Here is a 138,081-nt window from a genome sequence, read left to right on the forward strand (position 1 = left end):
CATGCGTCCTTTACAACCACAACCCAATTCCATCCCCAGCATTTTGGTCTGATTTTCTACTTAAGGTGATCATCTCTAGCTCACCTCTTTGACATCAGGATTCTGAACATCATGTGACTGGATGTAGGCAGCAAAACCAACAAAGGCAACAGCCAACGAAAGGAGGCAAAAGAAGAAGGTGACCAGAGGTGGGTGTCGCTCCAGGCAGACACGCAGGGAGCCCAGCAGGGAGCAGATGACCATGGTCAACCCTAAGAATGAGGGTAAGAAGGTGTCATCCCAGCACTAGAAGAACCTGAAACTTCTGCTGGAACAGCCAGAATCAAAGGGAAACGAAAAGGCTGGCAATGTGCTACCTATTACCCTTTGCACTTTGTGTGGTATAACCATAAGCTTTACTTTATTAAATAAATTTTAAAAAGTCAAATCGTGTCCCAGAAATGTGAATGGAAATAACACCAAAATATATTCATTCAATCTCATAATTGCTCAGTGATTATTTAAATATTTAGCGTGCATGCGGTCTGGTTGTCTAAAGGGACTAAACTTGCTGAAAAGAAAGTGGGAATTGGTGTGCCTAAGATTGCCCCTGCCTCAAGATCGCCATGTAAATGGAAAGATGATGTACTGCAACTTCGTATTCATTTTTTATGTGCTTTCCAAAAATACCTGAAGACATTTTGTTTCAACAAACATTTCCATTTGGATGAAAAGCTCTCCATCTTGTATTGCTTTTAAAAGTATGTTATTGTAATTCAGATTGAGACATGTGAAAGGCAATTCAAAAATTAATAAAATGAATATATTCAGACTGTGGGGTGTTTTTAGACAAGTAACCACTTGACGAAGTTAGCAGTCACTAGATTCTTGATCATCGCAACTGGCTGGATGACTCTGCTTGTATGAAAGAACGTCACATTCAAGGAGATACAGGTAAGGTTTTCCTACTTGACAGGTTTCCCTACTTCTCTATATTTCTGATGAAGGTGGCAAATTTCAACACAATTAAGTTGGAAAGAAAGAGCTGGAATTATAGGTGAAAGTTGGATATTTGCAACCCAGAGTTGCTTCATTTGCTCCACCCAACATGGGAATCTCATCATTGCCAAGTCTTCTCGCAGTGTGATGTTATTTGTTGGGGATGAGGAAGGGGAAAAACTTTATAAGGAGCTTATTTTTTAACAATCTCTGTCAAATCTTAAAGTATAATGTGCCACGTGATGTACTGTTGTTGATCACATTGTTTTTCCTTTGTTTAAAGTTTTTTTTTAAAAAAAAGTATATGGGGGTGCTGATCTTCGTGTGTGCCCTCAAAATTCACCAAAAGAGAGAACCCCTCACAAAATGAATAAGCAACATAAACTGTGGGAAACGGAAGACTACATTTGATTTCTTAAGTTTTGTTCCATTCCTTTGTTACATAAGGCTTCACTCCTTTTGAGTCTTCTGGTCTTGTGAGACAGTTTCTCCCCATATTTCTTAAGAATTGCATGTGAATGTGTAGTTTCATGGTAGACTTGTTTTGTGCTGTATATCCCACAAATGTTGGTGTGTTTACATCACACAAGCAACTTGCTAGCAGTTACTGCAGCGAACTGCTAGCAAGATCATTGTGCAGCACGTGATCTCCTGGTCCCTTCGCTGCTGGGAATGTCAGTTGCAAGGAATTGTATGTGAGGACAGGGCTGTTGTGCTCAGACCCTGCTTGTAGACTTCCAATAGGCATTTTGGCTGACCACTATGAGAACTGGATGGGCCATTGGCCTGATCTAGCAGACCCTTCAAACATTCCTAACAAACAGTTTAGCCCTTGGCTCTGCCCACGCGATCATCATGAGCTCTTTTTAAGTCCACTAATGGCTTCCTGCCACTGCAAGATGTGGTGATGGGCACAAGCATAGATGGAATAAACACACACTTTCATGGAGAATGAACGTGTTCTGCTATTAATCATGACAAATGGAACCTGCAACAAAAAGTTGTAGTATAGAGGCCCCTATTTGGAATTCCTGCCAGCCAGCCATGCCCTTTCCCTGCATATTCCATTTTCCCTCCTCCCGCTTGTCCATTCCTCCCTCAATTCAACAGAGAGTCAATATTCTATAGCCATTGAGTATGTTTAGTTCTTCCTGAATAACTCTTCCATGTGCACTCATCATGCACTTTTAGCTACACAAGGATCCACACTTGGGAGAATGAATTTGCTATTAGTGTAAGGGAAGGCTACATACAACCTCCAAACTTAAGAGGTAGCATGCCTGCTAATACTGTCACTAGGGAGTAATAACAGGTGACAGCTATTGCTTCTATGCCTGTTTATGAGCTTCCCAGAAGCATAGAGTTTACCACTGTGGGAAAGGGGATACTAAACTAGATGGACCTTTGGCCTGGTTCAGCAAAGCTGTTGTTATGATCTCCAACACTGAAAGTTCTGCTAATGCCATTTTGCCTGGTTATCCTCACAACCAACTTCTCCAACACCCTCCTAAGTGTCCCAACGTAACTGCTAAATACAGAACAATCGACTTACACACTTTCAAAAGTAGAGTGCTGGACAACTGAGGGACACTTGGTACTTTTTGATTTCCCACATCCCACTATGATCCACATAGCAGCCACCATGTCCTCAAAGAGCTAAGACAATCTGTATGTTGCATCCTTCCCCCCACCCCACTGTTTCATATCCATCCCTCATCATCTTTCTTCTAAATTGCAGATTAAATAAAGAGGCAATGGTTTGAGGAGAGTTTAAGGCTGCCTAGAAGCCCTGGTCTTAGATATGTATTCCTTGATTGAGTGTTTGTGGTGGTGCTGGGGGGGAGGGATAGTTGTGGTTTTTCTGGATTGCTTCCTACATTACACAACACACCACACAGGCAAGTCCTCTGTAAGAAACAACACAGTAAGCACATAATGATTATCATATGTGGCAAGTACACTCTTGGTGGTCTTCAAAGCCTGTTTATGCAGCAACAATTCTACACATTTGATTGTTGCCCACCATTTTCTAATGTGGGTTGTACATTTCCAGCACTTGTAACAGGGGAAGTGGCCTTCAGTGGTGAGGGAGAGGATTGTCTCCAGTGGTAGCTGTACTCAGAACAGACCCAATGAACTGAATGGACAATCTTAGGTTCAATAAGTTCAGGTCTCCTTTAGAGTAGAACTTAGCTGGATACAACCCAGAGACTCTCTTGAGCAACCTCTGTGCTCTAGTGCTAAGCTTAGGTGAGTTCTGCTACAAATTCAATCCTGGCGACACTAAGAAAGACTGCTGCCTACAGAAGCAAAGGAAATGCAACAAATCCGCTTTTTACTTTGAAGTGGAGGAACATGCTACAGTTTTTGTTTAAAGACATTTTGTTAAAATGATCCCACTAACTGTTCAATGTTGTAGTTGTGGCAAATGGTACGTAATAGTCAAAAGCTGCTTTCCACACATTCTGTGTGTCTGCACAATATTGCATTGTGAAAGAAAGGATCTGCAGAACATGTTTGCAACCAAAGTACACTGGTTACTGCTTTGCACTATCGCTTCAGAAGTCTCCCCTTGAAGACCATCCCTAGCAATTAGCAAGCAGGGCATTAAGCACAATGACCATCATCATGAATGCATTTATTCTGTGTTTGGCTTCCCTCTCAATTGAAAAAATATACTTTCCTAGAAAAATCTTATACAGTATATGGAAGGACAAGTGTTTTTGTTGTTTCCTCAGTGATTTACAGTATTTATTTTTAAGAGCAGGAGCGAACCATGAGTACGGGTGCTTCCTCTCTCTTCTCATGTGCCCCAATAGGAGAGGAAGATTCCCAGTTTCTTAAATCAGCTTCACTTGACATCTGAACTGAGATACAGTGGTTTCAATGTTACTGACATTTCTGGTTTGCAAGCCAAGATAAAACCATATCTGCCCAGATATGGAAAGTGGGAGTTATCAGATGCATTCAGTCAGTCATATCTTATTAGTAATATCTTATTAGACTTATTAGGCTGAAAAAATGCACAAGCCCCTTCACTTTCCCCTGAAAGCTGCAATTAAACCAGTTAAGCCTAACCATAGGTTTTGGCCAAACCTAAGGTTATAATACATCCAGAATTTCCCAGACATACCGGAATACTGCAGTCAGAAGCCGGACATATGGCAATCCATGTCAGCAGTGTTGATTTCCCTTAAAAATAGCCAATTTTGCCAAAAAAAGCTCAACAACTTTAGTGTTTTCACTTTTTGAAAAATGGCAACCCTACCAAAGCAGGAAATTATGATTAGAAGATTCCTGGTTTTAGTGAGTACAAAAGTCTTGTTCGTATCTTAGCTTAATAAGACTGTCTAAACTGTTTCATTATGTGGATCCATGGTTACTGGTTCATATAAATCTCATGTCAGCCTTGAAATCCATGTGTCTCATCTTAAAAATTCCTGGGTGTCCAGGTATATAAATCCCCTTTAAGAAAAACTGTTCACTCTTCTATTTTACACCATCATTGGTTCAAGTCCCACCCTATGCTTTTACCATAGCAATTACCATCTATTAGAAAATATAGCAGCAGACCACTCAAAATCATAGCCTTTTTATTTGACATGTAGAAAGCTACCATATAGTAGGCTTCAGCAATACAGGGTCTGCATACTACAACCAGGTCATACACACCCGTGAAATTACATGGACAAATGAGCCTGTTTTGTCCCCCCCCCCCCATTTTTACACAGGGTTCTTTTCAAAATAGGAGCAATAAGCAGCCCTGATCTGGCAAGCTCTCTTGGTCAGTCCAGCCTCCGACAAGGGCACCCTTGGCCTGGCTGAAGCATTCTGGCTTTCAGCCACTGTGGGGCTTTCCAACGGCTCCAGCAACTCATCCCCTTTGATCTCGCAGATATTGTGCAGGATACAGCAAGTGGCTATGACCACAGGAATAAGCTTCTCCCTCACATCCAGCCTCATCTGCAGGCACCTCCAGCGAGCTCTCAGGACCCCGAAAGCTCTCTCCACGCATGCTCGGCACTTGGCAAGCCTCTCGTTGAATTTTTCCTGGGCCCCGGTTTTTGGCGCTGGGTACGGCTTCATGAGCCAGGGGCGAAGCGGATAGGCAGGATCCCCAATTATGATAGGGGTCATCAAAACGCCTTCCAGCACCGTTGGAGTCTGTGGCCCAAAAGTGCCTTCATCCATGCTGTTGAAGAACGGAGAGTTGTGCAAGATGCGGGAGTCGTGGGACCTCTCCGGAAAGCCGACATAGATATCGGTGAACCGGGATTTGCTATCCACCAGGGCCTGCAGCACCATAGAATAGAAACCCTTGCAATTAATGTAGGAGTCAGCAGAGAACGGGGGGCAGAGGATGGAGATGTGGATTGCATCGATTGCGCCGAGGCAATTGGGGAAACCCATCTCCTTGAAGCCCTCAATGATCTCCTGCGGGTCTCCCAGCTTAATGATTTGGGCCAGCAGCCTGCTGTTTATTTCCTCGCACACCTCTTCAAATATCGAGCAGGCTGACGAAATCCCCACCCCGAAGAGCTCCGAGACGGTCTTGTAGCTGTCGTGGTGCGCCAGCTTCCAGATAGTCATGGCGACTCTCTTCTCCACGGGGATGTGAGACCGCATGCCCGTGTCCCGGCGCTGCAGGGCGGGGCGCAGCTCCTCGGCGATGTACATCAGCGTGGACCGCGACATCCTGAACAAGGAAATCCAGCACTTGTCGTCCTGCTCGGAGCTGATCATCCGCTCCCACCATTCGCTGCACCTGGGAAGCATCCAGTGGGAGCGCTCAGACAAGGCCATCAGCTCGTGCTCGTAGTGCAGCGCGGGAGAAGACGAGTACACCATGGTGACCACGGAGACGATGGCGTTCCGGTGAAGCCGCAGCAGGGCTCTCTTGCGGCGGACGCTGGCCGAGAGGATGCGCCTCAGCACCGCGGCTGACCTGCGGAAGCGCCTCCTCTGCAGAATCCTCGCTATGGCGAATATCACCGTGCGCCTGTTGAGCATCCATTGCTGCACTAGCAACTGGGAGGTTTGGACGCAGGCAGCAACCAGAGCCACGCACTCCTGCTCCATTTATCCAGCCACTCTTGAATGAAGCTTGCAGAAGGCTCAGGAGGAAGTGGCGTGAAGGTGCTACGAGGAAAAACCTTCCCCTTGCTACACCCTTAGCCAAGGCAGGGATGATGTCGCCGGGCAGGAACGAGACATCACCAGTCCTTGTGCTTCAGCCGGAAAGGTGCTGTTGAGCTGGAGGGCAATATATTGTAACTGAATCATATTTGCATTTCAACCGTGAAGGCCTTTTTTTAAACAGCAAAACAGACTGAGCATAAGAAAATTATTCCACCACACTTGGGAAAGGTCCAATCTCTGCCCATTCTACATTTCAAAATTCTTAAAGGTTTCAGAGTTGCCTATGGCTCGGTTCTGTCTTCCCCATCCCAGCTTCCCTCCAGCACCTATAAACAGTCTTCCAGCTGACCACCCCTCAATCACACTGCTATATTACTCCCATAGTGTTCGTCTTACATCAACCCACACCCACCTCCAGTAACTGCCTGCTCTCTGAAGCTAGGTCTTTATCTCAAAACTTGTCAACCACCTGATATCTGATTTGTAACTTAATTGGCTTCAGAGGTTCAGCATCCCTGCTTGTTCCAGGTGTGCTCAGCCCAACAGGAGTTACTCAGCAGTGATGGGAAAGCGCTCTATACATGCTCAGAGGCAATTAGGTTGAGTCTTGAAAATCAGGTTCTGAGGTAAATCCTGTGAGATTTAAAATCTTGCCACTTTTCCAGAGCTCCACCTCTGCTCAAGTTAGTGAGACAGCTATACTTTATTTCCCCCCAAAAATCCATTTGAACCATGACTACAGCAAAATGAACAGTTTTAAATCCTCTTTTCTGTGAAACGAGCAGAATGCTAATGTGTTCTCAATGGTTAAAGCTCAGGGAATCAGAGCAGTTCTGTTGGCCTACTGACCCAAATAATTCAGTTCGGTTGCTCTTCCACCATCCCTAGCAAAACACCCAGAAGTCATTTAATGCCCAGCTTTGACTTGCTACAAAAACAAGGAAGAACATTGGGAACTGATCTACATGTTCTCTGCTACAATAACTCCCCCACTCCCCCTTCCACACAGAATATTGATTTTTCTCATGCAACACAGTTTTCTGTGTGTCCTCAGTACATTAGGGCTGCCACCCTGCGCATCCTTGCTTGGAAGCAAATCGCACTGAACTCAGTGGTACTTACTTTTAAATAATAACATGGTTAGGGCCCTTCATTTAATCTGATCATCATCTCATACTCAGTTGCCAAAGACAATGAAGAGAAGAGAGAACAGTGACTGGGCATAGGGAAGAGGCGAAGGGTGGCCAAGATAGTGGCATGGAAAAACAGATAGTCTGGAGACAGAAAGTGGTTTGGTTTAAACTCTAAACGAAGGATCTACTGGGAAGTTCCTTATCCATCCCATCTGTCCCTATTTTCCAGGCGTGGCCCTGCCTTTGGGGATTTGTTACCAAAATCATGTTAGCAATCACATACTAGAGCTCTCATTCTCCAGCATTCATCTCTCACACACAAACACACACGCTAGAAGTTGAATCTATCTATAGGTGTGCTTCACTTCAAGTGCACCTACGTGTGCAGGCACCCCCAAACTCGGCCCTCCAGGTGTTTTTGGACTACAATTCCCACCATCCCTGACCACTGGTCCTGTTAGCTAGGGAAGATGGGAGTTGTAGTCCCAAAACAGCTGGAGGGCCGAGTTTCGGGGTGCCTCCACGTGTGATTGCACAGACACTAATGTGCAATGGGAGCACACAGCCTGCTCACATTACAACTGTAGAGGCGTCTTTTGTCCTGCTAATAACAATACCTCATATTCCTAGACTGCTTTCAAGTGCTCACAGTAGTTCACATGCACCATCCAGTTGCAAGCCTGTAAGTCGATATTATCCCCCAATACAGCAACAGGGCTGAGGTTGAGGGAGAATTGCTTCCCCAAAGCACTTTGTGAGCTCAGGGCAGAGGTGAGATCCAAACCAGTCCTGACTTCTGACTCATAGCTCAGTCTCTCAGGCACTACGCTACACCAGCTTTCTCTTAATAAATTACTGAGGGAACAATTGTAATTTGAAAAGCAACAACTATGGGTGGAATTCCGGCTAGCGCTAAGAAGATTGTTCTGTCTGCTGCTTGCTTGATGGAACAATTCCCCCTCTCCTCCCTGTGCACTGTTCTGGGGGTTCTCATGACCCTTCAGAGCAGATTTGGGAGAGGCGTAAGGTGGGTGAAGCCCCATTAGGCTAGTAGGAGTCTTTGTGCTGGCTTCTGCTAGTGAAATCCTGCCATATCTTTACGAATACTGCCTGCTCAGCTACTGAGTCTGTGGAGGGAAGGCCAAAAGGCAGCATGCCATGTGCCAACCAGAGCCCCCTCGCCAGATGAGAACTAGTCAGCAAGGCTTACTGTTATTTCATGGTTCAGTGGTAGCATTCAAAATAGGTTCCCGGCAGGTTAAGCTCCCAGCTCAAAATAAGCTTTTGGGTTAGAGAGAAAGATGAGTAAGCACATGTGAAGAGGGTTAATACAGCAGTGTGTTATTTGTTTAATACACAATATCCCACCTTTCCTCCAAGGAGCTCAAAGAGGCATACATAGTTGTCACTGCATTTTATCTTTACAGCAACCCTGTGGGTGAGGTTACGCTGAAAGATAGTGACTGACCACCATGTGAGCTTCCTAGTTGAATGGGGATTTGGATCTTGGTCTCCCCGGTCCTAGTCAGGCACATCACCCGCAGCACCACAGGAAATTAGGTTAGGAGATCCAGGTACAAACTTTCTTAATTGCAAAAGTCCATCAAGCATGGTGAGAAACAATGATCTGGCTGACTGAATTCCATAGTGACAAGAAGAGCACTGAAAACCAGGATTGCTTGCTAAGAAGTGCTTCAGGAATAATTAATGATAATGGGGAAATGCAGTATTTCACATGGATGGTAGACATATCCCTTCTTTTTCAGCTGTGCACTGAGAAAAAAAATGCATTCACTTGTAAATAGTCTGAGCTCCAGAAATATGCGAGTGTATTAATCTCTCTCAACATATGCACACAAGGTTGCAATTCTATGCATACTTACTAAGAAATAAGCTCCACTGTGGGACTCACTTCTGGGCATATATATGCAAAGGATTGTGGTGTGTATAGGATAGAAAATTGTGATTTTCCCTGACTGAGAGGTGCCATCGTTCAGAGGCAAAGTCAATATTTTGCATTCAGAAAATGCAAGTTCAACCTCTGGCCATGCAGCTAAAAGCGTTCAGCTTGAGAAAGACCCTGGAGAGCAGCTGCCAGTCCAGAGTAAACAATACGAGATGGACCAATGGGCTGACTCGGTGTGAGGCAGTAAATGAGGGCAAAAAAACCCTGTTTTACCCCCCCCCCAAGGGCTACATTCTTCGAAACCCAAATCCTTGAGTATTTTGTTCCAAAAACCAACCTAATAGCTGAACAAAAGGATTTAGGTGGGAGTAACCAGATGGAGAACAGACCCAGGGGGGAGAAATGCAAGAATGGTACACAGTTAAGAAAGGTGCAACCTTATCTTACCTCCGTCCTGTTCTCTACTTCCCTCCAGGTTGGCGCTCAGGCGACTTCCCCTTTTACTCGAGGATTCTGTCCCTTTAAGAGGCAGCTGTGCACACCCATTTCCTAACTCCTGCAAAAGAATCCTATCAGGTATTACTCTCGCGCGCAGGCGCAGGCGAGACTCCTCCGCGTCACTCTCAATCCTCGGGCGAATGGGCGCTTTGGTGTGACGTGCAGGCGCGCGCGCGCTCCGCGCTGCCCTCCCGCCATAGAAACAGTGCCGCTCCCTATACTGGTAGTACTGTAAATCACGTCATCGACTTAGGCCTCGGAAGGGAGGAAGCCGCGCGCCTTCCCGTATAACGGCTGCTCGTGACCATAGAGGAGAGTCTTCCGAAGAGCATAGAGCTACCACAACTACTGGATGCTTTGAGAGCCATTTTGGTCGAGGGCAAAGAGTACTTATTTATAGATAATTAATATATTGTATCGTCAAAAACAGTTTTAGCTACATTTAGGTCAACTTATGAAATATTCACCTTTTAAAGGAGGCAAACCAACAAAGAGCGCATTTTCTCCTCCCCCTCCCCCAGTGCAGGTCAGGAACAGTAAGTTATATGGCTCATTTTTTGTTACGAGTCTACTTGTGTTTTTTAAGCCCAGAAAAGAGTAACTGCAAACCAACCCAGGCTCAGATTATATTAAAGGAGGCTCAGATTCAAATAAGCAAGCAATTCAGACCATGCAATATTTACTTGGACCTATCCCATTGATTTTAATACTATTTCGGTGGGGGCGGGGGCGGAGATCGGGCTCATAGCTTTCTGTATATTTCTACGAAGTAGCTGGGCTAAGAAAATGTTTTGCCCCTATGAAGGCGATCAACATTGCACTCTTACCCAACAGGACACAGATGGCTCCTTCCTTTGGCTTTCGTGATAAATTGTGGTGGGGATTTATTTCACACACTTCCTCATTACCACTGCAACTAAGCATCTTTACTGAGAAGCCCCATTGTGCTCTGTAGGCTTTAAAAAGGTAAAGAACCCCTGACAGTTCAGTTCAGTCACGAACGACTCTGGAGTTGCAGTGCTCATCTCGCTTTACAGGCCTTTACTCACTGTATGCTTTAATCTTCAGTAGATGTGCTTATGACATACCCCTTACCCAAAGACGCAGTCTCAGGAATCTGCTGCTGTTGTGGTAACTGATTGGCCGCATCAGTTCACTAGTTTTTAAGATGGCAATCTTGTTTTTAAAAGTGGGGGGGGGGGGGCTTTTTTACAGTGACAATCAGCTTAGAAGCTCAGCAAATGAGAATAGAAATAAGAGTATCAAACCATTAATTACCATTTAGGTAAACCAGCACTGTACCTCTAAAAGATGTCTAGAAGTAAAGTTATGCTTAGAATAATCTCATCACTATGCTGGCAGAAGACGCACTGAGCAAGTATTTTATTTCTATTAAATCAAGTTGATCAAGTCACATAATTTCAGTAGAAATCACCGCTGCCTTCTTTAAGACATCTTCTGAAAACTGTTTAAACACGCCTTCACATTTTTTTTCTTTGTGACCAACCAGTATTTATTGATGTTTTTAATTATGCCTTTAGTGGTTTTATCTTGTATGTTGCATACCACCTTGTCAATACTTACAAGAATGCAGCTTATAAATTCTTCAGTGGATAAACAAATAAAACTCTATTAGCCATTTATTAATAGTTCTTTGTGGTAAACCTCCCAAAGCTTTGTGCTTTCAAAAATTCATTCATGTTTTCCATCGCTACCCCTTAAAAATAATTTCCCTCCCAAACCATTTTCAGTGCCTTGAGCCACATCACTACCTACCCCATGCTGGTAACATACCTGTGTAGCGATGAATAATGAGACACTGACAAGGCGAGAGAAGTGAATTTAAATAAATTCTTTTTTTGCCTTTATTTTCAGGGGAATCCAGAGAAATTAAAAACCATGTGAAGAAATTAAAAACCAGAGCATTAAATCAGAGAGAAAGAGAGAGCAAGAGAGAAAAAGAGAGGTGAGGCGTTAGCCCCACCGAGACAATTTGAGCTATAACAGCAAAGGGAGGGAGGTAGGCAGGTGGCAGAGCTTCCCCTTTCAAGATGCTTGGGCTTCTCCAGTCTTCAAGGGGGGTGGGGTGGGCATCTTGCCTCTCCCCATGTGCCCCCCCTCATGTCTTAGCGGTGCTTCCCCTGGGAATTATTGAAGTTAACCCTTCCCATCGAAGGTGTCTGTGTAGACCGTCACTCTGCTAGGATCTAGATGGAAAAAGAAAAAGTGATGGCAACAGGAACAATGCCTTGAAGGGAGATGTGCCATAGATAATGTGTCTACATATACATATACATACACACACACACACACACACACACACACACACACACACACACCTGCCCAAAGCCCCACTCTCCCCCCTACTGTCCTCAATGGTTGGCCACAGAACAGGCCCCTCATTAATCTGCTCCCACGTATGCAGCTCTTTTGTGGTTTGGTTGAATTGTTTAAGGCAGCCCCCCACATCCAACATCCGATAGTTGTTGATTTCAGCAGCTCTACTTCTCTTTCCCATCTCCCATCACACAACTTCATAAGGCCCAGTTTATTCACCTCCCCGTACTGCACAGAACCAATCACCCTCGTTTTTCAGATAGCATCAACCTGCTCCTGCCTGCTACTACATGAATAGAAAACCTGCCTGGCTCATGGGTCAAGGCTGGCAGTGGCACTTGTCTTCAGTGTCACTGTCTCGAGTTCTCCAGGTGTCAGAAGCATTTTCAAAGTGCAATTTGAAACTTGTGTTAGATGATCAAAAGCCAGCACCTCCTACCAGTTAGGGCAGGCATCCCCAAACTTCGGCCCTCCAGATGTTTTGGACTACAATTCCCATCTTCCCCCAACCACTGGCCCTGTTAGCTAGGGATCATGGGAGTTGTAGTCCAAAACATCTGGAGGGCCGCAGTTTGGGGATGCCTGAGTTAGGGCTTCAAAGCTATGGAGCACATGCACTCAAACACATCTAGGACACAACATTAAAAAGCAAACCACGAAAAGACACAGTATTAAAATCAGTGCCCCTCAGCTTCTGAAAGCAATCCTCACAAAAGGCTGGTTTTTCTCCAAAATACGAGTGGTCAGATTAAATTTGTGTGTGGGGGGGGGGGTGTTTTGTTTTTGTTGCATGTGTGGTACAGTAGAGGGAGATGCAACTGAATATATGGCAAGGGTTTGAAAGTATGAATTACACACCCACAATTCTTAAGTCACATCCCCTCCACTTCACATTGTTGTACATTACTGCAAATCTTAATACCCCCCTTTAACATGAAGCTATCCAGCCCACTGTTGAGCCCCAAAGGTCATATTTATGAAGCCACTGATTTAGGCCCAGACACCTCCATTTGCTTACCTTGACTGTGTAGCTCCCATATATGTCTCCACTCTGTATTAGAAGGGGGGAAAGGGAAAAGGGAAATTAGAAGAAGCCAAGCACTGTTTGTAAATAACCCCCAAGACCCTCCAACACAGCTGAAGCTGCTCACTTCTCAAGACAATGCCCTGAAAGTTCAGCCACACTGAGAAAAGTTGGTGTCTCAGTGCACTGAAGGTCACATGCCCATCCAAACTTTTGCCCAAGCTACATAAAACTGGATGTGGGAATCTGTGCTATCTGAAGCAATGCTTAAATTATGAGGGAGCTAAATGGTATCTTTAGCTACCTCTTTAGCCCAACCAGGGCCTCTCTTAGCCTTCTAAAAACAATAGCTAACAAAGTAATCAGAAAAGGTGGGGATAGGCTGTTTGATCATCATCTACCCAAAGAAATTCTTGCCCTACTCTGTGGAGCAAATGTAAACTATAGTAGAATTCAACCTCAGGGGAGTGAAAAGATTGTTCTTTATACTATCCAATACCTCTCCACTTTCATGAACTGCAAACGTTCTTTGTGCTGTGTGACTGCCCATCCACTCACCATCTCCACAAACATCCCTAGCTTTCCAAATGAAGCATTTCCTTGTGTCCTCCATCCCTTCTCCCATCAGATGTCAAAGAGATAAGCAACTACCTGACATTTAGAAGACATCTGAAGGCAGCCCTGTTCAGGGAAGTTTTTAATGTGTGGCATTTTAATGTATTTTAAATTTCTGTTGGAAGCCGCCCAAATTTCTGTTGGGAGGGGTATAAATATATTATTATTTTTATTATCTCTTGACTATGTTCAACTACCCATGGGACAGCTCCCAAGCCTCAACACACGTGCATTGGTTCTCCTCCCTTTCCCTCACGCCCAGTGACGCACTGGGATCCTTCAAGCACCTTACCGTCCAGGTGGTAATTTTTTGCAGCCTGCCAGTCGCTAACTTCCATTTTCTCCCAGGATGCTCCAGCATCTGCATCTCGTTCATCCACGTCTGGTGCCGTCCCACCACCCCCTCCATGCCCAGCCCCCGGCTCGTTGATAAAGGAGAGGCCCCACTCATTCTGAAAGATGGCTCCCAGGTGCTGTCGCCGACTGCTGTCAGATGGCGGGGGGCTACTTGGGGGTGGCGCCAAGACACAGTTGGGGAGGCTATTGGTGGTGCGGACGGCTGAGGCAGGAACATGGCAGGCTTTCCCCGGTTGATCCAGGTTCTCTTTCAGCTTGCTGGCATAAGAGATCTTGGGGATGATCCGGGCACTGCTGCTATCAACCGGGAAAGCGGGAAGTGGCCGGAAGAGCGACCAGGTTTCCTTCCCAGAATCCTCGGTGGCTGTGTTGGCGGCATTAGATGTGGCGGCAGGCTTCTCACTGGCTTTGATGGTACTGCCTCGTTCGGATTCGGGAGATGACGACGGGGAGGGTGGGTCGGAATAGCCGCGGCGCCGGTGCTGCCACCGCCCGTTGGAGATGCTCTCAGGAGCACAGTGATGGCCGTTTGTGCTAGGTCCCCATTCCTTGCGGTCTGAGGGGCTGCCTCGGTAGGTCTTGCGGTATGCTGTAGCATGGAAGGGGCGGGCATGGTAAAAGCGATGAGGGTAGCGGTGGGGGTGGTGGGCAACAGGAGGGTCCCGCTCAGACAACTGGAGATTGCGGATGTTGAGGCTGTTGGAAGGGCTTAGGGGAACACTGGGCTCGTCAGCTATCTCAGAGGGAGCAGTATACCCATTGGACTCCCATGCACCTGAAGAGAAAGAAGAGAAAGGGTGAAGACCATGTCTGACTCACGTCCCTTTGTCACCCTCTCACACCTAGAATGTAAGCACCTCAGACCAGCAACCCCATTTTTTATTTGGGAGGGTGGGAAGCTTATGTTACCAAAGATTGCTTGCACACGAAAGCTCATACCAAAATAAAAACTTAGTTGGTCTTTAAGGTGCTACTGAAGGATTTTTTTTATTTTGTTTCGACTCAGACCAACACGGCTACCTACCTGTAACTAGAAAGATTGCTTGGTTAGTGTCTGGAGATTTGGTAAGAAAGTTGGGGGATTAAAAGGTACTTAAATATGACACCTAAATATTTGAACATATTTCTGGCTTTCATTTATCTGGAATGCAGACACATTCACCTCTCTCAGTTTGGGGTCAACAGGTCACAGATGAGGCAGAAGATGCCCATGGGGTTAAAATATCCTTGAGGTTTATCTGGGGTGCGCAGGTGGCTAAAATCTTCACATCAATTAAGTGATTTCAAAACCTCTCTCCATGCTGCTAACTCAGTCAATTCCAAAACCGTGATCTTAAGTCAATAAAATGGGGGGGGATTCCTCTTCTGTCTTCTGATATTTATTAATTATAAACTCTAAGACAATTACAAGGAACCTTTTGCCCCCCAGAAGCTGCTGAACCACATTTTGCATCTTGATGGCCATACTGACAGGGGCTGATGGAAGTTGTAGTTCAGCAACATTAGGAAATCATATGAAAATACCACTTCTGAGGTTGGTGTAGCCCACTCCCCGCTTTTCTGGTTATTTAGCATTCAAAACATTCTGTCTTCAGGTTTCCAAGCTTCTTTACATTGTGATGAGCAAAGGGGGGGGGAACAGAACCAGAGGTGTTAATGCTGAAGAACTCAAACCTATGAGATCCCTTCTCTTAAGCCCTAACCAATTTCAGGTTCCTCAAACCCTTTCCCAATAATTCTAGAATCCCTTCCTGTAAGCCACTGAGCTACCCAGAGAATTAAAGAGTCATTGTTTTCCCATCTGTAGGGCTTCATTCCTCTCCTAAATATACCCCAGGAGTGTGAAAGGGATATGAAGAACATGCTACTTTTTCCAAATGGGTATCTAGTAAAGCAGCACGGTGGCAGATAATCACTTCTTCTCCACAACTTTTTAACAGGGAAGAGAAAACGGGGAGTATAGAGGATGGGCATTCAGGGCTCTAGGTTCTCAGGATGAATGTACCTCACCCAGCACTGAGGTGCAACCACCTCTGGAACAGAAAAAACATGCAGAAAAAGCATGATAGAAAGGAAAAGGGCAAAGCCCAATCTCAGTTCAGTACAACACACCTTCTCTGGAGACCTGGCTTGGCCTGTAGCCCAGCTCTGCTCCACCCCCTGCGTGACAGAAAGAATGTTTTATTTTCAACATTTAGATGCATTAAGGATAGCTCGAACTTAGATGCATGTTACAAAAGGCAGTTAATCAAACCAGAGCCACTGAATTAACCAAATAGGACCCGCCCTAGTAAGGAAAAGGAAACTGAAACTCTGGAAAGGGAGTGTGATTCAGTAAATTGAGATTTACCAGGTAAGGGGCAGGTCTGCATGATTCTGTGGAGATACAGCAGCTTATGGTTTACGGTAGGATTTTCCAGCATGGGTTGTCCGATTCTTTTTGGGGGGGGGAGCAGGAAACTTAGCTTGGGGGGTGGGGGTTCACAGCTCCACATATGAGGTAGACTCTATAGGGCTGAGGTAAAGGAAATTGAAATAAGGATACGCTCTAGTGGTGAAAAAAGCTTGCTTGTCCCAGGAGTTCAGTTTAGTTTTGGACTAAATGAATAACAGATGCATACAAGGAGTTTGAGGTGTGTGAATGGATTGATAAGGGCAAGGATCAGCTGAGTTCATTGGGAACTAAAGGAAACATTTCAAAATGCTAAGCACCAACACCAAAATTCTGGGTGATCAAGAAGCTGGGTTTTTAGTAGCCAGTCTTGAGTAGGTGATGGTGAAGGGTTGGGGAACTTGTGGCTCTCTAGATGTGGCTGGGCTACAACTTCCATCATCCCTGACCAATGATCATGCTGACTTAGTGCTTTTGGGAGTTGGAGTCCAACATCTTCTGGAGGACCAGAGGTGACTTTGTAGAAGTGACTTAGAAGATAAAATACTGGTTGCAGTTTAAGTTACCTGTCCGGATGCGGTTGCTGAGGTTGTGGCATTTTTCCTTCTTTCCACCGAGGAGACGCAGCTCCTCCTCTGGGTTGCGATTTTCATCCATTCCCAGCTCCTCCTTCTGCATGGCCTCTTGACTGTGTGTGATGCAGATCCCAACAGCAATAGAGCTTCGAGGATGTGGAAGGTATTCCTAAACCCCAGAGTCCTGACTACAGTCTTGCTCTCAGCCTCCTTTTCAAGCACAACACCACAGCGTGCCCAGTGACTCTACTCTTCCTCTATTTCGCTGCACTGCAAATTAGTAGCCTGTTCCTGAAAGCTATTCACTCTCTCGCAGCGGCAAAAGTCACCTCAATGGCAGAGAAAGTTGCCAGGTACCCTGCAGAGCCCCCCAACTTCTGAAATGCTACAGCAGCTTAAAGGACCAAAGGAAGCTTCTTCTGTTTGCACCTACACCTACGCTGTATACAAACACCTGTATAAAACTTCGGGAGGAAGTTGCCCCCTCGTTTTCCGTTTTAGCTGTCTGTATGCCCTACGGTACCCCACCCACCCCCGTTAGCGCTTCTCGGCTGAAAAACCAACCAACCCAAGGATCCAGCCCCAAACGCGGCACCTCCCTACAACCGTAACAGCAGCTTTCTTCCTTACGCGCCGCAAAAAAAGCTTCTTGCCACCCCGCACCGCCCTTGCTTACACCCCCGCACTCGAGGCGACTCCCACCCACCCCGCAACCTTTGCTAACAGCTTTGCTGCCCGGTAGTATTTGCTTAAAAAAAAAAAAACACCCCACCAACCCAGATCTACCGCCCCCGCTTTTGGGGGTCTCAAACTTCCTCCGCAGCCTTTTCCAACCTTTTCGGCCTCCCTTTCCCGGTTCCGTCAATTGGGGCCCTTGTTTCGTCAGAGCTCAGATAACTCTAGGCCCAGCCTGACGCTCTCAAAATCACAGCCAGGAACCCTCCGCCTGAAGGGTAATCCTTTTTTCTTTTTTTAAATTAAAAAAAGAAAGAACCTCCCCAGGAAGGCCCTGACTCAAGGAGCCCCGTCGCTTCCGCCCCAAGCCCCAGCTGCCCGCTTTGCCTCTGGCCGGCTGCCCCTCAACTACAAGGCGGCCCCCCTGCGCTCCAGCCTCGCTCTGCTCCCTTCACCTTCCTCAGGCCCAGGCGATTCAGCCAAGCCCGCCCGGCACATTCACCCAGCCAGCCCCCGCCACGTGACCGGTTTCCCCCTTTGGCCTCCTCTGGTCACCTGATCCTCAAAGCGCCGTAGCTTCCGGGGAGGTAACCGTGCCGCGTGACCCGCCCTCTTGTCATGTGACCACTTCGTCTATCACGTGACCAGAAAGAGTTGCTTCCCCCCTCCCCCTCTTCTTTGCTTCTCCATTTCTTGACCCACCCGCTTTCTTTCATACAATTGGGTTGGTTGCGTTTTTCTTGCGCAGCTTAAAAGCAGTGTGCTTTCCCACCCACCCCGCCATATAATTTTATATATTTTCTCATAGAACATTATGGAAAGGGTGAGACCGACTTGGCCCCATCCATAAACCAAAGGAGTAGCAGCCACAGGACTCTTGCTTCGGCCCCGCTCAGTCCTTGGAATAACAGCTGTAAGGATTTCGCAACTAAAGCTGCAAACCCTGCCACATCTGCTCAGAAGTAAGCGCCATTAAATTCAGTGGGGCTTACTCCCAGGTCAGGATCGCAGCCCTAATGCTCCCCACCTTCCAATCTTGTTTCCTTTTGTGTCAGGTGCTTTAGATTGTAAAGGAGGGGACCATTTAACTCATTACCGTAAACCGCTTTGGGTGCCTTGGCCTGCTGAAAGGTAGGGTAAAAATAATTTAAATACAATTGTGAATAATATACAGTACTTGGTGGTGACTCACATAGAGCTCAGTGGGGCTTGCTTTTATATAAAAAATATGTAGATTGTTTGCAGATTAATTGCAAACATGCAAACTACAGTGTACATATAAGAGTTAAAGTTTATCATCACTTAACTGCAACACTAGGTATTTCATGTTTAAATAATAATAATCCAAAAAACCCTGCAGATACACTGTGCAGCACTACCTAGGGTAGGCATTGGGTCATTTTGTAAACTTTCATTTCAGTTTTTTATACTTTTGGGCAATTGCTATTAACAAACCTAAGCACAGCCTAATTGCAGCTGAGAGAAGACTAATTTTCAGCATAGTAATCCAAGGTTTCTTGACTTCATTCCCTCAAAGCCAATACGGTTTTGCTAGTTTAACCCTTGACAACTTGAAAGATGTAGATCAGGCATGCCCAACAGGTAGATCATGATCTACTGGTAGATCACTGGACATCTGCAGTAGATCCCTGGTAGATCATTTGCTCCCCCCCCCCCACAGAAGCTGAACAACTGTGGCTCCCCTAAAAAAAAGCTCAACATTTTACCTCCTCCCTGAAAACCCAACAACTTTGACCTGAACCCCCCAAAATGCGCCTTCCTCCTTCCTAAAAAAAGCTCAACAATTTTGACTGGACCCAAAAAAAGGGGGTAGATCACTGCCAGTTTTTAACTCTGTGAGTAAATCGCAGTCTCTTGGGAGTTGGCCACCCCTGGTGTAGATCATTGTTGAGGATTATACTAAGTGTTTGGATCATAGCTGCTTATATTTGGAATAATCAGCCACACAGGGAAGGAAGCTACATAAGCTGCACAGGAGGATGCAGAGTTAAAATGCAGAAACTACTGTAAGGCTCAGCTACGGTACCTATTAGATTGAGATACACTGTAAACAATGGGTTCTGCTCTGAATGGGCAAAAGCCTTTGTTTAATCCTTGTATGAGAATCTATACTAACAACATACCTCTGCCTGACTTCTTCCCTGGGTACGAGACGAGATAGGAAACTACCAAGATATGGAAGCAGACATACCAGATTACCAAAATATGGTTTCTTAAAATTGAAACACTCATCCAGCCACTGCATTGTAGCCCCTCAAGCCTGCCCAGCCCTTCTGCTTCTTCTCAAAAGACCCCAGTTACAGCAGCAGCTGCCATCAATATGAATCAAGGCATACTATTATAGAAAGGCAGGCATACTATAATGTTCTCCAATTAAATATCAGCAGTCTGGGTAATGTCAGTAGATCTTCCATTTCCTCTGGCCTGAGGCACTCAACATACAGATCCCCTTCCCCATAAGCATCTCTCTTCATAAAATCCAAGGCATCCACCAGACTGCTGAAGCGTTTTCCATTGTTACAATCCAGAAGGGGAGAATTGGAGAAAACTTGCACCCACCTTCAAATTTAGGTTCTTAGAAATCCAGAAGGAAGCTCACCTTATTTCCTTCCACTACTGGAGTAAGCCACAGGCAGCAGATGAACAGAGAAGCTGCCCAAGTGTTAACAAGGTAAGATTTCAAACATGTGCTGCCAACAACTCCTTCCTCTTTAGCAATTGTAATTGTCCAATAAACACAACCCTCTGGGTTAGACAAAAAGATGATCCAGCTCACTAAAGTCACTAATATTCTTTGGGAAATGTGCCTGTCTAGGCATGGAAAAGCCCAGGAGATACAGATCCTTATCCAGTTAAAACACACACACACACCAGGAAACTTCCCCATTTTAAGCAGGTACCTTTATTACAATAATTTAATAGAAAAAAACATTTTTAAAATAAATTATGCAAATACAAAAAATTACAATAATTAATTCAAGAAAGTTACCTCCTCCAGGGAGGGGAGGATATACAGAGGGGTAAAGAAGAATGGAGGAAAATAATACCTTCTCTCCAGTAAAGTTACCTGCACCAGTCTGCATTTACAGAATGCAATTTCACCCTCCCTCTCCATCCACCACCATTAAGAATATCCAAACCCTGTTCCATCAGACAATTGACTGAAAGGGTTGCTGAAATGTCCCATATTACACTTTGCTGAAGTTGGTATAAAGCACCATACCATTCCCTGTGGCAGGATGGGGAAATGGTGGCCCTCCAGTTATGGATGGACTACAACTCCCATCAAACCTGATCACTGGCTATGCTGGCTGGGGCTGATGGGAGGACCCCAGATTCCCCCTCTGCCCGACCTTATGGAAAACAAGGGGGTGAAGCCATTCCAGGGGCAGAGTACAAGTGCTCAAACTCTGCAGGAAGAAGTATGACTTCTGTACCTACACAGATCTATGTCTGAAGGGAGTCATTTGACCATGTTCTGCTGTTTTGTAATGGTGTGGGATTGCCTATGAAGTGTGGGATTGAAGCATCTAACATATTTTGATATAAGTCGTACCTGTAAGTGGGACAGAAGAGTTTGGATGGAATCAAGGTCCAGGTCACACAACACTTAAGGAGATGGTCAAACTGTGTTTTTGACCCAGACATTTTTTTTAAAAAAAAAATAGCAGCTGTTATCTGTCTGACATCTTTCCCAGAAGGACAATAAGTAATAGAACCAATTTCACAACTGTTACCTCCTGCTCTAATGCAAAGGTTAAAGGTGCCAAGTTTTATGCATGAATTTTTTAATGGTTGATTAACACTGGATTTAATCTTCTTTGCTCACAGGAGGCTAAATCTAGTTGAAATTATTCCAGAAAAAAGACACTAATAAATATGTTGTATAATCCCAGTTATGCCAATGCCATTATAAAAAAAAATTTAATGGAGTGTAACCAGGTTTTTTCTTGAACAATTTATGCCTTCTCTTAAATCCAGGCAGTTTCTTCAACAGAGAAGTTAAAACTAGGTGAACAGAAACCAAGGGTGGGTTGGGGGTTGACCAATAAAAAAACAACTATGTACCATAAAGCGAAGGGCAGAAGACTCCAGAATGGAGAGATCAAAGTTGATAAATATATAAGAACTGACACATCCCTGTCTAGGTAGCACCTTTGTGGCCTTTGAAAGAGGCCAATAAGAGTGTTACAAAATGGAAGTCACCAAAGGCCCAGTATTAAGCTGAGATGGAATGTAGGGTCCCCCAACTCTCATGCTTTGCTCACATATAGCTCTGTAAGTTATAATGTTGTCATTCCATGGATCCTAAGTTTAGAGGACAGTTAAGAATCATTCGGTTGGAAAGGTTCAGGATCAGGAGGTTTTGAATAAAGGACCACAATCCAGGTTTCAGTGGTGTCTTGCAGATTATGAGACAGGTGGGGTGGTGAGGGAAAGTGGGAGGTCAGGTGTTTAAGACTGAAGCATTTGGGGAAATTAACAGCTGAAAAGAGCATGCCAGTAAAATGAAGGGGCAGACCAAGAGGTCAATTGTCAAAAGAAAAAGGAGGGCTTAATAAAGTCAAGGGATAGCAAGAGGGCAGAAAAGCAGCCCAGAGGGAGAGAGAGGTTAGAAAAGGATACAACACAAATGAGAAGACCTTGAGGTGAAAGATCAAAAGGAGAAAACAGGTCCTCCTTTGGCACTAAATGGATGGAGTAATTAAGGACATTGCGAGCGAGGCGGGATCAGTCTTTGAAAACAGCTTGGTGGCCGTGAGGACGTTCATCATGCATGATGTGCCTACGGACATGTATGCGCCGGACACGGTGCTCCCGCCCATCTTCGTCGTCACCTGCACGGAGGGGGCCTCCACCCCCACCTGCCACCCCACCTGTTGCCTCCAGGAGGGCCTTGTCTGGCACTCGTGGCGTCTCGTAGATCAGGATGTTCAGGGTTTCCTCAAAGATCCGTGCCTCTGGGAACTCCACCTGTGTACATGGGGGCAGCAAGGCAAGAGCATACTGAGCAACACCAGTTCTGTCCAGAGTGTGGTGCAAGTGTTTGGTTTCAATATGGAATCCTGGGTTCAAATCCTTGCTTGGTGAATTTGAGCTTTACAGTTTTTTTTTCAGTTTAACAACTCACATAGTGCAAGAGTAAAACTCAACAGCTGCTCTGAACTCCTTGATGCATAAAAATGTAAGCAGAGCTGCTGTTTCGCTAGGTGGGAAGAAATGGAACTGGGAAAGTTGACCTGAAGTAGCACTTTATCCAGAGAGTCATTTGAGTGGCCTAGGGGAAAACCTTCCCCTCAGGTTCTGTTCTCCCATGTATGGGACCACTCCCCCCCCCCCAAATGCCACCAGAGGGCTACCTAAGGACCACCATGCCCTGAAGGAAGGAGAGGTCTCGCTTTCAAAAAGCTTTCTTCCCTGTGGCTCTCTCTTTATTGCTTTATAATATAGTTTTAATTTACCGTATTTTTCCCTGCATAAGACGCCCCCTAATTTTGGGCACTCCAAATTAAAACACCCCTCAGCACTACCTGTGTATAAGACGAGCCCCATTTCTAAACAGATTTTTTTGGGGGGGGGGAACCCTAGTCTTATACATGGTAAAATATGGTATATTGGTTTTTTCAAAGAAAATATGTGATGTTTGCCCAAAAAGCAGTACACACAGGTTCTGCGATCCACACGCTCACTATGCAAAAATTCACTTATCAGCACATAAAGGACATTCACTTATCCAAACAGCCAACTTCCTTACTTCCTTGTTTGTTTCTGCCTTGCTGGTTGGCAGTAGCCATTTTCGGGCAGACACCACGGAGAGAGGGAGGGAAGGAGCAAGATCAGACAAACTGGAGAGCAGGTACAATTTATCCAGAAGGGGAAAGCTCATATCTGAAGCTCAGGGGTCTGCACATTACCTTGGTCTGCTTCTTCTCGGTGGCATATACAATGGAGGTGCAGCAGACTTCGGCAATCTTGCGGCCCTGCCCATAAAACGACCAGCAGCAGATTTCATCCCCAAGAACATCTTTGATGAAGAGTACTCGACCATTGAACCGCAGAGCCAGCTTGTCAAACAGTTCGATATTCTTCAGCAAGTTGTCATCGGAGTTACTGGAAGGGAGGGAAAGAGAGAAATGGTGGCGTGATCTCTCTTGAGACACCTCTATTAGCCAGGAGGTGGGAGTCAAGAATGGGCGACATGGGAGTCAAGAAACAATACCAAGCTATGCCCAATTCCAGCAGTTGGGTGTGTGTGTTGCATCTTACCTTGTATATGAATACTTGTTATTACTTCGGTTGTGCAGCAATTTCACCACAGGCTAAGAAAGGAGGAAAAGAAGGATAAATATGGTGGAAACTGTCTTTTTAACCTGCATAAGAGAAACTGTCACCTGTGCCATTGGCCAAGCTACAGTGATTTCATGAAATGTTCATATATGTTCTAACATCTGGTATGTGTGTGTTCACATCAGACCCATTTTATGCTGTGTCAACAATGTGGAAGGTGCTAAAATATTTCCATGTGATCAACTCTGTCACATGGCAAGTCTTCATGACTTGAATGGGTCACGAGACTGGAGTTCCAACTTATGTCTTTTAGTAGGCAGTGCTTGATTTTAGCTAGAAGGCTAAGAAGCTTTGCAATTTAGGACTTCACTAATGGTGGCAGACGCCATCTGCACTCATGAGTATCACCTCACTGGCCCTAAACAAGCAAGAAGACATCTAAGTCAAGCAGTCTAAAATGGCGCAAATCTACATGATCTTGGACTTGATTGAGCCTTATGTGACTTCACAGCCTCTTTACCTTGGAACAGCTTGAGATGATCTGCTGCTCCTCCTTGGAAGAGGTCACCATGGGGATATGGCAGAGGGGGTCATAGGCCTCACTCTTTTGCTAGGCAGAAAAAGATACATACAAATATATTACAACTTTATTAGAAGCCCTAAAACATGCCACATATTATTAACATACCACACTTATGTACTGCCTTTTACCAGTGCACTCATGGGAGTTTATAAATTAAAACAAATGACATACAGTTTATTTAACACATGTAACAAGGGTGGAAGGATGGGGAGGAAGAAGAAAAATATGCAAATTGGGGAATCAGTTTTTAGATAATGTTGCATGATGGTTACAACCACCAGATGGAACAATCACTGCGGGAGACAGTTCTGAGAGGGAGAGGCCAAGTAGCAGGTCGTCCAAATCAGGCTAAAGCAAGTGGGCCTTGCTAACTCACCTCTTTGTCTCCCCAGTTCCTTCAAACTGCTTGAGGCTCAGAGGAGTCTGCCTGCCTCCTAACTGCTCAGCAGGTGACCAGCTCACCTGCAGGGCAAGCTGACAGTCCTCAACCAAGCCTTGGATCAAGTAGTACCGGGCCTCGGATAGCACTTCCTCCAGCTCCCGCTGGGATTCAGGGAGGGACACAGAGCCATCGCGCAAGTAGTTCAGAATAGTTCCAAAATGGCGCCCACTTCGGTCAATCAAGATCCAACCTGGAAAGGAAGAACAGAATTTTAGTCTCTGAACAAAAGGTATTGGGGAGGCAGAAGCAGAGACCAGGAAAGAAGAATCTCTTGCACATAAAATTAAAAGTAGCTCTGTTCTGGAGAACACTTTAAAACATTTAGAGGGAAATCCAAATGTTGCTGTCTTTGTAAATAATTTTCCTAACAAAGCTACAATATTTTGTTTTATTTTCTATTTCATTTGTATACCGTTATATACCCGCCAGTCTCAGGACGGTTCACAGGATAAAATCATGATATAGAAACACAGAATACATAATCAAAATTAAAGCAGTAACAACCCAATAACCCCACCAACACCCTTTAAAAGGGCACTGAATGTCAGTCAACCAAAGGCCTGGTTAAAAAGCAACGTTTCTGCCTGGCACCTAAAGGCGTATAACGAAGGCGACTGGCGAACCTCTCTGGGGAGAGCATTTCATAAATGGGGAGCCACTGCAGGAAAAGGCCTGCTCTCGTGTTGCCACTCTGCAGACCTCTCATGGAGGAGGCACACGAAGAAGGGCCTCAGAGGATGATCTCAGGGTCTGGGTAGGTTCATATGGAAGGAGGTGGTTCTTGAGGTATTTAGGATAGGTCCTTGAGGAAATTTAGGATATTTTATCTCACAAACAAAATGTAACAGATCCTTGATACCAAGTTATTCAACATTGACTAGAAAGCTTTTAAAAATATGAACCTGAATTTCCCCCCTGGGGTTCACTGTTCATCCTATCAGAAGCAGGTGTGAGGTAGTTCTGACATTTTCTTTGCTTCTGAAAAGAAGCCATATAGAATGGCAGATTTCTGTTACCTCCAAAGTGCCACACTTATTGATAACTACAGTGGTACCTCTACTTATGAATTTAATGCGTTCCGAACACACATTTGTAAGTCGAAAAAAATTGTAAGTCGAATCCCATAGGAATGCATTGGGAGAAAAAATTCGTAAGTAGAAAAAATCCTATCTAAACCGCATCCAAGATGGCGAACGGAGCTCCATTTGTAAGTAGAAAAATTTGTAAGTAGAGTTATTTGTAAGTAGAGGTACCACTGTAGTTGCTATTACATAATTTATATTCTTGACTGAATTTTCATGCTATTTTTTAATATCACTTTGATTGATCTATTACATGCACTGCACTTTTCCTGTATATTTCTTTTGTAATATGCAGTAGTGCTGTTCATGGCTTTGGGGGCTTTTGGTCCAAAAAGTATTAGTGTTTATTTATCTTACTATACCATATAATCTCAGTTGAGCAGGAAACCTGGATTGGGAGAAGGGTTGGGAGACAAGACTGTATGATGCCTGGACACTTACCTTCACTATCTGTGAGCACCTCCATCCTGCCACTGAACATAGCCTTGAGCATGGTGTCTTGCTTGGTGAGGGTTTGCACTGTGGTGTAATGCAGTGACCCTCCCACGTTCAGCTTGACATACTTGCTGCTGGGGTTAAGGGGTTTGAGATCAAAGGTCACACCGGCTACCCCTCCGCTGCCATCCCGTCGCTGCTGGATTGGGACTAGCGGGGCACAATTCTCCAGGGGTGGGACCTGGTCTGCCGTGGCCTCAGCTGACATAACCACCTGCAGAAACAGAAATTGAGCAGGGAGGCCTTCCCAAACCACGTTACCTGCAAAGGGGCTTGGATTAGATGGAGTAGGGCAGAGCTTTCCAAACTGTGTGTCGCGACTCGTTAGTGTGTCAGCTGCAGTGTGTAGGCATGTCGCACAAATGCTCCCCTGCACTCCTCTTGGGGCTGGAATGGGTTGGTTTAACCTCCAATTTGCTAGTAAAACTGAATTACTGTATCATGAAATTATACATGTCCAAAAAGTGTGCCACTAACTTGAAAAGTTTGGAAAGCTCGGGAGCAGGGCCTGGGGAGCCTTTTGTCTCAACCCCCCCACCCCTTGCACACACTTCTAACTTTCATAGCAGAGCAGAGCCTCCATCAATCAGATACTCACCAGATGTTTTGGACTACAACTTACATCACGGGCATCCACTCCTTGGACTAATGGGACTAGCCTAGTTTACATTTACTATGCTTTTATATATGCTGCAAGCTACCCAGAGTGGCTGGGGAAACCCAGCCAGATGAGCAGAGTTTAAATAATAAAATTATTATTATTATTATTATTATTATTATTATTATTAGTGCAACAACCCTGTAAGGCAGACCAGTATTGTTATCCCCGCACTACTGGTTGCAAGGTATGTGCAGGGACTCATAGAACTTAGAACCATAGAGTTGGGAAAGGGCCACAAGGGTCATCTAGTCCAACCCCCTGCATTGCAGAAATCTAACTGTTCCCTATGAAAAATGTCACTGCAGGCCACTGACTCACATCAATGGCCCCATTGGCTGGGGCTAATGGGAGTGCTAGCCCAGAACATATGGAGGGTGCCAGGTTCGCGAAGGGTGCTCTGCATAATACTGTAAAACATTTAGGACAGTTTCAGACCCACCTGTCTTACTGCTGTTTGACACATACCTCTCCCCACACCACCACCACACACAATCTTCCCATCCCACTGTTGCCCGTTTCTTGTCAACTCTCTGGGAAGAAACTACTGTGTTTCTCCGAAAATAAGTCGTACCCCGAAAATAAGCCATACCCCAAAAATAAGCCATAGTATAGGCAGTTTAACCTTGTAGGTTAAACTGTACCATACTTAATAAAAAAAATAAGATATCCCCTGAAAATAAGCCACCGTGTGTTTTTTTTGAAGAAAAATAAATATAAGATGGTGTCTTATTTTTGGAGAAACACGGTAGATCATTTGCGGCTTCATGCTTCTTTGTCCGTACCTCTCTCTTACAGCATTTCACCACAGAGCAAAAACCTTCCTGTTTAGGCAGGCACTTGCTTTATCAGATGAATAAGTTTTCATCTAATGCTTGTTTTATTATTTTTGGGGGAGATGGGGAAATTTACTGTACTGTATTGTATTTAGTGGTGGTTCTAGTGGTAAGCCACCCTAAACGGTGCATGGGCATTAGAACGAAAAGGTGCTGGTTTGTAAACCAAACGAGTCACGTCAGCAGGAAACAACAGGAGTGTGTCTCGGAGTTTGCACTCCTCTTTTTGCCCCTCGGGCTCTTATTTCCTCCTTCTGCCCGCCCTAGCCACCCTCACTCAGCTCTTTCCTTGCTCCTCAGCACTGATTTGCTGGCGATCTTTCTGCCAGCCCACCCGTAACCTGTCTTCCCATTTATTGCTCTGCGGGGCCTTCAGGGCCTGAGCAGACGAAGCTAATGGAGAGGTGCTGGACGGGCCTCTTCCCAACCCTGGCTCGTCTCCGTTTGGGCCTTTTCCCCTCCGTCCCCCTCCGTCCCGGGAGGCCTGCGACCCCCGGCCCTTCCGCCGCCCCCAGCCACTCACCTCCCGAGGGAGAGCGGGTGGGCTCAGCACAGGCGCCTCCCCTTCAGCCCCGCCCGGACTCAGGGCACAACGGCCGGCCAAGACGCCTAAGCCCGGGAGCAAGGAGGCGCAGGGACAGCGACTGCGCATGCACTTCAGAGCCCTCGCTCGCACTCTGGTCGCTTCGCCTGGCAGTTAGCCTCTACATCCGGGTACCCGCCCGCATTTAGCAAGACACAGAGACCTGGACGGCGCTTCGCTCCCAGGGGCGGAGGAGCAGAAGTGCGCCTGCGCCAGAAGGCGAGCCTGTTGAGGCTGAGAGGAAACAAATGCTCCAGGAAGCAAGGAGGGAGGACGCTGCTCGTGCGCATGCGCCTACAAGCAACCGTGAGCCGCACTGAGCATTTGGTTTACGCAGAAAGGGAAGACGCGCCATGCTGTCGTTTGCACACGCTACTGGGTGGGAAAAAATCCGTTAGCTAGCGCGCGCTGCAACTGGAGCATGCGCCGTTCTTCCAGCTGGGGCAGCTAAAGTGCCTTATATCGGCTTGTTTGTGCCGATAGCGTCGCAGGGGTTGAAGGCAGGGACGGCGATCGCAGGTTCCACCTCTAACAGCACAGGCAATACTGACGTACTTTCCCCCTCTTCTTGATCCTCTCCTGAGTGGTTCCTCCACCCCACCCCACCCACAATTATTAGGAATGGATGCTTTAGCTGAGATTCCTGCATTGCAGGGGTTGGACTAGATGACCCTCGGATTCCTTCCAGCTCAATGTTTCTACACGCCCCTCCAGCAGTTCCCATGGCTTTGTCCAGCTTCACATCCTTCCCTCTTGAAGGGATATGTTCCTTAAAATGCCCATAAACTGCACTTTCGGAACGTGAGTGTGTGTAACGTGAAGACAGAGGCTTCAGCAATGCAAATAGAAAAGCTTCAATAGCATATCCATAAAACTTGGCTGGTAAAACAAAATGGAAGTTCCGAAGACCCATCCGAACAGCTCCCACCAGACTTCTGTTGGCAAGGAGTTCCACAGGGCAGTGTTGGCTCACACTAAAGGCTCAGTGCCCTGGTGAAGGCCAACCCCAGGGGCATGGGCAACTGCCACATGGTATGCTGCCATCTTTGGCAATCACTTGTATCTGGGTAAGATTGTCTTCCATGAACACGGTCTTAACAGTGAGTCCGTAAGTGACCATGGAGCATAGCTGTCAAGTTTTCCCTTTTCTTGTGAGGAAGCCTATTCAGCATAAGGGAATTTCCCTTTTAAAAAAGGAGAACTTGACAGCTATGCCATGGAGGCCGATTCTGGATCCACGCATCCTTCCACAGTGGGGACATGTTTCTGGGCAGGAGTTGATCACGATGAGGGTTGGCCAAACATGCTGCCATATGCAGGACAATAAACAGCATCCTGCCCCACAACTCTTAAATGAGGTTATGTCCTATTTTGTTTGCAGTTGTTGCCCTGTTCTTGGCAGGGGCGCCATTGAAACTCCCAGTGTGTGTTTATCTGTGGAGGGGGTGCCAAAAAGGGTCTTTTGACTCCTGCGAAATAAAGCTTAGTTTTGCCCCTTTCCTTGGGCATTTTGGGCTTTTCTAGGCTTCAGCAGTCAGGTAAGGGACCCAGGTGGCGCTGTGGGGACCCAGGTGGCGCTGTGGTTAAACCACTGAGCCTAGGGCTTGCTGATCAGAAGGTCGGCGGTTCGAATCCCTGCGACGGGGTGAGCTCCCGTTGCTTGGTCCCAGCTCCTGCCAACCTAGCAGTTCGAAAGCACGTCAAAATGCAAGTAGATAAATAGGAACCGCTACAGCGGGAAGGTAAACAGCGTTTCCATGTGCTGCTCTGGTTTGCCAGAAGCGGCTATGTCATGCTGGCCACATGACCTGGAAGCTGTACGCCGGCTCCCCCGGCCAATAATGCAAGATGAGCGTACAACCCCAGAGTCGGTCACGACTGACCTAATGGTCAGGGGTCCCTTTACGTTTACCTTTAAGGTTTTATAAGTGCGTTGTGCTTGCTTGCTTGCTTGCTTTCTCTCTCTCTCTTAGGACTTCAATTGCCTCCTTTTTCAAAGTCAAGTAATACCTCCCTATCACTGCTGCTGCTCTTTTCTGATTTTTTAAAAAACAAAATTTTATTGTTTTTAAACAAATACAATTACAGTGGTACCTCGGTTTATGAACACAATTGGTTCCGGAAGTCTGTTCATAAACTGAAGCGTTCATAAACTGAAGCGAACTTTCCCATTGAAAGTAATGGAAAGTGAATTAATCCGTTCCAGATGGGCCGCGGCATTCGTAAACCGAAAATTCATAAACTGAGGTGTTCATAAACCGAGGTTCCACTGTACCCAGCAGTAGCTTATCCAGCAGTACAGCTAATGGTGTGTGTTTTATCCAATGTCTCCAGACATACACTTACACATTCAACATTCAAACATTAATGTAACCTCTCCACTGAGACTATTGAGCAGTTGGTATAAGGAGATCTTGATTTTGGTCATTAACATGATCTTTTCTGATCTTTTGTCACTCATCATTTAAAACACTTTTGTTCTCATCAACTTTGGGTCACGTTTTTTGATCTGAAATGAACTCAGGAGGAAGCACCTTTGGGGTCAAAGCCATAATTGTGTTAAGAGCATTCTGCATGAAACTGAGTGGCCAAATAGATTTATTGAGAAACTAAGGAAATTGCTCAAGGCTCTTGTACAGCGTTTCTCAACCGCTGTTCTGCGGCACACTAGTGTGCCGCGAGACGCTGGCTGGTGTGCCGCGACGTGCGGCGACGAGAAGGGCGATTTGCATTGTCACGTGCCTGGCGGCCGCCAATAAACAACACTGACCCGCCAGAAAGGAAGCCGCCGGGTCACGCTGCGGGGCGAGCGCAGCTCTCAACAGCCACGGGAGGGTGGTTTTAGACAAACTTAAAGAAGCTGGCTGGATGAGCTCAGCCTGAAACTTGCTGAGCAAAGGATTGTTCTGGCAGAGAAATCAGCGGCTTGTGAAGCCTTATTACAAGAGATTGCAACCAACACAGCAATTGGCAAGTGTTTCTTACAGTCATAATTATATAGTCAATATAGGGCGGCACAGAGTTAATTTTTTAAACTTTTTTAATGGTGGTGTGCCTCGTGATTTTTTTCATGGAACAAGTGTGCCTTGGCCCAAAAAAGGTTGAGACTGCTCTTGTAAACCCAGATGCCCATAGGGGAAGAGTGCCAGGGAAGCAAGTCCTGCAGTGAGCCTCTGCAGGAGGAAGGCTTTCTCCTTTCACTTGGTGTGAGGATCAATTAAGGCACTCCTGGCAAAGACAAAGCAGAAATGCAGAGTCACAGTTGCTTATTGCATCTCTGATAGTGCTCTGCATTTGCCTCCCAGTGAGATAGGATGTTGCAAACAGTACCTCACGCAAAAACATGATGGGCTGGGCTGAGCATCCCACCCCCCTAGAAGTAAACTGTTAGGGCTGGGTCTGTCCCCTTAATTCAGCTTCGGGAAGATAAACCCCCATCCAACAGATGTTTGAGAATCACTGGCTTTAAAAAAAAGTTGAAAGTCATCACACAAGTTTTAAGACCAGAACTTCTGACCACTTACAGTGGAACAAGAATCTTAATCTGTGTCAACCACCATGCTGTGGAATTCCCACCTGACTGGTGTGTCTAGCTAGCACCTTTCCTATACAGCTTTCAGCAGATGCTAACGACAAACTTCTCCCCTGGCCCTTGGCACCTTAGATGTGTTTTAGGGACCCCACCCTTGCCAGATTTGAAGTTATATTATGAAGTGTCCTGCCTCTGCTGGTTGGAGGAATAGATCTTGTTAAAAAACACAGATTTATTAGATCTGGAGGGTCACGATACTGGTAATAGATTTGGGTGGCACGCATATTTGTGGTATGATAAAACGAAAGTTCATAAAGGATTCCTGAACCATTTGATAAGAAAATCTATGATGTATGGGACAGGTACAAGAATCTATTAGAACAAAGAACACCATGGTGGCTCTCTCCATTGGAAGCAATTTCAGTTAAAAAAGTAAATAGGTGAGTGGGTCACCTATTAAGATTTGTTAAAAGAGACATGAGACCAATTAAAATTGGAAAAAATTGAGGATATTAGAGAACGGTTAACGGATTGGTTACAGTATCACCAATTAAATGTTTTTAAGGGTGACAAAAAGAAATTTTTTGATACAATGAGATCAAGGTTTAAAACAGATCTGTTCGAAAATAATGTGAAAGTGCTATCAAAAATGTACAAATTACTTTTAGAATGGCATACAAAAGACAAAGCAGTTAAGGCAGTGATACATTGGGCTAGACTTTGGATAGAATATCCAACTTTCATCCTGGGAAAAGTTATGGAAAGAGGAAATAAAATTTACTGCATGCTGTTCGTTGAAAGAAAATTATATGAAAATGATGTATCATTGGTATCTAACACAGAGTAAAATTGCTAAAATGTACAAAACAAGTTCTAAACTGTGCTGGAAATGTAAAGAAAAAGAGGGCCCTTGTTACCATATGTGGTGGACATGTACATTGGGAAATGCTTTCTGGGAAATGATATATAATGAGTTAAAGAAAATGTTTAAGAATACATTTGTTAAAAAACCAGAAGCCTTCTTATTAGGCATTGTATGTGAAGTTTCCAAGATAGGATAAAAGGCTTTTTATATATGCAACAGGAACGCTACTAGCCCAGAAATGGAAGGAAGGAGAAGTACCAACAAAAGAAGAATGGCAGATGAAATTGATGGAGTATGCGGAAATGGCGGAACTGACGGGGAAGATCTGAAACCAGGAAGATTAAGTATTTTCTAAAGACTGGAGTAAATTTGTAATTTACTTAAAAGACCAGTGTAAACAATTAAATCTTTGGCAGGGATGTGAAGACATTTGTAATGTGGATTTGTTTTGATGGTAATTATGGTTATATAATAGATAGATAATTGTAAAATATGTACTGTAGTAAATTTAATCTTAAAGATGGAACCCATAGAGGGAGGTCTAAGGGTTTGAAAGAACTCTGCATTTTAATGTTTGAAAATTATTTTGAAAATAAAATAAACTGCTTTTAATACAGACATTTAATTGTTGGGAGCCTGATGGCGAATTGTTGGGAGCCTGATTTAAATAGCAGTCCTAAGTAACTCCAACACTATTTCTTTTTTTATCCATCCTAATCTATTTCCCCTCACGTGAGGTTTTTCCCTCACTTTGATTTTGGCATCTTTTATGCAGTTTTCATACAAAAGAAGGCACTTTTTCATATAAGGAGTTTCCCTAGGAATTTGTTCCCAGATAGTGAAAGCAGTCAACTTGGATGGTTTTTAATGGAATTTGACAAATTCATGGAGGATAAGGCTCTCAGTGACTACTAGCCACGAGGGCTATCTACTACTTCCAGTGTCAAAAGGAAGCATGCCTCTGACTGTTATTTGCTGGGAAACAAGGTACAGACAGTTGCTGTTGCAGGCATCTCACAGGCCTCTGAATGCCCACTGCAAGAGGAGGATACTGCACTTGATGGGCTTTTATCACAATCCAGCTGGGCTCTTCTTTCTTTCTTTTTGTAACGAAAAGTAGGAAGTTGGTGGCGGCAATATAAAATAACCTTTTGAGATGTACAAGTTTTCTGTACTACTTTTAGATGCTTAATATATTTAAATGCACCAAAGCTAAAATAGAATTTAAAAAAACCCAATTCACCTTTATGTATAAAAATGTAGGTCCATGTTTGTTAGGCCGTGACGTTCTCCAAAACCATTTGCCCGATCGCGTTCAAATTTGGCCACAGCGTCACATGGGGATATCCGAGTGTTTAGATTACCCACGTCACACCTGTGCCACAAAAACCAGGTAAAACCCACTGGTTTGGAACCCTGAAATCAGAGGGCCGGGGAAGCTGGGAAATAGAAGGCAGAAGAGGTTGCAACACAGCGCCCTCTAGCGGCGGCTATACTGGTACTGCAGCTACTAGGCCGAATGGAGGCTCGCATTTACAGACTAGGCCAGGCATCCCCAAACTTCGGCCCTCCAGATGTTTTGGACTACAATTCCCATCTTCCCCGACCACTAGTCCTGTTAGGGATCATGGTAGTTGTACGCCAAAACATCTGGAGGGCCGCAGTTTGGGGGTGCCTGGACTAGGCCGAACGGAGCTGAGGACTTGCCTGGGTGTGGGTTGGGGGCAGGATAGGTCATGGATCGGGACAGGGTGGGGGGAATCACAGGGATGAGCCACAGCAAGGCGTGGCTTGGCCAGCTAGTTTTCAATAAAAGTCAATGTAATAATAATGAGAATAATAATAATAAATAAGAATAAATTTTTATTTATACCCCAGCCTCCCCAGTGAGAGCTGGGCTCATGGCGGCTGACATCAATAAAATTACCATTACAATAAAACATAAAAGAAAAAACAATTGATTAAAATACAATTTAGATTAAAAAAATAATAATGTAGGGAGAAGATGCTTTCCAGAACCAATCCAGTTACTCAAGATTTCCAATGTTGGTCAGGATATTTACCTAGGAAAGGAGGTAGGGGAGAGAGAAGAGCAAGAATTTTAATTCCTCTGTTATTTGTTACATTAGCACCTTTTAAATCCAGTGCATACTAGATTACAATGCATACATTTAAGCTTTACAAAGAATTATCACAACCTGTATCTCAGCCTTGCGTTTTAAAAACTCACTTGGACACCACAGGCCAGCTTTCACCGGCCTGGTGCCTATTTTGCACAGCTGGAGGGCATGAGGTTGGCAAAAAGCTGCCACAGGCAATAAGAAATTCCATTCAGGCTAGCAAGCTGGCTGGTGGAGAAGGTAGGGACCCACTAATCTGCATTCTATGTTGGCTGCAGAGTAATGAGCTTTCTTTTTTGTGTGACCAAGATGATAATAATGTATTTAGGCTGATATGAGGGATGTAGTGATATGAGGGGGGGGGTGATGCAAATCATCCCCCACCAGCCTACTTGATTTCTATGCTGGCTCTGAGAGGGCAGGCCTTTTCTTTTGTGCCCAGGAGGGAAATGAAGCAGGGAGACAGAGATACTGATCCCACACCTGCCAGTCTGCCAAGCTCAACAGAGGCAGGACATTTTTCTACTTGTTTCCCAAGGGACAGGTAGAAAAAGTTCTGGATAGTAACTTCTGCTGCTGTACACAAGGCTGCTGTGCCCCTTGCATTTCATGAAAAACTTAAACTTCTGTTTACAGTTTCTCCCTCTCTACCTATTCATCTGCCGTCCAAGGATAAAACTCCATTCATCTAATGTGATGGACTCTACTCCAGATAAGCTTATAGCCACAGTGACTGAACTGAATTAAATACACACCTTCAGAAAAGAAGCTACTTGTTTGGCAGAGATGCCGTCGACTTTCCCAAGGTCCTCCACCTGAGAAAAGGAGGAAGGAGAAATGTGTAGGTAACACAAAGCTGCAAAATCATGGAGATACTTAATTATTAAATTTGTGTACCACCCCTCATCCATAGATCTCAGGTCCACAACAACAACAAAAATATTCTGAGGGAATAGCAATACTGCAGTAGTAGAGCATTTTGCTTTGCTCAGCACCTGGCATTTCTAGTCTCTCTCAACAATTGGCCACAGTAGCCAAATGAAACCTCCACATTCAAAGGTAATATTTATTTTTTATTTCATAAAATTTATACACCACTTGATTTTTTAAAAAAATTACAACCTCAAAGTGGTTTACAAAAAGATAAAACAAGAAAAAGGAGAAATATTCACAACCCTACTGTAAAGCATACAAAAGTTAAAATACTAAAACAGATTAACATTACCTCAACTTCCTAAGTATCTGGGTAGGCTTGCCTGAACAAGAATGTTTTAGCAAGCGCCAAAGAATACAGTGAAGGCACTTCTTGATCTCAAAAGGCAGGGAGTTCCAAAGTGCAGATAATAATAATAATAATAATTTATTATTTATACCCCGCCCATCTGGCTGGGTTTCCCCAGCCACTCTGGGCGGCTTCCAACAGAAAAATAAAACACAGTAATCTTTTAAACATTAAAAGCCTCCCTGAACAGGGCTGCCTTCAGATGCCTTCTAAAAGTCTGGTAGTTGTTTTCCTCTTTGACATCTGTTGGGAGGGCGTTCCACAGGGCAGGCGCCACCACCGAGAAGGCCCTCTGCCTAGTTCCCTGCAACTTGGCTTCTCACAACGAGGGAACCGCCAGAAGGCCCTCGGTGCTGGACCTCAGTGTCCTGGCAGAATGATGGGAGGTGGAGACACTCCTTCAGGTATACTGGACATTAAACAATCGGGTTCTTACAAATGCAGAACGGGTATTATGTGGCAGCTTGCCAATTCTGCCAATTGAACCGGTTGAGTGGAAATATGTGGGGCAAGACGATCTTGTAGGTAAACTGGTCCCAAGTTGTAAAGGGCCTTTATATACTAATAGTAAAGGTAAAGGGTCCCCTGACCATTAGGTCCAGTTGCGGATGACTCTGGGGATGTGGCGCTCATCTTGCTTTACTGGCTGAGGTGGCCAGCATGACAAAGCTGCTTCTGGCGAACCAGAGCAGCGCACAGAAACACTGTTTACCTTCTCTTTATCTACTTGCACTTTGACGTGCTTTCGGACTGCTAGGTTGGCAGGAGCTGGGACCGAGCAACAGGAGCTCACCCTGTCGTAGGGATTCGAACCGCTGACCTTCTGATCAGCAAGCTCTAGGCTCTGTGGTTTAACCCACAGCCCGGTAGGAAATTGGCAACCAGTGCAGATCTCCAAGCACAGGTTTTATCCACTGACAAGGCATCACACTGCAGCATTCTGCATTCTGCAGAGGGCCTTCTCGATAGTGGCGCCCGCCCTGTAGAACGCCCTCCCATCAGATGTCAAGGAAATAAACAACTACCTGACTTTTACAGAACATATGAAGGCAGCCCTGTTTAGGGAAGTTTTTAATGTTTTATGTCTTATCATGTTTTTAATATTCCATTGTGAACCGCCCAGAGTGGCTGGGGAAACCCAGCCAGATGGGCGGGGTACAAATAATAATAAATTGTTGTTGTTGTTGTTAGCCTCCCAATTCTAACTGCCGGGGTGGGGGGTATTGCTTCCGTGCCATGCTGGTGGGCTTCCCAGAAGCTTCTGGCTTGCTACAAAAACGTTGGACTAGATGGACCTTTATTCTGACCCAGCTCTTACGAGAATAGGGAGCTACTCCCTTCCCCTCCCAGATTTAAGAATGAGCAGGAGTCCTCCAAGACTTAATGCTCTGAACTTGAGCAAGGTCTGAACGTGTTAAAGCCTTGCATGGCCTACCTCCTACCTGAAGATGAATTTCCTCTGCACAGTAGCTGCACCTGCACACACCTCAAACGATGGAAGAGCAGCTCTGTCCTCAGAGCCCACTTACCTTTTCAAAGGACCCATGCTCTCCTCTCCAGGCCATAATGCGATGAGCCTTCTTCTTGCCAATCTGGTGCAGGGCCATGAGATCCTTCACAGAGCCTGTGTTCAGGACAGCCAGGATGTTCTCCTTGGTGCGGGCCATCAGATCAGGCCGAACCACCATCTCCCACTTAGAGGGAACCTTGTTTTCAGAGCCAGGGGCCGAATCCTGGATATAGCATGCATCATAAAAAGAAGTGGTGTGGTGTCGCACCCGTCTGTTTCCTGACTGGCCCTCATCTCATATTCTTTCACTGAATCACAAACATACCCTGGCTTCTCAGATCTTATAAATCTCCTGCCTTTTACTTATCAGGGGTTCGTCAATGAGATACCAGGCATGCAGAATAAAGTTCTCCAGAAGATAAGACAGACAACTGTCACTGCTGAGTTTACCTTCTCTTGTTTCACAGGCCTGTGTCAGGGTTTTTGGAATCTGCTGAGAGCCATGTCCCTGAAGCAGGCCCACTGGAAACTGCCGGAGCCACCTTATTAATAGTATTTATAACTCTGCCTTACAGCTGAACGCACTCTCAGAGAGGCTTACAAAAAACACTTCTCTCAGGCTGATGGTCTAGACCAGAGGTCGGCAACCTAAGGCCCATGGGCCGGTTCTGGCCCATCGGCCTCCCGGAACCAGCCCATGGCCAGTTCTGTGGATTGGCGTGGGGATTCCAAGGTGGAACCTCCTCCCTCCTTGTGCAGCAAATTGCCAGCCAATCGCCTGCTAAGGTTTGAGGCCCTGGCCAATGGGCGAGCGGTGGCTGCGCATGGTTGAGAGGAGGAAGGGGGCTGGGCTTAGCTGGCCAAGCACATTTCCAGCAGCCCCTCGTCGGAGCAAGCTGTTTGCCGCCGCCACTGCCTTTGCCATCACTCTGCCAAGTGCAGCTCCTGTGCCTGCCCTTGCGAGTGGTAGAGGCTATCGGTGCTGGCGGAGGAGGAACGAGCAGCTCGAAAGCAGCCCTTTCGGGCTGCTCTTTCCTCCTCTGTTGCTGCTGCCACCAGCCTCTGCCTCTCGGCAGCACCCTAGGTAGGCAGGGGGCGGGGGGGGAGAGAAGCCCCCTCTGCCGTGTGCGCATGCGTGCACACACACAAACGCACTCTGGCCCACCGGGAGGTTTGTGGTGTGGTGAACTGGCCCACCCCCCAAAGAAGCTTGCCGACCCCTGGTCTAGACCATCCTCCAGGATCCTCTGTAACGTGTCCTGCTGCATGCTTGGCAACATGGAAAGTCTGAAAAGCACCAATACAGCCCATGCCCCAAGTTCAGTCTCCAGTGAGGCAGCTGGACAGGGTGAGCTCTGGCCTAACAGCTGAGAGAGAGAGAGAGAGAGAGAGAGAGAGAGAGAGAGAGACTGCTGCTCTGAGGCAGTGAGTCCAGAACTTTGATCTGGCTTCCTCAAGACACTTGCAAAGCTACTTTCTTTCTGTTCCTGGAATGAACCATTTCAGGCTGCTTCCCACCAACCTTACCCATAAGAATTTAAATTTGCTTAAAACAGGGAAAAGGGGGGGGGGGAAGCATGTGGTCAGCAGGAACAGCCCTGATTTTTCTGATCTGGCTAATGCTACCTGTTCCACTCCCAGATTTGATCCAGAAACACGGTGCGTGGGTGAGGGCGGATGTGAATTCTTCTGGGTAAGGCTTGATATTTGCCCCACAGCTAAGAATAAGGCTGTCTGAACATGAACCAACAACAGGCAATAGGTAAGGGAATCTGTTCTTTGTTCTAGGGCAGAAGATCTACAGGAGGAAGCCTGCTCTGGCAGAATCCATATATAACTTTATTAAACCATGTTTGTAAACTGCCTCAAAAACCTAAGGGGTATATACACCTGTTAAGCAACTCTGCTTCCCACCATCACCAGCCCCAAGTTCAACAAAGCCCCCACCCCACCCCCTTACGCACCTTCTTCTTTCGACCTCCCTTCTTTTGCTTTACAATGATGATGCTATCTTCGTTCGCAGAGTTCTCCGGGTGCTGCACTGGAGAGGTAAAGAAGGAGAGCTGTGATCTCATAGGAGGGAGGAGCATGAGAAGGGAGTCCTGCTTTCAGACCCAGCACCCTTTTACCTTGCTTGAAGGGCAATACCACTGGTCCTTGGTGTTTGAAAGGCACCCATGGCCCATGTCCATGCTTTTTGTCCTGCAGAACCTTGGTTTCCATTTCCAGCTGCTGCTTCTTAAGCCTCTGTAGGGAGAGGAAGAACAGAATGAGCACAAATTCAGATGGAGGGAACGGGGTATGCGTTCGGTGGCCTCCAGGAATGCGTGGGGCTGCCATCAGGTTCCCAGCCCAAAAAGAATCTTATTGTATAAGTTGCCAGGGGCATAATGAAGCTGGTTCTCAGTGCAAGATGGACACAGTTCAATTTATATTAGAATCTCCTCCTACAGGACGTACTTAGTGCTACATCTCTTTCTTCCTTCAAAGCCGGCCTTTACATTGGAGCCATTGGCTTAACCAGAGTTGCCCTGGCAGGGCCTCCTGAGTTTAAAACAACAGCAGCAGCAACAAATAGCCCTCCTAGAAAAAAGCTAAGAAGCAAAATGTGTAGGTAACATTCTAAAAAGCTTCTGTGACTTGAACCAGCTTGGCTGTTCTCGCCCATCATTGTTTGTAGCCAATGAGTGAAGTTGAAGCTGTGATTGATAAGTGAGTTGTTTGGACACCAGGCAAAAGGAATCTCTGGAGTCCTGAAGAGCTGCTGTTCCCTCACTTTCCCTTTAATTGCACTTTTCCTGCCCCTTTAACTGCTCTATTTACCGCCTGCCACTCACTTCAGAAGCTTTTTTTTTTATAAAAATAAAAAAGTGTGTTGCTGTAAGGGAAGAAACATATTAACCACACATAGAAATTTAAAAATTTGATCAACAAATGAAACACCGCAGACCTCACAATAAACAAGGCATTGCGTTTGTTTACGGGAGTTAGCCCATTGCAGTCTTTGACAGATCACGATGGGACATAGAGAAAGAGCAAACCCTTCACCTCCAGCTCACGCCGAGTCTCATCCAGCAGCCTCCGCAATTCCAGCCGCTCCCTGCGTGGGGTGTTGAGGAGGGGCAACGCACAACTCTTTGCCCCTGCCTGCTGTGTTTCCAAGGCCTCCAAGTGCAGCAGCTTTTCAGCCAAGGCCGGCTCAAGATTCTCCATTGGCAGGAGGGAACTGGTGGGGAAAGAGACCAGAAAGTAGGGCCTACCTTTTCTAACAAGCCAGAGAGAGCTGCTCAATGCTTTAAGGGGGGGGAGTGACCATCCTCATGAAGTGGCAGGAAAGAATTTGACCGCACCACAGAAGCACTGCTTGCCTCTTCACCAAAACCTATAAAATGTTTGGTGTCTCACCTGAATGGCTTCTCTTCAACCAAGCTGGGCTGTTCCTCCTCTGGACAAGGTCTCTTGGCTTCAGGGCCTGCATCACTAGAAGCTGGGCATGGTCTTTTCGATGCTGCTGTGTGGGGAGGATGTTTTTAATTTATTTGATGTGTTTATTGGACCTTGGAGCCTGCTCCACCTGGACTGCCCTCCTTCACCACCACTGGGCCTCCTACCACCAACTGGGCTCCAGAAAGGATCCTGTTTTGTTTGGATATTCTTCGCTGTAATTTTCCTACAAAGTTACTAGTAAAATGCCTTGGAATAATTTGTATTCCCAATGGTGGGATATCAACAAAGAACAAATCGTGAAAATTATCCTGGCCTTATCAGAAACATTTCGAGTCACCTTACAAATCACCAGCTTGCAAACTACGTATCAGAATAACTTAATTGATATTAAAATATTTTTTTAAAAAAAATACCCTAGGGGGGGAAAAGCCACAATCACAAAATATAACTAAAAACACAACGAAGTTTTTTAGTTCTTAGTTTTTAGTTCTTAGTTTAGTTTTTAGTCCTATCTGACGAAGTGTGCATGCACACGAAAGCTCATACCAAAATAAAAACTTAGTTGGTCTTTAAGGTGCTACTGAAGGAATTTTTTTATTTAAAAACACAACGTAAGTGTAAACATATCCACCCTATGGGCAACCAAGGGCACCAAGGGCAAAAATGCTTTTACTTGATACCTAAAACATGGACCTAAACCAGGCATCCCCAAACTTCGGCCCTCCAGATGTTTCGGACTACAATTCCCATCTTCCCCGACCACTGGTCCTGTTAGCTAGGGATCATGGGAGTTGTAGGCCAAAACATCTGGAGGGCCACAGTTTGGGGGTGCCTGACCTAAACCCTTGACACCACTCACATAATCTCAGTAGGCACAGGAATCCAAAGCAGACCCTCCTCCCCAGACGACTGCAAGGCACAGACTGGTTCTGACAGGAGTCAGCTGGTCATTGATGAAAAGGACAGACCATGAATGGTTCTAGTGTATATGTATCTGAACCATGATAAAGAAATATGGGGCAGTGAATCTGTATACTACACCCCACTCTGTTCTGGGGTAGCCCAAGAATCCTGCCCTTCCTTTCTCAAAAAACAAACAAACAAAACAAAACCCCTTGTTTTGCCCCCCTTCTGCTGAATTTTGTTGTTTTCAGGCCAGCTCCCTTCCTCACCGACATCCAGCAGAGTTTCTTGCGTGAAGGGTTTGTTCACCACTTGCTTGGATTTGGCAGCAAAGTTGAGGCTTGTGAGCGTGTCATAGTAGTACTTCCTCTCAGGGGCGATATTTGCAATGATCAGGCTGTGAGCACTTCCACCCAAAGAATCCTTTAAGGAAAGAGAAATATGCTCAGTAAAATAAAATGCAGCTCTTCCCAAATCCACAGCCCCACCAATGAACCCAGGCACCCCAACTACCTGCAGCAGGCGAGTGAGTTTGCTGTCTCTGTAGGGTACACGAGGCAGCCCCTTGTTGAGGGCATCGACCACCTTGCTAAGCACAAAGAGTGACGTGTTGATGGCCCCGCTCTCCTTCAGGCGCACCCCTCTGTTGCCTGTCCGCCGGTTGTCCTCCGAGCCGGCTAAGTCGATAAGGCAAAGCTTGGCAGCCCGCTGGGCATATGGTGGCCAGCCCTGGGTCTGGCTCACGTACACCAGCAGGACAGTGTGACTGCGGCTCGAGCGATGATTCAGCTGTGTGGATGCCACTGTACGGTTGCTGCTGGCAGGCAAGAAATGTTTCTCAAAGTCTGAGAAGTTGGTTATTTCTCTCTCCGTCAGACCAGGCACCAGAATGTGGTGGTTTTGATCCTCCCGGATTGGCAAGTCACGGAGGGAGGGCTCTAGGAGGTCCAAGACCTGGGGAACAAGCAGACTAGTGTTTTTTTTTATTAATAAACATTTTTATTAGATTTTCCAATTTAAATATCTAATCCATTTTCAAATTATACAAATTATACAAATATCAATTAAACAATTAATCCAAATCTTCTGCCAAATTATACAAATTTAAATTTGACTTCCATGCTTCAGACTCAGAAAGCCTAGTCCTCTTATAGTCACTGCTTTCTATCCAAGAGTCTATTAAAATCCTTCTATCTTCTTTCAAGCCCCCGAGTTTTTCGAGCAAGCAGGCTCCCACGGGGGCTTTCCACCCAGTGCCCCCAGCCTCTCCTTCCTTCCGAAGTCGAAGCTGGTGGTGGGCATCTGCGGATGAGACTGCATCTTCCTGTACCCCGGAAAGACTTCGGGAGGCTGCATACTCCCCTTTACAGCCTCATAAATTACCCCGTGGGAACCGGAGAGATGGTATTTTCAGCCATCTTCTACGGCGATCCAAGCGGAAGTCCCAAGCAGACTAGTGTTGGTCCAGGTGACACCTCAAAGCCTACCTCACTTACTGGTAAATCCCATGGTTTCTCAAAAGCACATGGAGAACAACATAAATTTACTTGAACAGATTGTGTGGTTTAATCAAGTAGGGTACAAATCCAGCCTTCTGCAAACACCGAATAAGTTCTCTAGTTTACCTCTTGCCCTCCTCTGTAAGAGACCTGCTTTCTCCTGGGCACTTCTGGCTCATCACCTTTAGTCTCCATGCCATGCTCTGTTCACTCCTCCAAATTTCCCCCTCCTCCCCTGTCCTTTCTACACTTGTATTCAATCATTCTCCTCCTTCCCAGGCTCCATTCTGTCTGCTTCCCCCAAGCATCAATAACCTAAGGCTCCCCAGAGCTTGTAGGACTCCAACTCCCCTCAGCATGCCCAATGGTCAGGGAAGATGGAAGCTACAGTCTGGCAATATCTGGAGGGCCAAAGGTTCCCCACCCCTGCCTTACTCCATCTGTCTTCCCTGCCCTTCTACTGCTCTTTCCTTTCTTCTCTCCCCCTTTGCAGCCATTTCGGCTTGCTTTTGACCCAGCTGCCCAGTCTCTTTTCCCATTCCCATCAGCCACGCCTCAGTTCTTCACCAATCTTCAAGCAGGCCCAGAGCACACATATGACAGCGTCAGCAGGCACTGAGACGGGACCCTCTCTAGATCAGACTAGTAGCAGATGACTCACGGATCTTCTAAATACCAACCGGGAACAGAATGGAGTTTTGGTCACATTAACGAACTTCCCAGGGGTCAAAACACTGCCAGTCTTCAATACAACAAAAAAGGAGGCCAGAGTGTGTGCAAATCTGTTGCCAGTATCACTTGCTGTAGTCTAATTAGGTCATGCCCTCCCCAATACATCTGGCTCCTCAGCCCCATCTTGTTCTAAGCTGCTTTCTTCCCCAAAGATCCCACCATTCTTATATACTAGGCTCAGTTTTCCCCTCTTATGCATTTTGTCCAGCACCCGTTACCTTCTCTTGGTAGATTTCCAGGTATGACATAGAGACTGAGTACTTTCGCTCATCCCCCGAAGCATCCCTTGTCATCTGCAAGAGATTCTGAACTGCTCTTGGAATCACCCCCGGCTGCTCCGGACTCCCCAACATGGTGTGCGTCTTTCCTGCCATTTTAGGGAGGGGGAACAAAAGAGATGTGAAGAGAGAGGGGAAACCATCACGTCCACCCTTGGCGCAATTCCAAGCCCCAGCCCACCCGCTGACCCCCAGCAACTCTAGGTTGGGTTCATCCCTTTGTGCACTGTTTTATAGTCACCTGCTCCGGTAGGCCCATATGCCAAGATGCTGGCATTCTGCCCTTCCAGCAGATGGTGCAAGATAGGCTGAACTGACCCCATGTAGACATCATACTGCGTGGCCGTTGCACTGTAATAAGCGTCAAATCTGGTGGGAATAGAGAAGTGGGATTGAGGCCTGCTGGCTTCTCTGAAAGTTCAGCAATTTCTACAGCAGAGATAGGTAACAGGGGGCTTTGCAGAAGGAGTGGCAGGTGTCCCTTAGGAGCTTTCCCCCTAGCATACCCCCATTCGTCATGTTGTACAGACTATTATCAACATAAGAAGGCCCCTGCTGGATCAGGTCAATGAGACACCATCCTGTTCTCACAGTGGCCAACCAGATGCCTGTTGGAAACCAGAGTGCTATTTAGGGCTGTGCAATAAATTGCTATACAGTCCAAAGCCGATTTTGAAATGACATCAACTGTTTCAACCAACCAATATATCAAGAGAGAAATGTGAACGAAAGGTAGGGACTGACAGCTTCTCAGGGTGGGGTGGGGGATTCAACTGAACCAATACTTTTCTCAGCAGGAAGACATCCACCATCTCTCCCTCCTTTGTTCACTCTCTCCCTTGCCTCCCTCCCCTCACGCTGAGAGGGCAGCCAATTTCACCGATAAGCCCTCGCCTGCAAGCAAACAAGCCTCTTTAAGCGTAACTTCCTGCTCTCACCCCAAAAACTTTCAGAGCTCAGCCAAATATGCAGAGCCCGCTAACAATCCGGCAGCAACCCATCATGCCTAGATAATCAAAGAACAGCAGTGGCAAAACAGGCAGAAGCAGTCACTTTAAGCCAGTGGTTTCCCTTACCTATCCTGTCAGTTGCAAGGAGAAACAAATGGCAGCGAGGGGCCTAGAGGAAGGCTTCTGTTGCTTCTCATACTGGAAGAGAAGGGCTGCTATTCCTCCAGACACTGCTCAGTTCCAACTAATATCCCTGTTAAAAACCATTGTTGTAAACAAAATCTGCCCTTATTCCCTTATGGGGTACACAAGAGCCCTTTGTAGGTTCTCCATCGGAAGGAGAATATAACAGAGGCCAACCAGAGAAAATTGAGAAGCAAAATCTTTATTATAGCTGTTGCAACAGGGTGACTCCCCTCACATACAGGAGAGGGACCCAGAGCCATGTGTGCAAGCCCTTATATAGACATTTCAAAAATCCCTCCTGGAGTCCAGGCACACCCCCAGAAACCTCACACACACATCACAGAAGGGTTACAGGTAGTAGCCGTGTTGGTCTGACGTAGTCGAAACAAAATAAAAAAATTCCTTCCAGCAGCACCAACTAAGTTGGTCTCTAGGGTGCTGCTGGAAGGAATTTTTTTATTTTGTTTCGATCACAGAAGGGGTGTAGCCCAGATACATCATTGAACTTCACACTATAACATTTTGTTGCAGGTCCAATTTGTACTTATTAGTATGTTCCAACCCCTTGTCTCAAGGGTTGGGTTTCTTCAACAAATATACAGTACTGTACATCATGAAAGGGGAGGTCTAGTGGCAGTAATCTGAGCATCCTGGACCCTGCCCCATGCCTCCTCTTGCCCTCTACCAAAAACCCATCAAGTGAAACGAGATATTTACATTTCCCTGTTTCCGAGCCAAGTTAATCACACCCTTTTGTCTTCATCTGGGTTCTGGCCACTCTTGTCATTATAACTACTTAATTCCTGAATATAGGTCACAGGCTCACACCCTGTTCATATCTTGAATGTGCCCTTAAGACAGGATTAGTGAGGACAGCAGAGAAATATTTGGTCCCTTTGCTGCCTTAGACATGTGGCCTATACATTCATGTACAGTGGTGCCTCGCAAAACGAATTTAATTCGTTCCGTGAGTCAATTCATTTTGCGAAAAATTCGTCTTGCGAATCGCGGTTTCCCATAGGAATGCATTGAAATTTCTTTTTTTGCCCATAGGAATGCATTAATTAAATTTCAATGCATTCCTATGGGAAATCACGATTCGCAAGACGAATTTTTCGCAAAACGAATTCGTATTGCAAGTCACCATCAGATCGCAAAACGCATTCGTCTTGCAAAAAAATCGTCTTGCAGGGCATTCGTCTTGCGAGGTACCACTGTACTGTACATGTTTGCTTGGTACACTTATGAACATTTATTATATATCCAAGACCTCAAAATTCCTATTACACCATCAACAGGGGTACCATAGGGCCACAACCTACATGAAGCCTGCTTCTTCCCAACCCTCTCTGCCCAACTCACTTGTATTTCATTGTCTCCATATTATTTCTCACGTTCAGGATCTCCAGGGAGCAGGAGTCCACGCCACGTACACAAGGGGCTTCCTTTCCCTCTCCTGTTCCCACGCTTGGCCGCAATCGCACACAAACCCTAACTCGAGCCGGTGCATTGCTGGGGGTTCGCTGGGCTTCATAACGGCTTAATCGTTTATAAGATGTCATTGATATCTAAGAAGAGAAAAAGTGCAGGGTGAGATACAAGTACCAGAAGAAGCACTGAACTCCGCACCAGCTCATCTGTGAACTGAGATCATTATTGAAGGTCCCCTTATAAAATTTATAGGTTATAAAATTTTAGGATGCACACACACTCCACAGAAAGCCAATCCTTTGTCCTGGAGAGCCAGTGTGGTGTAGTGGTTAAGAGCTGTAATCTGGGGAACCGGGTTCGCATCTCCGCTCCTCCACATGCAGCTGCTGGGTGACCTTGGGCTAGTCACACTTCTTTGAAGTCTCTCAGCCCCACTCACCTCACAGAGTGTTTGTTGTGGGGGAGGAAGGGAAAGGAGAATGTTAGCCGCTTTGAGACTCCCTCGGGTAGTGATAAAGCGGGATATCAAATCCAAACTCTTCTTCTTCTTTGTCCTTCAAATTTTAAGAATTATTCCCTTGAGAAAATCACACATTATTTTAGCACACAAAACAATCCCAAAAAACCATCTTGGCTCCCCTAATGTCTCTAAATATTTCCTCTATTTCAGGCATCCCCAAACTACGGCCCTCCAGATGTTTTGGCCTACAACTCCCATAATCCCTAGCTAAGCGGACCAGTGGTAGGGATGATGGGAATTGTAGTCCAAAACATCTGGAGGGCTGAAGTTTGGGGATGCCTGTCTTAAGGGCATTTTTGTGCAGGAAAGGGTGGCCTGTGACCTGGATTCTAGAACAAAAGCATTTACCATCTCAAAAGAATGGACAGACTGCCCAGGTAATGCAATCAGTAAAACATTATCAGGTATCCTGGCCACTCTCTCAAATTTCTGTGGTAGAAGTATGCTGAGTATGGGAAAGAGGAAGACTGAGAGGAGATAGGATAGCCACCTTCAAATATCTCAAGGGCTGTCCCATGGAAGAGGGAACAAGCTCGTTCTCTCCTGCTCTGGAGGGCAGGACTCGAACTAGTGGCTTAAAGTTACAATAAAGGAGGTTCCGACTAAACCTCAGGAAGAACTTTCCGACAGTAAGAGCTCTTCGACAGTGGAAAGGTCTCCCTTGGGAGCTGGTGGATTCTCCTTCCCTTGGAGATTTTTAAGCTATCTGCCATGGATGCTTTAGCTGAGATCCCTGCATTGCAGGGGGTTGTACTAGATGACCGCCGGGGTCCCCACTTCCAACTCTTAAGATTCTATGAACAAAGGCTCTCGCGGTGACCAGCCGCGAGACCACAACGGGAAGCCCCAAAGCAGGCCGCGGGCACAGCGGCGACCCCGCTTCGCTCGCTACAACCGGTAACTAGCGCCCAGAGACGCGCAGGCGGGGGGACACTTACCTTCCCAGGCGGGTCCTTCACCAAACGCATCTCCGAGCAGCTCCCGGACTTCGTTTGAATTTGACTCTAAGCCCGCCCCAGGAGGGAGAAAGCGGCCAATCGGAGAGAGGGAAGGACCCAGCCGTTGATCACTGCGCCTGCGCAGAGATCAAGTTCCGCCGGAGAAAAAGCGGCCGCTTCCTCCCCCCTTCCCTTTTAAGCCGCGCGTGCGCAGTTGAGAAAGTGACCGGTACTTTTGAGTACCGCCTCTCAAGGCAGCAGCCCCAGCAGCGTTCGATAGTTCTTAGACTCGACTTTTGCGGGCTAGTTTTGGGTGATCGGTTGTGCGCCGCTCAGCTTTTGATCCTTGGTTGGTCCGGGGCGAAGGAAACAGACACGGAAGGGAAGCGCGCGAGCTTCGAGGTCCGGATAAGACCCGCCGCGGGTGGGTGAACGAGCCCTTCCTCCCTTCCCTCGCAGGCCACCTGCTGTGATGAAGACTTAATCAGCGATCGTGGTTCGTGTTTAGTGCCCAGCCGTAGAAGAAATGATCCGATGAAGTGTATTTGAGCGTGTGCAGAGTGACTTTGAAAAAAAATTAAAAAGAGGGGCGGGCAGGATCCTAAGACAATAGAATAGATCTTCTTTTAGTTGACTTTGAGCATGATCCAGCCGAAGTTAAGCATTTTAGGAGTGCCGCGGATTTATTTATTTATTTATTTCAGTGGCAAAAGTATAGAACCTCGTGCAATGTCCTCTTTTACTTATTAATACAAGGGAGCAAGATGGAGTGACTTACGGGTAGCTGTTCGGGCTTAACTCTGCCATTGAACTCAATGGGCCGTAAGAAATGCATAACTTTGGATCATGATCATACTTAACTAAAAGAAGGATGTAGCTTTGGAGTTAGCTGCACAGCTCTTCTCCAGAGTGGATAGTCAAGACACTTCTCTTTTAAAAAAATTAGCATAGGCCGGATGCCAAGCCCTGATTACTCTTGACTGGAGTAAAAAAATAAAAGCAACGGAAGAAAGGAATGTTAGTTTAATATTATAGCTGCTATCAGGTATGTTGAGGGTCCAGAATGACCAGTAGAAGCTCTTAGGAGTGCTTTTCTCCCAACCATTAACTTTCTGTAAGAAAATTTTAAGAGGCTGTGGAAAGTGGCATGCTTGGCAAATTCTAGTTCTGGGTTGGGGTGGGGTTCCTGCTTGAAACTGTGATGAAATAACATCTTTATGAAAAACTGTGGGAGAACTGGTGTAGAAGCTTCCTCTCGCTGGACTACTGATTTAAGGTCCTTGCCTGGCAGCAGTGGTTATATTGTTTGCCTCCATCTTCTATCCTCTACCCGAATATTTGGGAATAAACCAAATATTACAAAAATGGCACTGTTCTCCAGCAATGTCTTCTCCGAAAGAAAGCTAAAGCCATGGATCATTGCCCATGAAACTTCTATCTGCTTTTCTTGGAATGTCCAAGCTGATGTGTGTGTAACTTTATTCGCTTGCTGCATTTTCAACAATATTGTACTGTGTTCGGTTTATGCAACAACCCTGTGAGGTAGGTTAAGAGGCTGTGACTGGCCCTAGGTCACCCAGTGACCTTCATGACTAGGTTGGGATTTGAACCCTGGTCTCCCAGGTCCTAGTCCGACACTCAAACCACTACACTGCACTGGCTTCCTGGAGTACGTATGCCATTGGGCAGCTATATAACATAAATTAAATAGGTAAATAAATATGGGGAAAGCAAAATGTCACTTGGAGGAGGATCTGAAATATTTTCCTTGAAGCTTGAATTTGTTTTATTCTTTATTGCTTTATTTGACATTTCAATGTGTTGTAAACAGCTTTGAGACTTTTTCTTTAAAATATAAAGTGATACAGGAATGAAATGAAGAATAACAACAAATTTCATTGGGGGGATGGCACCTAGACATTCCATTGTGGCGACTGTAACTCATGTTTAAGGCGCCGTTTGGCGCTTAGCTTATTTGTCTGAGTTTCTTAAGGGGCTTTTGTGAAAAGTAATATTTTGCCTTCTAAATCACTGCAGGGTTGGGCTGAGACCATCCTCTTTAGGAAGCCGCAGTTGTGAAGACATTGCTTCTCTGCATATCAATTTTGATCTCCAGTGGAAGGGACTTTCCGCAGGGTCTTCCTGCTGACCTTTGCCCCTGCTTGGGCTCCTAAAAAAAGGTATTTTTTGTCGTTGTTGCCAGTGTGATGTTTGGGTCTGCTGGGCCATCTAAAAACAAAAACCCACAATGGAGGTCCTTATGAGCAGCTGTGAAGAACGAGCCCAAGGTCTAAATGTTTGCGGAATAGAGCTTGACTGCAGTGGTAGAACTTCCTGGGTCATATTGATTGCCTAAGTGCAGTGAGAGCGAGGAAGAGGGAAAACTCAGTTTCCTGGCAAGAGAACTGTTCTTTGGCTGCTGTCCTATTCTCAGTCTTCTGGGCTTGGCAGTGGAGCTGTCTAGCGAGGTCTGTGGCTTGACAGCCAATGTACTGAACAGCAAGGAAGCTGTCTAATGATGCCAGCCAGGGTTATCAAAAGCCTGAAGAATGATGCTGAAGAGCAAGTGAGCTGCTTATCAGGTTGCTGGGACAAAAGGATCTGTTAAATCTGGGGGCAATAGATGTATATTTGGGGGCCCTTTATAAAACTGCCACCCAGCTGATCCCCAAAATAGGGTCACACTACCTCAGGGGACTGTTGATCTAAAGTGAGCCAAGTGGAACTGAAAATGTGACTAGTGAGAAGGGACCAGCATGAGAGTCAGAAAGGTGACTGGGTAAAATGAGAGAGCTTCTAGGCCAGGCATCCCCAAACTGCGGCCCTCCAGATGTTTTGGCCTACAACTCCCATGATCCCTAGCTAACAGGAGCAGTGGTTGGGGAAGATGGGAATTGTAGTCCGAAACATCTGGAGGGCCAAAGTTTGGGGATGCCTGTTCCAGGCCCTAGGGAATTAGAGATTGGGCAGGTAGTCAAATCAAGGATGTCTCATCTGGACGTTAACCTGGGGGAATGGCCTTCCTGAATGGATTTGCCTATTGAGAACACTGACTATGGCGTGCCTCTGTCTGACTCATCTTGCTACCGGTAGTGTCGTCGTTCTATCTGGGACGGGGGTCAGCAACCTTTTTCAGCCATGGGCCGCTCCACCATCCCTCAGATCATGTGGTGGGCCGGACTATATTTTCGGGGGTGGGGAATGAACGAATTCCTATGCCCCACAAATAACCCAGAGATGCATTTTAAATAAAAGCACACATTCTACTCATGTAAAAACACCAGGCAGGCCCCATAAATAACCCAGAGATGCATTTTAAAGAAAAGGACACATTCTACTATGTAAAAACACGCCAATTCCCTGGCTGGATTGAGAATTGGGCCGCATCTGGCCCCCGGGCCTTAGGTTGTCTAACCCCTGATCTAGTATGCATTTGCAGTTTTATGGGATTCAAAGTTGGTTGTAAGGAGCTTGTCTCAGGAGTCTAAAGCAAGAGACTTCAGGACTTCAAAACCCCACCCCGGCGCTTTTTGTAATCAATTATCCCATCACCATTATTGCAACATAGCTCCCTGAGGAGGAGTTAAGTTTTTGGATCCTCGGGACTGAATAGAGCTCTGAACTGGATTTGCTTATGCTGCAGTCTTGGAGTGAATGAAGTTATAAGACCACAAAGTCAGGATGTGTGTGTGGGTCCTGTAAGGACTCTTGGGGTCTCCTGATTCTACAGGTTCTCTGGATGGAGCACAGGGTGGATAAAAAGCAATGTTTTATTTTAAAAAAATTAAAAAATCAGATTTTTTTATTGAAATAAAAAAATATTTAAATCATTTTTTTTATTTAAATTGGATTTTTAAAATAAAATGCTTTTGGAGTTACATTATAGTTCAAAGGCTATTCATCAAGAAATAAGTTTTTAATGTGTGCTAAAACTCAGTGTAAGTTGTTTTTTTTAATTGTTTAACCACATCAGTTAACAAACATGAATACATATGCTATAATGTTATTGTTTTAGCTAAATAAATCATAAATGTTTATTTCTGACTGACGGTCGAATAAAGTCTGATTGATTGATTGATTGGTTAAATAAATTGTTTAAATTGTTATTAAGGAAATGATTATTTTTCTCCTTCCAATAAAATACAGCAGAAAAGTTGTCCAAATATAAACAATAATTTCATAATTACCTGTTTTTGTATTTCTAGTAGTAAAACCAAATCAGTAATTTTTGATATAACTGTAAAAACTACTCCAAAAATTTATTATTCCAAAAATGAAACCTTCCTCTGGTTGTAAATATTAAGATTATACCAGCAAGAATGAATCTTTCTGTAAAAAATAATAATGATTTAAATCAAGTCTTACTGACTAGTGATTTAAATCAGGTTTTACTTAAATCAAATCCACCCTGATGGAGCATCTCTGAGTTACGGCCTTGGAGGGAAGGGGGTTGTTCCTCATGGTATCATCTCTCCCCCTCCCCCCCTGACCAGGAATACAGTGGGAGCTGTGGGAGGGTCTTCTCCGATATGGAGGTTGCAAGGATGGATGGGCCACCAGAACCTTGATTCATCTCTCAGTGGACAGGAGTCTGATACAAGGTCTGCTTGGTGCATCCTGAGACATCTTCCCCTTCTGTGCCTCTCCCTCCTTGCTCTTACCCTGGCATGAGCCACAGGCTTCCTGGTTCTTCTTGCAGCAGAATGAATAACAATTGGCAGCTTCAAAGAGATCTTTATCCGGGGCGCTTCCTCTGAACAGGGGCGAATTCAGCTTCATTATTTATGGGAAGGCTGGGGCAGATCAAGGGATTATTGATCTGAAAGGGGTTAAGAGACAGAGCTAAGATGCCTCTGAATTTGCTGGCGGAGGCAGCAAGAAAGAGGAGGCATGAGAAGTCTTCCCAGGACATACAATTTTTCTCTGCACTTTTCATGACAGCTAACTCTACTCCCTCAACTGCAGGCAACTATGAGAGGTATCTAAGGAGTTAGTTTGGAAACACTGTCAATTCATCTCCTTGAGCCCCATCTCTGCGCTCCCAAGAAAACTTCCATTGGAGGATGTGAAAGTTTGGAGAGGAGTCTCTGATGCCAAAAGAGAAAGATAATCTTGCAGGCCCAGCCTGCTTCTTGAACTGCTGCACCACGCTAGCTCACATTTTGCTGTAGGGGTTTTCCAAGATGGCCGCCCTCTTGTACCAGGCAGGTCCTTGCCCGGTTATGTTAGGGTCCTGAAGTCTCGCTGTTTGCCCTGCCTCTCTCAGTTCTGTGGCCTCTTGTCTCTCCAGCAGCCATGGAGGAGGCCAGCACTGTGGAGGAAGGCGAAGTCACCTCGGGGATGCAGTCCTTGGCAGTGGAAGATGAGCCCGCCTCAGAGCTACCTCCGACCACCGAGGAACAAGATGACGCACCCGGGGAGAGAGATGGGGAGCAGTCGGCGAAGGGAGACGAATCGGCCGAGGAGGATTGGTTCGTCCCCTGCAGCGATGAGGAACTGGAGTCCCCAGACGGCTGGATGCCTCCCCCTGAGGAGATCCGGCGCCTCTATGAGCTCATTGCTGCCCACGGGACCCTAGAGATCCAGGCAGAGATCCTACCCCGGCGCAACCCTACCCCAGAGCTTGACAGCGAAGAGGAGGATAAATCTGACGGGCAGCTGGAGGACCAGGAAGAAGAAGAGGAAGAGAAGTGAGAGCGCATGTATTTCTTTTTTGCGGGGAGAGGGGTAATATTTGACTTGAAAAGGAGTTTGGGGAAGGATCCAAAATTTGAGATGGTGTTGGTGACAGGAAAGGAGGGAGGGGCTACAGGCTCTGGTGCTGGGCGGATTCCAAATTTTCTCTCTTCGCTGCAGGCCCTACGTGCCAACAGAGTTTGACTTCGATGATGAGCCTGCCTCCCCTAAGAGCTCCTTGATCGATCGTCGAAGAACTCCTGGTATGTTGAAAAGGAAAGCCACCCGCCCACCCTGGCTGTATTGGGACGATTGGATTTCTCCCTAAACACACACACCTTCCAGAGAATCCTGGAGTCATGCTTGATTGTCCTTGTTCTCTTTTGAGGAGCCCCATTTGCTACCTCAAAATTTAGGTTATGCTCTCATGCACCTTGTTCTAGCCTACTGCTTTCACAATACTGACACTCCTCTCTCAAACCGAGAAGTAGGGAACCTTCCTCTTGCTTCAGTCGGGGACCATTGGCCCACCCATCCACCCCCACCTCAAAAAGTTAGGGTCACCTCCCTTTGTAGGGTTTTGAAAGTTTGGATCAGGCCTGCGGACATCCGACATGAGCAAGGCATTCACCTTCGAAGGCATAGAACTGCGTTTTCAAAAGTGCCCCTCTCCAAACAGGAAGTCAGCCTCTCACTTGGGGAAAGGTGTGAAGGTGCTCACAAGGCCCAGCTGTCAGGCAATCTGATCCACAAACATAAAGCTCTCCTCAGGGATGCTGGAAGAAATGCCACAATGGTCTGGATCTTGCACCACAAGCTGCAGATTCTCCTTCCCTATTTAAATGCCAGGAGTCCAGAATATTGCTCTGAGAATCCTGGCTGAAGGTTTACCGGTAACGTGTGAGACTCCCCTATGAAAGTTAAGGCAAATTGGCTGACAGTTTTCTGTTGTCTAGACCAGGTGTGGGGAGAACCAGTGTCCTTCCAGATGTTGTTGGACTACAACTCCCATCAGCCCCGTCAAGCATGGCCAGTGGCCAGGGATGATGGGAGCTGTAGTTCAGCATCATCTGGAGGGCCAAAGGTTCTCCACACCTGGTCTAGACAGGAACATAGGAAAAGCAGAATGGTATGGACAGGAAGACCTACACGGCATGCTTGCTTGCTTGTTTACTTACTTACTATTTATTTATTTTATTGGATAAAATTTATACACCACTTGATTAGAGAAAATATCAAAGCTTATTTACAAAATACTTTAAAGGTCCTCAAAGAAGAGATGGGGACATTTTAAAACTATGCAAACTGTAGGGACATGCAGACCCTCTTACTGCTGTGAAAACAGTGTAGATTTTGATCTACCTAGGGAAGAACAGTGGTTTCCTGGCACCTTGCATTTGAAGCCTACCTCTCATTTTTTAAAAAGCCTCGGCCCAACTTGCACTTCCCACTGAGTCCACAGATCCTAACTGTTGTTTATTTATTTTCAGGGACCTCAGCTAAGAGCCAGAAGAGGGAGGCTCGCATGGACAAGGTGCTGTCAGATATGAAGCGCCACAAAGTCTTAGAGGAACAGATAATGAAGACGGGCCGAGACCTCTTTGACCTTGACTCAGATGATGTACCCACTCCAAAACGGCCACCAGGTCTCTTCCTACGCCAGCGCAAATACTGAGTGCCGTGGAGGCGATGGGACCTTTTAAAATCCTTTCAGGCAAAGTGGAACTGTGTACTCCTGGGTTCAATGCGAGGGGAAGGAAATTGCTGGACGGACCCATTGGGTCAGACCATGTACTTTGGTTCGCATCCTGCACTGACTGGCAGGAAGCACCTGCTTTGGGTTATTTGAGTGTAAATAAAAGCTAGTGAGTTTGTTTTTACTTGTTAAATTCTTGTTTTTGTTCTTACAAACTTAAGAGTTTGGTGAGGGTACAGAGTGTCTTCTCCACGGTGGTGCTCTGCTTTAGAAGGCCTTGGAGGACCTTCGAAGTACAGGGCGCCTGCAGCAATAAAGCTCCACCCCCTCACCTTTGTGCCCCACACTTGGACCTGGAGAGGTGGGCAGGGGGTTGTTCCTGAACTCATGCTGTCTTTAGGGATGTGAGGTCAGGGAGGAACTCCTGGTACATACACATTGTGACTATCAAGGCCAGCCAAATTTTGTGGACTGCTACCCAGGAAAGCAGCATGAGCAGGTGTGTGTGTGTGTGGCAAGCTGTTCTCTCTTCCCACCTCCTGCGGCAGGTGAGGACGCAATGACACTCTTGCTCCTGGAACTGTATGTACCAGGAAGCAAATGTCTGTGTTCGATGTTTTCTGGCAGGTGCAGAAAAAAAACTTGTTCAGGAGGAACAGGGAAGAAAACTGGGTATTTCAGACTTCGACAGATCAAGTCAAAGTCTCTTTATTTTTTTAAAAATGGGAATGCGATGTGACTTTTCTTTCTAACCCTGTAGCAGGTTTTTGCCACTTTTTTATTATTTAAAAAAACCGATTTTTTTTAAAGAGGCTGGTATTGAAATCCAATGAGCGTGCCCCAAGTCATTTACAGTGCATGTTTACTTGGAAGTCTATCAGTGTCCACAGAATACAGTGGTGCCTCGCAAGACGAAATTAATTCGTTCTGCGAGTCGCTTCGTCTTGCGAAAATTTCGTATTGCGAAGCGCAACAGAAACCAAGGAAACCAAAAGAAAAAATATTGAAAAAAGGTTGTCTTGAGAAGCACGGCCATAGCAAAATCCGTCTTGCGAGTCACCAAAAAAATTGCAAAACTCTTTCGTCTTGCGAGTTTTTTTGCTGCGCGAGGCATTCATCTTCTGAGGTACCACTGTAATAGAATTGTCGAGTTGGAAGGGACCCCAAGAGCCATCTAGTCCAACCCCCTGCAATGCAGGATTCTCAACTAAAGCATCCATGACAGATGGCCATCCAACCTCTGCTTTAAAACCCCTAGCGAACCTCCCGAGGGAGTCTGTTCCACTCTGAAACAGCTCTTACTGTCAGAAAGTTTTTCTTGACGTTTAGTCGGAATCTCCTTCCTTGTAACTTGAAGCCATTGGTTTGATTCCTACCCTCAGTGGGGTAAAGGCTGCATTCCTAACCCCACTTATGTGGGAGCAAGCCCCATGGAGTTCAAAAGGGACTTGCTTTTGGGTAGATACGGTTAGGATTGCAGCCCTCAAGTGTGTTTTGGGTGACAGCCACAGAAACCGGGTGGATGGATTTTAAGCTGTCAAGAGTGATTCCACGTCGCAGCCGGCAAGATGGGGATGCAGGCAAAACATATGGATATAAAAGGCAGGCAGAAGGACTTGTCTTCTTTTGTGTGTCAGTATTCTGGTCATGGTGGAGGCCTGCGCCAATAATTCTCTCCCCGCCCCTCCCATGCATACAGTCATACCCATTATTTTAATAACTTGCATGCAGATCTGCAGTGGCATATCGCTCCCTGAGGCTATTGACGTCCTTGATCCAATCAGTAGACTTTTTTCCCAGACTGGATTTTGTCAAAGTTTCTGAGCAGTGACGTCTCAGTCTGAGGCATTTATTAAATGGCGGGGTGACAGCAATACTTCAGGCCACGGTTTGCTTCCTTCATGGCCTGTGGCTCTGCCACGCCTCACAACTCACATTGAGCCACTGGTAAAAAGGATTCTGATTCCTACACACACACACACACACACAGTAGAGAAAAATTGAGACAAGAGGCAGAGAGTTCTAATTATTTTACTGGGGTACAGGTTAATTAGCAAGGCTTTTTGGGATTAAATCCTGCCACACAAACGTCGCGGTAACAGATGCGGGGTTTGGAATTAACAAATGATCACAGACAGGTGGAAATAGTGCTCACCTTGGCTTGCTTCTCTTCCCCACCCCACCCATTTCCCCCCCCCCAAAAAAGGAGACGTCCATGCTACTAAAATCAGGATTGTTGAACTTCAGTAGAACTCGGAGGCCTTCTGGTCCTGGATTGTAGACAGCAGCATCTGCACTTGAATGACCCCAGACTCACAGGAGATGAGAACAGGCCACAAGGACCCATCCAGATCAGCGTCTACCACCAACAGAATGGCAAGAAGAGGAACCAATGTATGCCATGTCACAAAGGTCTATAGAACAAGGGTTTTAGGTCACAGCATCACAGAGAGAGAGAGAAAAGGAGCCCCCCGCCCCATCTGTGATACATCAGATGCAGGACTCCAAAGTTGGCAGTTCAGTCTGCACAATGGTAAAATAAGAGTTTCCATTCCAAGGCAATATTGTGGGAGGCTTTGATGATTGTGAAGAGCAGCAAACACTATTGGTGGCATTATGGGGTGTCCCCCCCCCTTCTTGGCTACAATACCTGATCCTGAGCAGGCACCTACCGACCAGGGGCAAAGATATAGTCTAGCGCCTGTCGCTCAGGTCCTGCCACATTGGGATGCCAGAGATCAACAATAAATATCACCCGTGGGCCATCAGTGGGAGAACCTGCAAGAAATAGGGTTAGAGTTATCTTTTAGATGTAACCCTCAGATTATGAAAGATCCTTAGTCTTGTGAGGGCGTCACAAAATCCTGACAAGGCAGCTCAGCTGCATAAATTCACAGACCGTTGGTTGCCCATGGTGAGTAAAAGATCGACCATAGGTGATCAGCCATCATTGTGTCAAGCAGGATGGCATTATGTCACCTCCCTACTATTTTTAAAGAGGCTACAGTGGTACCTTGGTTTATGAACACAATTGGTTCCGGAAGTCTGTTCATAAACTGAAGCGTTCATAAACTGAAGCGTTCATAAACTGAAGCAAACTTTCTCATTGAAAGTAATGGAAAGTGGATTAATCAGTTCCAGATGGTCCACGGAGTACTTAAACTGAAGCGTTCATAAACTGAAGCGAGCTTTCCCATTGAAAGTAATGGAAAGTGGATTAATCTGTTCCAGACGGGTCCGCGGAGTACTCAACCTGAAGCGTACTTAACCTGAAGCATGGGTGTAATTGGTTCCGGAACTCTGTTCATAAACTGAAGCGTTCATAAACTGAAGCGAACTTTCCCATTGAAAATAATGGAAAGTGAATTAATCCGTTCCAGATGGGTCCGTGGCGTTCGTAAACCGAAAATTTGTAAACCGAGGTGTTAATAAACCGAGGTTCCACTGTATATCTCTTTAAGAGAAGTCACATGGGTGAGCGGAGCAGGCAGTAAGGCAGACCACCCCCTGACAAACGGATTGCCAAATCTGCAGTGACATGAATGTTTCCCCTCCCATTTCACAGACTGGGAAACTGAGGCTGAGTGTATAATTTCCCCAGGCCAACCCCTGCTATGATTTCTTTAAAAAAGGGTGGAGGGGGAGCAAACTCAGTTTAATGCCCTAGGCCAGCATCCCTCCATATACTTTGGACTACAACTCGCAGCATCCCTGATTATTGGCCATGCTGACTGGAGCTGATAGGAGTTGTAGTTCAAAACATCTGGAGGGCATCAGATGTATAGCCTTAGCCCAGGCACCCCCAAACTGCAGCCCTCCAGATGTTTTGGCCTACAACTCCCATGATTCCTAGCTAAGAGGACCAGTGGTCAGGGATGGTGGGAATTGTAGTCCAAAACATCTGGAGGGCCGAAGTCTGGGGATGTCTGCCTTAGCCTGTAAAGCCCACTGTCCATTCTCTTACCGTTGTGAGCCGTGGTATGCAGGAAGGAGTCGTCTACTAGGAGGCAGTATCCTTCGGACCAGCACTGAGGCTCACCCCCCACCACCAACTCACAACCAGGAGGTACCTTCAGCCCTAGAAATGAAAGAAAGAGGTGGCTGTAACAAGGAAGCTTCCTAAGTTTGTGTATTTATTATAAGTTTGTGTATTTTATGTGGATAAAATGCTCGTATGCAGAGCTCCTTCTAGAAAAGACTTCATGGTGGGTGGGGGAGAGAGAGAGAGAGAGAGAGAGAGAGAAAGAAAGAAAGAGAGAGAGAGAGAGAGAGGATGGGCACAAAAAGCAAAGCACTTATATAATTTTTTTGACAGTCTTGATCTGAGTCTTCGCGTTGTCTGCCTGATTTTACTTGCAAATGACAGAGCAAGACGGAAATATGTGGGTGAGGCATAACAGAACGTTTCTGGGGAGGAGGGACGCAAAGGCTGCATTCACACATCACAGAAGGCCAAACCATAGCTTAGGGCAAACAGAGGAGGAGGAGGAAATGGCAGCCATTTTGCTCCCTGACCCCCATTGGCTTTTTCAGTCATCACAGCATGGCAAGTAAACTTAGCATCCAGTCCAAATCCATGGTCAGCGTGTTTCATCTTTAACCCCGATTTGTAGCCAAGGTAGGCCCAATGGTTAGAGGTAGTGGTTAAAGAGAAGAGACCTGAAGTATGATCCCAGGTTTGAACAACACAAACCTTGGCTGAGCTCATGTCTGGTCTGACCCAAAAAAGTTCAGGGAAGAGCACAGCAGGTGCAAGTTCCTGTTTCTTCTGTGACATATTAGGAAGCCAATATGTTTGCGCCACACTTAGGCTTACAATGACAGGCAAACCAGGCCATTACCGGAGATCAGAAAGGGTGGAACAGGACTTGGTCTATTTATTTGTCTCCATCATTATTCCTATGAGCCTTTCTTGTAAAACCCAATCAAACGTTATGGAAGGAAGGAAGGAGCGAGCCTGGGGCAATGCAGGGCATACAAATTTGCCTTATGCATAGGTAAAGGTAAAGGGACCCCTGACCATTAGGTCCAGTTGTGACCGACTCTGGGGTTGCGCCACACATCTCACTTTACTAGCCGAGGGAGCCGGCGTACAGCTTCCAGGTCATGTGGCCAGCATGACTAAGCTGCTTCTGGTGAACCAGAGCAGCACACGGAAACGCCGTTTACCTTCCCGCCGGAGCGGTACCTATTTATCTACTTACACTTTGACGTGCTTTCGAACTGCTAGGTTGGCAGGAGCTGGGACCAAGCAACAGAAACTCACCCCGTCGCGAGGATTCAAACCGCCGACCTTCTGATTGGCAAGCCCTAAGGGTCTGTGGTTTAACCCACAGCACCACCCGCGCCCCTGCCTTATGCATAGCATACTAGAGCTCTTTTGAGAATATTGCATATTTTCAAATATATCTGAGAGCTAGAAACTTGCTTTTTAAAAATAGACAGATAGATAGATAGATAGATAGATAGATAGATAGATAGATAGAAGACACTCAAGCTCTGAACAGCTGTGTGATACCATTACATTTTCTTGTTGAAGGCAACTTCAGGTCTTCTGTTCCACTTCCATATATCCAACTAATATACTACTAGTACATGCTTTACAATGGTTAATGTTTGAACAGGGCCGGCTCTAGGTAGACCCCCGGTGGCACAGGGCACCACGGCGCCGGCCCGCCAGGAGGGTGCCGCGAGCTGCACCCGCCCGCTGGCCGGCCGGTCCGCCGGTTCGACAACCGCGCTGTGCCCGCCCACCGCGCTGGGAAACGGGGCGGGGGGCGCCGGAGGGATCCGTCGCTCCACGGCACCAGGGGCGCTTAAGACGGCCCTGTGTTTGAACCTAACAACTACACTGCAAGATAGATTATTATTTCTGTTTTCATATGAGGAAATTAAAGTGAGGAAGCAGCCAGTGACTCATCCAAAGCCACCAAAGTTTCCCAGACTGAAGGCCAACTCTTAACTGCCAGCCTCTAAAAAGGTCTTAAGAGATTCCTTTGCCATAAAATGATTAGGGCTGTTGCTCTGTTGAAAGAAATATTGTTAATTAACTGTATGAGCTTTAGCTGATTAATTGAAGCGTAAATCAACATACATTTCAGCATATAAAAACAATAGCTCTAAAGAGAAAGAAAGCATTCTTTTGATTTCTAGAGGTGTCTCACGGCAGAGCCAAAATCTTACTGGAAGAAGCATTCCCACGCACAGGAAGAAATGCCTCTTCTATGATGCCACTTTCCACCTGCAAGTTTTTTGGAAAGTACTTGCATTATTCCAAACAATTTAACAGATTTTCTAGTTGGCCAATTGATCTAGGGCACCTTTTCAGTCAACTGAACTGATTAGGCTGACTGATTAATCAACTATATATTGCAGCCTTAAAAATGACCCCTAAGGGGTGCTTATTTCTGATGCTTATAAACAACAGAAGTCCTCTGCCTCCTGTTTAGGGACTCAAGAATTTCCAGCAAGTGGACAATGCATGCATGGTGGAAGACTCGGGCCTTGCAAGCTTCCCCAAACACTGAAGCCCCCCCTATCTTGCCCGCCTTGCTGTTCTCCCAGCATTTGCTCACCTAAATGGCATCGCACCCGGGTGTTGGTTGGCCCGTAGGTCCCGGGCAGCACAGTTCCAGGCTGCAAGACGCTGAAGCAAGCGTTTCCAAAGCGGTTGGCATTGATGAAGGTGCGCAGAGCACTGAGTGCCCGGTACGTCCACGGGCAGCTGCGACAGTTCTGTGCCACGCACTCCCCTTGCCTGTAGAGGTAATAGCTATGGCAGCCAGGATTGGCATTGGCCGTCCACCCCTGCGGGGTTGGTGCTCCAGGCGCAAAGTCCCACGCGATGCTTTCGAACTCTCGCAAGATGGCCGGGAAGCTGAGTTCGAGGATCTCCACATCGTGGCGCTGGGACTCGCGGGGGAAGTAGGGGGCAGAAGGCAAGTCCGGGAGGTAGAAGGCGCTGGGCTTCTGGATCGCCAGGCGCTCGCCCAGCTGGTAATGGGCCTGGTCTCGGATGCCTTTGTGCAGCCGGTTCATGCCCGACCACGAGTAGCGCTTGGCGTAGTCTCGCAGGCTGCGATACAGGCGCTGGTTGGCAGCGTCGCTCCCGAGGGTACGGCGAGGGCATCGCTCCTCCGTGGGCATGCCCTGCTGGTGAGAGGCGGGGGCTGCTTGCCCGCTCCCCACACGGTAGCAGTACCAAACAAACAGCAAGGCCAGGGAGCCCAGCACGGCTATGGTGGGCTCTGGCCGAGGGCGCCAGGACGAAGTGTCAGGGAGAAGTGGCGAGAGAAGGCCGTGCAGACCCCAGTCGGCCATGATAGAGGGCATCTTCAGGTGGCCTTAGAGCACCCTATCAGCTCCTTGCAACCTTCCCATTCTTCAACGTCTGACCCCTGCCCTATTGGCCGGGTGCCCTTTTAACCCCTTGCTCTTAACCAGGTGCACCTCATTCAGTATTTTGCTCGGCCGCAGCTACACAGACCTAGCCATTCCTCTGCCGCTTCGCTTTGTTTTCTCAGGGCGGCTGGCTTCAAGCCTCATTGACTCAGTCATTTCCACTGCTACATTCCTCATTTCCTCCTCCCGCCACCCCAGCCATTAAGGTCTTAGCTCTGTTTTGCTGTATTCTGGGCCAGGAAATCTCTCCACATTTCCTCTTTGCAGCCCACCCACAATATTTCTAGGTATCTATCTCTCCACCCATCTATTTGCCCCCTCCTCATCCTCAACGCCCCCCTTAATCGCTCCTCCCTACTTGAGCCTATTCCCCCAATATTCTTCTTCTTCCTCCCTCCCCGCCTTTCATCCCCTCCCTCCCTCTCTCACCCCCTCCTCATCTCTACCTGAGGGCTTGCAGTCTCTCCAGTCCTCTGATATTGCTGCCTGCTCTTCCAGCTTCCCCAATCACTTGTGATCCTTCCTCTGATTTCCCCTCCGCCTCAGCCCGGTTCCCTGTGCAGCCTCCTCTATTGCCGTTTTCCTAATTCCTCCCCGTGCACGTAGGCTGCCGGAGACATCCGGGAAAAGATTAGGGTGCCCCCCTTCCCTTTCCCCGCGCACCCGCCGAGCACACCCTTCCACCCGGCCCGGGATGCCTCCCTCCCTTTGACGTCTGTCTCCTTCCTCGTATCAGCACCAGGCCAGGCATCGCTGCGTAAAGAGACGCGCCCCCACCCCCCACTCCACCCCCGGGATGATGCATCTATCTCGGCAATGGGCAACGGGGCCCTGCATCAACAGCCGCCCCCCCACCGCCCGCCCCACTCCCGGGAGTGAGTGCATTACAGCACATGGGGAAGGCAGCGGGGGTCCCTCCCTGAGTCCCACGGGGGGCACACGTGCACTGCAGAAGGCGCCAGGCACAGGTGTGCAGTAAAAGGGGGGGGCGTCACTGCCCTGGGGCCGAGCTCATCAACAGCCACCACCCCCCGCCTCACTGTAGCATGGGCTCGCCCACCGAGACCACCCCTAGGAGATCATCTCTGCCCCGGTGCCCGTAGCAACCTCCTTCCCTAGCAATGGGCCTAGCAACCCCGCGCCTAGCAACTGCTCCTCCCCAGCATTCACCTTGACCTTCCCAGCATCTCCATTGGTTACGCCAGCATTTCCTTCCTCACCCCATCCGTGAACCATGCCAAGAGGCCCCTCTGCAGTAGAGGTGGAGGGTGGCCTGTGGTGTTGTCGGGGGGGGGGGTCCCAACACCAATCATCGGGGTGCCAGCTTGAATAAAATATTGAATAAATGCTGCCAACTTGAAAAAGATACTGGGGGGGGGGGGCGAGGCATAATCGATCATAAGACACAGCACACACACACACACACACACACACAAGAGAGAGAGAGAGAGAGAGAGAGAGAGAGAGAGAGAGAGAGAGAGAGAGAGAGAGAGAGAGAGAGACCAGTTTAATGGCAATGCCCATCAACTTGGGGGTGGGGGCTGAAACCCTCGAATATTTTCTTGAGGGGGCCGAACTTGGGACCTTGGCCCCAGGAGTTGGTTCCTACACCCATCACCCCCGACCGCTCGCTATCCACTGGATGGGAGTTGGGAGTCCAACCTCATCTGGAGGCAGGTAGGTAGCCGTGTTGGTCTGGGTCGAAGTAAAATAAAAAAATTCCTTCAGTAGCACCTTAAAGACCAACTAAGTTTTTATTTCAGATACCTATCTGAAGAAGTGTGCATGCACACGAAAGCTCATACCAAAATAAAAACTTAGTTGGTCTTTAAGGTGCTACTGAAGGAATTTTTTTATTCTCATCTGGAGGGTCAGAGAGTTGTTCCCTTTCCCTGCTCCATCAGTCCCGTAGAGCAGTGGTCCTCAACGCATGAGACTCTTAATCCCAGGGTCATGGGTTCGAGCACCACTTTGGGCAAAAGATTCCTGCATTGCAGGGGATTGGGCTAGATGACCCTCCTGGTCATCTCTGCATTTCTATGCTCTCCAGGGATAAACTGCTCCACGAGCAACTGCCATATTTAGCCCCTTGCTGGCAGCTACAACCTCAGCTGTGCCCATGGCAACTGACCCCCAAGGAAACTTCATGGACCACCCAATTCTAGAAAGCAGAGCCTGCCCCAAAAAATAATAATGCTCAAGTACTGTCTCCTCTGGTGGGCAGCAGCTCTCCAGGGCCTGAGGCAGAACTTCTTATGTTGCCTGCTACTGGAGATTTTTAGAGTGGTGGGCAGTTCCGAGATGGCGGTTCATTATGGTTCAGGGGTTGTTCAGCTCCTTGAGGTGAAACAACAAGTGGAAACACACATGCCAGTGTGCATAATGCCCAAGGCTGACGAGGATATTTTGTAACCCAATAAGATCCCATAAAAACAGTCTCCCTGGAAATAAAAAATGCAGTAATAATTAGCAGATAACAATGTGTGTCTTCTCAAAGCACCCCAAATCAGCTGCCTGTGGTGGAAACCTCATTCTGCCTAGTGGCAGGGCCAGGCAGCCCTGTGAGAAACCCCACAAATACGTTTTGCCCCTCTCTTGGAGTGCTCAGTGGTATCTGCCAGGAAGCATCTTTTTACAGGCTACACTCAGCAACACATACGAAACTTTAGTAAAAAAAAGACTTAAGAAAACAACACCTTAACTTCTTGTTCAGCGTTGGGAATCCGTTTTCAGCTCAAGGGCCACGTTCCCTTCTGGGGGACACATGGCAGTGGTGGGTGGGGCCAGAGGCAAAAGTGGAAAGACCAATATATGTGAAATTCATCTTCATATATTCATATGATCTTTTACACATACCCACTCCTTTCTATCCTCAATACAGCACAGCAAGAGGCATTATCACAGTTCAAGGACGCATTCCAATTAGGCAAAGCCACTCTGTGAGGGTGCAAAGGAGGAAGAAGAAGAAGAAGAAGAAGAAGAAGAAGAAGAAGAAGAAGAAGAAGAAGAAGAAGAAGAAGAAGAGGAGTAGTAGTAGTAGTTTGGATTTGATATCCCACTTTATCACTACCCAAAGGAGTCTCAAAGCGGCGGCTAACAATCTCCTTTCCCTTCCTCCCCCACAACAAACACTCTGTGAGGTGAGTGGGGCTGAGAGACTTCAGAGAAGTGTGACTAGCCCAAGGTCACCCAGCAGCTGCATGTGGAGGAGCGGAGACGGGAACCCAGTTCCCCAGATTACAAGTCTACCGCTCTTAACCACTACACCACACTGGCAGGTACTGCTGCGGCGGGAAGGTAAAAGGCGTTTCCATGCGCTCTGGTTTCCGTCACAGTGTCCCATTGCTCCAGAAGCAGTTTAGTCATGCTGGCCACATGACCCAGAAAGCTGTCTGTGGATAAACGCTGGCTCCCTTGACCTGAAGCGAGATGAGTGGCACACCCCATACCGTAGTCGCCTTTGACTGGACTTAATCATCCAGGGGACATTTACCATTTTACCATTTATTTTATTTATACCCCATCTTTCCTCCTAAGGGGTCTCAGGGTGGCAATACATTCAGTAGGAGGTGATGAGAAGGCCCTCTGCCTGAGACTCTGGAAAACTGTTGCCAGTCAGAGTAAGCAATACTGCACTAGATGGGCAAATTGTTCTGATATAAAGCATTTTTCTATGCTCAACATTTGTTTGCAAAGGAACTCTTGTAGATTGCAAAGGACTGGGGTGAGTGTGTGGGGGGGTATGTGTTTAGGATGCGCACTCACTTCTTGGTCCTCAGAACTGCCCCACATGATGAATAGGCAACTTGCCCTATAATGTTAATATTTATGATCTATTAGCACTATAAATATGCATGGCACTCTTAAAAACTACAGGAATGCTGAGATAAAGATGAAGAATATGTGTTCAGTTCAGTTATGTATGCTTCAGGTTCGTTTCAGAAGCCTAGGACTCACTCATCACTCCCTTTGGGTTGCATAGGGCAGGTGCAAGGGTGGTTGTGACGGACAACATGTTTTTCAAATAGGCTTGTGTGTCATGGGTGATTTTCTCAATGAGAAACCCAAGGGTGATCCAGAACACAGCTTGAAAACTAGCAGAATAAGACCCTTGCCTTATTTCCTGCTGTCCAGCCCCCTCTCATATTGCAGCCAAGCCCTGAAACTGCACATCCGTCATCCCTGGTACAGTATTGCCCTTAGCAACTTCCCTACCAGTCTCTGGTACCTATCTTAGCAACTGCCTGGCAACCACAGTGCCTCCCTTAGCAACCGCTCTCCCACTGCAACTCCCATAGCAACCATTGTGAGGGAAGATTAAGTTGAAGCAGCCAAGGAAGGGAGATTCCCCTCCTTTCTGCTGTTCCCCACAACAGCCACCCCACCCTATTCGAATGTCTCTCCATCCCACACACACCCCACCACCACTAGTGCATAACTCCTCTTGGCCCCCACATCCATTCATTTCAGGAACTTCCACACACCCACCTTGATTCTCTCTCTCTCTTTCTCTTTCACACAGTCTGTGATGAAAGGGGGCAGGGTTGTTGTTGTTGCTGCTGCTGCTGCTGCTGCTTTTGCCTTGCTGAAGAGGTTTATGGGAGTGATATATTTGATGGCAGAGGTTGTTGAGAGGGGTACCCAGATATGGGTACAGGAGGTTGCAAATCTAGCAACATCTAATTTTGGGAGAAAGGGAGATAAAATTAGCAGCTTCCTAAAGGACAGGGATGAACTGTAACCCCCTGCCCCCAATAATTCTGGACCACTGCAAAAAAAAAAAAGAGGAAAGGAAATAAAGGAAATAAACAGAGTGATGTATTCATCACTGAATACAGAGTGATGTATAAGGGTTTGAGGACAATTAACTACATTTGTGAGAAAACTGAGGCCTGTAGTTTGCACAAACCCATAGTGAGCTAAGATGCTGAAGGTGGCATAAAATACAGAGAAACTGACGTACTGAATACTGTAGATGCAAATCCAATGTCTCTGCCTGGATATCTGAGTTGAATTTGCAAGAACTGCATAAAAGCTGCTCTTCTTTTGCAAAATGGACTAAGCTACTTAGGCACCTTGTTGTGGTACGTTTTAAAGTGCTACCACCTGCATCTCTCAAAAGGAAGTACGGTATCGAAATATGACCCATGTTTAGCGGACAGTCATATAGTAGTCAACGTGGGTTGTTGTTGTTTTTCTTCTTCTAAAATTCCAGCCCACTGCCTATTAAAGAAGCATAGTTTTGCCTTTGCATTTCCCCCCTGCCATGTATTTATTTTCACTCTCAAAGAAAAAGAGATCTGCTTATCTGTAGGTATTATTTTGCAGATCCAAAGGCTGCATTTTAGTTAAGGACTCAGTGCTGCTTGCAAAACAAGCATTGCATTATCTTCATTTTTTTAAAAAATAAAAAAGGTCAGGTAGTTATTTTTCCTTCATTGCATTTGTAAGTCTTATAGGCACCCTCTAGGGTGGGAGTGGAGGATCTAGATTCCACATTCTGCAAAAGGCTACCCTAGGACCCAGAATAATCTGTAGCTACCGGCTGCATTTCTGTTGCAAATGCACAGGCTGCCATCCATTGGGTTTCATTGTCAAGGACAGAGAGAGCTAGAAAGAGAAAAAGAGAGAGAGCGCTACTTGATTTGCCAAACGAATTGATAGGCACCCAAGGTTTTACTGTTGTTGTTTTTTAAAGGGCAGATTACTGCATCCATCTGATCTCTCTTTTTTGGCAACTGAATCTGAATTGCTTTGGCAAGATTGGGAGGGGAAGGGGGGGGAGAAACAGTGTGCCATGGGTAATAAATGTAAAGTCTCTGAAATAACAGGAATCTATATGTGACTTTTCGGTTAGGTGTGTAGGTGGGCTTGTTCACAGGTTTTGCTGAAGGGTTTATAAGGTGTCATACGGGTTTGTGGAAAGACAGGACGATCCACTTCATTCATCCTGCTGACAAACCAGGGAGCCAGTGCCTTTTCATATGCAAAGAAATGCTTCTCTGCATCCTGCATTTTCTCTCTTAAAGTGGGCTTAGGTAGCTGCTATATTCTTAGGGCAAAAACAGTAAGAGAGACAGAGGTAGGCATTATTTGTCAAAGAGGCCTGGAACTGAAAAAGAAAAGGTGTTACGCTGCTTCACCTTTAAAATATGTATGTATATATATTTATCTAAAGGAAGGTGTCTATATGATTTATCTCTCTCTCTCTGTGTGTTTTTTTAAAAAATAAGTGTTGTACGTTTGCAAAAGAACAACTAATGAGCAGCAAAAATATTTCAGAAATAGCCGACTGACTGTTTCTGAAACACAAATCCTAGATTGCTTTTGAAAGGGAGAGGAGAAAAAGAGGAAGGAAGAAAATAACACCGGAATAGCCATTGCAAGGGAATCTACTGCATTTTCATTTGCTAAGCAGGCTCCTGGCTCCACGGCTCCCTTGCCTGGTAGGAGAAGGAAATAGCTAGACTAGGTATTCTGCAGGTCTGAAGAAATCCAAAATGGGCTGTTCGGAAAAAGCAGCGTCCAAAATGCTGTTCCTTCTGCTGCTGAGCTCTGTGCCTCTTCTACAAGGTAAGGGGGCCGGCTTTGTCGGGAGAGGGGTTTGGGGGTGTGTGTGTACCAAAACGGAATGGGCTTGTTGCATTTTGACAGTGTTTTGTACCAAAGGAAAGGGGATTGAAAATGCATCCTCATCTCCCCCCCCCAGGGTGCAAATGGCAGGTGGGTATGTTGTGAACGCGGTGTTGCAGGCATATGAGCAATATTTCCAAACGCACCTTTAAAAAAACAACAACCTGAAATATTTTTCTGCCTTGCATGGAAACACATGGATATTAAAACAGCTTTGGATATGAGATTGTGATGGGAGGGTACAGGAAGGCTACCAGGGTTATTATATTAAGCGCTTGGAAAATGAAACGAGGGATGGAAAAATTGTTTCACAGAGCTGGGAGGTTCTGTGCCTCCTTGCAAAAAAAAAAAGGGGGGGTGATCCTCTTTGGGGTTTGTGTTGGTGGAATACAGTAGCATGCATCAGTACTAGCAAACGAATGATAATCAAGGGTGTTCTAGGGGAAATGGACAGGGAAATATTCTGTTTAAAATATTACAAAATATAGTACAAAGGGGTCCATAAACTGCCTTTGCTTTTGATTATTAGTATGCCCCCCGCAACATTGTAAAGGGGAGCACAGGCTTCAAGGGAACCAATTATTAATAACGGGGGAGGGGTGTCAAGTTGTCGCAGAACATTGCAAGTGAAGCAGAAATTTGGGGCTGACCCTTGATTGATATGAGTGCAGACAGGACATTTGGGGTTGGGAGCTGAGTTGAATTTTGAAACGTGGAGGTCAAAGAATTGGGGTACAAATAGATGCTGATGTGTGTAAGAAAAAGAAAGAAAGTGGGGTGTTACATACAACACTGCAAAGAAAAACAGATTCAGGATTCTTGCATTGCTAAAAGGAGACATGATTTTTCATGCAACGTAGAAACAAAACAGGTTTATAAGGCCCCTCTTAATAAAAATGGATCTCTTTGCAAAATCAGAAAACGGGTGCCCAAACATAGGGATTGTGTTTCTTCTTCATTGTCATTCAGTTCTGGGGTGTCCAGCATGCAGGGTTGTAAAGAGCTGACTAGATTTGGGGAAATATGGCATAATGGAAAGGGGGGGGGCAGGCTTGCTTGGGCAATGCATTTCCAAACAAGGATCAGCGATCATGCAGCTTTGCAATGCAGTTAAGGTGGGGAAGAACCTCGGTGTTGCTGGACGTATGTGGGGGGCTCAGTTGGAGCAGCAAGCTGCTGCATTTTCAAGGCCTTAAAGTACCATGGCAGCAAGAAAAGTAGATGTGGGAAGGCAGAAGGGTTGTGAGGCAGAATGGTGAACGATGAGGCTAGGCCCAGGACTCCATGAAGGTTGGGGTTATTATTGATGCACTGCAGGAACTAAGGATTCGGGAAGCATAGATTTTTCCATTTGGGTGTGGAGACTAGATGTTTACCTGGATTCCAGTTAACTGTGTTCCTTCCTATTCTATCTTGAAATCACAGGTGTCACCCACCTTCGTTGATTTTTTTTTATTTTTAATGGCAGGGGGAGGTTATATGTGAGCAATCACTCACTTAGGAGATGCTGGGTGTGTGATGTGCCACCAAATTAATGTGGCCTTCCACAGAAGGTTATCTTTTCCTGTCTAACAACCATTCTCTTTCCCACCCCAGAGGCAGCTGCTGTTTGATTTTTGACATCTGTCTCCCGTTGAGGGGGTGGCTGGCTGGCTGGCTAGGAGTGGGTGATGGATCCCTAAATGGGATGGGCGAGGCAAGCCTTCCCACTCCGTGGGGGTCTCTCTGCCACTTTACTGTGGGGTGGCGAATGACTGGGCCCACAAGGCCTGCCAGGCAGCTGGCCTTCTTAATGGAGCGAGTTCAGAGCAATTAATGGCTCGCCAGCAGCTGCCAGGATCTCACATGCTGTCAGACGCCGGCGGCGGCGGCGGCTGTCACTGCCGAACTTGTCACATCAAGGCAGCAAGAGTGATGTGCGGGGCTCATCATTCAAGGCCCTTCAGCCCGTGATCCACAACCCCCCCCCCCTGCTATCCCATCCCTGAGCTGCCTCTTAGTGCCTGCCAACCACCTTTCAATCAGGACCCTGCGTCCTAGCCACAGGCTCTTTCCCCTTCTGTTTTCCCGGCACCAAGGCCAAACTTAATGTGTAAAATATGGAGCTAAATGACGCAGCCTTCTGCAGTAAAATGGGAGGAGGGAGGCAGACAGGCAGGCAGGCATTCACAAGAACACTTAACACACATTAGTTACCTCCCAGTTTGCATTTTAGCTACCGCTTTACTCGCACAAGATCACGTCTCTACAAATCACTTGCCTTCTTGCCACACTTCAGCTGCGCAGTTTGCCAACAGTGCCACTTTATCACAGATAAATTACTCCACCTTAAACACACACTAATCACCCATTTTGTTCACAAGGCCTAACTTCTAAATGAACGGCCCTCTTCATCTTTTTTTAACCAGTGTGTTCATCCAACCAGCACTGATAAAAACAATGAGAGTTCTTCCAATAAGAGTTTGTTCAGTAGATTTGGACCCTCTAAATGGTTATGAGAACACCACTGCTTGCATCTGGAACAGGACACATAGGATTATAGAAACAGACTGAATCAGTGAGGGGAAAATATCTCATTTTTACCACACTTAAAGAAAAGTGTCGTTTGGGCTGCAATCCTAGAACACTTTTCTAGTTTAGTGAGTAAGCCCCATTGAACTGTATGTTAATGACCGCACAAAACAATTCTTTTTGTCTGGATTAATTAACATCTGAGAAAGCAAGATAACCAGGGTGGGTGGGGAGGCAGGACTAAGAAATAGTTCCACTTTTTTTTTTAATGGGCCAGCATCAAATTCTTAGCATGCTCTCATACAGAACAAAGGCTTCAAAAGTCTTTCCAGCATTGTGAAGACCCCTAGGTGCCTGCATCAAACACAGATGCAGAATTTATTTCCGTTTGGGGCAATAAGCAGGCATGTGGCCCAGGGCTCCAGTTAGGGAAGGAAAGTTTGTGTGCATGGACCCTTCGCAGTCTGTAAGAACCACCTCTGTTTTAGCCAAAGCATCACCCTCCTGTAGCTTTCTAAAAACCCCAAAAGCAGTCTACACGAATGCTAAGAGGACCAGGGGTACCTCTTCTCCCTCAAGTTAAAGCACAGAGGTGCCAAATGTTATAATAGAAGTGGCGGAGCAATGGAAGTGGTGGCCAGTGTTATGCATGCCTTTCCCTCCCACCACCAAGCCAAGGGATGGACAGTTGACCTATGGGGGGGAGTGGCTGGGCTTCCATCACCACCGATCAGTGGCCAAGTGACTTATTCCTCCTCAGCCGACCTTGTGCCCACTCAGACCCACCTCTTCCTCCTTCCTAGACAAGGACAAGGGGCATGACTTTGAACGGAGGCGGATTGTCAGGCCTAAGTCCATGCTGCCACGAGGCCTGCAGCCATTTCCATATCCCACCAGGCGGGCCTTGCTGAAATTATGAAGCCTCGTTTCAGTCAAGTATTGCCAAGTCCAGTATGTGGCCAGGCCACACTGCTTCCTCTCTCCTACTCAGGATAGACCCACTGAAATGAAGGAACCTAAGTTGGTCATGTCTACTAACGTCAACGGGTCTACTCTGAGCAGGACTGGCATTGGCTGTAACCCACTGTGCAGGGCACATGGGTTAGTTTTGTTCTGTGCTGAGGGGACATAAGGAGGGCAATGCAAGATCTGGATTGTGGTGGACGGAGACGTGGAGGCCTGTATTGTTTGACGACTTATTCGTTTATTGCATGTCCTCCCCAGTCTTCCTCTGGGGAAGCTCAAAAGCTGATAGGTTTCCATTCACTCTTCCTTCGCTGCAGGCCTGCCCCTCTGGGAAAATGACGATGTGGTCCCGGCTACCCCCTCCCCGCAGCTGGAGGCCCTGTCATCGGAGGCCATGGGTGGACCCAAGGAGGAGGAACTGGGGGTTTCAGCTGAGGTGAGGGGGTCCTCACCCCCTAGCCCTGAAGGCCTCTCTGAGTTGCTGCAGGGGGCACTGCTGAGGAAGGAGTTTCTGGGGGGCGAGTTGATGGAGGAGCCCATCCCTGGTGAGAAAAATAAATAAATTAACTGGAGGAGGGTGGGAGAGGAAGGGGGAAGTCATGGCACCCTCTTTGGGCATGGCTGAAGTAAAATGGGGTGGCTTGTGTGGGAAAGTGTGGCTGGAGGACTATGGATAAAGTAGGTTTGATTATTAACTGGAATAAATATTCCAGTTTGGTAAATATTGGTAATAAATACAGTGGCAGCTGGTCCATTGGGGGGTTGGGTAAATAAGCCTCCTTACTTAACAACCAGTCAAGGGTGTGTGTGGCTGTGCCTGTCATTTGCTCTAGCGCCACCTACTGCTGGCCTCCCAGCCTTCCGCACTACCAGTCCCATTGAGCACCAGCCACCAACTATTTCTAATAGGTAGTCATTGGTTTACTGCCGGAAAAGTGGTATGCATTTTGCAGAGTGGCTATTGGAGGGGTGTGGTGGGGGGCTACAAATGTATGCGTGTTCCCTGTCATCCGTTCTGATTTCCCTTCCCCTGTTCTTTCCTTCTCTCCCACCATCGCCATTGTGCTGTCCTAGGAGGTAGCCCTTCCACGCTGCCCCCATTCCACCCTCCTGTCCAGCACTTGGATGGTGGGATGGTCCCCAAAGCCTCTGAAGCGGCAGCCACAGGTCCTTCCCCTTTGACCACTGCTGCACCGCCCACTGGCTTCCTCCTTACGACCCCTCCGGCTTCCACAGCAGCTGCACCCCCCCGCCTTCCACCTCCACCCGATGAGACCAGGTCTGCTGGCCAACACATCTCGGCCACGACCACGGCCTTCATCCCTGAAGGCGACGAGGAGACCACCACCACACTTATCACAACGACAACCATCACGACAGTGCACACGCCAGGTGAGGGATGAGGATGTGGAGTGTGGACACATTCCAGAATCGGCGGACTTGCTTTAAAGTGTGCTTCCTTAAGGCAGCGCGAAGCCATTTTTATTTTCATTGTTTGTGTCTTCCTTCCCAAGTACTGTGCAACAACAACATCACTGACGTGGAAGGCTACGTGGAATCTCCAGACTACGCGGGCGCTACTTTCTATGGGGGCCTGGATTGCACCTACACAATCTCTGTTTATATGGGCTACGGGATAGAAGTGCAGGTAAGCTACAAGAAAAAGTGCTAGTCTGAAGCTGAAAGATGTTCGCTGTTCTAAGTGTTTTTTAAAAGAGGATGAGCAGGTTGCATAAAACTTGGCCTTTTCCGGTACGGTACCTTTGGTTCTTGTCCTTCAGATTTGTCTTGTTTTTCTGTCTGTAAGACAAAAAGAAAAATCTGCTTGTTGGCTGCCAAAATACCTTGTCTCAACGTAGGGGTGCTGACTGTGACTGAAATTTATTTGCTTCCCTCAAAGAAATAACAACATCTTGCATTACAGTCTTTCTCGCAAATAGGTTTACATTTTGTGTTCCCCAGTCAGAATTCTCAGGTTTTAGAGCAGGCACCCCCCCAAACTTCGGCCGTCCAGATGTTTTGGACTACAATTCCCATAACCCCTGACCACTGGTTCTCTTAGCTAGGGATCATGGGAGTTGTAGGCCAAAACATCTGGAGGGGCGCAGTTTGGGGATGCCTGTTTTAGAGGAAAATAATGGTGTTCTTAATTTTTAATTCTCAGACAAAAAGTCGTGGTTGTGTTTGGAGGGTGGGGGAAGCTTAGACGTGTCCTTGTAAATCATTTGTTCTGGGTTTCGGTCCAAGAGAGGGAGAGCTCTTTTTTCTTACCTTCTTTGTCCTGACTTTGTCCACCTTCCACCCCCAGGTGCAAAGTCTGAACCTATCTAAGGAAGATTCGCTGACCGTAGAGGGCCTGGGAGGGGAGAAGCCTGTTGTCTTGGCCAATGAGTCCCTGATGGTTGAGGGGCAGGTGATCCGCAGCCCAACCAATCAGGTGTTGATCCACTTTCAGAGCTACCACACCACCACCCCTGGAATCTTCAAATTTCACTACCAAGGTAAGAAATGGACATTTCAGTCACCCCTTGAAATATGTGAAGGAGCAATTTACCAACCATGTTTACAATAAGTGGCTTTTAACACTTTAAAAACAGGCCAGTTGTTTTGTGAAGTTTTGAAGTGACTTGTTTGGACCAGGCTATAGGCTATAAGACATGCCTCCCTGACCTTTTTTAGGAGGAAGGGCATTATATAAATCAAATAAATAATAAAATCAGACCTGTTGGGAACCAATCCTTAGTTGGAGTAACTTGGGACCAAACTGGATCTTACGACGTGATGATTATTTATTTATATGCAGCACGACAACAATTGTTGTGATTGCGGTAGATCTGTTTGTCTAAATGCATGGCTCTCCAAATCGCATGTAAATCCTGTTTGCTTAAAGTCGCATATAAGGTGAGATGCAGGTCTCATTTTTAGATCAAAATTTTACATGTGGGTGAGCGGTCCTAGCCATTTGCTTCTGATAGTGAAAGTTCTGGTAGTACTGTAGAAGGGAGAGAAAGGTTCTAGGGGAGTGAAGCTACTGCAGACAGTAACTGGTGGACAAAATATAACCGAGGCAAAGTGTAGAATATCATTAGTCCCTGACAATGAAGAAGAATGTGAAAATGTGGTATTTAACTATGCTGTTAAGCCTAAATTGACTAAGAGTGACTGAGAATGATGACAAAAAATAGTAGACTTTTGTTGGGTTGGGAAACCATGGCTTGAATCCTGGCAGAGTAAAGCACACGCCTCTACAGAGATATCTCATTTATTAATATGGTGCAAGAGGACGTTAAGATGTAATCCGTTTGTTACATGATTTGTTTTTGTCATCAGTATGGGATTTTTAATGTCTGTGTACAGGGAAATGTTAACAACAACAAGTGATGGGGCAGACTCAGGTTTAAACCAATGGGTGTGCTGCCATTTGGGTCTAGTTTGAGCCACGTTATTATCCGATCTAAGAGTCACAGAAGCAGGGTCAGGGTGCTCTGCAAGACCTGAGAGAAATCCTAGAGATGGTACACAGTCCTAGCTTGAGAGTTAGAGATTGAGGAGCCAAGAACAGAAGGAGGATCTCTGGGACTTGGGCAACAACTTGGAGAGGACCTAAATTGTTTATTTGGGCGGCCTCTGTAGATGCGTGAAACAAAGGCCCTCATGCTTAAAGTGGCACATTTTCCCCCTGGCAGAAATGTTGTGGTTCATCATGTGATCAACATCATCTCTTTCCTTTACATTGGAATATGGCCTGACAATCCAAGAAACCTGGATCAGTGATTTGGATTGGAGCCTAAGGCTTACCAGTTGCTGGAAACCACGGGAGGCAAGAGTGCTGTTGTTATCAGGTCCTCCTTGCTGGCTTTCCATAGGCATCTGTTTGACCATTATAAGACTAGGATGCTGGAATAGGCTACTGGCCGGATCCTGCATGGCTCCTCATGCATTCTTATTATGCCTGCCAGTTACAAATCCTTGGTTGCGTTATTTAGCTTCTCCACCAACAGATGGGGCTGAAGTCTTTTATCCTTCTTAAGCTGCTGTTCTTTATGTTACCATATTGTTGTTCTTTTGACAGCCATGTTTTGGGCTGAAGGATTGATGTTTCTTGTTTCCGTAACTAAGAAGCAGTGTCTTTCCACCACACACTCATCTAAGGAAGTAGAGGTTTAGGAGCTTGTGAAAAACATGCAAATGTTAGCTTTTGTTTTGTAAAGCTAAGTTTCCAGCCCTCGTGTTTATGGAAATAAACCTGAAAATGTGTTGGCAGAAAGGGTTAAAGGCAAGGAGTCCAGAGTATAGCCAAATGTTGTTGTTTTTTTAACTCTCTCAATTTTCTAATGCTTATATTAAAAATTTTCAACTGACTGCCGAGCGGCATACAATTTCACAATAAAAACATTGTGGCAAAAAGCGAAACGTGCTGATCAGCTGTCATCCAGCATCTTCCAACCTTTGGAAAAAACTATATGCAAATTCAGCCTGGATTTTGATGGCAGTCATTAAATCAGTCGCTAAATGCTGCAAATTTCCCCCCTCCTCGATCCTTCCCAGTTCTCATTCTTTTGGCCTCGGGCCGTGTGCTTGTTTTTGACACCGCATTCCTTTGCTGCCCCCACCCTGTCCCCCAATTCTAGCTTTCCTACTGAGCTGCGGCTTCCCCAGCCGACCTGAGAATGGCGATGTCATGGTGACTGACCTCCACCCAGGTGGTTCTGCCACTTTTAAGTGCGAGTCAGGATTCCACCTGCGAGGGGAAGAAACGCTCGTCTGCCTCAACGTCAGCCGCCCTCGCTGGAGCGGCACAAGCCCTGCGTGTGTGGGTGAGTGAGTGGGCAAAGCAATGCGGGGTTGTGGCTCATTTGGCGCCGATAGAGCATGGTGCTGAAATTGCCAATGGGTTGTGGGTTCAATCCCCGTATGGGCCAGCTGCATATTCCTGCATTGCTGGGGATTGGATGAGATGATCCTCTGGGTCCCTTACAACTCTACAATTCTATGGTTCTAGAATGGAACAAGGTAGCCTTGGGGAAAGGCAGAAGTGGGGTAGACTGCTGACCAAAGAAAGGTCTTTTGGTCCGTTGTTCAACTCGGACACTGAGGTCCTCCTCTGAGGGCCTTCTGGCAGTTCCCTCACTGTGAGAAGTGAAGTTACAGGGAACCAGGCAGAGGGCCTTCTCGGCAGTGGGACGCCCTCCCATCAGATGTCAAGGAAATAAACAACTACAGTGGTACCTTGGTCCTCAAACTTAATCCGTTCCAGAAGTCCGTTCCAAAACGTTCCAAAACCAAGGCACACTTTCCCATAGAAAGTAATGCAAAAGATCAATCCATTCCAGACTTTTAAAAACAACCCTTGAAGCAGCAATTTAACATGGATTTTACTATCTAATGAGACCATTGATCCATAAAATGAAAACAATAAACAATGTACTGCAGTCACACAATCAATCAATCAATCAATCAATCAGTAGCTGAACTGGGTCCCACACATTCACAAAAACAAAAAAAGAGCTGCAAAAACAAAAACACAAAATAAATTGCAAAAACAGACAGACCTCAGCGTAACACTCAAAACGGAAGTGTGGCACTCAAAACAGAAGCATAACACTCAAAATGGAGCATGTTCAGCTTCCGAAAAAAGTTCGCAGACTGGAACATTTACTTCCGGGTTTGCAGTGTTTGGGTTCCAAGTTGTTTGAGTACCAAGGCGTTTGAGAACAAAGGTACAATTATCTAACTTTTAGAAGACATCTGAAGCCAGCCCTGGTTAGGGAAGATTTTTATGTTTGATCTTTTATCATTATGATCATTATTATTATTATTATTATTATTATTATTATTATTATTATTATTATTATACTTTGGACAGGCAGGTTAGAGTGTGACACTCTTTCTTGTGTTTCGTAATTCATAACACAGAGAAGAATCTTGTGACTGTTTAATAGGGGTTTATAAAAGGATAAGTGGTGCAGGGAGGAAATAAATAGAAAAGATTCTCTCTCAAAACAGTGGATGTCAAGGTTGTTCAGTGAGGTTTTTTTTATTTTTATTACTACAACAACAACAAAAAAACACAGATACAGAATTACACAAAAGAATAACTATAAACACAACATTTTCTTACCAAACAATAAAACATAAGTTGGTCTTAACACTATAGACCCGACCTCCCGTCTATTCCTTATTTCAATTTCATATTACTTTTTGCCAATACACACTTTTATCATAATTTAACATTTTCTTAATATATCTTAACTCTTATATCTAACTTACTGAAGTTCCTCGAATGCTGCAACAGAGTTTAAACTACTATAATTATATTTCAAATATTCTTTGAAAACCTCCCATTTTGAAACAAATTCCTGTTTTGGTTTATTCTTTATTTTTTCTGATAGACCATCTAATTCAGCATATTCTGTCAGCTTTTGGACCCATTCATGTATAGAGGGGATTTCAGTACTCTTCCATTTTGCCGCAATGAGAACTCTTGCTGCCGCTGTAGCGTATAAAAAGATACTCTTCATTTTTTTGTGTGGAATATCCAAATCTGTAATTCCCAGGAGATAGGCCTCTGTTTTTTTTTATTAAAGGAGATCTTTAACATTTTTTGCAGTTCTGAATGAATACTCTCCCAGAATACCTGTATTTTCTTACATAACCACCACATGTGGTAGAAAGTTCCTGAATTATCTCTGCATCTCCAGCAATTACTTGGCATATTTTTATACATTTTCGAAAGTTTCCAGGGTGTTAAGTACCATCGGTGTTGCATTTTTAGAAAGTTCTCTCTAATAGTGTAACAGTTTGTGAATTTCCAATTTTTCTTCCACTCCTTTCCAGTCAAGGAGGAGTCGATAAGTTTTGGAAAGAGTTTTTCTTTTAGAATTTACAAGATCAGATTCAAATATGGAAATTTCTGTTGAGAACCACTTTTGTTTATCAGATTTAAAATTTTCAAATACCTGGTGGTATTGGAACCTGTCTGAGATGTATTCTCTTATTTCCTCGAAGCTTTTTAATTTTAGTTGGTTATCTTCGTCTTTTAGAAGTGTTTTATATGTTGGCCAACTTTCCTGGGTATTTTTCCTTTTTACCGCTATGGCTTCTATTGGTGAAGTCCACCACGGGACTTTAGGGGACTTTAGGCTCCATCAGATCTTTATATTTTTCCCATACTGTGGAGAGTGACTTTCTAATTATATGACTCATGAAATTTTTGTGAATTTTGGCTTTTCCATATATCAGGTAAGCGTGCCATCCTCATTGGTTATCAAAACCTTCCAAATCCAGGAGGTCTGGGTCCTGCAGCATGCACCAGTCTTTTAGCCAGGTGAAGCAGGCTGCCTCGTAGTAGAGTTTCAGGTCGGGTAGGGAAAAGCCTCCTCTCTCTTTTATATCTATTAAGATCAGGTGTTTGATTCTGGGCTTCTTCCCTTCCCACAAGAATTGGGAAATCTCTCTTTGCCATATCTTGAGGCAGCCCGCTTCACCCAGTATTGGAATCATTTGAAATAAAAAGATTAATTTTTGGTTGTACAGTGAGTTGATCATTAGGTTTGGGGATATATAACACTGCTATTACTAATATAACAATATCTGGCCTTTGTCCCCTGCTAGCTTCCTGTGGAGGGACAGTCCACAATGCCACTCGTGGACGCATTGTGGCTCCTGAGGCTCCGGGGGGCCCTCACGGCCGGAACCTCACCTGCCGCTGGTTGGTGGAGGCGCCCGAAGGCCAGAGGCTTCACCTGCACTTTGAGAGAGTGGCCCTGGATGAAGACAACGACAAGTGAGGGAATATTGATGCATGGGCGCTGCAGGAGAAGGAGATGAGGGTGGCGGAGAGGTAGAAAAGCCGACAGGGAGCAGACAGGAAGTATTTGCAGCTGGAGAGCAGAACCGGGCAGAGGAGAGAAAGGACAAGAAGTGGTTGAGGGGAGGCATGAGACGATGATGGCGAGGAAAGGGGACGTCAAGGGAAGGAAATGTGGGAACAGGGAGAGCAGGAGAAGGTAAGCACATTGGAGAAGATGTTCAACTAATTAAGGGGAGCTGGATGGAAGCAGTCAAGATCTCTAGGGCTTGGGGGGAGGAAGCAGTGGGAGACAGAGGTTTGGAGCAGTCTTCTTAAGTTAGATTGAAGCTCTCAGGAGCTTTGAGGTGAAAGAATACAGTGCTTTGAGGAGGAGCAGGCCCAGTCACGCAGGGTTTTTTCCCTCTGCTCCCCAGACTGATGATCCGCAGTGGGAGCAGCGCCTTTTCTCCGATCATCTACGACTCGGATATGGATGATGTCCCAGAACGGGGGTTGCTGAGCGATGCCCAGTCTCTCATTGTGGAGCTCACCAGTGAGGGCCCGGCCACACCCCTCATCCTTAGCCTGCGCTATGAAGGTGAGAACAGAGACCTCCCCACTTAGGTGCCCTCAGAAATGGCAGGAGCAGGCCAGCGTGGAGACCGGCATTTGGTATTGGTTGCTTCTTATTTGTAATTCTAGGTGACTGATTAAATCGCAGTAAGTATAATCAAGTGTACGTATTCATCACCTTAGAAACTATTGACTTGGAGAAAATCCAGAATATTGCATTTAGTGGACTCATAAAGTAAAGGTAAAGGACCCCTGACAGTTAAGTCCAGTCGCGAACGACCCTGGGGTTGCGGCGCTCATCTCGCTTTACTGGCCGAGGGAGCCGACGTTTGTCCGCAGTTTTTCCGGGTCATGTGGCCAGCATGACTAAGCCGCTTCTGGCGAAACCAGAGCAGTGCACGGAAACGCCGTTTACCTTCCCGCTGGAGCGGTACCTATTTATCTACTTGCACTTTGACGTGCTTTCAAACTGCTAGGTTGGCAGGAGCAGGGACCGAGCAATGGGAGCTCACCCCGTCGTGGGGATTCGAACCGCCGACCTCCTGATCCTCCTGATCGGCAAGCCCTAGGCTCAGCACCCACAACGCCACCCGCGTCCCTCATATAATCCTATAAATACACATTATATTAGAATTTTGGAGAATGGCTTAATCTGCAAATAGCAACAGGGTCCTAACATTTGAAGGTTGTCTTAGTAAGTCCAATTATGATTTAACTTTTTGGGTATAAGTGTGGCACTGCAGCAAAGTATTGCAGACTTAGGGTTGCAAAAACTCCATTCTTTCCCACCTGTTTTGCCTTTCCCCCCTCAGCTGTGAGCCAGCATTTCATTCCCACTGAACAGGCTCAGTCCTCATTAGGCTATTTTGTTTGGGGTTGTTGTTGTTTTTCTTCCCATTTTCTGGCAACCAGAATCAGTTGATGCTGGTACAGCTGAATGTCACATACTGATTTGAACTAACCACCACCAAGGCCTTTGCCTGCAGATTCCTAGTCAGCAAGGGATGTATGACTACTGCCATCAACTGGCTAGCAATGATACAGTAAAGGGAGGGGCCGGAAATTGGTTACGCACCTGGGAGGCTTTCCTGACTCTCTTGCTCCTCCTCCTGGCAGCTTTTGATGAAGACCGTTGTTATGAACCATTCCTGGCACATGGAAATTTCAGCACATCAGACCCACTGTATCGCATGGGGACTGTGGTTGAATTTGCCTGCAGTGCCGGATACATGCTTGAACAGGGGCCTTCTGCCATCGAGTGCATTGATTCAAGAGACCCCCGCTGGAACGAGAGCGAGCCCACCTGCAAAGGTAATCTCTCAACCTACTCAGCCGTGCCATTTGACGCCAACTCTTTCCATTTTGTTCTTGAATTTCTTTATAACTCTGCCTTATGAATGTGTACAAGTGATCAGCGGTGCAGTGCATCAAGATTCATTTTTCTGTTGTGTTTATCAGTTCACATAACTGCTTAGGGACATGGGCAAGACAAAAGGGGGCATGGGGGGTGAGAATGATTGGAAGAAGATTTATGTCATGAGAGATTGTGCTGGTGGCACCTGGAAAAGAAAAAAGCAATTCTGGGAGGACAGAAGGGGCAAAGTCTATTTCTAGGTGAGTGAGTTGGGTCCAACATGTTAAGATCTCTGAAAGAAAAAATAACAGTATTTGTTAATAATGGGTCCATAAATCAGGAGGGGGCATAGCTGCCAAGTTCTCCCTTTTTTTAAGGGAAATTCCCTTATGCTGAAAAGGCTTCCTCGCGAGAAAAGGGAAAACTTGGCAGCTATGGGAGGGGGTGCTCCTTGTTGGGAGGGTGGGGGCTGCTTGCTCTTGGTGCAGCCCTTGTCTTTATGAAGTCTGAAAACCAAAATGGAAAAATGGCAGTCTCATAAGTAGGTTTTGATGCCACTCCACAAGCAAGGCCAGGTAATTTGGTACCCCACTGTTGAAGAAGGATTTAGACAGAGAAAATTTCTCCTCAGACTGAAGCCTCCTATTCTACAGGTTGGCCCAGGAGAACATAGTATATTTTCAAGAATGATTGCATTTAGTGCTAATCCTGAAGGCACTTATCTGTCCGCAGGCGCCATTGGAATGAATGGGTCTTGCTTCCACGTAAACACATTTAGGGTAATTTCAGTTCACAGAGTAGACTTTTAGTTTTGCACAGCTGGCTGGTGTTTCGGCCTACAACATGACACTTCGTAATAGCCTTTGGGTCTCTTTGATATGCTTGCCGTGTCAGAAGTGGTGTAGAGTCACAATCTTCAGGGCGATGAGGTCTGGGGCTTGGGTTTATCTTCCCACAATTCCACAGAAGGTTCTAGTTTAGAACTGGTTTAGGTTGGCCGTGCCGATGCACCTTCTGGTTCATCATGTGGCCTCTTCCTGACTATTGTGTTATTTCCCCCTCCAGCCTTATGTGGGGGGGAGCTCTCCGAGTCAACAGGTGTTGTCCTTTCCCCTGATTGGCCCCAGTCCTATGGGAAAGGCCAGGACTGCGTCTGGGGCATCCGGGTGCAAGAGGAGAAGCGGGTGCTGCTGGACATCGAGATGTAGGTGCAACCACCATCAGCACCACCACCCCTTTTTGGGGGGCGGATCCTCATGATTCAGGCATCGACATCCCACATTGTCCTCACATGGTCTTCCGAAACCACCATCCATCATTAGATTGATTGTTCAAGTCATTCATCTCACCCATTTAATATGGTAAGGTCCTTGCATAAGGTTTGGAGATGTCTTATCTGACAAAATAGGATGCCTTTTGTGACACAGGCAGTGCCTGATCAAACCAGACTCTGTGGCAAGTTCTTGGTATTTTAAGGAGCAAGTTTCTACATTTTAGGAGGAGGATGTTGAAGGGAAGTGGTGTTCTTAAACATCAACACAAGCAGGAAAATTATTTAAACAATAATTATGCTGCTGCTCCTTGTGATTTTTTTTTTTTTGGCCACTGGCACTGTAGCAGGACTTGACGGCAGGGCCATCTCAAGGATATCTGGCGCCGTGGTTAAAAAATCCCCCCGCCCCCCCCCACATTCAAAGATCCCTCCGGCGCACACACATACACACCGTTTCACCTTTTTATAGCGGGGAAGAGGCGGAGGCTCCGGGGCTTGCCCTCAGCGGCCGGCCGCCTCCTGGCAACCCTCACGCGCTGCAAAAGTTTGGCGAAGCACGTGCACGTCGTGGTGGGCTTTGGCAGCTCCCACCGCCATGCCCTAAGGGCCCCTCCGGGCAGGCAGCACTCCGATAGGACGGAGGTTCCGGGTGCCGCTCAGTATGGCGGAGGCGGGCGAGGGCAGCAAGAGGTGCCGCGTCTGGCCTCCACCACGCGGCGCCCCCTGGCGGCCCGCCGCCCTGCCGCATTGCGCCACCCAGCCTTGCCTTAGGGCCGGCCCTGCTTGACGGGAAATGGCAATGACAAGGTCTTTCCCTCATGAAGTTTGCTATCATGATTATGATATATAGGAGTAAAGTGATGAGAGAAAATAATTGCTTGGTTTAAATGTTGCAAAAAAAGGAAGGTTATTTATTTATAATTCCAGTTTTAATCCTACCTTTCTCCCCAAACCCACATAAAAATCTGGAGGCCTGAGGAAATGGATCAACCCTCACACCAAGCAGAAAACAACAGCAATCCCTGTGTATGCAGTTACAAGTCACATAGCGATGAAATAACTATGTACATCCATAAAAAAAACCAACAACCTTACAATAGTTTGAACACTGTCTCTGAACAGGAAGAAACCACAGTGAAGTAATTATTTATATTAAAAAGGAATAGCTGTCTGCATGGCTGGATTCTGCTATCCCTTAGCCTGATGGTTGCCACACTGCTTTTGGAAATGTACTCTCAAGTACTCACTTTGAGGTTACCTGATTGAACACCACATTGTAAAACATGTCCCTGTTTCTGCATGCTAAAAACAAACTTCCTTTAAAGAACCTCATTTTCGTCAATAGTCCTAGAAAGCCTGTGGTTCTCTAACCATCCATTCATCCATATATTCACCTGTCTATGCATCCTTCCATTAGTCTAGAAGAGAGAAATGTTGGAGCAGGTTAAGCGACCCAATCCTGCCGCTTTGCTCTTCCTCTTTCCTTTTTAACGATGGTTCCTGTTTGTGTGCTTCTCTTCCCTTCCACCCCAACTCTCCTTCTAGCCTCAACATCCGCAAATCCGATGTGCTGACCATATTTGATGGGGGGGACCTGACAGCCCGGATCCTTGGCCAGTACTTGGGTCCCCACCCCCGCTTCAGCCTTTACTCTTCAGGCCCAGCTGTCACCCTCCAGTTTCAGTCGGACCCTGGGGACCCCCTTTTTGGCCTCAGCCAGGGATTCCTGGTGCGGTACAAGGGTATGAGAAAGAAGCCCTGAGTGATGGGTGGGAAATGATGGAAACGCCATAGAAAACAAACGTATTTCTGACACATCCTGCAAATATAGTCTATCATGCCAGACCCCAAAGTCGTTTGGAAACTTCATAGTGGGATCATGGCGGGGTGGTGTGGGGAGGGTGTTCTCATATGCTCTGCTTGTCTGAGATTCCCCACTGAAAAAGAAAGGAAGGCTGAAAGAGCAGGCTGGGAGGAGGGAAAAGAAAAGCATAGGGAAGAAGAAGGGACCATTCTTGCCCATTTTTAGTTTTGGGGAGAGATAGATTGGGAAAACATGGTTATCCCACTTTTGACACCAATCCTGCTTCCATTCCAGCCTGGATTGCTACATACCAATGTAGGTTCAGATTTTGTTATCTTGACAGTGTTATTGCAGGGGTCTTTTCCTGTGAGACAATCAATAACCAGAAGAACAAGATATTCTATGTTTCCTTCTCTCTCTCTCTCTCTCTCTCTCTCTCTCTCTCTCTCTCTCTCTCTCTCTCTCTCACACACACACACACACACACACACACACACACACACACACACCGCTTGCTGTCCATATCAAGTCATTCTATTTGTCATGGAACAATGGACTTCACTCACCAGACAGAAAGCCCCATAGTGTTGTGTGAAGAATCCCTGACCTGGGATTTCCCTTCAGCTTGTTGCCATCTCACTATTATCCGAGGAGAGTTGTTTGGGGGGACGGGCCTGTAGGACTCCCCGCATACCACAGGAAATTGGGAGAAGGAGAAGCCTAGGTGGCGGTGGTGGGGAACATGGCCTGAGGGAAGGTAGTCCCTAACTCCTTCCTCTCCTCCCTGCTCTGGCAGAGGTTCCACGAAACGACACTTGCCCCGAGCTGCCCGAGGTGGAGTTTGGCTGGCGCACAGCTTCTCACGCTGCGGTCATCCGCGGCACAGTGGTGACGTACCAGTGCGAGCCAGGCTATGACATAGTGGGATCCGACATCCTCACCTGCCAGTGGGACCTGTCGTGGAGCAACAGCCCTCCCACTTGCCAGAAGAGTAAGTCTTCCCAGGACCAGCAGTGGGATGGTTTTCACCCCAGGAAAGGCACCCTTTTTTCCCTTTTACCCCCGGACTCAGAATATGCCAGCAGGGACCTGGGTAGCAGGAGGGTGAAGAAAGAGGGTAAGCAAACCTGCTGGAGAGAGAGCCGTTGTGGTGCAAAAAACATGGAAACGTGGCACCTACCAGGAGTCATGAAGAAGCCATGTTTAGTTTCTGAGTTTTCAAACAGACAGAGCCTATACAGCAAAGGTGGGAAACCTCCAAGGCCCAACAAGCTTCCTCATTTGACCCGCAAGGCTGTTTGGGGCAAGCCATGCTAAATCTGCCACCACTCTGGTCGCTGAGAGCTACACAAGTACAGTATTGTATAAAGTAAGATTGGATTCCCAAGCATCAGCTGATAAGGCAGCCCTGCTCATTTTGAGTGCGCAAGAAAGTTCGCTGCCATGCTAAGCAGGATTGACCTCCCCAACGCATTGGCTGATGCAAGGAGAGGCCAAGCCTGCTGGATTCAGATGCTCAAGAGCTCCCTGCAGGGAACTCTTATCGTGCACCCCAACAGCACTCAGCAGAATGGAAACCTCTGCGTCCATGAAGGGTCTGCCCTCCGCTTTGTTTTAGCTGCAGTTTCGGTACAACTTCCTTTCTGAACCAGGAAGGGGTTTGTGCTGAATCTTGCCTGTTTGGGACTTCAGATCACCTTGCAAGCAGCATTGCCTTTGAAGGGGTTTGCACTGAAACACGCCGCTATTTCCCTTCATTTGAACCATGCCATGCTTCCACCAAATGATGCCATATGTGACATCATATGTGATTGGCATTTGGGCAGCTCCACTCACCTATCAGATTTGCAGAGTTCCTGGTAAACATCTGGCCCGTGGAGCCAGAAAGGTTCTCCATCGCTGCCATGCAGGATTATTTTGACCACAACCCAAAGAACTAGAAACTTGTTTCACTTAAGAATGGAAGATAAGAGGCTGTGGAACAGCCACAGACCCCATGTCCCATGTCCGCACCATATCAGGAAGAATTTAGTTCCCACATTGTGAGGCGTAGCACCCTCAACAGGGAAGGAAGGGGAGATCCACAGGGCCCACTTCTCAAACTCGTTTTCCTTCCTCTCCCTCTGCTTCTTCCCAAAGTTGTGAACTGCGCTGACCCTGGGGAGATCAGCAACGGCAAGCGCAGCGTCTCGGACCAGCGTTTCTCCATTGGCTCCCACGTCCAATATTTCTGCCATGAGGGCTACGTGGTGGAAGGAAGCAGCACACTGACCTGCTACAACCGGGACACGGGCACCCCTAAGTGGAGCGACCGGGTGCCCAAATGCGTCTGTGAGTAAAGAAGTGGGGTCCTACTGAGAAGGGAAGAAGCTGTGTTGGCAGAGCTGGTAGGGGAAAAACCGTTCTAGGCAAGGGGGTAACTCTGGGCAGCACCTGGAGCCCAGAAGGGAAGATTCCAGGACTGTGGGAGGTTGAGCAGGGGAAGAGAACCATAGCTGCTGCGTCAGGATTTTTAAGGGAACGTGTGCAGGGTGGCCAAGTTGGCCTTCCAGTTTGGAACCGAAGGCCCTCGGTCTCTCTTGCAGTGAAATATGAGCCCTGCCTGAACCCTGGCGTCCCAGAGAATGGGTACCAAACGCTTTACAAGCACCACTACCAGGCGGGAGAATCCCTGCGCTTTTTCTGCTACGAAGGCTTTGAGCTCATTGGCGAAGTGACGATCACCTGCATACCTGGCCACCCGTCCCAGTGGACCAGCCAGCCTCCTTTGTGCAAAGGTATGGCGTTCTCCCTGCTCCAGTCGCCACCGCACGTGGCCCACCCACTCCCCATCCCACCCACCCCCTCTGTCCGTGATTGCCTCTTGCTGCTCTCTAAATGCGCCCCCCCCGGTCTCTTTCCCTCCCCCAGTGGCCTATGAGGAGTTACTGGATGGCCGGAAGCTAGAAGGTGAGGATGGGATTGTGATGGGGAGCTTGGGAAGGGAGCGCTGGGGCAGGAGGTGGGTGAATTTGCCGCTGGGTCTGCTGCTGAGGTCACTCACACGTTCCGGTCGCGCCTTTTGTTTTGCAGTCACCCAAACGACAGATCCTTCCCACCAGATGGAAGGTGGCAACATCGCCCTGGCCATCTTCCTGCCCATCCTCCTCGTTATCCTACTGATTGGTGGCATCTATGTCTACTACACCAAGTGAGCCGAGCCTCCACAGATGGGGGGGGCGGGCGGAGGGTGCAGTTGGGCCTTGGCCAATGGGTGGGCAAGGGCCGAGTGGCATTGGGTGTAATAGGTTGCGATGGAGCAACTTGCACCTGCCCAACGAAGGCAGAAGCCTGTGGTTCTTTGGTACTGTAAGAATCTTAAATTGGAATGGAGAGGAATTGTGTGACGTCACCGCTGGATATTGAGGGTGCTCAGCCCCCTTCTGAAAAACGGGGGGGGGAGGCCGGGGCCCCGGCAGCCCGACTGGCTTGCTTTGTTCTATCTTCTCCTTCTCCTCCTCCTTTCCCCCACCCTCAGGTTCCAAGGAAAGACCCTTTTTGGCTTCTCCTTCTCCAGCTCCCACAGCTACAGCCCCATCACTGTGGAGTCTGACTTCAACAACCCTCTCTATGAGGCTGGGGTGAGATTATCTTTGTCCTGCGGCAGGTGGGGGAATGGGAAAGAAGGTTGCTAAATGAGATGTGAATGTCTGTGAAAACACCACTTTTTTATTTTTAATCATTTTTGAAAATAATAATAGGTGGTAGAAGTAGTATAGTAGTATTTCTTAAAATTATATACTGCCCTTCATTCGAAGATCTCAGGGTGGTCCACAGGATAAAAAATGCAGGATAAAAACACAAAATAAATAGAGCAGAACAAAACAATAACCACCACGCCTTCCCACAAACACATTTAAAAGGCCATTAATCAGGCAAAGGGCTGGTTGGGTAGGAATGTTTTTGCCCGGCACCTGCCTGCCGTGCTCTGGTCTATGGGGTCACGAAGAGTCGGACACGACTAAACGACTAAACAACAACAACAGCAACAACAACAACGGTGTATAATGAAGGTGCCAAATGAACCTCCCTGGGGAGAGCATTCCACAAACGGGGAGCCACTACAGAAAAGGCCCGTCTTGCTTTATTGCAAGGGTGAGGAATGTTTTTCAGCCCAAGGACCACATTCCCTTCCAGGGACCACAAGCTAATAGTGGATGTGGCCAGAGCAATCGAGGGGCAGTTGGAGAGACTGGGAGGGCCACATTTGGACCTTGGTTCTCTATCTCTGCTCCGCATGGTGTGTGTTTTAAAATAAATATCAGGGAGATTGGAATCCAAGACATCTTATAGCAGTTTCTGGGGCATGAAAAGCTCCAGGGGCTACATCGTTGTTTTGTTTCCTTAGGGATGATTTTATATATATATAAACCACTGAAAAGTCACCCTGTTTTTGTAATTTTGTAAAATTTCTGTTATGCTCTGCATGTGTAAGTGGAGGTTGATCTGCTACCCCACATCCAATCCCCAGAGAGAGACTATCCACGACTATATTTTGTCTTCGGGGACTATAAACCAGGGTATGAGCATGCTGAACAACAAACTAGGATGCCAGAAAAATCACTCTGTAGCTTTTGAAAGCTAATGTTCTTTAACAGGGATGGGAAATATTTTTCTTCCCTTCTGGGGAAGCCAGTCTTCTAGGGGCCGCATGCCAGGAGTGGGAGGCAAAATTAGCAGAGCAAGAAATGGGAATTTTACCTTTCTACAGTAGACTAGCTTCTTCCCACCCGCACAGCCTTCTCTGTCCTCAAGGCAAGCAAGAAAGCCTTATCAGGGTTCAAGGGCACATTCCAGCACAAGATGTAGCAGCAGCCACCAACTTGGATGGCTTTAAAAGAGTATTAAACTAATTCAGGGAGGATGAGGCTGTCTGTGGCTATGTTCTCCCTTTGGAGGCTGTATCAAGGAGGGAGAGTGCTGTTGCATTCTGGGCCTGCTTCCATGGACATCTGGGTGGCCACTGGGTGAACAGGATGCTGGGCTAAAATGATGCAGCAGCCCTCTGCTTATATTCTGATGCTTTTCCAAACACAGTAGTTCTGGTTGGGGGTGCTTCCAATGCACATTCAGTTTCCAGAGGAGGAATTTTCCTCAGGGTCAAAGCAGAGGAAGAAAATCCCCGTTCACTCCTGCTGCGGCCCCAGCAATTATCAACCCCACAAACTGATGCTAGTTGACACATTTTACATCACGCGTGGTCGAGTTCTGAGCGATGTCTTGGACTAAAAGTGGCTTCCCAGAAGCATTTTGTAAATCAGCCGGCATTAACTTCCTAGCTGCCAAATTCCTCTGATGTTTTGGGGTAGTTCGGGACGGGGAAAGCGTTGGCAAAACTCCACCCGGATGATAACACGCCCTTTCCCTCCTCTCAACTTCTCTCCACTGACAGGACACCAGAGAATACGAAGTTTCCATCTAGAAGATGTCAGAGGATCTGCGTTCTTCCCCCCCAACCTGAGCGGGTTTGAGGAGCAGCGACTGAGAACGATTCCTATTTAAGGAGGGAATAGTGGAAGGTGGTTTCGGGGGAGTTTAGGGGAAACGGCCGGGAAGAGGGGGAGCTTCTCCTCTTTGCCCCACAGATTCACCTTCCTCCCTTCCTCCCCATGTTGCTGCCTCACTGTCCACTCTCCCAGCTTTGGACGCCGTCCACTCCCCCCCCACACTCCTTGTAAATACCCTCTTCAATGTGCCAAACGCGTTTCACACACAGACAACACACACACGCACACAGGTTTTTTTTCCTGCTTTACCTGTTTCTTTACCTTTCTTTACTTCTCTGTTTGTTTGTTTGTTTGTTTACTCACTTCCCTCCTCCCCACCCGTTGTTTATTATTTCCTTAGTGGTTGAGAAAGGAGGGGTTGTGCCTCATCCCTTTCTTCCCTTGTCTTGTCCCCCACGTCTTTTCTTAAGGAGGTGGATATCAGTTTTAGGTGCTGCCATTAAAACAACAAAACAACAACACTTTGGAAAGTAGATTGTACAGTAACATCTCTCGAAACCAGCATTTTGTGGCGCTTGTAGGAGACCTTGCCATAAGCAAGCTGTACTTGGTGCCAAAGGGAATGGCATAAAACAGTAGAATAACACAACTGAAAACTGATAGATGCTGTAAATCTGGGGTGGTGGCTAACCTTTTTTGGGGGGCTGCTCCTCAGCTGATCCATGCAGATTATCTGAGGACAGAGGGATGGGGGAGGCTCCTCCCTAAACATCAAATGATTGATCTGGTGACCTGGGAGGGGGGACAATTGGCATCCCCATTGAGGGCTGGGCTGGGCAGAGAGACGGAAAGCTCTCTGCCCAGCCTAGCACCATATCTACTTAATCCCACAGCTGCCAAAACTCAGCGAGGTCTTGGAGGGCAAGGAAAAATGGAGGAGCCACATCAGGCTCCTGGGCCCGGGGGTTAGCCACCCCTGCTAAATGAAGAAACCCTAATTCTAAACACTTTACATGGGAGTGAGTCCTGTTGAGTTCAGCAGAACATACTTCTGCTATGTTCTTGTGCAGCGGAAAAAAACCATTTACATCCCCTGAAATAAAACCAACACCTCCTGTCATTTGAGGGGGGGGGGGAGAGAGAGAGAGCAGGTTCACAGAACATTGTACTTCCACCTGACCATACCATAGCATAGATGGATTTTGTAAAGGCCCCACATGGTGAACCAAGGTGGCCCTACCAGAAAGAAACCAGCAACGGGTTCGTGGAGATATTAAGGTGACAACACTCTGCTTAGATGGCACCTTTGTAATTAAGCAGTATATTGAGGGGGGTCTTGATAGATCCTGCAAAAAGAAGGCACTGCTAATAGCAGCTTTATAGTGCAACTCTTACGTATGTTTACTTGGCATGAAATCCTGCTGCATTCAGTGGGGCTTCCTACTAAGGGCTTTCTGATTACACTCCTGCCATTCTTCCTCTAATCCTCCTACCAACCCCCCTTAAAGCAAGAAAAAACACCCCCTGCCCCCTGCCAAAAAGGTCCTGCAAATTACAGATCCCACTATAAGATGCTTGCTTAAGAATTTTTGTCATGGTGAGGTGGCTCGGCCTCAGGCAGCAACTTCTCAATCATTTCGTTTGTTATCACATTGGAGAGGGAATCGTTTTTGATTTTCTGTCTTAGGCAAGAAAAGGTTTTGGGATGTCTGCCCCCCAAATAAAAATAAGACTCGTATGTCCTCATTTTTGAATAAATATTCCACTGGGGGAAACAATCCCTGAGTCTTCAATCATTGCGGAGACTCTTAAAACTTGAAATCTGGTGGTCCATAGACTTTTAGGGCATGAGCCTCTGGGAAGTTCTCATGAACAAGCCCCATTGATTCACTTATGTGCTTATGTTCTTCGTTTTAATGGAGCTCCCACAAGAGAACTTCCCATTGCGTTGTAACTTCATATAAGTTTCCCATAATTTCCCTCAATTTCTGCCTTTTCAGATTAACACGCAGGTGGAAAATGAATCTCAGATTTGTCTTTTAAGAAATGAAGCGGAGTGCCTATTTCTCTAGCGAGCAAGTTCCCTTAAAAACAAAACGTTGGGCTGTAGTGATTTGGGGACAAAGGAATTTCTAAGGCTATAGCATAGGCAGGTATTTTTAATGACTCAATTAAAAAATAAAACCATGGAAAGCCATTAATATTACATCTGCTTTTAAGAACGATTGTGCCAATATTTATTTTTTATTTTAGTTTGCTGCCTTTTAAAATAAAAAAACCCCTGTATATTTCTCTAGCGTGCTTACAAAAAGAATAAAAGTAACTAGGCTTTCTAGCCTCTAGTTCTCCATAGTATCCCTTGAATGATAGAACACAGGTGGATATTTACATTTGAAAAATCGTTTTAATCCTTTTAAAGGCTGGTTTTCTTATTAAAAGGTGCCATACCCATTTGCCAGGAAAATTACATGTGCACTAGATGTTAGTGTCTCCTTTCTGGGCAAAAGGGCATTTACTCTTTCAGAATACATACCAAAAGCAAGGGAGAGGTTTTCCCCTTTAATCATCAGAATAGAAAGTCATTAAATGTTACTTGACACCCAGTTCAAGGATGCTGAGAAAGCATTTCGTGTGGCTCTCCCCGCTTAGGTGTTTGCAAAGAAAAGAAAAGAAAAAGAAGGCAAGATCAACAGTGCCAAAATGTATGAAAATAATGTTTTAAGAAATCAAGTGCTAAGGAAGAGTCCTCATCCCCTTAGGACATTCTCTGCAAGCTTATGGGAGAATCCCGATGGGGAGTGCCAAATCACACACCCTAGAGAGGGAATGAAATCTCAAGTCCCCCAAGGGTGTATATGGGGCAGGGGAGGCATTTGCCCCCATTAATAACTACATCCGTCCACCTACCTCCAAAATGGGGCTGGATATAGGTATATCACTTCCCCATCTGTCCATTTCTCATCTCCCGTATTATCAAACTTGTTGGATCGACTCTTCCCCCCCCCCCCATGACCGTTCTCTTGCAGTTTGGAAAATGGCGAAAGGGATCACTTCCTCCAAGTTCTCCTCACCCTATGTGGGCAACATAGTTCCCCTCATAGTTCCATTCATGTTGGGGAAAGGGACAGTGGGATGTAACCCACCCAACCCCGTCCGCAAGGGAGATGGGATTTCTGGGGAATGCTTCCTTTTGCATCCATAACCCCTTACACCCCTATTTTTCAGCCCTTAGGTATTCCCCTCCCCACCCTCATTTGCTTTTATTTTGGAGCAATAAATAAAACGCACCATTTGTAAAAGCCGTGGTGTCTGTACCTCTATGCTGCAAAAGGGAAGGGACGAGTGTTTGTGTGCGAGAGGGCGAATAGTTGGGAATAAGATAAAAACTTTGCCATCTAACCCAACAACAACAACAACAACACACACAGGTACACTGGGCAGTGCAGGTGGGTTTTAAAGCAGATTTTCCAGCTGCACACACTTCCTGTTAGGCACCCCACCCTAAAGAAAAGTGCCAAATGAATGCAAAAAACCCCCACCATGCTTTGCTCCTTGTTTAAACCCAGTATCGGTGGTCATTTCTTCAAAGGACTTGGATACCTTTTATACAGTCGGAGGACAGTTGAAATTAATGAACCAAAGTTGCTTGTGTCCATTAACTTCAGCAGGCCTACTCTGAGTAAGACTAGCATGGACTTAATCAGTTTTCACCAAGATTTCCTGATAAGCACAAATCAGTGGGTGGCTTAAAGTGATCCATTTTGAATGAACAGTCCACAGGGCGTGCCGTGCAGATGTCCAGTACTGACCCCATATGGCGTTACTGTTGGCTCACAGGAGAGGGGCATACATTTGGGTAAAACAAAGCAGGGTAACAGCTTCCCTCCCATTCCCAACCAAAAGTTCTGTGTGGCAGTCTAGCTTGTGCTTGTCCTTGGCAGCGAGGAAACTGCATCAACTATCCAACCACGGCACTTGTCCTCTGCCTTTTAGTGTCTTGTTGCTCAGCCCTTCAGCGAAAGCTAGCCCTGGTTCTGCTAAGTTCTTGCAGCAGTGATTCACTGAACATTCTCTCTCAGTTTAGAAAGAAACATCAGGGAAGGCCACAGCTCCTCTTCCTTTGCCAAGTCTTCTCTCAATTTACAGCAGGATGCCTCCTCCCCACAACTAGAAATTGCACTGCGTACAGAGCTGCCATTGCCAGCTGTGCAGAATATGAGCCATCTGAATGTGAGCCAGAATATAATAATAATAATATTTTTTTATTTATACCCCACCCATCTGGCTGGGTTTCCCCAGCCACTCTGTGCGGCTTCCATCAGAAAAATAAAACACAGTAATCTATTAAACATTAAAAGCCTCCCTGAACAGGGCTGCCTTCAGATGTCTTCTAAAAGTCTGCTGGTTGTTTTCCTCTTTGATATCTGTTGGGAGGGCGTTCCACAGGGCAGGCGCCACCACCGAGAAGGCCCCACTGAGAAGGCCCTTCTGAACCATCTTCCTGATCCTTTATCAGAGGCCAGCCTTTTTCAAAACATGGAGGTAAACCTGGTCACGTGTAAATAAAAATGCTGTTAGGGGGACAGCAACCTGCCCAGTTCCTGTGAGCTGCTGCCCTACTTTTCCTTCTCTGATGCCTACCACACATCTTCATGGTCTTGCAGCCTCCTTTCTCTCATTAACGGATCATAGGTTCGTTGCCCACACTTTGGAAAGCCTTGACAGTGTATTAAGAAGCCCATGACGAGACAGTTCACTCACATGTCTGTGGCTGCCACCCTCCTAGGAAGGGCACTCATGCACTTTTAAAGATCTGAATAGCAGACCTTTAGCAAGGGAGGCTTATCAATCTGGTTTGTCTCCCATGTCAAGGAAAGCTCCTGCAGATTATTGGTTTGTCAGCTACTTGTTAAGGGTGCAGTAGCCACTGAGCCTCTTGGGCTTGCCGATCAGAAGGTCAGTGGTTCAAATCCCCACAACAGGGTGAGTTCCCGTTGCTCGGTCCCAGCTTCTGCCAACATAGCAGTTCGAATGCACGTCAAAGTGCAAGTAGATAAATAGGTACCGCTCTGGCAGGAAGATAAATGGCGTTTCCGTGCACTGCTCTGGTTTCGGTGCTCTGTTGTGCCAGAAGCGGCTTAGTCATGCTGGCCACATGACCTGGAAAAACTGTCTACGGACAAACACCGGCTCCCTCGGCCTGTAAAGCAAGATGAGCGCTGCAACCCCAGAGTCGTTTGCGACTGGACTTAACTGTCAGGGGTCCTTTACCTTTTTAGCCCTGCTTATATAAATTCTGACACTCAGCCTGGTATCCCTTAACTTCTTAGGCAGGCCACTTACCCCTCACGGGAGAAATACTACCTCAGAGGGAGAGTTGTGTCTAGTGCACTGATTAATATTTTGTGGAGTGTATCTCTCCTTTTTTAAAAAAGCAGTATTGCTTTAATTTGTTTAGTAAATGTGGTGGTATTTTACATCCAGAGGTCTATATCTAGACTTATACAAATACAAGCCTGTTGATTCCTGGCACATTTAATTCAGTAAAGTAGATCCCATCAATTCCCAGGTACATGCTGTACAAAGTAAGTGGAATAATTTGAAAGGTGAGAGCTACATCAACAATGGCTTTGAGGAGGTGTGAGTGTATGCCAGTGTTTTGCCCTTTGCCTTCTTGGGTATTGGGACTGCTGACAGGCAGGAAGTTGCTTGCAGCCGGTGAATTTCTCTCCCACCCCATCCCTACATACCAGGAAAAGTGTTACTTGGTGTACTGGGGCTGTTAAAAAACATGAATGTCCTGCTGGACAAAACACGACCACAGTCCTTTGCTATGGGCAAACAGCAAGCCGGAGGCCAGCTTTTGCTGCTATGACAACTAAGCCTTTTCACTCCAGGAGACCTGGCAGTTACAATAGCGCTGGATTTCTAAACAAACAAGTGCTTGGCCTCAAACTGTGCTCATAATCCCAGACATATGAGAATGGGCTGTGGTAATTTAGTGTTGAAGGAACATGCCTTCTGTACGTGGTCAAGTCCATTTTCTTATTATTTACAGGCATTTTCTAGTCTGAAGCACTGAAAAACACCGAATTTTCTGTGGTTTTGCTCTGGTGCAGGGTGACCAATTGCAGAATAAGCATTTCTCTTTGCATTTTATGCATTAATTAGCTGAACAGCCATTTCTTCTCCACAGGAGACCCTGAGAACAGCAGTCCTCTGAGGTAATTTAGGCATCACTGTCGGGCTCCTAATCAAACGACATTCCCCGAGATTATTGGGTAGTGAAATGTGGAGAAGAGGGGACAGGGCATGTATTTTTCTTATTTAATGCCTTTCTTCCCCAACCTTTTTATCCACAGAGCTGAACATTGTCCTCCCCTGCTCATTTAATCCCCACACCAACCCTGTGAGGTAGGCTAGGCTGAGAGGCAGTGAGCGGTCCAAGGTCACCTAGTGAGCTTCATGGGTAAGTGGAGATTTGAACCCTGGCCCAACCCTGAGTCTAACCACTACACTACACCACACCACACTGGGTTATATATCTATAAACTCATGTTTGTCGAGCAGATGTAGCTGCGTAAAAGAGAGAATTTTAGCCGGCATGTGCAATTGGTCATCCAGGAATGAGAAAAGCCACTCTTGCTGCCATGTCCCCATCTACACATGGGAGCAGCCCTGTCATTAGGCAGTGAGAGATGGGCAGATGTCTGGTCTTCCTTTCCTCCTCCATGGTCCTTGGCTGGAGAACAAGAGTTGTGTGTGACAGGCAGCCTGCCTGCACGGTGCTCCCAAAGCTGTTGGTTTATCGCAGGATGTTTATAGTTGCGCCGTTTCACCTTTTTTATTCTGGTGTTTGCCTCACTAAGGGTCCTTCCTGAGTCTTTTATTGTGCGTCCTTGATTATTTCTGCTCTCGTGAGGTATTGGGTGGCTATTCCCAATCCTGCTTCCAATATTGTTTGTGCCTGCAAAAGTTTTGGCGTGCATGGGCTGTGATTTCCCCTGAAATCCTGCAGCTTTTTAGAACGCAAATCTTCCACTTTTTTTTAAAACTTCCTTTTGTTGTGCTACAGAGCAAAAGCGCAGTAACACTGGGGAAGCGTCACAGAACAGCTAATAAAGTCGATGATGTATGGACATTCCAGTATAAATCCACCACTAATGACAATCAGGCAGTTACTTTAACTAATGCACTAATACAGTGGTACCTTGGGTTACAGACGCTTCAGGTTACAGATGCTTCAGGTTACAGACTCTTCTAACCCAGAAATAGTACCTCGGGTTAAGAACTTTGCTTCAGGATGAGAACAGAAATTGCGTGGCTGTGGCGCAGCGGGAGGCCCCATTAGCTAAAGTGGTACCTCAGATTTAGAACAGTTTCAAGTTAAGAACAGACCTCCAGAATGAATTAAGTTCTTAACCCGAGGTACCACTGTAATGTGTCAATGACATGTTGCAGAATACAGCCATTAAAAAAACAGACTTAGAATGTTGATGTCCTAGATACATATTTTATTCCTATTAAACACTTACTGTATATCCTTTTTCACATGGAGCTATATTGCCTGCAATTGTGGTACGGTTTTCATATCTCCAGGGAATCTGTTTACTCCATTGCATCCTGCAATGTTTCGAATCCTTTACTATGGCAGCATCTTATGCGTTATTTACAAAGTGCCACACAACCCAGTAGTTACGGTAATGCGCACTATTATTTTGAGGCGAGGCGAGCTTTAACCCGCAAAATACGGTAACGCTTTGACGCTTTCCGCATAGGAAGTGAGACGAAGAAGGCGATACGCTGAGTCACGCTTACCGTAATAAGCTAGATACAAGGACATGATTTTTTCCTCTGTTCACTAAAGCGGGCGGCGCAAACTTTAGGATTGCTATCCGTGACTTTTGAGCACGTAACAGAACTGCAGGCGGATCCCTATTGATCTTTTAAGATCATTGTGGCTCTCAGATGTTTTGAAAAATTTAAATATGTTTTGCACTGCTTGACGATGGGACATTTTTTGTATTTGCACATTGTTTCCTGAAGCGTTTCCTCTGGAAAGGCAGTTTATAAATGTATTAAATAAATCCTTACTCAGCATCGAACTTGCCTGAAACGCACCAGCTTCTGGGGCAATGGAACCAAGCCTCTTGCAGGGACAGATTGGCTTATTTCCGTGACAAAGTGTGCCTGGAGATTGGCTTCTTTCCGTGACAAAGTGTGCCTGGAGGAGGCGTGGCTTAAAAAGAGAAACGCAGCTGAACTTTAAAAACGGCCCTGCTGGGTCAGAGCAAAGTCCTTCTGGTTTTGCGTCCCGTCTCCTACAGCGACGGGCCAGATGTCTCCCGGAAGCCCACGACCAAGGTACGAAGGCAAACGCCCTCTATTGCTGTTGCACGCTTCCAAGGGCTGCAATTTGCAGATACACTGCCCCTGAACACAGAGCTTTAAAAAGCCACCTTTTTCCTTCAAGGAAAATAAATCCCTGGGGCGGGAGGATATTAATTTTAGGGCGGCAGCTCTGCCATATATCTACCTTTCCATACCGGTCCTCAGTGTCCCACATCCACGGAGTTAATTTTTTGCCGTGTCCTAGCACAGGCTGCCGCTCGATCCTAACTTGTAGCCTTCCCAACACCTCCCCGCCCCCGCCGCCACCCCGGGGCTTTCTTATCCCACCTCTGGAGCCCTCGCCCTCCCTCTCTCCCAACAGAGCTTTGCAATCGCTTCTCCTCCAGGGACTGGAACCTCGGTTGGCACCTTCGCTGTGACTCACGCGTGTTCCCCGCACCTTCCCGCTCACAAGAACGTGGAAGCGTGAGAGTGGGGCGAGGATGATGGGCTGATTGTGACGCACAGAGCTGGGGGAGGGGAGGAAGAGGGTGGAGTGAGGCTCTCCCCGCAGTGGCGTGAACTTCCCCAAAAACGGTGACCCGAAGACGAGTTCCCAGTTGGTACTTCTCTCTGTACGTGTGAATGCCGCAGCCCGTGATTAGAGAGAGGACAGTGTCCCGTCCTGCTGCTTGAATATTTTCCACGCACAGAAAATAGTGGGGGAGATAATGTTGCCCTCATTTCCTGGAGTGGAGCCTTTTCGGATTTACTTATAAGGCTTCCCTTTATCAGTAATCATGCCTAATCTTGAGGTTAATTTTGTAACGCTGAAGTCTCTAAGGCAGCTGGAAGAGGGGGTTTAACCTGCACAGTTTGCTGCGGAGGGAGGAGAATCTACCCCGGAAGCGGAGGCGGGAAGGGAAAATCCGTGGGTTTTCAGTCCCTCCTCCTCCTCCTCCTCTCCTCCCCCTTCGCGAGCCCCGGCTTGTGTCACTGGCTCTGACGACAGCATCCTCCCCCCCGCATCCCGTCGCCATGACAACCTTTTGTTACCTCCAACGCTTGAGTGGTCCAGGAGGGGAGGGGGCTGGCGAGGGTGGTATATAGGCGATGCTGGGGGGGAGCCAGGGAAGGAAACTCCTGATCCCCACCCAGAAGGAAAGAGGTGCTGGGAGAGAAGAAGCAAGGCCCAGGGAGAAAAATATATAGAGAGATATATAATATTTATTAAAATAGATTATAGATACACCTGTAAAAGGAGATCTGTTTGGAAGTAGAGAAGAAGGGGATTACGAGATCGATCGGAAACAGAGACATTCAGACGTCTTCTCGCCTGTTAGCCTCCTTCCTCAAAACCATTTAGGTGGGCCAGAGAGGGTTTCTTTCCTGGGGAGAGTTTTTGAGAGCTGTTCTCAGAGCTTCCATTGAAAGACAGCACTGCCTGGTAATTAAAAAAAAACATACATTTCCTTTTTCAAAGTTTGGGGTTGTTTGGAGTAGAGGGGACAACTGTTTTGATGTTGCTGTTTGTTTGTGCAGAAAGGGTCATGATTTCTGAAGTTGAGTGGGTGGGGAGGGAAGGTCTGGAGTGGCAGCTGGGGATGTTCTTAGATGTGTGTTTATTTGAATAGCGGGAGCGGTTGGGGAGTTTGAGGCAAATAATTTGGGGTATTGAGAGGAGGAGCACATGGGATCAGCTTTGGTGGTGACATGGGAGCAAGATAAATGTAAGATTTAAAGTGAGTCAACCCACAATAACTACCACACCCTTATCGAGAGGCATGACTCCACACACACAAGCTGTGCTGTGCTCTCCAGTATGATTCTGAAGGATGGGCTGGACTGAGGACTAACATTTGCAGGGAGTGGTATTGACATAATCAGTGTTAGATGCTGCAATGCTTAATTCCAAAATCAATATTAGGTACCTTGATTGGGCCAGCAAAAGACAATGATCACAAAACAGGGTGCTAGCATTCAAATTCTCCAGAACTCTTAATCAGTTTAGGTAGTAAACAGTACCGGGGTGGAGGTTTGCTAGTGGTAAAGCCATCCATGTCTGCCTGTGGTAGAAAAAGGGTTAAAACACTGGGCTAAAGGGTTAGATACACATGTGGAAATTGTGCATTTTATGGGGTGCAGAGCCAGAGGTTAAGGGCCCAGGGTGTGGGTTTATTGGTGGCAGGCAATAGGGAGAGGGGGCTAGAGGTTTATGCATTTCGAGGTTTGAACGGAATGTGATTCAATATCACAGTAAAACAAGGGAGGTTGAGAATGAGAGATTTTTAGGTGAGTGGACCTCATAGGATGAGATAAAATAGATGGAGACTGGCATCCAAAGTGAGGATCCTTCAAGAGCTGTTCAGACTGGGCTTCTGTTACATCTAAACAGGGAGCAAAGCTGGTTGTGGGGGAACTCCCAAGTTGAGTGAAGAGGAAGCAGGCATGGAACACATTCTGCTTGTTAATTCAAAAGACCTCCTTACCATTTTCCCTCAGCGCGCGTGCGCACACAGACACACACAAAAACACACAACCTGCTACCTAAGAAGATGGAAGCCTTTCAAAATCCAGGAATTCTCTTGATTTTGGTCATTGAAGATCAGTTTAAAGCATGAGTTCCAACTGATCTGTGTTAAAAGATCTTGAGTATATGCTCTCCCTGGACCCATATCCTCATCTAATTTTCAAGGGTAGTGGCGTCTGAAAGCACCCCACAAGAATGGTTGAATGAACTCTACTTAAGTTAGGAAGTGAAATAGAATGAGAACCTCTCTGTGTGAGTTTAAAGTAAATTGGAGTGACAAGTTATAATTGTGCTTGGTGGCATATCTGAACTGACTATGTGTTGAGCCTGATTAATAGGAAAATGAGTATATTTTTGAATTCCCCAGCAAGACCCAGCATTATTCTCCAGGATGTAGCATTCCAAATGAACCCACTACAATCCTTGCAGAATACATCAATGAAAATTTTTGTATACTCACAGCCTAGTAGACCCCATGATGTCAAATATATGTTGCCCGGACACTTCAAATTTCAGGACAAACCAGAAATATCTAGTTAGGACCACAATACCCTGTTTTTTTGCTTTTTTTAAACTGAGGGAATGTTTCTTTTAGTTGGATCTTGGTGGTAGTGAGATGGGGTCAGATTGTTGAACAACTTGTGGAGGTGAGATGGGGTCAGATTGTTGAACAAGAGAATGAACACTGGGGGGGGGGGAGAGAGAAGCAAAAAATATGGGGGATTATTACAAACATGCCCCACCTCCTATACAGGAGGAGGGAACCTCTGATGCAAAACTGTCACCCTCCCTTTGCACCAATAATAATTGAGTATGAGTCATGCTTTGAGCCCATGGCTGTGATGGCAAAGAGGGTGGGGTGCAGATAGCCAATTAGGAATGGGCATGGGTTAGGTAGGGTGGGTTGAATGGGGAGGAGCTGGTAAAGAGTCCACTGGCCCTTTAAGAAGCTGTCCACTCCCTCTCCCTATTCCTCCATTTTCCCACCATCGTCGCATCATTCCTGCAGCATCACAGTTTCTAGCTCCTTCCCTTTCTCCCTCCCCACAACTTAACCCTGAGATGAGAGCAGCAGCTGCTACTACGGAATGACTGGGGTAGGTAAGCTATTGGGAGACATTTGGCTTTGCACGGAAGCAGAACTCACTCTTTGATCTCTCTCCCTCTACATCCCCATCTTTGCATCCCATTCACTCCCTTCGCTCCCCTTATCACCTCACTTTGCTCCGTCAGCTCATTCACCGGCTTCGTTTCACAGCACCACAAATAACCTATCCCTCTCTTCCACCTACCTTAAAAACATTGCATGTTCATTTCCCACATCTGCCTCACCCCACGCCTCCCCAAATCCCATGCTTGTTCCTGTCTTTGTTAGAATAGGGGGGATAGCAGAAAAGGAGGCGGCAGAATCAGGGCATGGGGACTTTTGCTCTCTGGGAACGTGCCAAACTCTCAGTAGCAGCTGCTCAAGTGAAAGAATGGAATCATGCATCTTTTAACTCTTCTGTTTCTTTAAGTGCACCAGTTCTTTGAACTTTATCACCTCTTTCTTCCCCCCTAGCTGTTATGTACGCTGAACCATCCGCCATGAATTTCCGGAACCACGGCTTCTTCCGCCGTTCTCCGCCTCCTTCTGTGGCCAAGCCTCCCCCTGCCGCTGGGAACACTCTGTCCGTCTTAGGAGGCATCGCTCAGATCTCCCCTTGCCTCTACCTCTCCTCTGGCAATGCTGCGTCCAACAGGCACATGGTCTACTCCAGGGCAGTGACTTGCGTCGTGAACGCCACCATGGAAATCCCCAACGCCAACTGGCCAGATATTGACTACGTCAAGGTGCCTGTCCCCGACCTCCCTCACGCTCCGCTGTCCTTGTACTTTGACTCTGTGGCCGACAGGATACACCAGACGGGGAAGAAGAACGGAAGAACCCTTGTCCATTGTGTGGCAGGGGTCAGTAGATCTGCCTCCCTCTGCATCGCCTACTTGATGAAATACCACCGGTTGAGCCTCTTGGATGCGCACGAGTGGGTGAAGAGCAGGCGACCCGTCGTAAGGCCCAATGTCGGCTTCTGGAGACAACTCATTGAGTATGAACGCAAGCTGTTTGGCAAGAACACCGTCAAGATGGTGCCCTCACCCATTGGCTTGGTCCCAGATATCTACGAGAAAGAGACCCGGGGGCTGGTTCCCCTGTGGAACTTCAGATAGACGCTGGGCAACTTTGGGAATGTGGTTGGGTGACGCGGGCTGCTTGAATTTAGGATCAAAACCTTCCACCATGTCCAGACTGCTACTAAGAACTTCTGGCATGGTGGACTTTGGTAAGAAAATGCTGTTACGATAGTCTTTTTTTGTGAGACCTTGCAATATGATTAGATCATGAAAAAGACCTTGAGTTGCTTGGCCATTTCAATGTGATTGACTGGTTCCGCCATGTCAAATGTTACTAAGAACTTACATAGTTTTGCTTGTATTAAGAGAAGATGGTTCATCGCAGAATATAGGCAGTAAATATATTTATCTAAAGCAGAGCTTCGAGGTCTGAATAAATTGACCCTCCCTTTGTGAGGAGGAAAGGGAGAAAAATAATTTATTGAAGACAGCTTCAGAATTACTTCCCGGCAATAGGGCCTGGGTTTACTTTGGTTTTAACAAACACAATAAACTCCCCCCCCCCAAGAGAGTGAAATCTTAGCAGTAATGACAGGCATTAATGTTAACATTGCTCCCAAGGCACACATTGCTTAAGGCCTGCTTTGCCAATAAGGAGGCAGAAGTGAAGAAGTTGAAGATGATCGAACTACCAAGGGCAGCTGGTACATTTCAGCTCCGGAAAGCAGAGTGTCTTCAGTACAATAATTTTCACTGTACAGGCTACAACCCAGCAGCCCATGGGTATAATGAATACTGCTGTTTCAGTAGAATACTGTTCCAACCCAGGAAAATCCACTTGTGTGGGGAACAGAGGATTAATGTTCATATTACCTCTGTACAGGGCTAACTCTGGAGGGCAAAAAGCACAAAGAAAGGTAAATTGTCCAGTAGGGAGGGGACAAAGTAAAACATTTATCTATTTCTGACACTGGGGGATTACCATTCAGCATTAAAAACCTGTTACCTCGCTTCCTCAGGAATAATGAACAATATGGTGGGGCTCTGGCATTGTGTGGGGAAGGGCAAACCATTTTCTAATCACAAGTTGAGAGCAACTTTTTCTGGACAAAAAAATCCCTCTCAGTAGAATGTGTGCATGTGTTTTTAAAAGCTTTTAATGCCACAGAGAGGACAAAATGATAGGATAACAATAGTTATGGGGGTAAATTTAACATCTGAGGAGACTGAGCCACAGTTAAGTATGCTAGTGAAGTGGAACTGGGTTCTATTTGAAGATTTTCTGACTATACCAGAGAGTGAAAGGCGGAGGTGAACCCAGAGTCAAGTGTGTGTTCAGTTAAAATTCAGCCGTTTTATTTCAAATTAATTTGAATATTTGAAAGTCAAGGGAACAGCTTGGGATGTTCAAGGCCTAGTGTTACACAGACTAGGCTGTGAGGTAGCGGGGAGTAAAATATTCCAAATGGAATAGGTTTTAGAAGTTAAATAGGGTGTTCTGCCATATAAATTAGCTTTGGGGGTACAGGTTTCAGAGTGCTTTGAAGAAATTACTGTATTGGAAAGCAGAAATTTTGTCATTTTAAATCTTCACTAAATAAGGATGTTCCAGCTAGAGACCCTTGTTTTAAAGAAGTTTCCTTAGCAAAGGAAATTGGGTGGATGGGCTTAACACTCAGCAACTCCTTGGTTGTTGTTTTGTTTCTATTAGTACTGGTTTTTATTATAGTACTGTAAAAGGTGTGGTTAACTAGGACTTCCACAGCAGTGCTTTTCTCTCCAGAACAAGGAACTTATTTCACCCTCACTTTTGGAAGTTTTAGCCTGCACTGACTTTTCAGAGCGATTTCCCACCAGAACCTTGCCTGTCAGTCAAGCCTGGCTAGAAAGTTCTAGAAGCTCATAGCTAAAGTAGGCCTGTGTGGTATCTGAGAAAAGGATCGCTTACTGGCTGAATATTTTAAGGTGGAAGTGGTTTTTTTTTTTAATTCCTCTGTTCTCACTGCAAAATTTCTACTACATCTGAAATGTCTAGAAGCATAGATAAGCAATTGGCAACTCAGGACCCTCTCTCATATTTGAAGGTGGACGACTGCCCCACACATACCATACTCACCATGAATAAATTGAAGTGGACAATGTATTCATTTGTGTCAACATTGTCATCTATTATAGACAGTGTTAATGAAAATCTAGAAGCATAATTAATTTTTTTTGTTAAGGAATTCTAAACATATACATATTAGGTTTTCTTTTGTAGACTAACGCTAGCACAGTGGTTCCTTATGTCAAACCTCTTAGCAGCTAAACATTCATCTATTGAAAAGACTGAGGGAAAACTATGTTGCTTTTGAGCAAAGGTCAAACACCCCTCACTCTGTATGTTTTCCAAGTATAGGTTTGGGCTATTTAAGGATAGTCTTGCATGAGAGGGGAAGGATTTTGAGCTGAAAGTGACATCTGGAAAGAGAACTTTTTACTCGTACAACTACATATTCCTGCTTCAAAATCAGACACTGAACCCCCCAAGTTAGAGAAGAGCATTTAAATCTCCCCAAAGGTCTGGCATCTTAATACTGTAGGTGAATTAACACATAACAAAGAGTCCCATCTTCTAAGACTGAACACAGGACTGGTCAGTGTAGAGATATCTAGCATATACTGTCCTCTGAAAGTATCTCTGAATTGGGCTCAAACAGAACTACTGCTGTCTGAGGAGGAACTTGTTACAGAGGATGGAGCATAAGCTGGTCTTCCTTTCAAGTGGTGAATATGTACATAAAACCTCTGCAGTTCTGTATACTTTGTAAATACTAGAGGATTAAAAGAAAAAATATCTATATTAATTAAAGTTAGGGTTTCTTATTGCTTCAGTTCAATGACAAAAGATCTTAATAAATATAAAAATGTAAATGAGCCGCTCCCTGCAGTGTTATTGCCTATTGGTTTTAGCGTTTCATAAAATGGTGTTTTGTTTTGTTTTTGCATTCATGTGAGGGAGAGGGACCACACAGCTCCATGCTAGAGCATATGTTTTGTATGCATAAGAGCCTAGATTTAATCCTTGGCTAGTTAAAAGGATCTGGTGATGGGAAATAATCCTCCCTAAGACCCAGAAGAGCCAGCGCACAACCCTGGGCCAAATGTACCAACTTCCTGCCCTGATCATAGCTGCCAAGTTATCCCTTTTTTTACAGGGATTTTCCCTTATGCTGAATAGGCTTCCTCGCGAGAAAAGCGAAAACTTGGCAGCTATGCCTGATACAGCTGGTTTCAAGGAGGCACAGACAAGGAAACAGAGAGGGGATTTTGGTAGGCTTCCTTTCAAAATAATCCAAACTGGACTGAATGATGAACGATCTCACTTTGAGCAAGGCACCAAAAGATGCTGTCCCAGGAATCCCCAACCTTGCAGAGTATTTCATCAGCACATGCCACACCCATATACTTTATTAAAGGTAAAGGTACCCCTGACCATTAGGTCCAGTTGCGGATGACTCTGAGGTTGCGCGCTCATCTCGCTCTATATTAGGACCTTGCTATTTTTACAGTTTTTGTAGCTATTGCAAAACTCTCCACTGCCATTTTTTGTATGCATTCCAAGATCGGTACAAAGCATGTTGCCGTGACAGGATGAGAAGTCTGGGCAAGTGAGGCAACGTTAAGGGATCTGGAGCAACTTCCCTGTGGTGGACTCCTAGATTGTAGGGGTGTGTGTATCAGTGTGAATAAGCCAGCTGTGTGGGATCATGTCACGGGAAAGAGCCACGCAGCCACAGAAGCTCCATTCCCAATATGTTAGAGCCTCTGGTTCCACGAGATCCAGAAGTTTGCCCTTTTAGGAAAAGCTGCAATAATCAAGACGTTTTGACAGATCCAGCTTCCGCATCAGTTGTTTGATTATGGTGAATTACTCAGCCTATATGTTCATGAAAAGAGCAATCGGGAGGGTATACGGAGTCTCACTTAGAAAGTCCAATATTTATTAACAAATATAAAACATTTTAGCTGTACAATCTCCAGAACATCATCCATAATTAAATGTGGTCCACATTGCAAAGGCACATCTGTCCTCCAATCAAGTGAATCAATTTCGTTCTCATTTACCGTAGGAGGTGCCCAGACGGAAGAGAAACGCCACAAAATATGTAAAGAGGCAAGGTACCAGACCATATGGGAAATGAAGCCCCACATCCCCTCCTTTGCAATATACTCTTGCATGTGTTCTTGTTTAGGATTCTTGTTTACTGTTGGAAAGAAGGGTCATAGGGGAAGGTGACCATACCTCAACTATAATACAGCTATTTGAAGGAACTGATGGTCTCTCTTTCTGCCCATCTCCCTTAGGAGTACAAATATTTTTGGGAAGGGATGAACCTTTGCCCTCAGCAGAGACATTCATGCTGGTGATGGAGAAACAGCAACAAATATAGTAATATTTTCTTTGTTTTGTCATGCATGCTGAGCAGGGGGAAATGGGCCAAAAACATCACGACGCCCTCTCTTGGTTGTCAGGGTCAGACCAACTAGCGTTTCCCCTCAAAACTAGGGCAACAAACAACCCACAAATGCCTACGCTTCCCTCCAACACTGGAGTCAATCGCTTTCGCCATCTGAACTGATGACACCTTTAAGGTGGGACCAGTCCCTAATAGGACTGTGCACGGGTGAATCCTCTGGGGAGCTGAGCTGCTTAGGCTTGCTGTAGAGACTCCAGACGTTTTGACGCCTTGGGCGGCCTGTGTGAAGAAAAGGGTGGCAGAGAGAGACAGAAAAGAGTTTCACATGAAGAAGCAACAGCTGCGGCTCTAAGGACATTTGCAGGCCTCAATGGACCAAGCCCACTTGCTCTGTGCTCACAACCACAAGATGTGAAGTGCATGCCTTCAAGCAAAACCGCCTCTTGGCTTCTCCACTCTTACAGCACTCACTCCCCTCCCATGTAAACAAAACCCCTAAAAGTCCATCATTTTTCTTACACCCATGCCCCCCCCGCATGCATGCAAAAGAAAAAAAGAAACTGGAATATCTGTAGTATTTACTTGATCACCAAAAGGAACGGTTGACGTGCATCATTTGGTCAGAAATAAGACGCAAAAACAAGACTGGAAGTAAACGACAATCGGTTAGAAAAGTAGCATACCCAAGATTGGGAAGAAGCATATCACAAGCCCCATATCTGACTTCCAGTTTTCCCACCAGACGATGCATGATATTAAATGTTAATCACATAGTGGGAGTGCTGAAATCAAATGGGCTTTAGTATCTTAAATCCACTGATGTCAGTGGGCTTGCTCTCAGTGTGACTTAGCTGGATATCACCCTGCATGGGGCAGGTGGGCTCAAAAACACATGCAAAGCAAAGGCAGAAATCAGGAAGTTAAGAGTTTCCAGGTTCCTTCCTATCTACCACTAGCCATGCCCCTTCCCTTTGGCTCCTCGCACCTTTACCTTGTGTGGCGATGATGTTGCAGAGATCAAGCGAAGCTATTTCGGCGGCCACTTCCCGCTTCTGCTTCAAGGCCTTGCACTTGGCCAGAGATGGTGCCCCTGAGAAAAGGGGAGGGAAAACACAGGCCAAGAAGTGAGACACTTGGGCAAGCCTCCCCCTGTGCTCAGAAGGATAACTCAAAATAGCCACACTCTGAAAAAGATGTTGCTGTAATTTCCCTGAGGTACAGTGCCTTTAAAAGAGCCTGATGGGTACAAATTCAAACAGGGGCAGCTTTTCATTCACGTGGGGATGTAGTATTGAGGAAAGCAAGTTCTCTTCAAGTCTCACAAACCAAAGAAACCTTGATGGCTGGGAGAAACTAGAGAAGGGCTTTAGCGCAGTGACATGCAGATGATCCACGCTTCAACCCTTGGCATCGCCAGTTAGGCCTGGAAAAGCCCCCTGCCTAAAGTGCTGGAGAGTCACTGGCAGCCAATGCTGAGCCAGAAGGAACAGTTGTCCAACACATTAAAAGACAGCTTCATCTGACGGATTTCCGGATCATGCAAAGAATCTGGCTTTTGAGGGTGTAAAAGACAGTCTCCGGGGACACCTGTTTAAATTTCTGAACCAGTAGGAATTACAGTAGTGAAGGCGGCGTGTGTGGTCACGGGACTCCCAACAGCTCTTTCCATAATCGCACAAGGTCAGCCATTGACTTTGAAAATGGGCTGTGCGTGTGTAACTCCTACAGGCTGGTTGCAGCACCCACAACTTCCTTGGTCTGAACGTGGGGTTTGGAAGCAAGCACACACAGTGCTCCTGACTCTTAGTTCCTGGATCCAGCCTCTCTCCTCCCCTTGAGAATAGGCTTTCCCTGCGCTTCCCAGTTTCTGCCTAAAGCATCCAACTTGCACCTACCCTTCAGGCCGAGGTTTTCCAGCTCCTCTTTGAGCACCTTTAACTGAGCTTTGCGGGAGTGGCAACCGCTAAGCAGCTTCTTGTAATTCCGATGGGCACCACACTCCCGGATGTAGCGTTTCAGGCGTCGGATTGAAGAGTGCTCCTCCTGCTTCCCGGAGTGATGCTCTTTGTCCTGCAGCAGGTGGGCAATGGGGAAGAGATTGCAAAACCTAACATGGGGTCCATAAAAACGCTGTATTTTCAAAAGGCATCTGTCAGGGGGCTCCCACAGGGTTCGCAGGAGGAGGTGGAAGGAAAATCGGGGTACAGGGATCCCCGGCCCCTCCTCTCCAGTAGTACCGCTTCCAGCCGGGAAAGCAGCAACGCCTCCAGTGGTGAGGAGGGGGAGGTGGTCAGCATCGGGAGGGGGCTCGAGGATGTTGGGTCGGAGCCCTCTCACCACCTTCGTCCGGAGGGCTCAGAGAGGGAGACGCCACTTCCGTCGCCCCAATTACACAGGGGGCTTAAGTGCAAAGAGGGGAGGAGGAGACTGGGGGTGCCTAAGATATTTTGCTGGGGTCGTAACCGGAAGAGGGCACTCCCAGATTCTGCTAGTGACTGAGATGGACATGAACTTGTAGCTCTGCACTGTACATAGTATATGCACAATAAACTTGTAAATAGTCAGGTTGGAGTTTGGCGTGGTTACTCGTGAGCAACCACCACACAATCCTGACAGCATCCATTCCTTTAAAATAATCACGCTGTGTCTTATTGCAAGGGAGGGGAAACTTTTCCAGCTGCATTCCTTTTTGGGTGCTGCATGCTAGTGGAAGCTTTTAATGCAGAAGGTCCCCAGGCTCAACCCCCAGCCTCTCCACACAGGGCTGGGAAAGATGCTGCTGCCAGTCAATGTAGACAACAATGAGATACCGGTAGATGGGCCAATGGTCTGAGACTCTGTTCTTATGGTCTTAAGTGAAATGCCTTGGAAGGAAGTGTATCCTGAAAGGCAGGATGCATAGTTAAAATACACACACAAATTTGATTTTTGATATAGAAGCAAAAGGAAAGAGTAAAGGTGGGCAGCTTGCTTAGACTAAGGGCCCCACTGGCCATTAATCCCCAAACTCTGTGCTCCCTGCGTGCCTGACATTTGCACAATGATTCAGGTTACTTTTGAGAACAAAAGCTCGTGCCAAACTACACTCCATGGCCAGGCTAAATATACACTGACCAGCATATTATGATGCTGGAACTGCCACCCAGAACACAAAAGACTTGAGTACAGTGGTACCTCTGCTTAAGAACTTAATTCGTTCCGGAGGTCCGTTCTTAACCTGAAACTGTTCTTAACCTGAGACACCACTTTAGCTGATGAGGGCTCCTGCTGCCGCCACGCCGCCAGACCATGATTTCTGTTCTCATCCTGAAGCTAAGTTCTTAACCCGAGGTACTATTTTTGGGTTAGTGGAGTTTGTAACCTGAAGCGTTTGTAACCTGAGGTACCACTGTAAATATCAATCTTGGGAATATCTTAACACATGCTGGGGGGGAGGGAGGGAGAGGACAAATTGTGCCCGCAATTGTACTGAGCTATAAATGTTTGGCATTGCCAAGCAAAGATCTTCTTACCTTTCCTTTGCGTTTGGAAGAATGGGGCTCATCTTCATCTCCTGAGCTTGAACTCGCTTCCCTCCTCCTTTGGGGCTTCTGCATTCCCGTCTTCGGCAGGCCTTTTTTCCTTCTCACCAATTCATTTCCACTGTCCTCTGAATCCGTCTCCAGATCTTTTTCAGCGATGGTACGCTTTCTCTGGGACTTCTCTTCTTTCTTTCTCAGCGACTCTTCCTCTGAGCTATGTTCACTCCCAGACACACTCTTGCCCTTCTTTTTAAGCTCACTTTTCTTTCTCCACTTCCCACTTTCCCACTCTTCTGACCCATTCTCTGATTCGTCACTGCTCCCAGACAGCTTGGATTTGCTTTTGCCCCTTTCCATCTCCTCTGTCTCACTGCACGATTCATCTTCACTACTGCTGGGCTTCTTGGTCCCTTTTCTTTTTCGCTCTGAGCTCTTACGCTCATTTGTCTCGCTTTCCAATTCTTCCCTGCTTGTGCTTCGCTTGGGAGGCTTATGCTTTCCCCGCTTTTTCTCCTCCAGTTCCTTCCTCTTCTGTGTCTTTTTCATTCCTTTGCTGGCCTGCCTCTTGAACTCCCCATCATCTTCAGAATCGCTCTCTGAGTTATGGCTCCATTTCTCACTTTCCCTGCTTTGTTTACTATTTTTCCTCATCTTGTTTTGCCTGCTGGGCTGCTCATCCTCTGAATTGCTCTCTGATTCTTCCTCACTCTCACTCTCCTCTTGAGCCTTCAAATGTCTTCGTATTGGCCTGTTCTGAGCCTTTTCGCCGCCACTGCCCATCTCCTCTTCACTCTCACTCCCATCAATTCTTCCCCCCTTGCACATTTTTCCTGCCTTGGGCAGCTCCATGTCCTCTTCCAACTCTTCTTCCTTTTTTCTCCTTTGCTCATCCATATTTCTGTTCTTTCCTTTGCCCACTGTCTCAGACTGCTTCTGTTGTTTGCCAAACCCTTTCTTTTTCTGGGGCTTGTAGTTGCTCAGCTCTTGTTCAGAGTCACTCTCTGATTTGATTCTTTGGCCTTTTGCTGCCTTCTGTTTCCTGATCTCTTCAGGGTCACTCTGTTCCACTTCTGTTGTCTCCTTCGACTCACTCCCTGATCGTTCTCTCTGTCTCCTGCTCTCCTGCTCCCTGGTTGGTTTGCTACCTTTCCCCCTCTGGGGTTGTTCCATCCTTCTCTTCTTTGCACTTTGTCCATCACTCTCAGATCCGCCAGCCTGCCCTTCTGCTCCGGAATCTCGTTGGTCGGAGGAGCTAGATTTCCCAGCTCCAACATGCTTAGGGCCACAAAGGAGTGGTATCTTCTTGGAATCAATCCCAGAATCTTCATCATCAGAACTGACTTCTGGAAGATAAAAAGTGAGCAACATGACAGATATTGAGAAGGGGCCCTAATCAGCCTACCTGGCTGGAAATTTGCCTGTGGCAAGTTAACAACTGTCTGCAGGCGACCAGGCATCCCCAATGTTGTCGCAACTGCTGGTGGTGTTATGCATAGCAACCCACTATGAGGAATATACCCTTGTTGATGTGAGTCTTGATTTCTGCCGTCCTGTTTCTTTTTAATGTTTGTTTGAATTTTTTTTAAACAAAGAATAAAAAACACAATTTTATTTGCTGACTCAGTAGAATTAATTTAGCAAACAGCGGAGGAGAGAAAACGCTACAGAGGAAAGCAAGTAGGAATCATTACGGTGATCCGAGGTAAAAATCCATCTAATAACAAACAAAAAACAACCTGCTAAGGAAAAAAACCCTCAAAAAGGGGCAAATCAAACACACACAAAGTAACTGCACTCACAAGAAAACAGCAGTTAAAGGCCCGAAGAACACCAGTGATTAAATTAGCCTGCTTCAAGCAAGGGTAGAAAAAATGAATTGCTGCTTGCAGAAGGGCAACTTAGAAGCCTCCGATAAGGATGGTGTTTTTACTGCCTAACATTTTCCCACTGTCCTATTTTCTACTGGAGAGAGAAGAATTACAAACCTGAAATACCATAAATAAAGGAAAAATAGCAACACTACTTTTTAAATAAAGGATAAGTGCTTATTTAAAGTGTTTAGAGAATCAGTATTTATCATTTATTTATTTCATAAAATCTATATACTACTTGATTGTAAAAAACAAACAAACCTCAAAGCGGTCTACAAAAAGATAAAACAATAAGGTAGGTTCACAGCCCTACTTTAAAATGTACAAGAGTTAAAATACTAGAACAGATCAAAATTACCTCAGCTTTCCAAGCATCTGGGTAAGCTTGTCTAAATAAAGGAATGTTTTTAGCAGGCGCCGAAAAGCGTACAGTGAAGACGTCGGCCTGATCTCAAGAGGCAGGGAGTTCCAAAGTGCAGGTGCTGCCCCACTAAACAATCGACTTTGCACCAATGCGGAGTGGGTATGACGTGGCACCGTAGTAGTTCCAACGTGAGTTTCAGGCAAATATTCCAGAGATGTTCCACCACCTCAGGCCACCATCAACTACAATCAGAAGATGTGGTGCTTCCCTTGTGGCCTCCTTCTCCCCGCAAGGCCTGTTTTTAGCCTCAACCCATGGAGGAGAAAGCAGACAGTGGCGCAGGTAATGTGTGTTCAGAAAACACGAATGAATGTTCCCCCTTACATGAAAAACTCTCTGCATTTTGATAATTAAGAGACATGCTAGTGTTCCATGGGCATCTAGCCTTTTCATTCTTTTATACATTTAAAAATGTGTTCTGAAAGTGGCAGAGAGCCTATAAAGGAGGTAACCACGGGCTTTCTGTGAAAGCCCTTTCTCTCTACACATAAAAATGCAGCTGACACAGATCTCCATTAAGGTAATTCTTAACATAACTAACAGAATCCTTCCAATTCTACAATTCTATGATGCAGGAATCTGGCTGAAGCTAAGCAGGCCATCAGTGATGGATGGAAGGGCCTCAGTGTGGGATAGAAGACAAAACAAAGTGGATTTTTAAAACAAGAGAAGCTGATTTCAATTATTTGCTGCTATCAGAAAATATACTTGCAGGAGGAAGGATCCCAAATACTTGGAAAGAAGCATATATAACATTGATTCCGAAACCAGGTTCAGGACTTATGGGACTTATAGGACAAGAGATTGTAAAAGGAGATCAAGTATTATTTATGTATGCGACAACCGCGGCAAGGACTTTGTTAGCCTAAAAATGGAAAACTCAGGAGTTACCGACGATCGAAGAGTGGCAGACGAAAATGATAGACTATGCGGAACTAGCAAGACTGACTAGCAGGATCTGAAACCAGGGAGAGGCAAAGTTCCAAAAAGACTGGAGTAAATTTGTGAACTATATGGAGAGGAATTGTAGAAGTTTAAAGACACTTGTAGGATTGAAATAAATCCTACGAAATGACTTTAAGTAGAAGGAGTAAAGGAACTGCGAGATAAGAGTTGATAAGAAAACCAAATGAGGGGAGGGAGGGAAGTCAAAGCTCGGCAGAGCATTGGGAATTCGAGATAGGTGAATAGATGTTAAAAAGAGAAAATTTGTGTGTGTTATGTTTGTTGTTGAATGTTTTGTTACTGTTATTGTTACTGTTTAATGTGTTTAATTGAAAATTTTTAATAAATTGCTTTTTTCCAATTATTTGCTGCTATCAGCCCATTATCTGGACTGCATGTCCTTCAGAGGAAGGTCCCAGCAATTTCCTGCCAGAAAGCAAGGTCATCCAAGCAAACTGAAAGCAGTGCATACTGGACAGGCAAGAAGCAGCACTTCCTCATGTGCTGTGCAATTGCTTTAAACAATCACAGAACACACACACACTCATGCTCCAAGAGTCTCAGATACTCCCCTGTGGCTGGAAATCACAAGGAAATGATGGTAAACAGGTGGGAAAAGTCATCTTTCCCCCCAAAAACACTGCCTGCCTGCCATTTACAAATAATTGTGAAAACCAAATGTGGCGTTTGCCCGTTCTTTTGGAAATGTCTGTACAGGGGGAGAGAAGGGGTTAATAGATGGACCAATAGAAAAGCCCAGAGGCGGAGCCTACCTGCTTTTAAAAAGGCTTAGCCAGAGGTTTAGACAGTTGGGAAGACAGTTGGAAGTAGAGAGGCAGTTCGGTTGGTTACTTGTGGGTGGGAGGCATAGGAGTCAGAGAGAGTTAGAGACAGAAGGGAGACAGAGTGAATCGGATTACAGTGTTTCAAAGTATTTAAAACTTGTTTGCGTTCACAATAAACTGGAATCCTTGTTAATACGTTACAACCTGACTGAGTCTGAATACAGTGGTACCTCAACTTACGAAGACGATCCATTCCGCGGCCGTCTTCGTAAGTCGAGGTTTTCGGATGTCGAAGCGCGATTTTGCACTTCTGTGCATGTGTTGTCCGTGTGCGCCGGGCGCGCTTGGCGAAAAGACTTCCGGGGTTGTCGACTTCGGAAGTCGAAGCATTCGGATGTCGAGGTATGACTGTATATTACCGGGGAAACCTGGTTGGTGGCAGTGGAAGAGAATAGATGTGATGACACAGGGTCAATAGTCCGTGGAACAACCAGGGACTCTGTGTGAACGCCACACCAACCTTAAGAAAGACCCTTCCACAACCAAGAGACTAAGACTACACCAGGGAGCATTTGCATATAGGACAGCATTTTGCGACCTTGTCACGTACTTAGTATGCTTCCAGTTCGCTGCTTCTTGAGCTCTTGGATTTCTGACTCCTCGCCAGAGGTATGAGAGTTGCAGCGAGGTCGCTTCTGGCTCGTGGAGTTGATGTGAGTCTTTAATTCTGCCACGAACACTACGGCATTTGCGGACTCCCCCTCCTGTAGATGACATGAAAATGAAAAGTTTCCAGCTTTAACCATTTGGACCCCTTTTACTGCCCCTGGCTCTCCTCCAGCTGGCTCTCCCAGCAAAAGTGCTGCCCTCTCCTGCCCTTTGCCCACTAACTTGCCTGCACCTCCAGACGGTGCAACTCTTGATCCACCAGCTGCCTGAGTTGCTCCTTTTGCTCTTTAGCCATATTCTTCTGCCCGGCATGGAGGAGATATTTCTTCCGGACTATAGCATTTGTGAGGGTGCTGCAAGAAAAAGCAATAATTTCCAGTTCCAGTTTCATCTCCAGTTCCAATGCATATAAAACAATACAATAATAAAATGTCAACAGCCACCAAGCCACACAGAACCAGCAAGTCAAGCATAACCATCTCCAGCACCAATGAATGGATTAACTGAAAGCTGGGGCAAATAAACACATTTTTATTTGGCACCAAAAGCCCAACAGCGTTGGCACCTGTTAAATCTGAGAAAGGAGGGCATTCCGTTATTGATCTGCCAGTCCTGAGAGCACCCTCTTGTGTTTTGCCACGTAGCAAGTGCTTGATAAATATAACATACGGGCAGGCTTATATGGGAAGAGGCAATGCACAGAGTATGTAGGTCCTAAGCCATGTAGGATTTTACATGTCCACAACCTCCCGATGGGAGACAGATGCACTATGTACTTAAAAGTACTTGAGCAAAACGGTTACAGCTGGTGTCTCTGGACTCCCTCATCCTAGACATTGGGCTTGTTACCAGAGAACTGGCCTATGTGTGTAAAAGGTAAAAAGGTAAAGGACCCCTGGATGGTTAAGTCCAATCAAAGGCGACTATTGAATTGCAGTGCTCATCTCACTTTTCAGGTTGAGGGACCCAGCATTTCCCCCACAGACAGCTTTCCGGGTCATGTGGCCAGCATGACTAAATGGCTTCTTACGCAACAGAACACCGTGAAAGGAGCCAGAGTGCAAGGGGACACCGTTTACCTTCCCGCCGCAGCAATACCTATTTATCTACTTGCACTGGCATGCTTTCGAACTGCTAGGTTAGCAGGAGCTGGAACAGAGCAAAGGGGGCTCACCCCGTCACGGAGATTCGAACCACCAACCTTCTGATTGGCAAGCTCAAGAGGCTCAGTGGTTTAGACCACAGCGCCACTCTATGTGTGTACTCGCCCCCCCCCACTCTAAGATGTTTTGAACTAAATGTTCAAAATACACACGGTGGATGCACATACATAAGTTTACTGTATAAATAAACCATATTCTGAAAAGATGTACTGTAGTGAGCAATTCTGAAGCCGTTTCGATTCTCTTAAATGACCTCAACTATTTCTCTGCAGTGGAAGGAAGGAGATGAGGGAGAATACCTCCCCCAAAATAGTTCACTTGTAAATCCTGCTAATAGATAAAATTGCTTGACATGTAGGGGGCTTACCTCTCCCTGGAAAACTGGTCTGGCATGTATCTGTTAAGCTGTCAATAGAGCATCTGTGTATCAATAGGTGTAAGTTTGTGAAAGAGATTCAGGAGCCATCGTCCTTACCATGTCAGAGGGATATTCTGGACGCCCGCCCACCTACCCCCGGCCAGCGGGTGTGGGCTCAGCAGTTCAATCTTTCCTCGCGTCACACCCATTCAGGAGGAAGCGTCTTTCCCCACCGCCTTCCCCGACGCGAAAGGGGCCGGCTATGCAGTTTATTTCAGCGGCGAGGCAAACGCACACTGTACATGCTCAGGGGCACCCCAGTCTTCCTTAGTCCCGAGCGCGGAAAGCACGTTTCAGGGCCAAACCCCGCTGACCCCAGCTTCGGGTTAAGCCTTGCAGGCGCCCCCTCAGCTAGAAGCCTTGAGCAGCTCCGGACTCTCACCTGAGATCGGGCTTTTCCTGGAAAAGAGCCCTGACGAACGCTTCCATGCTCCGCAGCTCCGCTGCCATCCTTTCCCGCCGACTGGCTCCTCCAAGCTGAAGCGGTCCTTCTCCCCGCAAGGCTTACTGGGAAGTGTAGTCCCAGCGACCGCAGCAACCAGAAGAGCCTCTCACCGTGGCGGGTGAAGAAATAGGGGAGCGACGCAGGGTGGCTCGCGAGGGTTAGCAAATAAGCCAATGGGAGCGGATTCGACGGCATCGCCGGGCCTGACGGGAAACGTAGTCCTAGCAACGCGTGCGTGCCCGTAGCAACGGGGAGGTAGCGGGTACTTCCCGGTGTGACCAGCCAACGCGCGTCCAATGGGGAAAAGGTTGTCTTTATATTACGCATCGCTGCCCTTTGTTTAATTCCCTGAGTTTGGGCCTCTCCAAAGCTCCCATGCCATGTTTGAATAATAGGGGCTCCAGATAATAAAAAAAAAAAAATCGGGGGTTGCTTGTTGTGGAAAGAGCCTCCCCGCTCCGAGGCATGCTGGGAGTCGTAGTCCTGCTCCTCCTGCGCATCCGCTTTGCTGAGGTATCTTCCCGGAGCACACCGGGAAATGTAGTTCTTCCACTGTAACCCCCCCCCCCGGGCTCTCTCTCGCTTCCCAGTCTCAGTTCCTGCCTCCGGTTGCTCCCCCAGGTGGGCATGAACGGGGCGGGAGAGCCTGATCCTGGCAGCGGGGGCTACAAAAGGCGCTACAGGGCCTTGAAGAGGAGGCTGAAGTTCCTGATCTATGTGAGGAGCTTGGAGGGGGGGCGGTGGGGGGGAGGGGAGGCACTGGAGGGAAGGACCGCTGGGGGGAGCAGATAATGTTTTTTTTGAAGGAGGGGGCAATTTTTACCTTTACAAGCGGAGTGAGTTACGGAAGAGTGAGAAACTGGGTGGGAGCCGAGGGTGGGCCGGTTATGCTGTGTGTCCGATTCCATGGGTCCAAAACATTGTGGGCATCCTGATCTCTTGGGGGGGGGGGACAACACGTGGGGCGTCCCGGGGTTAAGATCTGTTGAATCAACCCGCGAGTAGATCTTAAAACTTTTATTGAACCGAGACTGGATAGCCTGGTCAGTTGTAAGGGAGCTGAGAGCGGAGTTGGTTTCAGTGGGGTTTGTTCCCTAAAAAAACATGCCTAGGATTTCATCTTTCGAAACCTAGTGTGATGTCGAACAGCTCTTACTGTCAGGAAGTTCTTCCTAATGTGGAGGGGTGTGTATAAGTCTCTTAGTTATCACAAGAGCTTGCAAAAATCACACTTTGTTTTCCTGTAATTAATCCCAGAATGGCTAACAGGTTGGCATTCTTTTCTTTTTTCAATATTTTATTAATTTTCCAAAACCAACCAAAATAAAAAAGAACAATAATACTCACAAAAATTTAAACAACAATCTTAATAGACTTCCCTCCACTCCCCCTCCTGGTTCCATTATTTTACTCTTATTCATGCACGTCCTTAAAATCTTATATTCTTAACAATCCAATTTTTAAACCTTATTCATCTTATAAGTGACTTTTAAAAGTTTAACTAATGTAAAAGCCTATCCACAAAGCTTACAAGGTTATGCTTTAAACATTTCCCTTATATAAAAAAGAAAAAAGAAGAAACCAATGTCCTTTTGGGTTTCAAATTGTCTAATATGTCCTGCATAGTTCACTAATTTATTTTACCAATCTTCTTTGACGGTGGCTTCTTCCTTCTATGGGGGTGGGCCGGTCTTGGCCTGGCGTCCACTCTCAGGTGCAGGAACAAAGTCTTTTGCCCAGTAAATCCATTAAGTCCTGTACCTTTCAGAATCATAGCTTCTATTTTTTAAAACAAAAGGTCATTTTCAACATTCTCTTCAGATCTTTATATGTTACCTCCCAGGCCGCCTTAATAACTTTACATTGCCACCACATATAGTAGCCTCTCATACCATTTTCCCTTCCTTCCTCTTTCGTATCCATCAAAGTAAAATCCTCCCAGATCAATTCACATGAGGTGCCATTTTTACTGTGGATCACCTTTACTTTCCCTTGTATTTTCCTTGAGCCTACCACCACATCCTTTCCCACCTCTCTGGTTTGTGTGTTCACCTCTTTACGTTGTCCCCCGGCCTCTGAAAGTAAATTAGTATTTTCCCAGATTTGAGAAGCTGCTTTATCAACATTTTCCTTTATCTCGCACAATTCTCTTTTAAATTCTGAAAGCAAATCGTAAAATTCATATTTTATATTCTTTTGACTTACGACCTTGCTTGTTTGTTTGAACATTGGGTTTTTTCTTCTACCATTTCTAATTTAAGGTGGAGGGGGTGGAATCTCTCCCCCTTTCCCAGCTTCCTCTCTAAGATTAAATTCCAAAACAAAAAGTCCTTTCCCACCAAGGAAGGTATCGTTTTGCCTTTGTCAGTGCATTTTCAAGGCCATTTCACAGACAGTTAAGAAACCAGAACTTCCAGCTTCTTCCTCCCCCCACTTCCACTTTACTCACAGAGACAAATTTTAACAATTATATTTCCCCATCTTTACATCCATTCACAACAAAATAATTTTGTTCAATATTAAGAAAACTGTAATATTGATATTAATATTGTTTTAAAGTCTCATTCTGACTTGCATGGTCTCCCTTGTTATTTCTCAGGAACAAGAATGTTTCCAGGAAGAACTGAGAAAAGCGCAAAGGAAACTCTTAAAAGTTTCACGGGATAAAAGGTGAGCTGATGCAACAAAGAAGGGCAGAGGGGGTGCAGAATGGGGAGGTGATGGGGGAGGTTGTGGAGCTGACACTGAGAGATGCTTATGGGCCTGGTGTGGGAGAAATGAAATATTTTAGTGATGAAGGGTGGGGTATCAATTCTAAAAGGTGAAGGGACCCCTGACCATTAGGTCCAGTCGTGACTGACTCTGGGGTTGTGGCGCTCATCTCGTGTTATTGGCCGAGGGAGCCGGTGTACAACTTCCAGGTCATGTGGCCAGCATGACAAAGCCGCTTCTGGCGAACCAGAGCAGCACACCGAAACGCCGTTTACCTTCCCGCTGGAGCGGTACCTATTTATCTACTTGCACTTTGACGTGCTTTCGTACTGCTAGGTGGGCAGGAGCAGGGACCGAGCAACGGGAGCTCATCCCGTCGCGGGGATTTGAACCGCCGACCTTCTGATCGGCAAGCCCTAGGCTCTGTGGTTTAACCCACAGCGCCACCCGCGTCCCAATTCTACAAAAAAATAAATAATACATTGGGTTGCCATCTTTTTTGGCAGGGTTCCCGGGTCCTTAAAAGCTATGTTACAGGGGTAAATCAGTAGACCTCAACGCATCTCATGATAGGGAAAACTGCACCTGTTTGGTTTCTGCCTGAAAAGCTGCTAATAATGTTGCACGCGAGCTTTGCCTTGAAAAGGTGACTGTTCTGTCATTGGAGGGAAGGGAGCAGGTATAGGATATCTGAGGTGGCAGCAGGACTTAGTTTATGTCAAAGATGTCTAGCATTGAGATCCAGATTTGGTTTTCAATACCAGAGCAGTATTTGAGCACTAAAAATAGAGAAAAGTGCCTCAGTGTACGTGCAGAGTGCCTTTCTTCTGCTACTGAATTTTCTGGCGCAATCTCTGTGCACTTGGGTTGGAAGAGCAGGGCTTCTGAGGCAGGGGGCACGAGTGCTGGCCTCAGACATTCTCCACTTAGAAATTAAGTGTCGCATTTGAGATTGTGACTTCCTCTCCTCCCGATCATTTCCTGTTTCCAGTTTTCTGCTTGATCGCCTGCTCCAGTATGAGAACGTGGATGAAGAATCATCAGGTAATTCAAGGCTCACGACTTTCTTCGGGTTGTGTGCTTTGGGGAGGGTAGCCCACCCACACTTATCTTGGACATGTGCAAAGAAGTGGAAGAAAATGAAATGTTTCCACAGCGGCAATAAGAGCCTTCTCCAAAATAACAAAGCAGTGCCGTGATTTTGTCATGGTAGTGTATAATTCAATAAATGTGGTGGTAGAAAGAATGGTAAAAATAATTTGAAAGGACATTATACCTTAATCCTAAATGTCGGCAGTTTGAGGCCCAAAATGAGGAGGATCTGGGGCAAGAGCTCTTGGGCTAGGAGTTGGTCAGTGAAGTGAAGCAGCATGAGCTTAGGCTGGGAAGACACGAGTTCAAATCCACCACTCAGCCTTGAAGATTACGGGATAATCTTGCCCAAATTGTGTCTCTCAGTCTCCTTGGCCGAACATTGGTATTCAGATCTGACTGAAACTAATTTTTCATTTCAGACTCGGAGGCAACAGCCTCCTCTGACAATAGTGATGGGGAGGTTCCCAAGGGGACAGAGCCTCAGTCCCTAAAGAGGTGAGTGCGTGAGCCCTGGTCTCCAAGATGAAGGGTAAGGATCAGTGTCCAAGATCACTGCCACCAACCACGGGATGATATATCCTGTGGGCTCCCCCAATGGGCAGAATCCTTCTGCTTGGCCAAGTTCAGCAGGTTTTCAAAATGTTCTCCCTTTTTAGGAAGCAAAAAAGATCATATGTTGTTTTCCTACATGACATTTCAGGACCACTTTTAGGTATATGCCAGGGGGTGATCTTTACAGGAAGCAAAGATGTCTGTTTTGCTGATCGTCCATTGCATGCCACAATAAGCCATGAACCACACATTACGGCGCATGAGCAAATCACCCCTGCTTTCCCCTACTCCAAACATGCTGGGAGGAAACATAAACAGTGATTCCTGGCTTTGTGTTATGTCTGAACCGTGGACTGCAGTTTTCTTCGCTCCCAACTAAACCACACTCTGTAGCCAAGTTTTGTTGTTCTTGGCTTACTGGTGGTGGGGGTTTTTTTGGAGCAAAACAAACCATAATCCCAAGTTTGGACTGAACACTGTGCCAGCTATCATGGCTTTGTTTTTTTAACGTTCATTTATTACATTTATATACTGTTCTCCATCCGAAGATTGCAGGGAGGCTTACAGCATAAAAATGCAAAATGAGAACACAAAATACGTAACAAACCAAACCAATCTTTATTTCTGTCTTGTTTCCTCCCAGTCCAAGTGGGGAAGAGTCATGATCAGCAGATACAGCCTTGGTGGTGGTGGTGTTGCCACTGGGGGCTGCCTGGTTGGTGTTGACCTGTGACGGGTCTTTCGAGTGGCCATTCCCAGTCTGTGAAACGCCCTCTTTGGCGAGGTGTGTCTCCCTCCCTCAGTATTGGCTTCCAGGAGAAATTTTACCTGAACATTTGACAGCTGAAAGACACTGTTCCTGGCAACTCCGGATTTTCTTTTCTTTTTTAGAATACAAAAAAGTATTTACTATTTTGACACCCTGGGCTTCTTTAAAGGGAAAGGTGGGCTATAAATCCAATTGGAATTGAGTAATGATAGGCATATACAGGGTAGATGTGTGATGTGTAAACTGAGCCATTCAGTATGATTTCTTTGGCACCATGCGCAAACCATGCCCGTAGGTGCCCTGGCCTTGTGGCTTGCGCTCGTGGCAACTTTTCATCCACATGGCAACTCCTTTCTCCTTCTGCCCACAGAAAACAAAGTCCGCAGCTTGGCAGTGCTTCGTCCCCTTCGTCTTCAGGCCTTTCCCTCCAGCCAACTTCCGGCTTTGGGCTCCCGGCTTCAGGGACGCCCTCTCCCTACTTGACCTCTGTGAGTAACTCCATTTTTGTCTGGGTAAAAGGACTGGGTAGGATAGGGCTGCTCAAATCAAACCTTGCGGACACTGCCTTCAAATGCTATGAACTAGGGAAAGACTTGGGCCACCTTTACCCCGTAGGTTTAAAGCACTGAGAGATAGTGATAGAGATCCCTGGGAAGAGGGATTGACTGTTAAACCACTCTGGGAATTGTAGCTCTGAGAGGGGAATAGGGGGCTCCCTAAGAACTCTCGGCACCCTTAACAAAACTCCCAGAATTCTTTGGGGGAAGAAGCCATGACTATTCCAAGTGGCACCCTAGTCCTTTAAATGTGTGGGGTAAATATGGCCTTGGATAAGGTCCCTTTCAAACGTCAGAGATGGCTTGGCTAGGTTTTAGTTGAGCTAACATGGCCTTTAACATAGCATAGAATACAACCCCATAGAAAACCCCATACCATTCTAAAAAAGAACATAACATGACCTTTAACATACCATAGAGATGAGGCAATGCTGTCAGGGATTAGAGTGGCAAAGAAGTTCCCTTTGCTTTCCTAGGCCAAGACGAAACAAAGGCGCTCGTCTTGTGTACTATCCAACATGGCTGCGCTGGCAGACGCTTGAATGCCATTGCCCACTCTGGCTAAGATTCTTGGCCAGCATTCAAAATGGTCACTCTGGTGTCTTTGGTATTGCTGCTGAGTTTGGCAGGATACCCATTTCTCATTACGGCCACAAGTACTCTGGGCCTCTATCTCAAAATGGCTTCCCTAATACTTCATGGGCAGAACTGACATTGGATATGGATGTCAGAACGCCCAAGGCTGTTCCTCACCCTCTCCTTCCCATACCACCTCCATTTCGCTTCATTATTTTCTATTACAGCATTTATTTGTGGTTGCTAACATGCTATATAATATAGAAATGAAAGCGAGCCTCTCTCTGCCTTGGCCAGAGATAGCGTAATATGTTGGGAGAAGTGAGTTCACCATACTGGTATGCAGGGTGGGAGTGGGGGCAATGTTTAGTTACCTAAACCTTGTATAATAATGCACACCCATGCAGTGTTTGGGTCTGAGCTATGTGTTTGGGTAGTCAGTCATGTTTTGTATGTACATCTGGTCCCCTCAAAGAGGAGGAGGCCCATTTCAACGAAGGCTTGACGTTTGCTTGAAAAGGGCAGCCAAAATGATCAAGAAACTGGAACCCCTCCTCTACCAAGGAAGGGCTAAAATTTTATGCCTTTTAGTGGGGTGGGTGGAGGGGGGGATGACTAACCAAGCAATCCTAATGCATGTCTATTCAGAAGTGAGTCTGGGGCTGATGGGACTTGTCATCGGAAACTTCCGGCAGGCACCAGAGTAGGGAAGGCTGTGATAAGAGATTTATAAAATGACACAAGGTGGGGAGAAGGTGGAGAGAGACTCCCCCCTTCATAATACTAGAACTTGGGCTCACCCAGTGAAAATGATGGGAGAGAAGATTCAGCATCGACCAAAGAAAATATTAGTTCACAGAACGTGCAATTGCTTATGGAGTCCGCTGCCACTGGGGTGTGATGGCAACTAGCTCAGGCGGCTTTAAGAAAAGTTTAGACAAATCTGCAGAGCGGGAGAGGTCTGCCAAAAGCTACTTAGCTGTTACGGCTGTGTAGAACCTCCAGATTAAGAGGCACGCTACCTCTGAACACGAGTTGCTGGGAGGGGGCTGGATTGGATGGCCTTCTGGGCTGATCTTAAGATGGTTGGTGATGATGTTTGACCAGCTCAAGCTTACAGGCATAGATTTCTCAAATGATATGTGTGTGGCTTCTTACTTGGAACCCCTTTCTGGGGCTTGCATGCTCATCATTCATACTTTGATTTCTTATTCCATCTCCCCACCCTGCCTCCACCTCTTTCCCACCCAGCTGGCCTCACCCCCTTATGCTCCATTCCCCTCTGACTACCTGGCACTAGAGCCTGAGCCTGGGCCCCCCCAGCCTGATGCCAACGCCACCCGCTCTGCTAGGCGGCCCCAAAGGCCCCGCAAGCTCAAGGTACCATCTAGATTGTGTTGGTGGGGTGGGGGGGTGGAGGGTGTCTGCAATCCACCAAGTGGACAGGTTGAAGTCTGAATGTAGGGGACTGAATTAAATTTGGGGCTCATATTGCTGTATTGCAATATAATTTGGGGGTGGGGAGAATAGAATTTAATTTTGGGTGTGTTTCTCTCTCTCTATATATATATATATACACATACACATTGTGATATGTTCTATGCACATAAAAATTATTCTCATTTCTATGAATTATTCTCATTGAACACAGTAGGGCATAATAACACAGAAAAGCAATGAAGCTGCAACTACACTGCAAACTTAAAACTCATTTTGAACCTCTGTGGTATCATGGCGCTTCTCCAGGGAACTCTGGGAATTGTGGAGGGTTTTTCTGAGCGAGCCGCTGGGAAATTTCACTTTCCCTCACAGAACAATTTTTGTTTGTTCTGGGGGATTGTTTGAACCCATCAGTATGTCACCTATTTAGCCAAAAGACACAGAGGCATTTTAAGAAGAAAATGATGTGGGGGAAGGCAGAAAAAGGACTCTTGGATGGGTCTCAGTGCTACATACAACATTGTAGACCCGCCCTGTAAATTATTGGAAGGCTCGCTCATCCTGTCCTTACACATCCTGGATAAATGCTAAGGTCTCGGTAACAAGCATGGAAAGTTCTAGAAGAGACGTCAAATGTTATGGGCTTGGGCAGGCTAAAATAAGTAGATTGTTACTCCGTGCGGAAGGAAATTTCCGCAAAATTCTGCCATTTCATACAGGGGTGGGCAACATGCTGCTCCTTTCTGCGTGGGATTAGATAATGCAATGCAGGAGGAGGAGGTTCGGCGCTGCCTGGCTTACTCTCCCACCCACAATTTCTTGTTCTTTTCCCCACTGCAGCTCCCGCTGCCCCCCACCTCCCACTCTGACTGTTCATCTGTGGTGGTGGGGTTGCCCTTTCCTTCGCCCCGCGGGACCCCCAAGCTGCCGCCGCCCACCATCCTCAGTACGGTGCCCCACCAGATGTTCAGTGACACAGGGGAGGGAAGTGGCGAAGACCCCCTGGATGGTGACGATGAATTGGTAATCGACATTCCCGAGTGACAGTGGCAAGCGGCACTCTCTGCTCAAAGGACACAGGCCTCGCAGTGGTGTGCATGGGGATTGCGCCCCACAATTTTTATTTTTATTTTGTTTACAGACTCCAAAAACATGCAAACCAGTCAATAAATGGGATTTTTTATATATATAAAAAATTCCAGTTGCAGTTTCTACACATACCCTCCCCCAAACCCTCACCCCAAACTTCCCTCTTCTCCTAAACCCCATGAGCCCTTAGAAGAATTTGCCTCCTGCTGAGGCCAGAGGTTTCTCGATTCTTTTCAGGCATGTACCTTCATCTACAAACTGTATTGATTAAGAAAAATATTTGTGAAAAAGTGCATCCCTTTACGAGGTGGGAAGAATCTTTTCTTTTTCTTTTAACTACAAAAGAAAAAAATCCCTTTAAAGGCAGGGAACTCTGAAAAAGTGCTGGAAATCTCCTGAGGGGAGAAAAAAGTGAACGTTTTTAAGGACTAGAAGAGGTTTTTGCTGCACGTGTAAACATTTGAAGTCAATCTGCTTCTGAAATTTTTTTTGTGGAGAAGTTTATCCTTCAAAACCCACTTGGGGATTGTTTTACATAAAATAGAAAGATCACCAGTGTTTTAAAATATATATATTTTACTAGATGGTTTCTAGTAAGCACCCAAATTTTGCTACTTGTTGCGATGTTTTTATTATTATTTTTGCTACAGATATTTTAAAGTGGTAGTAGGATGTATACAAGAAACCATCCCATCGTTACAAATATAAGTGCGCACACACACAGTAATCTTTAGAAACTGGACAAAAAAATGTCATGATTCATGCCTGGGTGACAGGTGGTTTAAGGTAAGAGCAAATGCCAGTTTTTTGCCTAGCTGCAAACATTTGCTCAAAAGGATAGATGGAAGACTCTGCCTTTCTAAGAGATGATTTACCGGTACATTTAACCCAGAAAATGGGTGTGTCACTTGCGTACTGAATGTCTTCTGATGAACAACTGAAATGTTTGACGGGGAAATAAGTGTGTCTAGCCGAGATGGATACAGATGGTTTTGTGCCTGATGTGGAAAGCTAAAATGGGCCCCAAAAAATGTGTTACTAAAAGAACATTAAGTTAATTACATGACAATCTGCTGCCCTTAATGGTACCACAAATGCAGTTGCTTGTGGCAGGCCTATCCTGTCTAAAAGTATGGCCAGGCCAGGCCTGGAAGTGTGTGATGGACACGTAAGTCTCCCTGGCTTATGCCCACTGCCTGTTCCCATGACTCTCCATCAGAATTTGCAGCATTGACCAGGATAAATCCCGAAAGGAGGAGTTACTAAAGGCACTATTCCAATGTGAGAAGAAAATGGGAGACATCTCAAATAAGCCAGTGAGAGAAGGAAATGGGACCTTTTTTTCCCTTAAAGCCAGAGCAGCCGTAGAAAAGCCTAATGAGCTGAAGATTTAAAAAAGGCATGTACTGTATAAGAAATGGATGGGAGGGCAGGCCACTAGGATTGTGTGGTCCAGAAGATTAGAATAAGCTGAGGCTGGTGAATGCTACCAAGAACAATAAAAAGGTGTGTTTGAAGGAAAAGGAAGGACACTAGGCCTGTTTCTCAGTAAGGATGGTGAAATATTAACAGGTGGCACAGAAGGCTGGATTACTCAGTTGCTATTTTGCCTCTTGTCTTCCCCCCACAAAGGGGTATTTTGTTCCATCTTCCATAAGTAGCATAGTCAGCACATGAGTGGTGTGGCCAGAGCTTCTGTTTGAGATTGGTAAGAAATTTCATCAGGAAATGCCTCACTACCTGAAATTACTTCGTCTCGAGGACCAGATGAATTGCTTCCTAGAGGGTACTAAAAGGAACTCACTGGTGTACTCTCATAACTTCTGTCTTAATCATCTTTGGGAGATCCCGGAGAACAGGTGAAGTGCCGCAGGGCTGAAGGCAATTGTTGTTCCAGATCTTGGAAAGGAGGATCTGTGAAACGAGTCTATCTGACTTCAGTGCTAGGGAGGATAACTAGAATAGATTTCAAGGGAGTAAGTTTGCAAGCACCTTGATAGCAATGCAGTGGTTAGCAGAAGCCTGCACAGATTACAAAGAATAAATGTGTGTCTATATATACTGTGTGTGTGAGGGAGGGAGGGAGGGAGGGAGGGAGAGAGAAATATACAGTGGTACCTTGGGTTACAAACGCTTCAGGTTACAAACTCCACTAACCCAGTAATAGTACCTCAGGTTAAGAACTTTGCTTCAGGATGAGAACAGAAATCGTGCTCCGGCGGTGTGGCAGCAGCAGGAGGTCCCATTAGCTAAAGTGGTGCTTCAGGTTAAGAACAGTTTCAGGTTAAGAATAAATGTGTGTCTATATATACTGTGTGTGTGAGGGAGGGAGGGAGGGAGGGAGGGAGAGAGAAATATACAGTGGTACCTTGGGTTACAAACGCTTCAGGTTACAAACTCCACTAACCCAGTAATAGTACCTCAGGTTAAGAACTTTGCTTCAGGATGAGAACAGAAATCGTGCTCCGGCAGTGTGGCAGCAGCAGGAGGTCCCATTAGCTAAAGTGGTGCTTCAGGTTAAGAACAGTTTCAGGTTAAGAATGGACCTCTGGAATGAATTAGGTTCTTAACCAGAGGTACCACTGTATATAAAATCAAGTTACTAGTTTAGTGGATTGAAGAACGACTCTGCAATGCAATGCTTTTGGTTTCAGCAAAACACCTAAAAGAGTCCCCCATGATAATGTGATTTGCAAGCTGATTAAATGCTATGAACTAGGAAAAGATAGCATGGGAAACTGGATGAAAGCAAAATGAGATTTAGCAGAAACAAATGCAGAATTTTGCATTTAGGCAAAATAATCATGGCCATAATCAAGTGCACAGGTATAGGGGTGGAAGCAGCAGTAAAAATGAAGAGGATCCCAGGAATAGTTGATCTTGAGCTGAACGTGAGACAGTAGTAGTGTGTAAGACTCATACAATTTTAGGCGGCATTAATACAGCCATCGTTTCCAAGAAATGAGAAGTAATAGTTCCACCTTATTCTGTGCTAGTTGGACTTCATCCGGAGTACTTTGTTCATTTGTGGATGCTACACTTTAAGAAGGATATAGACAAGCTGGAATGGGTTCAGAGAAGGGCAGTGAAGATGGTTAAGGGTATGAAAAACAATCCCTATGAGGAAAGGTTGGAGGAACTGGGTATGTTTAGCCTGGAGAAGAAAGCACCTTTCAAATACCTAAAGGGGTCTTACATAGAAGACTTGCTCTGCTGCACCAGAGTGATGTAAAGGGCTTAAGTTACAGGAAGAGCAGGTGTTGGCTGAACTTTTTCATAGAAATAGCAGTTCCACAATGGGGACCCAGTTGCCCAGAGATGAGGTGCTCTCCCTTCCTGGAAGTCTTTAAGAAGAGGCTGGGCAGCCCGCTGTTAGGATTGCTCTTGCCCTGGATCGCCTCCAGTGATTTGAGCTTTCTGGCAGAAATGGAAGCAAGAATCAACAGCACAATAATTTCCTGCAACCTTGTTTTTTAAAACTGCTTGGGTGGTGGTGGGGTCAACCTTGTTTGTAACAAGAGGCACTGCAGAGTCTCTAACAAGGGATAAACAGTTACGTCGGCAGGCCTCTAACAATGAGTTAGCACGAAGAAATGTGCCAGATGAATGCCCCTATAATCCATGCAGGAAATTGCAGAGGCAATAAACAATAGGTTTTTTTCTCCAGCAGTTCAGGAGTATAAATTGTATTTGGCACTCTGATGTTAAGTTGAGTAGAGAAAGGAGCTGGTGTGGAAAGAAGAGGGAAAGCTATTTTGGACCGCTGAAAGAAATTCCATATGGGCAAGTGGGTTTTTAACATGCTTTAAAAAAGAAAAAGCAATCTAAACCGATGCTTCAAATTTTGTGTGCCAGCAAATATCTTGTCCTTTAAAATCCAAGCTAAGCCTTGGTTTGAAAGTAGTGGGATTTCAGAGCGATGGGCAGCTTGGAAAGACAGGTGTTAAGAGAGGAAGATGACGGATAATTATTTCTGTGACTTTTCATTGATTCAAATTCTTTTTCTACAAGCGGCTTCCTGGGCTCCTCCTGTTCTTCCTTGGCTCCTCCACTCTGCTATGACCACCTCCCACTTCCCAATGCCTTAAAACACACGGAACCAGAAGAGGCGATTCATTCCATTTAAGCCCTTCCCTAGAGCGTAATATAAATGGACACCAACGACAAGAAATTTTCAAAACGTGCAAACGTCCTCGTGCAAAGGAGGGGCCCCTGGTGCTGTGCCCCTCCCTTTTTTTGGCAGGCAGGCAGGGTGGGAGGATGCAACTTTATATAGGCAATCGAGGTGGCTTCTCAGGGGCCAAAAGTGGAGGAGTCTGGGAGCTCGTTGGTGAGCGTGTGCCAGTGCTCAAGGCGGCAGTCGGGGGTCTGAAGGCATGAGAGCCAGTGCTGTCGGCATTCTCCAGGGGCCCCTAGACCGAGGGTCACCCCACCTGTAAAAGAAAGATAAATTGGTTCTTGATGTTTGCAAATAGCGCCTTTTACCCTGAAGCACAGGGATCCCCCTCGTGGGACATCCTGTGAAATAGTGGGCATGCCTCTATCTGTTTTATACCAGTTTTGGTGGTGTGGCTTCTCTAGCAAAGAATTTTGGGAGCTTTAATTTGGTGAGGCATCTGCAAATATTATCCATAGAGACAGCCGCCCACAGGAAATGGCAGTTTCCACAGCCCCTTGAGAGCCACTTTATAAATCTATGACGTTGGTCGAGGGTCCCAGAAGGCATACCCACATTTTGTAACCCAGCCACCTCCTCCCTTTGCTCTTCTCACCAATGAAGTCGTTAGATTTCCCAATGTCGTAATCCCAAACTGTTATCTCCAGGGATTTCTGACCAAGATCTGACTGTTCGATCTCATAGAAAAAGTCCTGTTGTGGGGCACAGAAAAGAGACAAAATTAGAATTATTGAAGCATGTTGGCTCTTCAATCTCCCCCCCCCGCTCCGACTGTGCCTCCCAAGTCCCAGAACATGCAGTTACTTCACTCGTCCTCCTTTCTTCACCTCATTATATTCTGGGTTCAGCGTCTTCTTCTTCACGGTTGTTTTATGCTTTGACTTCTTCTCTACGTCTGGCCTCAGGTACCTGCCAAAACAGCAACGGGGAGTGAGCCTGTTTGTCTAGACTATTTGTCGTCTTCCTTTCTGTCTCCTTCCCCCAAAAGGCTGCGAGCCACCCTTAAAATTCTGCATGCAAGTGCTAAAAACCACCACCGTACAGCTGCAGAACATTATATTGTAAACTCCAAACGCCGGAAATATAGAAGAAAATGCAAAATGACTACACAGACACAGCATTATAACAAAGTTAATTCCAGGGTCGTTAAAAACAATCCCTGAAAGCTTTCCTAAAAATGGGACTTCCTTTTTCTTTTAGTCTTCTGCATATGCCTGCAGGCTAAGGCAAAGGGTAGGCCTCTCTCTTAGGGCCAAGTTGTAAGTGCAATTCCTCACGTTTTTACATAAGGGTCTGAGTATCCACACACATCCATGGCAGCTAAGTGGGCACAGCGAAGAATAGACACCACCAATCCACGGCGCTCAGAGATGTACGTAAGGGCGAGCAGGATACGACCCCTTTCTTCCAGGGCCCAGCCGGCTGGGGGTTCTAGCTATGGAGTGAGGAAAAAGAAAGAGCATGGAGTGCTTTTGTGCAAAATATCCACCCAGCAGCCTCCCAAAAACAAACCATTGCAGCCTGTCAGGGCTGGGCAACCTGGGCATTTTGACACCCCAGGTTAAGGCTTCAGAGGGCCTCTTGGGCCTCCTTCACCCATCCTTGGCATTTCCATGGCACATTGCCTGCTAACATTGACTTGATCCTCTATCCTGTCAGGCCCGCTATCCGCTTGCCCAAAATTTCAGACTGGCAACTTATTTCTGACTCAACCCTATTTATTTATGTCACAAAATGAATATACCACTTGACTGTAGTAGTAGTAGTAGTAGTAGTAGTAGTAGTAGTAGTAGTAGTAGTAATTAATAATAATAAACCTCTGAAGTGGTTTAGAAGAAAGATGTGTTTGAGGGTGAGCATGATAGCAGGGTAAAATACTAAAAATAACCAAAGTACATGTTTACCCTACCCCCCCCCCCACCGCTTTTTCTCCTCACAACAACCCTGTGAGGTAGCTTAGGTTGAGAGGTGTTGACTGGAAGTCTCCTCCATGATAATTTTATTATTAAACGGTTGAAATTGGAATTAAAATACTGGGGCCCTCGACTCCTAGCCCAACATTGTAATCACTTTGCACCAGTGGACCATACAGCTTCTCTTCACTGCTGAATAATATTTGGGGGAAAGAGCCTGCTTGGCAGCCTTAAGTTCTGGGCCCTAATTATATAAATAAATTGTATCAAGAGATACTTTACATTGGTCTAGCTGGGATTTGGCCAGTACTTGTGGTGGTGGCAGTATTCCCACCCCTGATTTGCATCTTCCTTGGGTGTTTTTGCCTGGCTGGAATAAGTCCTTGAACTCAGATAATGGTTCCTGCTTGCTCAGATTGAGGGTAAAAAGGGTGTGTGTGTGTGTGTGTGTGTGTGTGTGTGTGTGTGTGTGTGTGTGTGTTGAAACTGTACAGAGGTAAAATTCACATTTGTTTCTCTGTCCACTTTTAGCTCTGGTCCCACCCACCATTGGCACGTAACCTCCTCAAAGGTTGTCTAGAAGAGAATGTGGCCCTCAGGCTGAAAAATGTGGCCCTCAGGTTCCTCACTCTTAAACTACAGGCAGGTTTTATAATGCTAGGAATAGGAAGGGGGCGGGAATACGCTCTCACCTCTCTCAGGTAACAGGAGATGCCACGCAGAGCTGCTGTCATGGAAGAAGGGGATGCCAGCTGTTGAGGGAAGTGAGGATGGAGGAAAAAACAATCTGTTTTCCCTGCTCTTCCAAACAGAAACATGAGCAAAGTTGGAAGAGTCAAGGGACAGAGTGAGTGAGCAAGTGCACAGAGGAGGGAGAAGAAAAACTCCCTTGACATTTGGAAGTACAGACTGCTACACAAGTATGATGGATTGTAGGCATAAGGGATTAACCCAATAGAATCAAAATGCAATATATCCGGTGCATGGGGTGGGTGGGTGGAATCAGTGACAAGATAGAGGTGTGTTAATTTACTACACCCATAAAATCTGAATTCTGTGAAAAGTATTAAATTTTAGAATGGAACTGCACACTTGCTAGTAAGGTGCCGTATTTTGCTTGTATTGGTCACTGGGGAACAGCAAGGAGACCCGCCCTCACCACTCAAAATCCCAAATTATCTCCTCTCTTTCACAAAAATCATGTGCATAAAATATGCTACAGACAAGTTGCTGCCTACAAGTCTTTTCACCTCCGCTTGTGAGTTAGCTGGGTTTTTTATGCCATTAAGTGTTCACAACTATTACAACTGCTGCTGACGAAGAAGAATAAGTTGTGAGATGCTGGTGATCGGCAGAAAGCACTGAGTTTGGCAGAGCAGGGGAGAAACTCAGGCAGGTCCCAGGGAGAGGAGGGCCCGTGAGCTGTTAGTGGGGATTGGGACAGGGGGACAAGCAGCTAGAGGATGTGCTTGAGGGTCCTTATCAATTCATAAAATAAACCAATAGATCCTGATTCCTGGCTCATTTTGAGATATGCAACCCGCTTATGCTCAACTCTCACTGGCTGTTGTCTTTCCAAGCAGAGATTGAAGTGTCTCTTCTGGCCAGGCCGGAGGCGCCTCAGGGGCACCCGGGTCTCTCCAATGAACTCGTTGTGGGTCAGTTTGTCCTCATCGCAGACGGAGATTCTGGGAAGCAGAAAGAGAGAAAAAGGATCCAAGGGTGTGAATGCCAAAGGGAGCATGGGAATGGAAGAGGGCCCTGTAGATTGGGATTCTAAGCCAGCGTTCTTACCGCAGAGTTTTCCGGGCCATATCCTCAGCTGTTATTCCATTGTAAGTCAGAGCCTCATTCCACACAGGGTTGAGAGTGTTGTGCTGGGTTCGTGTTTTCAGTTTGTTCGCCTGGAGAGGATAAGGTTTTTGGGGGGACGGGGAGGCATTGGCATGGAAGAAAATATTCTAGTAAGACCAGAGGCTTACCTGTTTCCTAGGCTGGAAACAGGAGAATGGTGGCATGGAATTATCAATGTCTTTCTATTTATTCTCTCCTGATAATTACAGATAGCCCCTTTTCCAAACTATGCTTTACTGAGTGTATTTTAAAGAGCCTGCAATAGAATAGTCTGGTTTCTCATATTTGCCTGATGTGGCTTAGTTTACTGAGGTGCGTGGCTCTGGCTTGCTCCATCTTTTTCTCCCAGTATGTTAGAGAGAGTGGCCGGCTGCATGAGTTCCTCTGCCTAGCTACAAAGAAACAGGGAGGAACTGTCCTTCAACCTATTTGTCGCTGCTCAGTGTTGACCTGGGAGCAGAACCTACCGGAGGTATAGATGCATGAGTTACAGTAAGTGAACTCTGGGAATTGTAGCTCTGTGAGGGGAACGGGGGTCACCTAACATCGCTCAGTACCCATAACTACAGTTTTCAGGATTCTTTGGGGGAAGTGAAGACTGTATAAAATGGTACGATACTGCTTGAAATGTTTGGCGCTGATGGGGCCTGAGAAACACTGCCTTCCTCCTGTTCTATAGGGACACAATATCTCCAGCTTGGTTACACACCTCATCTTTTCTCTGCATGGCTTCTTGGTGGTGGTAGCTGTGCATGTGTATATTGGATAGTGCTAGGCTCAGGAACTGTGAGACAGTGGAAGTGGAGGCGAATCTGAAGCCATGTTTACCTTGCAGGCTCCGGGCAGAAGGTGCAGTTTGACATAGGGGTCAGCCAGGCCGTTGAAATCCATCGGTTTCAGACCCTGAGAATAAGAAGACAGTGATCAGCTCCCCTTTAAACAAAATATTGTCATTATACATTTCATTAACATCTCAAGAGAATGCTCCATGCTTTTTTCCTCAGACACGCAGTCCTTAGACTGTTGCACACATGGACCACATTCCTACACAGAAGCGGGAAGAAGTGTGGCCCTTGTCTTGACCTTATGCACAGTGTTTCTACTGCATATCTTGACTTACAGTATAAGTGTTTTGAATGTCATGGCTAACATCCCACCTTTCCATGGACAGACCTCGGAGGTTGTTAACATAACGATGAAATAGAAATGACCAAAGCACAAGCAACAGCAAAGGAAACCTGTAGCAGATAGATATATTTTTTTAAATAAATTAGCTGATACCTCAAGCCGAAGCCAAATCAGTAATGCAAAGGATTATCCCCATCCATACAAATGCTTAAGAAGTCAGGTCTCTGCTGCTTGACTAAAAGCAAGCAATGAGGTGGTCTTATGGGCCACCCAAAACTTAGCTTTGCCTGGTGTCCTTCTCTTCCACTGTATTTCAGATACCAGGGTAAGGGACAGAGATCAGGGTTTCAGTTGCTGAGCCACAGGGCCAAGCAGGAGGGGATGAGGGAATCCCAACTGCAGGTACAGCAGAGATGGGAGTATCTGTGCCCTCACCCCAATGCTGATTTAGGGACTTAAAGGTTAAGACTTGCACTCAAGCCTGCAAATGAATAGGGAGCCAGTGATATGGATATAGCACTGGTATAAGGGAGAAACGTGCTAAGAGGAAGGCACGCTTGGCAAATCCAC

The 138,081-nt window shown here is 46.3% G+C and overlaps 11 protein-coding genes across 24 annotated transcripts in view; 4 read left to right on the forward strand and 7 right to left on the reverse strand.

Moving 5' to 3' along the window:
• The window catches only part of LOC118094195 (transmembrane protein 248), a 1,880-nt gene extending 1,839 nt beyond the window's left edge, over window positions 1-41 (reverse strand). Inside the window, exon 1 of the mRNA XM_088655681.1 lies at window positions 1-41. This exon is cut by the window's left edge and continues 148 nt beyond it. The gene's annotated coding sequence lies outside the window, so the exon portion shown is untranslated.
• Window positions 42-11,491: 11,450 nt separating this feature from the next.
• Window positions 11,492-18,149, reverse strand: LOC118077858 (uncharacterized). Of its 2 annotated transcripts, XM_060281672.2 has the most exons (5): window positions 16,946-18,144; window positions 16,100-16,147; window positions 13,923-14,762; window positions 13,010-13,042; window positions 11,492-11,861 (listed from the first exon to the last, which is right to left on the reverse strand). In XM_060281672.2, the coding sequence occupies exons 1-5, from the start codon at window positions 17,055-17,057 to the stop codon at window positions 11,812-11,814; spliced, it is 1,083 nt and encodes a 360-aa protein (XP_060137655.1). In that variant the 5' UTR covers window positions 17,058-18,144; the 3' UTR covers window positions 11,492-11,811. The 2 variants fall into 2 exon arrangements, with proteins under 2 accessions (XP_060137655.1, XP_060137656.1); XM_060281673.2 differs by lacking the exon at window positions 16,100-16,147 and having other exon boundaries at window positions 16,946-18,149.
• A 2,387-nt stretch (window positions 18,150-20,536) lies between these two features.
• KCTD13 (potassium channel tetramerization domain containing 13) lies at window positions 20,537-28,909 on the reverse strand. Its single transcript, XM_035136225.3, has 7 exons — window positions 28,558-28,909; window positions 26,487-26,754; window positions 24,984-25,153; window positions 24,459-24,548; window positions 23,918-23,970; window positions 23,566-23,761; window positions 20,537-22,624 (listed from the first exon to the last, which is right to left on the reverse strand). The coding sequence occupies exons 1-7, from the start codon at window positions 28,684-28,686 to the stop codon at window positions 22,382-22,384; spliced, it is 1,149 nt and encodes a 382-aa protein (XP_034992116.1). The 5' UTR covers window positions 28,687-28,909; the 3' UTR covers window positions 20,537-22,381.
• A 5,955-nt stretch (window positions 28,910-34,864) lies between these two features.
• KIF22 (kinesin family member 22) lies at window positions 34,865-49,030 on the reverse strand. 4 transcript variants are annotated; one of them, XM_088655858.1, is made up of 14 exons: window positions 48,811-48,939; window positions 47,792-47,906; window positions 47,284-47,489; window positions 45,027-45,154; window positions 44,726-44,874; window positions 42,790-43,230; window positions 42,546-42,699; window positions 41,332-41,434; window positions 40,975-41,152; window positions 40,056-40,173; window positions 39,891-39,967; window positions 37,946-38,149; window positions 35,890-35,949; window positions 34,865-35,077 (listed from the first exon to the last, which is right to left on the reverse strand). In XM_088655858.1, the coding sequence occupies exons 3-14, from the start codon at window positions 47,481-47,483 to the stop codon at window positions 35,042-35,044; spliced, it is 1,848 nt and encodes a 615-aa protein (XP_088511984.1). In that variant the 5' UTR covers window positions 47,484-47,489; window positions 47,792-47,906; window positions 48,811-48,939; the 3' UTR covers window positions 34,865-35,041. The 4 variants fall into 4 exon arrangements, with proteins under 4 accessions (XP_088511984.1, XP_060137658.1, XP_034991398.1 ...); XM_060281675.2 differs by having other exon boundaries at window positions 41,332-41,437; XM_035135507.3 differs by lacking the exon at window positions 47,792-47,906 and having other exon boundaries at window positions 41,332-41,437; window positions 48,811-49,030.
• Window positions 49,031-49,151: 121 nt separating this feature from the next.
• PAGR1 (PAXIP1 associated glutamate rich protein 1) lies at window positions 49,152-56,375 on the forward strand. Of its 6 annotated transcripts, none has more exons than XM_088655861.1 (5): window positions 49,152-49,306; window positions 50,848-50,990; window positions 53,776-54,500; window positions 54,667-54,749; window positions 55,977-56,375. In XM_088655861.1, the coding sequence occupies exons 3-5, from the start codon at window positions 54,106-54,108 to the stop codon at window positions 56,159-56,161; spliced, it is 663 nt and encodes a 220-aa protein (XP_088511987.1). In that variant the 5' UTR covers window positions 49,152-49,306; window positions 50,848-50,990; window positions 53,776-54,105; the 3' UTR covers window positions 56,162-56,375. The 6 variants fall into 6 exon arrangements, with proteins under 6 accessions (XP_088511987.1, XP_034992920.1, XP_034992922.1 ...); XM_035137029.3 differs by having other exon boundaries at window positions 54,101-54,500; XM_035137031.3 differs by having other exon boundaries at window positions 54,104-54,500.
• A 1,822-nt stretch (window positions 56,376-58,197) lies between these two features.
• On the reverse strand, window positions 58,198-64,293 carry ASPHD1 (aspartate beta-hydroxylase domain containing 1). Its single transcript, XM_035135772.3, has 3 exons — window positions 62,758-64,293; window positions 60,147-60,260; window positions 58,198-58,960 (listed from the first exon to the last, which is right to left on the reverse strand). The coding sequence occupies exons 1-3, from the start codon at window positions 63,512-63,514 to the stop codon at window positions 58,851-58,853; spliced, it is 981 nt and encodes a 326-aa protein (XP_034991663.1). The 5' UTR covers window positions 63,515-64,293; the 3' UTR covers window positions 58,198-58,850.
• Window positions 64,294-69,992: 5,699 nt separating this feature from the next.
• SEZ6L2 (seizure related 6 homolog like 2) lies at window positions 69,993-93,755 on the forward strand. The gene is made up of 18 exons (XM_035135398.3): window positions 69,993-70,156; window positions 74,011-74,238; window positions 74,768-75,085; window positions 75,208-75,341; window positions 76,002-76,194; window positions 78,325-78,510; window positions 81,308-81,479; window positions 81,920-82,083; window positions 83,175-83,369; window positions 84,478-84,616; window positions 86,231-86,427; window positions 87,286-87,480; window positions 88,629-88,820; window positions 89,075-89,266; window positions 89,400-89,438; window positions 89,562-89,679; window positions 90,007-90,109; window positions 91,921-93,755. The coding sequence occupies exons 1-18, from the start codon at window positions 70,084-70,086 to the stop codon at window positions 91,948-91,950; spliced, it is 2,868 nt and encodes a 955-aa protein (XP_034991289.1). The 5' UTR covers window positions 69,993-70,083; the 3' UTR covers window positions 91,951-93,755.
• A 5,515-nt stretch (window positions 93,756-99,270) lies between these two features.
• Window positions 99,271-107,861, forward strand: LOC118095105 (dual specificity protein phosphatase 14-like). Of its 4 annotated transcripts, none has more exons than XM_035136084.3 (2): window positions 99,271-100,339; window positions 104,398-107,861. In XM_035136084.3, exon 2 carries the CDS (start codon window positions 104,403-104,405, stop codon window positions 105,042-105,044), a length of 642 nt encoding a protein of 213 aa, XP_034991975.1. In that variant the 5' UTR covers window positions 99,271-100,339; window positions 104,398-104,402; the 3' UTR covers window positions 105,045-107,861. The 4 variants fall into 4 exon arrangements, with proteins under 4 accessions (XP_034991975.1, XP_060137661.1, XP_088511988.1 ...); XM_060281678.2 differs by lacking the exon at window positions 99,271-100,339 and adding an exon at window positions 101,378-101,753; XM_088655862.1 differs by lacking the exon at window positions 99,271-100,339 and adding an exon at window positions 101,383-101,672.
• A 1,047-nt stretch (window positions 107,862-108,908) lies between these two features.
• On the reverse strand, window positions 108,909-119,914 carry HIRIP3 (HIRA interacting protein 3). Its single transcript, XM_035136082.3, has 7 exons — window positions 119,587-119,914; window positions 117,850-117,976; window positions 117,565-117,718; window positions 112,921-114,272; window positions 111,304-111,478; window positions 110,400-110,498; window positions 108,909-109,687 (listed from the first exon to the last, which is right to left on the reverse strand). Exons 1-7 carry the CDS (start codon window positions 119,652-119,654, stop codon window positions 109,545-109,547), a joined length of 2,118 nt encoding a protein of 705 aa, XP_034991973.3. The 5' UTR covers window positions 119,655-119,914; the 3' UTR covers window positions 108,909-109,544.
• A 173-nt stretch (window positions 119,915-120,087) lies between these two features.
• INO80E (INO80 complex subunit E) lies at window positions 120,088-128,546 on the forward strand. Of its 2 annotated transcripts, XM_035137074.3 has the most exons (7): window positions 120,088-120,366; window positions 122,249-122,319; window positions 123,353-123,405; window positions 123,876-123,951; window positions 125,148-125,265; window positions 127,162-127,290; window positions 128,191-128,546. In XM_035137074.3, exons 1-7 carry the CDS (start codon window positions 120,277-120,279, stop codon window positions 128,392-128,394), a joined length of 741 nt encoding a protein of 246 aa, XP_034992965.1. In that variant the 5' UTR covers window positions 120,088-120,276; the 3' UTR covers window positions 128,395-128,546. The 2 variants fall into 2 exon arrangements, with proteins under 2 accessions (XP_034992965.1, XP_034992966.1); XM_035137075.3 differs by lacking the exon at window positions 127,162-127,290.
• A 3,897-nt stretch (window positions 128,547-132,443) lies between these two features.
• Window positions 132,444-138,081, reverse strand: part of DOC2A (double C2 domain alpha) — a 15,673-nt gene continuing 10,035 nt past the window's right edge. Inside the window, exons 4-11 of the mRNA XM_035137111.2 lie at window positions 137,212-137,286; window positions 136,324-136,433; window positions 136,091-136,217; window positions 135,222-135,281; window positions 133,894-134,051; window positions 133,444-133,525; window positions 133,212-133,308; window positions 132,444-132,872 (exon numbers count right to left, since the gene is read on the reverse strand). Coding sequence (XP_034993002.2) covers window positions 132,733-132,872; window positions 133,212-133,308; window positions 133,444-133,525; window positions 133,894-134,051; window positions 135,222-135,281; window positions 136,091-136,217; window positions 136,324-136,433; window positions 137,212-137,286 — 849 coding nt within the window. The 3' untranslated portion in view covers window positions 132,444-132,732. The remainder of the gene's footprint in view (window positions 132,873-133,211; window positions 133,309-133,443; window positions 133,526-133,893; window positions 134,052-135,221; window positions 135,282-136,090; window positions 136,218-136,323; window positions 136,434-137,211; window positions 137,287-138,081) is intronic.

Source organism: Zootoca vivipara, chromosome 12 (genome assembly GCF_965207765.1).
Source record: "Zootoca vivipara chromosome 12, rZooViv2.hap1.1, whole genome shotgun sequence".
Lineage (NCBI taxonomy): Eukaryota > Metazoa > Chordata > Lepidosauria > Squamata > Lacertidae > Zootoca > Zootoca vivipara.

Coding starts and splice junctions, on each gene's coding strand:
- LOC118077858 (XM_060281672.2), bottom strand. CDS start 17,057: ATGCAGAAGGAGGAGCTGGGAATGGATGAAAATCGCAACCCAGAGGAG. Junction 16,148..16,945: donor CAGCAACCGCATCCGGACAG/GTAACTTAAACT, acceptor TCTGTCACGCAG/GGGGTGGAGCAGAGCTGGGC. Junction 13,043..13,922: donor AAAAAATTACCACCTGGACG/GTAAGGTGCTTG, acceptor CTTCTAATACAG/AGTGGAGACATATATGGGAG.
- KCTD13 (XM_035136225.3), bottom strand. CDS start 28,686: ATGCGCAGTCGCTGTCCCTGCGCCTCCTTGCTCCCGGGCTTAGGCGTC. Junction 26,755..28,557: donor CACCCGCTCTCCCTCGGGAG/GTGAGTGGCTGG, acceptor CTGTTTCTGCAG/GTGGTTATGTCAGCTGAGGC. Junction 22,625..23,565: donor CCGAGAAGAAGCAGACCAAG/GTAATGTGCAGA, acceptor CCATGTACACAG/GTGGAGTTCCCAGAGGCACG.
- KIF22 (XM_035135507.3), bottom strand. CDS start 48,840: ATGCGTTTGGTGAAGGACCCGCCTGGGAAG. Junction 44,875..45,026: donor ATATGGGCCTACCGGAGCAG/GTGACTATAAAA, acceptor CTAAAATGGCAG/GAAAGACGCACACCATGTTG. Junction 38,150..39,890: donor AGGGAGGTCGAAAGAAGAAG/GTGCGTAAGGGG, acceptor TGCTATATCCAG/GATTCGGCCCCTGGCTCTGA.
- PAGR1 (XM_088655861.1), top strand. CDS start 54,106: ATGGAGGAGGCCAGCACTGTGGAGGAAGGCGAAGTCACCTCGGGGATG. Junction 54,501..54,666: donor GAAGAAGAAGAGGAAGAGAA/GTGAGAGCGCAT, acceptor TCTTCGCTGCAG/GCCCTACGTGCCAACAGAGT. Junction 54,750..55,976: donor CGATCGTCGAAGAACTCCTG/GTATGTTGAAAA, acceptor ATTTATTTTCAG/GGACCTCAGCTAAGAGCCAG.
- ASPHD1 (XM_035135772.3), bottom strand. CDS start 63,514: ATGCCCTCTATCATGGCCGACTGGGGTCTGCACGGCCTTCTCTCGCCA. Junction 60,261..62,757: donor CCGGGTGCGATGCCATTTAG/GTGAGCAAATGC, acceptor TTTCATTTCTAG/GGCTGAAGGTACCTCCTGGT. Junction 58,961..60,146: donor GCATACCACGGCTCACAACG/GTAAGAGAATGG, acceptor TATTTCTTGCAG/GTTCTCCCACTGATGGCCCA.
- SEZ6L2 (XM_035135398.3), top strand. CDS start 70,084: ATGGGCTGTTCGGAAAAAGCAGCGTCCAAAATGCTGTTCCTTCTGCTG. Junction 78,511..81,307: donor CACAAGCCCTGCGTGTGTGG/GTGAGTGAGTGG, acceptor GTCCCCTGCTAG/CTTCCTGTGGAGGGACAGTC. Junction 86,428..87,285: donor ATTCCTGGTGCGGTACAAGG/GTATGAGAAAGA, acceptor CTGCTCTGGCAG/AGGTTCCACGAAACGACACT.
- LOC118095105 (XM_035136084.3), top strand. CDS start 104,403: ATGTACGCTGAACCATCCGCCATGAATTTCCGGAACCACGGCTTCTTC.
- HIRIP3 (XM_035136082.3), bottom strand. CDS start 119,654: ATGGCAGCGGAGCTGCGGAGCATGGAAGCGTTCGTCAGGGCTCTTTTC. Junction 111,479..112,920: donor CTTCCAAACGCAAAGGAAAG/GTAAGAAGATCT, acceptor CACCTGCTGCAG/GACAAAGAGCATCACTCCGG. Junction 110,499..111,303: donor GGAAAACCTCGGCCTGAAGG/GTAGGTGCAAGT, acceptor CCCTTTTCTCAG/GGGCACCATCTCTGGCCAAG.
- INO80E (XM_035137074.3), top strand. CDS start 120,277: ATGAACGGGGCGGGAGAGCCTGATCCTGGCAGCGGGGGCTACAAAAGG. Junction 122,320..123,352: donor AAAGTTTCACGGGATAAAAG/GTGAGCTGATGC, acceptor TCCTGTTTCCAG/TTTTCTGCTTGATCGCCTGC. Junction 123,406..123,875: donor CGTGGATGAAGAATCATCAG/GTAATTCAAGGC, acceptor TTTTCATTTCAG/ACTCGGAGGCAACAGCCTCC.